The sequence below is a fragment of the Salmo salar genome, chromosome 19, assembly GCF_965601325.2.
Source record: "Salmo salar chromosome 19, fSalSal1, whole genome shotgun sequence".
In the NCBI taxonomy this organism is placed as follows: Eukaryota; Metazoa; Chordata; class Actinopteri; order Salmoniformes; family Salmonidae; genus Salmo; species Salmo salar.
Window position 1 is genome coordinate 5,153,898 of NC_138309.1, and position 144,179 is coordinate 5,298,076.

General features: G+C 43.0%; 1 protein-coding gene across 2 annotated transcripts; it reads left to right on the forward strand.

The window, feature by feature from the left end:
* The first annotated feature begins 28,465 nt into the window (after positions 1–28,465).
* On the forward strand, positions 28,466–105,552 carry LOC106578335 (calpain-15). Of its 2 annotated transcripts, none has more exons than XM_082965572.1 (12): positions 28,466–28,755; positions 60,685–62,362; positions 72,518–72,726; positions 80,455–80,638; positions 82,397–82,620; positions 86,913–87,038; positions 87,316–87,468; positions 93,575–93,736; positions 93,842–94,074; positions 97,042–97,205; positions 97,522–97,700; positions 102,245–105,552. In XM_082965572.1, the coding sequence occupies exons 2-12, from the start codon at positions 60,707–60,709 to the stop codon at positions 102,420–102,422; spliced, it is 3,468 nt and encodes a 1,155-aa protein (XP_082821698.1). In that variant the 5' UTR covers positions 28,466–28,755; positions 60,685–60,706; the 3' UTR covers positions 102,423–105,552. The 2 variants fall into 2 exon arrangements, with proteins under 2 accessions (XP_082821698.1, XP_045557952.2); XM_045701996.2 differs by lacking the exon at positions 28,466–28,755 and adding an exon at positions 32,080–34,652.
* The last annotated feature ends 38,627 nt before the right edge of the window (positions 105,553–144,179 follow it).

The following is a 144,179-nucleotide window of genomic DNA, read 5'->3' on the forward strand; positions in this document are numbered from 1 at the left end:
GAAAACACTCTAAAGTGTCTAAAACTGTTAAAATAATGTCTGTGAGTATAACAGAACTGAAATGGCAGGCGAAAGACCGAGGACAAACCATCCCCCCCCAAAGATATATTCATCCTACCACTGATTTCAATGGCTGGCACTTTTATAATAGGATGAAATCGTGCCCGATTGCAGTTCCTAGGGCTTCCACTAGATGTCAACAGTCTTTAGAAAGAGTTTCAGGCAGGTTTTTGGAAAAATGAGCCAGAAATTGTATTTTTTCTTGGTGGCTCCCATTTTGGCTGTATTGTTTCCAAGTATGTGAATGAGAGCGCGTTCTTTGGTATTTTTCTCCGCTAAAGACAATAACGATTCTTCGTCTTAAATTTTTGCATTTATTTGCGTATTGGGGTACCTAAGGTTTGATTATAAACGTTGTTTGACTTGTTTGGATAAGTTTATTGGTAACGTTTGGGATTCATTTTGTATGCATTTTGAAGGAGGGAAACCGAGTGGATTATTGACTGAAGCGCGCCGGCTAAACTGAGTTTTTAATGGATATAAAGAAGGACTTTATCGAACAAACGGACCATTTGTAATGTAACTGGGACCTTTTGGAGTGCAAACAGAAGAAGATCTTCAAAGGTAAGGCATATATTATATCCCTATTTCTGACTTTCGTGTCGCAACTCCCTGGTTGAAAATGATTTGTTATGCATTTGTGTACTTGGCGCTGTCCTCAGATAATCGCATGGTTTGCTTTTGCCGTAAAGCCTTTTAGAAATCTGACATGGCGGCTGGATTAACAACAAGTTAACCTTTTATTTTGTTGTATTGCATTTGTGATTTCATGAAAGTTTAATATTTATAGTAATTTAATTTGAATTTGGCGCTCTGCAATTTCATCGGAAATGTTCGAAATGGGATGGTAGCGTCCCACTAATCCGCAAGAAGTTAATGGCGTCAGACCAAGGCTCTGCATCTGTCCTCGTGCTCCTAGACCTTAGTGCTGCTTTTGACACCATCAATCACCACATTCTTTTGGAGAGATTGGAAGACCAAATTGGTCTACACGGAAAAGTTCTGGCCTGGTTTAGATCTTATCTGTCGGAAAGATATCAGTTTGTCTCTGTGGATGGTTGGTCCTCTGACAAATCAATTGTAAGTTTCGGTGTTCCTCAAGGCTCCATTTTAGGACCACTATTGTTTTCACTATATATATATATATTTTACCTCTTGGTGATGTCATTCGGAACCATAATGTTAACTTTCACTGCTATGCGGACGATACACAGCTGTACATTTCGATGAAACATGGTGAAGCCAAAAATGGTGCCCTCCCTGGAAGCCTGTGATTCAGACATAAGGAAGTGGATGGCAGCAAATGTTTTACTTTTAAACTCGGACAAAACTGAGATTCTAGTTCTAGGTCCCAAGAAACAAAGAGATCTTCTGTTGGATCTATCAATTCATCTTGATGGTTGTGCAGTCGTCTGAAATAGAACTGTGAAGGACCTCAGCATTACTCTGGACCCTGATCTCTCTTTTGACGAACATATCAAGACTATTTCAAGGACAGCTTTTTTCCATCTACGTAACATTGCAAAAATCTGAAACTTTCTGTCCAAAACGTATGCAGAAAAGTTAATCCATGCTTTTATCACTTCTAAATTAGACTATTGCAATGCTCTACTTTCCAGCTACCCAGATAAAGCACAAAATAAACTTTAGTTAGTGCTAAACACGGCTGCTAGAATCTTGACTAGAACCAAATAATTTGATCATATTACTCTAGTACTAGCCTCTCTACACTGGCTTCCTGTTAAGGCTAGGGCTGATTTCAAGGTTTTACTGCTAACCTACAAAGCATTATATGGGCTGGCTCCTACCTATCTCTCCGATTTGGTCCTGCCGTACATACCTACATGTACGCTACGGTCACAAGACGCATGCCTCCTTATTGTCCCTAGAATTTCTAAACAAACAGCTGGAGGTAGGTCTTTCTCCTATAGAGCTCCATTTTTATGGAATGGTGTGCCTTTCCATGTGAGATAGGACCTACTGAAGATAGGTCCTATGATTGACTGAAGCCTGGCCCAGGGGTGTGAAGGTGAACGGAAAGGCACTGGAGCAACAAACCGCCCTTGCTGTCTCTGCCTGGCCGGTTCCCCTCTCTCCACTGGGATTCTCTGCCTCTATCATTATTAGGGGGCTGAGTCTCTGACGTACTGGTGCTCTTCCATGCCGTCCCTAGGAGGGGTGCGTCACTTGAGATGGTTGAGTCACTGACGTGATCTTCCTGTCCGGGTTGGTGCCCCCTTTGGGTTCGTGCCGTGGGGGATATCTTCGTGGGCTATACTCAGCCTTGTCTTAGGGTACTAAGTTGGTGGTTGAAAATATCCCTCTAGTGGTGTGGGGGCTGTGCTTTGGCAAAGTGGGTGGGGTTATATCCTGCCTGGTTGGCCCTGTCCGGGGGTATTGTCGGACGGGGTCACAGTGCCTCCCGGCCCCTCCTGTCTCAGCCCCCAGTATTTATGCTGCAATAGTTTGTGTGTCGGGGGACTAAGGCCAGTCTGTTATATCTGGAGTATTTCTCCTGTCTTATCCGGTGTCCTGTGTGAATTTAAGTATGCTCCCTCTAATTCTCTCTCTCTTTCTCTCCTTTGTCTCCTTTCTTTCTTTCATTTTCTTTCTTTCTCTTTCTCTCCCGGAGGGAAGGGATTGACACCTTGCTGTCTCAAATTCAAGTGGTTGTGCTGCTGCTCCAGTTTCAACTGTTCTGCCTGCGGCTATGGAACCCTGACCTGTTCACCAGACGTGCTACCTTTTCCTGGACCTGCTGTTTTTTTCAATTTTGTCAGACCAAAGATGTTATAATGAGGTGAAGGAATGGTGAAGGAATGAAAGGAACTGAATAATCGTAGACAATACACCCCTTTCAACATTATCACTGCAAACAGACCAAACTCATCTTGTCTCCTCTTATTGTCTTTGGTTGGTGTGAAAAAACAAACATGGCGCGCGCACAAACTACCCATCTTCGGATTACTTTCAATTTCTAGAAAGTGTTTTACTCAATTATTTCGATCAATGGTGAGCTCACCCGGGATGTGATGAATTATAAATAGTAATTGCTATTAGCTAATTCATATTGTGGTGTCTGTCAGCCGAGAGTTATAAAAATATGACTGCTTGTGTTATGTCAATCTTTCCTCAGTTAGTGCTAGGACAAATGTAGTGTACATTTTACGGTTTGGATGAAAAATATGTTTTGCTGTGCTACTTCTGTGAATGTCTGAACATTGCATCCAAAAATAAACTGGTCACATTCAGGACATAACTTTGTAAGGACTGTGTTTGTGCTAAATGTTTCTGTGAAAAAAACATTGTGGCCAGCTCAAATTCTGACTGTTGCATCAATCGAATCTGGACGTTCTAAATAAGAGTTCTAATCACACCAGTTTGAGCATATGCTGCAGGGACCACTATAGAACGCTCACACCCATCTGTTGGTATGTGTGAAAAGGTTAATATTAGACATTGCGCACCAGCTGTTATTGACAAATAGACACACACCCCACCCCTTGTCTTACCAGACGTAGCTGCTCTGTCCTGCCGATGCACGGAAAACCCAGCCAGTTCTATATTATCTATTATCCGTTCAGCCACGACTCGGTGAAACACAAGATATTACAGATTTTAATGACCCATTGGTAGGATAGTCTCGATCGTAGATCATCCCGTTTATTTTCCAGTGATTGCACATTGGCCAATAGAATGGATGGTGGAGGAGGTTTACACAGTCACCGACTAATTCTCACAAGGCACCCCGACCTCCGCCCCCTATGTTTCCATCTTTTCTTCACACGAATGACGGGGATTTGGGCCTGGTCTCAGCGAAGCGTAATCTCTGTTCTGATGTCCAGAAGCTCTTTTCGGTCATAAGAGACGGTAGCAGCAACATTATCTATAAAATAAGTTACAAACAATATTACATTTTTTTTTAAATAGCACAGTTGGTTAGGAGCCCATAAAACGGCAGCCATCCCCTCCGGCGCCATTATTGATGATGGAAGTAGAACATAACTATCGGCTTTGACTTTGTACAATTAAAAAAAGATGTACTAATGCCTGTTCCACTGAAGGATTCAAAAACATAATGTGGCAAAACACAATGTGTTTCCATGGCGACATACACAAACAAAACGATAACTGGTGTCAAATATGAAAGCACACACACACACAGACGCACGCACGCACACACACACACACACACACACACGCACACACACACACATGTGCACACGCACACACACACACACACACACACACACAGTTGAAACTAATTTGTGCCATAACATGTCTTCTTGTATAAAACAAAAACAATGCTCTTACAATATAGAACATCCAAAAGTGTGAACTGCTCTCTTACTCTCTCTGTGTTTAGTCATATTCCTCCAGGAGTGGTGTTTACTGTGTGGTCGTAGTGCCACCCGCACATCGCGCGTCACCTACACATTTAACAGTCTTATGTCGGAGGTGTGCTGTAGTTGACTCCAACCTCTAACCAATTACTGCACCTCAGAGAACACACCCGTCCCTCACCTCACCACTTACATAACACTACACTGAACATCTCTCTAACACTTATCTTCGAGGGCGAACACCCATGTGAATGATCGATTATTATATCACAGTGTAGGTTTCCATAAATTTGTCAAAACATTTTCAAGCGAACACTGGAATACTTGCAAAAAAAATGTAAATCTGATCATCAGCAGTCTATTTCCATCAAATAGGTTTCTTGATAATTAAACGTTTGCCATAGAGCATAGAACAAGCCCTTTGTCACACAGTTGAAGTCGGAAGTTTACATACACGTAGGTTGGAGTCATTAAAACTCGTTTTACAACCACTCCACAAATTTCTTGTTAACCTGTTAAAGACAGAACGCCGTTCCGCCTGCGGAACCCCTAGCCAACAGCCAATACCATCGCACGGCGCGAAATACAAACCCAACTAATATACCACAATTCAATTTTCTCAAACATACAACTATTTTACACCATTTTAAAGACAAGACTCTCGTTAATCTAACCACATTGTCCGATTTCAAAAAGGCTTTACAGCGAAAGCAAAACATTAGATTATGTCAGGAGAGTACCCTGCCAAAAATAATCACACAGCCATTTTCAAACCAAGCATATATGTCACAAAAACCAAAACCACAGCTAAATGCAGCACTAACCTTTGATGATCTTCATCAGATGACACTCCTAGGACATTATGTTATACAATACATGCATGTTTTGTTCAATCAAGTTCATATTTATATCAAAAAACAGCTTTTTACATTAGCATGTGATGTTCAGAACTAGCATACTAGCAAACTTCCGGTGAATTTACTAAATTACTCATGATTAACGTTCACAAAAAACATAACAATTATTTTAAGAATTATAGATACAGAACTCCTTTATGCAATCGCGGTGTCAGATTTTAAAATAGCTTTTCGGCGAAAGCACATTTTACAATATTCTGAGTACATAGCCCGGCCATCATGGCTAGCTAATTTGACACCCACCAAGTTTGGCCCTCACCAAACTCAGATTTACTATAAGAAAAATTTGATTACCTTTGCTGTTCTTCATCAGAATGCACTCCCAGGACTTCTACTTCAACAACAAATGTTGTTTTGGTTCCAAATAATCCATAGTTATATTAAAATAGTTCCGTTTTGTTCGTGCGTTGAGGTCACTATCCGAAGGGTGACGCGCGAGCGCATTTCGTGACAAAACATTTCAAAATATTCCATTACTGTACTTCGAAGCATGTCAAACGCTGTTTAAAATCAATTTTTATGCTATTTTTCTCGTAAAATAGCGATAATATTCCAACCGGGCAACGTTGTATTCATTCACAGGCTGAAAGAAAAAAATGGAGTAGTCTCGTGGAAGCGCATCTCCAGTGTCACTGTTCCCAGCCTGACCACTAACAAATACTCCTGCTGTTCTTAGCCCAGAGACAGGAGACATGTCATTCCACTTTCTGGCGCCTTCTGAGAGCCAATGGAAGCCTTAGAAAATGTCACGTTACAGCACAGATGCTGTATTTTCGATAGAGATGCTACAGAAGGACAATAAATTGTCAGACAGGGCACTTCCTGTATGGAATCTTCTCAGGTTTTGGCCTGCCATATGAGTTCTGTTATACTCACAGACACCATTCAAACAGTTTTAGAAACTTTAGAGTGTTTGCCATCCAAATCTAATTATATGCATATTCTAGTTTCTGGGCAGGAGTAGTAACCAGATTAAATCGGGTACGTTTTTTATCCGGCCGTGAAAATACTGCCCCCTATCCCAAACAGGTTAACAAACTATAGTTTTGGCAAGTCGGTTAGGACATCTACTTTGTGCATGACACAAGTAATTTTTTCCAACAATTGTATACAGACAGATTCTTTCACTTATAATTCAATGTATCACAATTCCAGTGGGTCAGAAGTTTACATACACTAAGTTGACTGTGCATTTAAAGAGATTAGAAAATTCCAGAAAATGGTCATGGCTTTAGAAGCTTCTGATAAGCAAATTGACATCATTTGAGTCAATTGGAGGTGTACCTGTGGATGTATTTCAAGGCCTACCTTCAAAGTCAGTGCCTCTTTGCTTGACATCATGGGAAAATCAAAAGAAATCAGCCAAGACCTCAGAAAAAAATTGCAGACGTCCACAAGTCTGGTTCATCCACGGAAGCAATTTCTAAATGCCTGAAGGTACCACGTTCGTCTGTACAAACAATAGTACGCAAGTATAAACACCATGGGACCAAGCAGCCATCATATCACTCAGGAAGGAGACGCATTCTGTATCCTAGAGATGAACGTACTTTGGTGTGAAAAGTGCAAATCAATCCCAGAACAACAGCAAAGGACCTTGTGAAGATGCTGGAGGAAACAGGTACACAAGTATCTATATCCATAGTAAAACGAGCCCTATATCGACATAACCTGTTAGGCCGCTCAGCAAGGAAGAAGCCACTGCTCCAAAACCGACATAAAAAAGCCAGACTACAGTTTGCAACTGCACATGGGGACAAAGATCGATCTTTTTGGAGAAATGTCCTATGGTCTGATGAAACAAAAATAGAACTGTTTGGCCTTAATGACCATCATTATGTTTGGAGGAAAAAGGGGGAGGCTTGCAAGCCAAAGAACAGCATCCCAACCGTGAAGCACAGGGGTGGCAGCATCATGTTGTGGGTGTGCTTTGCTGCAGGAGGGACTGGTGCACCTCACAAAATAGATGGCATCATGAGGGTGGAAAATGATGTGGATATATTGAAGCAACATCTTAAGACATCAGTCAGGAAGTTAAAGCTTGGTCGCAAATGGGTCTTCCAAGTGGACAATGACCCCAAGCATACTTCCAAAGTTGTGGCAAAATAGCTTAAGGACAACAAAGTCAAGGTATTGGAGTGGCCATCACAAAGCCCTGACCTCATTCCTATAGAAAATGTGTGGGCAGAACTGGAAAAGCATGTGCGAGCAAGGAGGCCTACAAACCTGACTCAGTTACACCAGCTCTGTCAGGAGGAATGAGCCAAAATTCACCTAACTTATTGTGGGAAGCTTGTGGAAGGATACCCAAAACGTTTGACCCAAGTCAAACAATTTAAAGGCAATGCTAACAAATACTAGTTCAGTGTATGTAAAGTTCTGACCCACTGGGAATGTGATGGAAGAAATAAAAGCTGAAATAAATCATTTTCTCTGCTATTATTCTGACATTTCACATTCTTAAAATAAAGTGGTGATCCTAACTGACCTAAGACAGGGAATTTTTACTATGATTAAATGTTAGGAATTGTGAAAAACTGAATGTAAATGTATTTGGCTAAGGTGTATGTAAACTTCCGATTTCAACTGTATGTATTTTTATACAGTTGAAGTTCTATGTGTTTCCATCCCATTTGTAACTCTGTCAATTGATTTGGCACAAAAAGATAAGAGCGAGATCATTTTTATTTGTCAATTGACAGCCAAGCAACGATCATCATGCCACACCCATATATTTAAGACCCTCGATATTTATTGGGAAGGAGCATCAAGCTCATACAGATGTCATAACTTATTTAATCTGCAGCCTAATAAACTTTGCATGCTTTTCGAAGTCGTAGTAGGAGGACCACACAACATATCATCGTGTGACTACAAGTTTACTGTGACATGATGGTTATTCTATCAACATTCGCAACAAAGCGTTTCCACTGCCATTTGTTGAATGATCTATTTCACCTACAAAAAATATCCACCCCTGTCTAGGGTATTATGTTCTGTCGATATTTGGAAAGTTTACAGGCAATTGTACTGTTTCCATTAAGCCTGTCGTGATTTTTTTATCCGACAGGTACTTGCAGAAAGATGGTTGAATGTAAATATGGTTAGGCTACTAATACCCTGTGTGATACGCAGTTACAGTTCTGGCCCAGATTGGTCTGTACATCACAAGGAGGGTCTTATCGCAAAAAAAAAACTTCATTGCAACCATATGGCACTCCCATATATTATATATGGTACATGCACGCAGTCATGCACGAATGCACTCACGCACACACACACACTGCGATGAAGGTACGCACATAAACACACCAAGGTAAACACACGGTCACTCATGTATATTCATACACACAGATGCACACACACAGGCAGGCACACACACAGGCAGGCACACGCACACACACACACACACGTGAAAGGTCATTACCTGGCCTCAGCCACAGTACAGCAGTAGCTGCCACTCCGTGAGCCCCTCCCCCCCATCTCGTCATGTGACTTGCGACGGTTAAATTAGTCTGTAAGTTTCCCAAAACTCGCCATCCTCACCTCCCAGTACCCCTGCCTTTGTTCGTTTTTCTGCAGCCACACTCCTCTGAGAGGTGGCTGCAAGCTGCAGTCTACCTGGGATCTACCTGTACAGTTGTTAGGTCCGAGTCTACAGCTACATCCTCTCCCTCATCCTCTCAGACGGAAAAAATTATGCACAGCAGAAGTAGCCAAACACTCCTCTCTCTCTCCTCTCAGTGCTCCTGCACTCAGTGCAGCGAACACACACACACTTAATCCTTTTCTAAATAGCAGCGTTTGTAACTGGCTGCCAATCACCACAGCAGCTGGGAGTACCCTTGCTGTTAGCCTCTGCAGTGGAGAGAGAGAGAGAGAGAGAGCGAGGGATGGAGGGAGAGAGAGAAGGGAATGGAGGGAGAGACAGAGAGAGAGATGGAGAAGAGAGAGATGTGGGTGCTGCGTTCATTTGGCTATGGATGCTTCTCTCTCTCTCTGTTTTTAGAGCGCCCAGAACTATAGCAGCATCTATCTGAGCTGCCTTGTACCCTCTCTCTCGCTCTCTCTCTCTCCCCCCTCTCCCCCCTTTCTCTCTTGCTCTCTCAGTAACCACTCACACAAACATTCACACACTCCCTCTTTAATTACCACGCATGTACACATGTATCATCTTCCCCATCTAAAATATTTGATGGCTGGATGGATTTAAAGAGCCAGAGAAATGGTATGGTGGGTGGTGTTGTTAGGGACAGATCGACATTTTGTGTGTATTTTTATTGGGCACAGGGGAGGGTTGTGCGTTTTTTTCCCTGGTTTACATTCACTGTTTTGTAGGTTTTACCAGTGTTGTAGTACTTGAGACCGAGTCCTGTCTCGAGACCACATTTAGAGTGTCTCGTTCTTGTCTCAGATACATTTGTACTAGGTCACAACTTGGTCTCGGACAGTGAGGACTCTTAATTTCTTCCCAATACCAGCAGAGTAAAAAACTCATAATTATCAGCTTCCGTTCAGTCAGTGCATAAAACCGCTTTGCCAGGCCAAGTATATTTCCTCCTTTCTTGAAAAATTATCTTAATAGCCTTTATATCTATTATGTTTGCACATTGGCAAACCTATAGGCCTTCAGTGTGTGACAGGTTCGTGATTCTGAATGGACTGCAACCGTAATACCAGCGCACTCATGTAGGAGAGTGCACTTTTGTAAAACACAAAGGGCCAGTGGTGTAGTGGAGCGGATACGCAGGTATAAGCCGTATACCCACTTTTTTTTTTCAGTGGGCATTGCCTATACTCACTTCTTAATCCCTACTGCTGGATATCAAAGTAGTGTATGGAGGTATACAACATATCAATTATTTACATTTAAGTCATTTAGCAGACGCTCTTATCCAGAGCGACTTACAAATTGGTGCATTCACCTTATAATATCCAGTGGAACAACCACTTTACAATAGTGCATCTAAATCTTTTAAGGGGGGGTTAGAAGGATTACTTTATCCTATCCCAGGTATTCCTTAAAGAGGTGGGGTTTCAGGTGTCTCCGGAAGGTGGTGATTGACTCCGCTGTCCTGGCGTCGTGAGGGAGCTTGTTCCACCATTGGGGTGCCAGAGCAGCGAACAGTTTTGACTGGGCTGAGCGGGAACTGTGCTTCCTCAGAGGTAGGGAGGCGAGCAGGCCAGAGGTGGATGAACACAGTGCCCTTGTTTGGGTGTAGGGCCTGGTCAGAGCCTGAAGGTACGGAGGTTCCCCCCACAGCTCCGTAGGCAAGCACCATGGTCTTGTAGCGGAATGTAGTACAATAGAGAAATCATGTGCAATGTAGCCCAGCAAACACACCCAGGTTGGCACCGTAGGGGTCCACTTTGGGCTGTAATAAAGGCCCGCCTTGGGCTACATGCACTGTGTCCTTGGGTTTTTGCTCAAGGGCAAATAGTTGACCCCTAATTGCTGGCCCTGTGCTGGCAGCCCTTATTCAGCCCCAAGTAAGTGTGGGCAGCCCAGTACCAGCCCACAAGAAGCCCTTATGTTATTTGGCCTACCCTCGTGGGGCCCATTACGGTCCAAATGAAAGTTTATTGATGGCCTAGTGATAAATTACCAAGTATTACCCGCATTCTACCCAAACAGCTGCAGTAAACCTGTTAATTCTACAGGTATAAAATATATATTTTAGTCCCAAAAATGTAATAAACATGAATTAAATACCACAACATGTTCAAATTCAATAGATTTTATTGTCAATATTAAATAACACTTAAGTACCACAGGGTCTGAATGGATTCTTAGGTTAATATCCAGTAAATATAATACAATTATAAGGGCAAGATTTTCTAACAATTGGCTAATATAATAAAATGTATGTAAATATACAATCGTTTTTTAGATAAATAACAAGCATAACATTCTGAATATTTAAGTAGAAAGACTTGAATGGAGTCTTTAGCTGAAAAGTACAATCAAATATTAATTAAGAAAGTGTGCTTTCAAAGTGAGTTTACAACTTCAACATGCACAACATTGACATTACATGAACATAACATGAACATTTCATGGTTTAAATATACAGAGACACACCACAGACAATTACAAACACATCAGCTGCTGGACAGAGTATACAGAACGTATGATTCTCATGTATACCCTGTCCAGCAGCTGTGAGAGCTGACAGACAGTTTCTCAGGCTGTGTTCACATCAGAAAAAGCTGAGTTTGACTGTAGGGCTAAAATGTAAATACCATCCCCATTTTGACCTTGAGCTTGGGTCCAGCAACCAAACGTTTAGACGTGAACCTCAAGGACTAGGCTGAAACTGGGCTGTGGTCCAGCAACCAAACGTTTAGACGTGAACCTCAAGGACTAGGCTGATACTGGGCTGTGGTCCAGCAACCAAACGTTTAGACGTGAACCTCAAGGACTAGGCTGATACTGGGCTGTTACGTATTTGTACACAGACAGCCTCCGAGACAAAGTAGTTCCAGTGTGTTCTCTCTCCATGTTTCTGCCCCTACTGTTTCTCCTTTGACCTCTAATGTGTAGCAACATCTCAGCTTTGACTGTGCTCCCCTTGCTTTCTCTCTCAGACAATCTTAATCCAGTATTGACGCTTTTCTTGTTTGATGGTTCGTCTGAGGGCATAGCGGGATTTCTTATAAGCATCCAGATTAGTGTCCCGCTCCTTGAAAGTGGCAGCTCTAGCCTTTAGCTCGATGCGGATGTTGCCTGTTATCCATGGCTTCTGGTTGGGATATGTACATACGGTCACTGTGGGGACGATGTCGTCGATGCACTTATTGATGAAGCCAATGACTGAGGTGGCATACTCCTCAATGCCATTGGATGAATCCCGGAACATATTCCGGTCTGTGCTAGCAAAACAGTCCTGTAGCGTAGCATCCGCGTCATCTGACCACTTCCATATTGAGCGAGTCACTGGTACTTCCTGCTTTAGTTTTTGCATGTAAGCAAGAATCAGGAGGATATAATTATGGTTAGATTTGCCAAATGGAGGGCAGAGGAGAGCTTTGTATGCATCTCAACAACTACAGACCAGTATCCCTTCTTTCTTTTCTCTCCAAAACTCTTGAACGTGCCATCCTTGGCCAGCTCTCCTGCTATCTCTCTCAGAATGACCTTCTTGATCCTAATCAGTCAGGTTTCAAGACTGGGCATTCAACTGAGACTGCTCTTCTCTGTGTCACGGAGGCTCTCCGCACTGCTAAAGCTAACTCTCTCTCCTCTGCTCTCATCCTTCTAGACCTATCTGCTGCCTTTGATACTGTGAACCATCAGATCCTCCTCTCCACCCTCTCCGAGTTGGGCATCTCCGGCGCGGCCCACGCTTGGATTGCGTCCTACCTGACAGGTCGCTCCTACCAGGTGGCGTGGCGAGAATCTGTCTCCGCACCATGCGCTCTCACCACTGGTGTCCCCCAGGGCTCTGTTCTAGGCCCTCTCCTATTCTCGCTATACACCAAGTCACTTGGCTCTGTCATATCCTCACATGGTCTCTCCTATCATTGCTATGCAGACGACACACAATTAATCTTCTCCTTTCCCCCTTCTGATAACCAGGCGGCGAATCGCATCTCTGCATGTCTGTCAGACATATCAGTGTGGATGACGGATCACCAGCTCAAGCTGAACCTCGGCAAGACGGAGCTGCTCTTCCTCCCGGGGAAGGACTGCCCGTTCCATGATCTCGCCATCACGGTTGACAACTCCCTTGTGTCCTCCTCCCAGAGTGCTAAGAACCTTGGCGTGATCCTGGACAACACCCTGTCGTTCTCCACTAACATCAAGGCGGTGACCCGATCCTGTAGGTTCATGCTCTACAACATTCGCAGAGTACGACCCTGCCTCACACAGGAAACGGCGCAGGTCCTAATCCAGGCACTTGTCATCTCCCGTCTGGATTACTGCAACTCGCTGTTGGCTGGGCTCCCTGCCTGTGCCATTAAACCCCTACAACTCATCCAGAACGCCGCAGCCCGTCTGGTGTTCAACCTTCCCAAGTTCTCTCACGTCACCCCGCTCCTCCGCTCTCTCCACTGGCTTCCAGTTGAAGCTCGCATCCGCTACAAGACCATGGTGATTGCCTACGGAGCTGTGAAGGGAACGTCACCTCCATACCTTCAGGCTCTGATCAGGCCCTACACCCAAACAAGGGCACTGCGTTCATCCACCACTGGCCTGCTGGCCCCCCTACCTCTGAGGAAGCACAGTTCCCGCTCAGCCCAGTCAAAACTGTTCGCTTCTCTGGCACCCCAATGGTGGAACAAGCTCCCTCACGACGCCAGGACAGCGGAGTCAATCACCACCTTCCGGAGACACCTGAAACCCCACCTCTTTAAGGAATACCTAGGATAGGATAAAGTAATCCTTCTAACCCCCCCCCCCCCCCCCTTAAAAGATTTAGATGCACTATTGTAAAGTGGTTGTTCCACTGGATATCATAAGGTGAATGCACCATTTTGTAAGTCGCTCTGGATAAGAGCGTCTGCTAAATGACTTAAATGTAATGTAATATAATGTAAATCTCTGTTTGTGGAGTAAAGGTGGTCTAGATTTTTTTTTCCTCTGGTTGCACATGTGGCATGCTGGTAAAAAGTTTATCTGCATTATAGTACTGTTGTGGAAAATTGCAAGATTATGTTATAATGCTTGTATTGTATTATAATGGTTGTTTTATTCGACAGAATAGAGTATTCTGTTAACTATTGTGTGTGTGTTTTACTGAGGATGTGGCTCTATGAGATAGCACTGACAGAGGAGATTTACGATGTCTTTGGGTAATAAAGCCTAAAGAGCATTTCAGAGAACATGAGCTAATGGTTCTGTTCTATACCGTACCAGGGAGAGACGGTTCCAGTTTAGAGTAGGAGGACCAGACACTGGTCTATGCAATGAAAACTGTTGACACAGCAGTTGCTGTCTGCTATGTTTTATAGATATCTTTCATACAAATCTTAACCTTGTGACCATTCTATGTATCTGTTGTTCGTCATGTAGGTTGAGAGGGGTGTATCTTGGCTATAAAAGATCTTTGTACTTTTGTGTTGTCACTTTCAATGGCGCATCATTGAAAGTCAAAGGGCTTTTGCAAAGCTCTTATTATTAAAGATGTAGTTTAAGTATAACTCTGACTGGTGTGTGAAGTTTGTAACTCTCCTCATTTGGTAATGCAGAAATTAGCCACCACAGTACACAGCCACTAGAAGCGCCGCTTCTGGATGAGCATTTTCTTGTTTGCTTATGGCCTTATAGAGTTGGTTGAGTGCGGTCTTAGTGCCAGCATCGGTCTGTGGTGGTAAATAGACGGCTACGAATAATATAGATGAGAACTCTCTAGGTAGATAGTGTGGTCTACAGCTTATCATAAGGTACTCAGGCGAGCAATACCTCGAGACTTCTTGAATATTAGACATCACGCACCAGCTGTTATTGACAAAAAGACACACACTCCCACCCCTCGTCTTACCAGATTTAGCTTAATTCTCTGTTCTGCTGGTGCATGGAAAATCCCACCAGCTCTATATTTTCCGTGTTGTCGTTCATGCACGACTCGGTGAAACATAAGATATTACAGTTTTTAATGTCCCGTTGGTAGGATAATTGTAATTGTAGGTCATCAATTTTATTTTCCAATGATTGCACGTTAGGCAGTAGAACGGATGGCAGTGGGAGTTTACTCGCTAGCCTATGGATTCTCAGAAGGCAGCCCGACCTGCGCCCCCTTTTCCTCCGTATTTTCTTCATGAAAATTACGGGGATTTGGGCCTGTCCCCAGGAAAGCAGTATATCCTTCTCGTCTGACTCGGTAAAGGAAAAGGCTTCTTCTAGTTCATGGTGAGTAATCGCTGTTCTGATGTCCAGAAGTTATTTTCAGTCATAAGAGACGGTAGCAGCAACATTATGTACAAATAAATAAATAAAATAAGTTCCAAACAATGCAAAAAAAAAGAACAAAATGGCACATTTGGTTAGGAGCATGTCAGCCATTCACTTCAGCACCATCTTATCCCCATGCTCCCTTCACTTTCTCATCTCAGATAACAGTCAACACATACAGATCATAAAGAACCGTTCAAGCGGAAAGAACCACAAAGGCTCTTTATTAAAAATGTGTTGTTCACAACATTTGCATTCATTTTAGACCTTATAGCTGGAGTGGTGTTTAACCACAAAATAAATGTCATGCTATCCAAATACAGTGGCAAGAAAAAGTATGTGAACCCCATGGAATTACCTGGATTTCAGCATAAATTTGACCTGATCTTCATCTAAGTCACAACAATAGACAAACATAGCGTGCATAAACTAATAACACACACGATTGTATTGTTCTTGTCTATGTTGAATACATCATTTAAACATTCACAGTGTAGGTTGGAAAAAGTATGTGAACTCTGTGGTGGTTAATTTCTTTACTATCAAATGAGGAGAGACAAACTTATCACACAAGTCAGAGTTATACTTAAACTACATCTTTAATCACTTATTAATAAGGGAGCAGGTCAATACAACGCACACATATAAAATGAATCGATTGAGTGCTCTATGATAATGATGGCTGGTCATGGCTGGTCGACAATTCACGCTCAGATGATTTGTTGAGAGCCCCGAGACAAAAGTACAAAGGTATTTTATAGCCAAGATACACCCCTTTCAACCTACATGACGAACAACAGATATATAGAATGTGTCACAAGGTTAAGATTTGTATGAAAGATACCATTAATACATAGCAGACAGTATCTGCTGTGTCAACAGTTTTCATTGTGTAGAGACCAGTGTCTGGCCCTCCAACTCCAAATTGGAGCCATCTCTCCCTGGTACGGTATAGAACAGAAACATTAACTCATGCTCTGGAATGCTCTTTAGGTTTTATCACCCAAAAGACATCGTAAATCTCCTCTGTCTCCTCTGTCTGGCCCATCCTCAGTAGAACACACACACAACAGTTATACGAATACTCTATTCTGTTACATAAAACAACTATTTGATGCAATAAAAGTATTATAACATAATCTTGCAATTTTCCACCATAACCACTAGGCTAATGACTTCTCCAAAGGCTAATTGTCCAATCAATGAGACGAGATTGGAGATGTTGGTTAAAGCTGCCTTGCCCTATAAAAAACACTCAAACAATTTGAGTTTCCTATTCATGATGTGAACCATGCCTCGAACAAAAGAGATCTCAGAAGACCTAAGATTAAGAATTGTTGACTTGCATAAAGCTGGAATGGGTTACAAAAGTATCTCTAAAAATGGAGAAAGTTCAACACTGTTGGTTCTCTCCATAGGAGTGGCCGTCCTATAAAGATCACTGCAAGAGCACAGCGCAGAATGCTCAATGAGGTTAAGAAGAATCCTAGAGTGTCAGCTAAAGACTTACAGAAATCTCTGGAACATGCTAGCATCTCTGTTGACCAGTCTACGATACGTAAAACACTTAACCTCTTGGGGCTAGGTGGGACGCTAGCGTGCCACCCGTGGTGCACTCCATCAACAGCAGGTGCATTTCAAGAGCGGCAAATTTGAATCCAAATAAATGTCAAAATTCAAATTTTTCAAAAATACAACTATGTTACACCATTTGAAAGATAAACATCTCCTTAATCTAACCACGTTTTACGATTTCAAAAAGGTTTTACGGCGAAAGCATAAATTTAGAGTATGTTAGGACAGTACATTTACAAGAGTTGTGTGTAATGTTTTGTCAAGTCAAAGACAGGGTCACCAAAACCATAAAACCAGCTAAAATGATGCACTAACCTTTTACAATCTCCATCAGATGACACTCCTAGGACATTATGTTAGACAATGCATGCATTTTTAGTTCTATCAAGTTCATATTTATATCCAAAAACAGCGTTTTACTATGGCATTGATGTTGAGGAAATCGTTTCCCTCCAATAACCGGCAGTCAAGTCAGCGTCACAAATTAAATAATTAAAATTAGAAAACATTGGTAAAATATTATATTGTCATTTAAAGAATTATAGATTTACATCTTTTGAACGCAATCAACTTGCCAGATTTAAAAATAACCTTACTGGGAAATCACACTTTGCAATAATCTGAGCACTGCGCCCAGAAAAATACGCGTTGCGATACAGACTAGACGTCATGTTGGGGAGATCTAAAATCGAAAATACTATGTAAATAATCCATTACCTTTGATTCTCTTCATCAGATGTCACTTCCAGGTATCACAGGTCCATAACGAATGTAGTTTTGTTCAAAAAAGCTCATCATTTATGTCCAAAAATCTCCGTCTCGTTAGCACATGATGTAAGCCAGCCGGACTTCTCGTCATGAACGAGGGGAAAAAATATATTTCCGTTCGTTCAAACATGTCAAACGTTGTATAGCATAAATCATTAGGGCCTTTTTTAACCAGAACATGAATAATATTCAAGGTGGACGAATGCATACTCTTTTATAACGTATTGGAACGAGGGTACCCAACATGAACTAGCGCGCCAGGTGTCTAATGGGACATCAACGTTCCATGGCTCTTGTTCGGTCAGATCTCCCTCCAGAAGACTCAAAACACTTTGTAAAGGCTGGTGACATCTAGTGGAAGCAATAGGAAGTGCCAAAATATTCCTAAACCCCTGTGTTTTTCAATGGGATAGGTTTAAAGTCAATACAACACATCAGGTATCCACTTCCTGTCAGAAAATGTCTCAGGGTTTTGCCTGCCAAATGAGTTCTGTTATACTCACAGACACCATTCAAACAGTTTTGGAAACTTTAGAGTGTTTTCTATCCATATATAATAAGTATATGCATATTGTAGTTACTGGGTAGGATTAGTAACCAGATTAAATCGGGTACATTTTTTTTATCCAGACGTGCAAATGCTGCCCCCTAGACCCAACAGGTTAACAAGAATGGTGTTCATGGGAGGACACCACGGAAGAAGCCACTGCTGTCCAAAAAAACCATTGCTGCATGTCTGAAGTTTGCAAAAGTGCACCTGGATGTGCCGCAGCGCTACTGGCAAAATATTCTGTGGACAGATGAAACTTCAGTTGCGTTGTTTGGATGGAACATATAACACTATGTGTGGAGAAAAAAAGGCACAGCAAATCAACATCAAAACCTCATCACAACTGTAAAGTATGGTTTGGGGCTGCTTTGCTGCCTCAGGGCCTGGACAGCTTGCTATCATCGACGGAAAATGAATTCCCAAGTTTATCAAGACATTTTTGCAGGAGAATGTTAGGCTATCTGTCCGCCAATTGAAGCTCAACAGAAGTTGGGTGATGCAACAGGACAATGCCCAAAAACACAGAAGTAAATCAACAACAGAACAGCTTCAACAGAAGAAAATACGCTTTCTGGAGTGGCCAGGTCAGAGTCCTGACCTCAACCCAATTTGAGATGCTGTGGCATGACCTCAAGAGAGAAGTTCACAGCAGACATCCCAAGAATATTGCTGAACTGAAACAGTTTTGTAAAGAGGAATGGTCCAAAATTCCTCCTGACCGTTGTGCAGGTCTGATCCGCAACTACAGAAAATGTTTGGTTGAGGTTATTGCTGCCAAAGGAGGGTCAACCAGCTATTAAATCCAAGGGTTCCCATACTTTTCCCACCCTGCACTGTGAATGTTTACACGGTGTGTTCAATAAAGACATGGAAATGTATAATTGTTTGTGTGTTAATAAGGGACAATAACACTAAACTGACTCCATGCGAATCCTTATCTATAGACATGCTATTGGCCATGCTATTGATAATTTGAAGCAGAGCCGGTGCTGGTTACAGACACAGACTGTGTCCAAAATGGCACCTTATTCCCTACAAAGTGCACTGGTGAAAAGTTGAACACACTTACTATACATGTCAGACTTCATTTGACCCCTTTTGAAAATGCCTCTGAATGCACTATTTGGAATCAACCAAGTCATATGATAGCATAAAAGCACATAGAAGATCTCAACAAGGGGACCAGTTTGGGGGCGATTGAATTGAGTTCAGTGGACCCAGATGATAGAAAAGGTTTTCCAACACAAAATTAAAATTCACACATTGGACAGGTTCCTAAACAATCTTCCTCAGTTTCAACCAGTTTTTCCTTGTTTCATGCCTAATACGTCACCCCGCTCCTCCGCTCTCTCCACTGGCTTCCAGTCGAAGCTCGCATCCGCTACAAGACCATGGTGCTTGCCTACGGAGCTGTGAGGGGAACGGCACCCCCGTACCTTCAGGCTCTGATCAGGCCCTACACCCAAACAAGGGCACTCCGTTCATCCACCTCTGGCCTGCTCGCCTCTCTACCTCTGAGGAAGCACAGTTCCCGCTCAGCCCAGTCAAAACTGTTCGCTGCTCTGGCACCCCAATGGTGGAACAAGCTCCCTCACGACGCCGGGACAGCGGAGTCAATCACCACCTTCCGGAGACACCTGAAACCCCACCTCTTCAAGGAATACCTGGGATAGGATAAAGTAATCTTTCTAACCCCCCCTTAAAAGATTTAGATGGACTTTTGTAAAGTGGTTGTTCCACTGGATACTATAAGGTGAATGCACCAATTTGTAAGTCGCTCTGGATAAGAGCGTCTGCTAAATGACTTAAATGTAAATGTAAATGTAATATCATAAGGTGAATGCACCAATTTGTAAGTCGCTCTGGATAAGAGCGTCTGCTAAATGACTTAAATGTTAAATGTAATTCATATCCTGTTTGTAACTGTTGCAGTCAGATTGGATACAGGTCTAAACCGTAACAATGATAAAATCATTTTATGAAGGACAAAGGAAAGCCTCTTGTGAAATGGCATCCCCTCAGGGTAGTCCATAGCCCTGTAATCTCAGCGAACCTCCCACGAACACAAACGGTTTCTTTACTGAAGACACACTGCCACAATGACATACAAACATGGTCCACCCACACAGACAGTGTTGTGAAGAAGGCGCAACAGTGCCTCTTCCACCTCAAGACAGTGAAGAAATTGGGCTTGGCCCCTAAGACACTCACAAACTTTTACAGATGCACCATTAAGATCATCCTGTCAGGCTGTATCACGCCTGGAAGGCAGTCCAGAGGGTTCTGCGGTCAGCCCAACGCATCACTGGGAGCTAGCTGACTGCCCTTCAGTACATCTACAGCATCCGGTGTCACATGAAGGCCAAGAAGATCATCAGGGACCTCAGCCACCCGAGCCACAGCCTGTTCACCCCGCTATCATCCAGAAGGCAAGGTTATTACAGGTGCATCAAAGCTGAGCGAGAGACTGAAAAACAGCTTCTATCGCAAGGCCATCACACTGTTAGTCATCACTAGCCGGCCTCCACTGTCATGTCCTGACCCTGGTATGAGGTCATTTTCCCTAGTAGATTGGTCAGGGCGTGACAGGGGGGTGTTTTGTCTATGTGTTTTGGGTTTCCTGTTTTCTATGTGGGTTGTCTAGAGTTTCATTCTATGTTGTCATTTTCTATGTTGTGGCCAGGTATGGTTTCCAATCAGAGGCAGCTGTCTATCGTTGTCTCTGATTGGAAGCCATACTTAGGCAGCCTGTTTTTCATGGGGTTTTGTGGGTGGTTGTTTCCATTTAGTCTAGTGTACCTGACGGGACTGTTGTTGGTCATTTTGTTGTTTTGTTGCTAAAGTGTATTTATTAAAGACAAAGAATGAGCACTACACACGCTGCGCCTTGGTCTCCATTCAATGACCCCTGTGACATCCACCCAGTACCCTGCCCTGAACTTAGTCACTGTCACTAGCCAGGTACCACCCCGTTACTCATACCTGCACTTTAGAGGCTGCTGCATTCAAAACGTATTCAGACCCCTTGACTTTTTCCAGATTTTGTTACAGTAGAGCTTTATTCTAAAATGTATTAAATCGTTTTTTTCCATTCATCAATCAACACACAATACCCCATAACGACAAAGCAAAAACTTTTTTTTGCTAATTTATTACAACAAAACTGATATATCATATTTACATAAGTATTCAGACCATTTACTCAGAACTTTGTTGAAACACCTTTGGCAGCGATTAGAGCATTGAGTCTTCTTGGGTTTGACGCTAAAAGCTTGGCACACCTGTATTTGGAGAGTTTCTCCCATTCTTCTCTGCAGATCCTCTCAAGCCTTGTCAGGTTGGATGGGGAGCATCGCTGCACAGTTATTTGCAAGTCTCTCTCTCTCTCTCGATGTTCAAGTCCGGGCTCTGCCTTGGCCACTCAAGGACATTCAAAGACTTGCCTTGGCCACTCAAGGACATTCAAAGACTTGTGCTGAAGCCACTCCTGTGTTGTCTTGGCTGTGTGCTTAGGGTTGTTGTCCTCTTGGAAGGTGAACCTTCGCCCCAGTCTGAGGTCCTGAGCACTCGAGAGCAGGTTTTCATCAAGGATCCTCTGTACTTTGCTCCATTCATCTTTCCCTCGATCTTGACTAGTCTTCCAGTGACTGCCGCTGAAAAACATCCCCACAGCATGATGCTGCCACCACCATGCTTCAATGTAGGCATGGTTCCAGGTGTCCTCCAGATGTGACGCTTGGCATTCAGGCCAAAGAGCTCAATTTCGGTTTCCTCAGACCAGAGAATATTGTTTCTCATGGTCTGCGTCCTTTAGGTGCCTTTTGGCAAACTCCAAGCGGGCTGGCATGTGCCTTTTACTGAGGAGTGGCTTCCCTCTGGCCATTCTACCATGAAGGCCTGATTGGTGGAGTGCTTTGGGGTTGGTTGTCCTTCTGGAAGGTTCTCCCATCTCCACAAAAGAACTCTGAAGCTCTGTCAGAGTGACCATCAGGTTCTTGGTCATCTCCCTGACCAAGGCCCTTCTCTCCCGATTGCTCAGTTTGGCCGGGAGGCCAGCTCTAGGAAGAGTCTTGGTGGTTCCAAACTTCTTCCATTTAGCAATGATGGAGGCCCCTGTGTTCTTGGGAAGCTTCAATGCTGTAGACATTTTTTGGTACCCTTCCCCAGATATGTGCCTTGACAGAATCCTGTCTCGGAGCTCTACAGACAATTCCTTTGACCTCATGGCTTGGTTTTTGCTCTGACATGCACTGTCAACTGTGGGACCTTATATAGACAGTGTGTGCCTTTCCAAATCATGCCCAATCAATTGAATTTACCACAAATGGACTCCAAATCAAGTTGTAGAAACATCTCAAGGATGATAAATGGTAACAGGATGCCCCTGAGCTCAATTTTGAGTCTCGTAGCAGAGTCTGAATTCTTTTGTAAATAAGGTATTTCAGTTTTTTTTATAAATTTGCAAACATTTATAAAAACCTGTTTTCGCTTAGTCATTGTGGGGTATTATTGTAACGAGTGCGCTGAGAGTCGGGAAGCAAGTTCAGGGAGTGAGTGTTTTAATAAATAAAAGAAACAATGAACACAAAACACAAACAACGCACCGACATGAAAACAGAGTCAATAACACCTGAGGAAAGAACCAAGGGGAGTGACAGATATAGGGAAGATAATCAAGGAGGTGATGGAGTCCAGGTGAGTGTCATGAGGCGGTGGTGTGCGAGACGATGGTGACAGGTGTGCGGGATAATCAGTAGCCTGATAACCTAGAGGCCGGAGAGGGAGTATACGTGACAGTACCCCCTCCCCGATGCGCGGCTCCAGATGCAGGACTCCGTCAAAGGGCACGAGCCCGGGGATCAGGAGCGGACCGGTCACCCCTGCTGATGCGCGAGAACCTGTCACACCAGCTGAGGCACGGGAACCTTTCGAGTCAGCTGGGGAGTGGGAACATGACAGATTGGTTGAGGCAGGGGAGCCTGGCTATCTGAATGAGGCATGAAAAGCTGATGAGCCGGTGGAAGCAGGGGAGCCCGGAGATCCAGTGGAGGCATGAAATCATGACGAGCCGACTGAGGCAGGGGAGCCTGGTGATCCGGCTAAGGCACGAGAGCTGACGTGCCGGCTGAGGCAGGGAAGCCTGGCAATCTGGTTGAGGCATGAGAGCCTGTAGCAGTTCCCGGACCCGATGTCATTACTCTGACACCAAAAAAATTATGAAAGAAACACTCCCTGATGCTTCCCTTAGATGAGGTGTTATTCTGTAACGAGTGCGCTGAGAGTCGGGAAAATAAACAATGAACACAAAACACAAACAATGCACCGACATGAAAACAGAGTCAATAACAATTTCATAATTTTAGACGTCACAGCAGTATGCCCACATACTTCAGTATAGCTGCGGGGCTTACACAAGTCTGAATCCTTATAACCTAACCTTTCCTAGACATCAATGTATAGCAACATTTTTAGATGACACTGAAGAACACCAGCCACATGCATATGCACACATACTCAGCTGTGGGGCTTACAAGACCTTTTTAAAGCCTCCCACAATTACTCTCCCCATGTCAAGTCCATTTAACTCATGAGATTCCATTTCTTGCTAAAAGCCATGAGCGGGCCTGTGGCTGTGACGTTTGCCTCCTCCTAATATTAAATTATTAAATTACTGTGGAAATGACTGTATTAAATTACTGTGGATTCCACCCACTCTGTTACTAGTTTAATCCCTCCTGTTGTTTCTAGACCTAAGCTTACTACCTTTTGCATGTTGTACAGCCCAACTCTGAATTTCGCATGACAAGCCAGGGGTTATACGTTTGCTTGTTCTTGAACTGCAAATTGCACATGCTCCTTGCACTTCGTCGGTGGATGCATTGCCCCCCTCCCCCCAGTTCCCCGTCTCCTGCTGAGTGTGAATCTGCTAGTGGAAGTGGCGGTGATGATGCTGAACTGGCGGGATTAGCATCTTTGCTAGCTAAGTCATCGCCATCAAGAACAGTTTGCCCCTCACTCCTCTCCTCTGGCACTGACAGATCTCTGGCTCATTCTGGGTTCGATTCACCATCTTTCTCGGGATTTTTTTATTTTTATCCAAATCGATTGCCTTTTCTTATCCATTTTTAATGTGACTTTCCCACAATTCAAATTCAATTGGGAGACGACTAGCCTGGGCTACGTGACGTGATTAAGTAGGGATCTCTTCACTAGCTGTCAACCACTACCAAGACCTGTGTCAAGATCAGTTACTTACCCCACCGGCCCTCCCCATAACCTCTATATACAAATAAGAGAGCAGGTCTGGAATCAGTGTGGCAGGATAGGATGATTACACAGAAGGATCATCTCGCTTTTACATGATGGTCTTTCTGGGGGGCGGGAGAAAGAACGAGGAGGTAACTTGATTTAATGCTGATCGCTTTTATTCGAATGTCTACAGTGCAAACAGTTAAACAATTAATAAATCATGCTGCGAGAGGTACCGGATCCGGGCAAATAGGTGCCGGAACAAACAAAGTCAAATCTGAGAGGTGCCGTATCCTGCCGGCTCAAATGAAGCACTGGCGGCAGGGACTAGGAGACTAGTCAGGATCGAGGCAAAGATGAACGGAGCAAAGTACATAGAGATCCTTGATGAAAACCTGCTCCAGAGTGCTCAGGACCTCAGACTGGGGCGAAGGTTCACCATCCAACAGGATGACAACCCTAAGCACACAGCCAAGACAATGCAGGAGTCTCTGAATTTCCTTGAGTGGCCCAGCTAGAGCCCGGACTTGAACCCAGCTGTGTAGCAACGCTCCCCATCCAACCTGATAGAGCTTGAGAGGATCTGCAAAGAAGAATGGGAGAAACTCTCCAAATACAAGTGTGCCAAGCTCGTAGTGTCATACCCAAGAAGACTCGAGGCTGTAATCGCTGCCAAAGGTGCTTCAACAAAGTACTGAGTAAAGGGTCTGAATTTATGTAAATGTGATATTTCAGTTTTTATTTGTAATGTATTTGCAAACATTTCTAAAAACCAATTTGTGCTTAGTCATTATGGCTATGTAGATTGATGAGGGGAAAAAACGATTTAATACATTTTAGAATAAGGCTGTAATGTAACAACATTTGGAAAAGGTCAAGGGGTCTGAATAATTTCCGAATGCACTGTGTGTGTGTGTGTGTGTGTGTGTGTGTGTGTGTGTGTGTGTGTGTGTGTGTGTGTGTGTGTGTGTGTGTGTGTGGTGTACAATACCAGTCAAAAGTTTGGACACACTTACTCATTCCAGGGTTATTCTTTATTTTTTATTACTTTCTACATTGTAGAATATCAGTGAAGTTATCAAAACTATGAAATAACACATATGAAATCATGTAGTAACCAAAAAAGTGTTCATTTAAGACTGTTGGAAAAGCATTCCAGGTGAAGCTGGTTGAGAGAATGCCAAGTGTGTGCAAAGCTGTCATCAAGGCAAAGCGTGGCTACTTTGAATAATCTGAAATATAACATATATTTTGATTTGTTAGACTTTTTTTTGGTTACTACATGATTCCATTTGTGTTATTTCATAGTTTTGATGTCTTCACTATTATTCTACAATGTAGAAAATGGTAAAAACAAAGAAAAACTCTAGAATGAGTAGGTGTGTCCAAACTTTTGACTGGTACTGTATTTTTTTTTTTTATACTCCGTACTCGGACACTACTCACCCGGATATTTCTATACTTTTACTTTTAGATTTGTTTGTATTGTTAGATATTACTGCACTGTTGGAAGTAGGAACATAAGCATTTCGCTACACCAGCAATAAAATCTGCTAAATATGTGTATGCGACCAATTTGATTTGATTTGAAACTCAGAGACACACACACACACACACACACACACACACGCGCGCAAACAGACCCCTGGATTTCCTTTTTCCTCCAAGCAACTAGCCTAAATTCTTTCCTGGAATTATTGTAGAGGCTGTCACTTCCACGTGTGCTGGCTATTAACAAGAAGATAATGTCAGACTAAAAGCATCCCTTTGCTGACTAGCGGGGTCACAAGCTGTCCCCAGTCCCACGTAAACCCAAAATAACATTCATATGTAAAATATTTGGCTTCATGAACCATGCCATTCTAGACTTCATAGCCAATGTAAGTAGCGCTATTTTGTAGTGAGAATGGACTTCTAAACTGTCTGTAGTAGAATAGTTTAATATAAGTTCCACGCAGGAGCGCCTAACCTATTTGCCATGCGCTTTTTCCCGTAGCATTGTCATGACAACAGTGTGCACCTGGAGCTGCTGGCCTTTGAAGACGATACACACACTAAAATCCGAAATAAATGATTGCTGTGTTTCGTTGTTTGGTCTAAAAAAACATTGGAGCAATGGCTACTATTTAAATGTATGAAAAGTGAAGCATAGCTATAGCTCTGGATTGTCAAACAAAGGCAGAACAAGTGCACTGTCTTTCCAAGTGACAAGCACAATAAAGAACGACCAAATCCGATTTCATCACATACCTTCTTTACAAAGAGGTCTTCCAATCCAAGTAGATAACTCCAGACCGTTTTGGAATGTTCGTTTATGTAGGCTACTTTACAGAAGCCGAAAGATTCTAGGACTATTATTCAAAAGACTGTACAAGTCAAATAAATATCCACTGTAGAACAGCTGTCATATTAGTCCCAAAAAGTACATTTAACATAACCGACGTGTGAAAATCAACAGTCTAACTCAACAGTATATCCCGCTATTCTTGATCCCACGTTTCACCTCTGAACGGGTTGCTCGCCCCGCCTCACTCACTTCACTGGAAATCCTCCTAAACAACGATGTTTAATCCCCACCGCTCAGGGTCACCATATGCACATTATCTCAAACCCTTATTTAAATGTTTTAATTGCCTTGCCCAGTTGACCACGGTGCCATTCTAGTATTGAGAGAGGGTTAAGAGATGTACGTCAGATTATTCATAGTTCAAAATGCACAATTAATGTAGAATTAATATTATAGCCCCTGTTCAATCTCTCATGATACACTTCAAAGTCCTAACTCTGACGAACATAAATAATTATTTGAACACTCCATGGTTCAAACACACCGAGTGACATGTCAATGCAAAAGCTCTGTGCAGTAGTTTATGCAAGGCATTTCTTTGGTATATGATGATAGCTTAGAAAACCCCTGCATTATTGATGTATATAAACTGTTTATGTTAGTTATCCTCTAATATATTGTAAAAACAAATACATAATATGAAAAATGTGGCACTGTAATAAAGTATAAGCTACAGCCACAAACAATAAGTCTACCCAAGCCTACCCCACTGTTTGCATATTTTGCATTACTCATCTCATGTGTATATACTGTATTCTATACTATTCTACTGTATCTTAGTCTATGCCGCTCTGACATTGCTCATCCAAATACTCATATATTCTTAATTCCATTAATTTACTTTAGATTGTGTGTATTGTTAGATATTACTTGTTAGATATTACTGCACGTTGGAGCTAGAAATACAAGCATTTCGTGCAATAACATCTGCTAAACGCGTGTATGTGACAAATACAATTTGATTTGATTTGAAAAATATGACGCTAAGAAATTCATACTTAAAAGTTAAGCTCTGTTTATGTTTTTCTTGTAGAGGCTACATGTTCATCTTGCTGTTACATGTTTGGCTACCTAATCCGAATGCCAGAACTGAAGTCCCTTCTGGGGGGAGAAAAAGTTGTTCTATTGTATTCTATATGCATTTACTGAGTTGGGAAAAGCGTATTTCTTAAATCTAATGTCCTTTACCCAGATCAGTTGGTTTTCTCGAAAGGTGCACGTTTGCGTAGTGCCGCTAGATGACAGCAGATGTCTGCAAAATAATAAGATTAGGCGGGACAGTTTATTTTGGCGTTGTTTCTGCGACGCTGTGATATTCATATAACATAAAATAAATGGAATAGAAACAATGGAAAATAAAATAAATTCTACATTTGACTGGTATTCGTAAAACGTGTGTATGTGAGTTTTTGTTTGTTTTTGATGTTTTGTGTGACTATTGATAGGTTGTGTAAACTGTTGTTGCTTAATAAATTAGATGTAGGCTACCTGTATCAATAGTCATAATAAAATAAATTGTAAAACAAGAATAAGTGATATCAGTATGCATAATGTGCTTAATACAATAATAGAAAAACATATTTTTGAGATCTAACCTTCATATACAGTGATATTTAAAAAAAATAAAAGGTTGTCAAATTCAACTAACAAATTGTGTAAAACAATTACAATAGATTTGCAATGCACCGTGGGAAACGTAGTTCTTATGGCCATATTCCCGAATGAATTATACGCATACTGAACTTGCTTTGGCCCCTTGGAGATTCCCTTCCTGGGGTGTTTGATGTAACGTAGGCTACATGATGACTGTATTCAGTACCTAACCTAACTCAATGAATGATAAATGAGAGCTAGTAAAACAAATAGCTCAAGGATACACTGGAGTGAGAAGGTAATATTGAACAGTGTACTGTTGTTGGCAGCTAACGCTCGTCAAAGTGCAATTTCTGAGATAACTTCTCATTTGGCTAATACAGAAAAGTAAACACGTTCGAAAATCAAGAAAGGACCAGCTTGTCCTCAACCTTACATCACCAGCTACGCGTTTTGAGGTAAGAATCCTTTAGACATTGATTGTAGAATCAAAAATAGAAAACCTGTGACAATATCGATTATGTCAATATATATTCGCGGTATACGGTTGTCTTTGTTTACAATTGTCACCCGGCTTCCTTGTCTCCCGCTGTCCCGCATCATCCCAGTATGGGATTTATTGCTGCTACATTGTAGGTAAACTGACAAACTCGTGCTGCTTTCCTGTGAAACTTTGTTGCGAGTTGTTTTATTTTGCCGCGGTAGGAACATGATGACAGTTGAACTAGCCATTGCTCTCTAGCTAACCCTCATGGCTGTGAGCAACATAGGATATGGTTAGACTGTCTGTCTGTCTGCCCTGTATGATTAGTCTAGCATGCCATAGAGAAGAGTAGAATAGACTACCCTATAATTCATTCCTAAATGCTAAATGGAACTAAAATGTGACATGGCCTATGGAAGAAACGTTGTCAAATAAATGACTGTAATGCTTTCCCAATATGTATGTGTCTTGCACTTTAAAACTGATGTTTAAAGACTGCACTGTAGCCATAATACTTTGTCTACTGAAAGCAGCTTTCTGGTTGTGTGCTTGGGAGATGAGGATTAAAAGCACTCCTTGATTTAGGGAACATGAAAATTACTCCTATGACAAAGCTTGTGTTATACTTCACAGTCAGGACAATATTCCATGCTGGCAACCTAAATGTAAATCATATTGATGCCATTTGCCTCACTGGGTGGGGACAGATTGTGCTTTCGTTTGTGACTACTGAATGAACCAAATCTCTCGCTGGTACTGACTCTCTCTCAAATGCACACTCTCTCTGTGTCTTTTGCTCTGTCTTGCTCTGTCTCTGTCTGAGACCCAGCTGGTCTGCCTCACTGACAGGTGTCTACAGGAACAGGTGCATTGTAACAAAGGGTTACAGTTATGGCTGTGTGTTTGGTAGTGGGGTGGGGGGGGGGGTGGGGGGGAGAAAGAACATGCTGGGTGTGTTTTTTTCTTTCTTCTTCTAATCAGCAATGCTGTAGATAAACCGCAGGGTATTCGATTGTTGGCTACTTGTCATCTGTTAAGTGTCAATGTAATGTTGCAACAGCCTACAAGGCTTACTAATGCCAATGCAATGTGTTCTCAGTTTATCTTTGTGCAATTGGGGAAGTGTGTTGTGTAGGCTATAGCTTTTGATCGACACAAATGTCAGTATCATGTTTTACATTTTCATACAGTTGGGCTTTGCTATGTAAATGATCCAGTATTTGACAAGTCGGACTAGTTTGGGTTCTTCTTTCAACACGTGGCAACAGGAAGAGGTCTTCCACAGAGGCCCACACACACAGAGAGAGAGAGAATTACTGTCAGCATCAGACAATTATGGGCAAGCCGAGTCACCACTCCCTGTTCTACTAAACCAAAAATATAATATTAGGATGAGCAATGTCAGAGTCCAGAGTATATATATGTATATTGTCACGTCCTGACCATAGAAAGCTGTTATTTTCTATGGTAGAGTAGGTCAGGCCGTGACAGTCTTCTAGTTTAGTTTTTCTATGTTGTCATGTTCTAGTTTTGTATTTCTATGTTGGGTTTTGTTTGGGATGATCTCCAATTAGAGGCAGCTGGTCCTCGTCTCTAATTGGAGATCATACTTAAGTCGTTTTTTTTTTCTACCTGGGTTTGTGGGAGATTAATTTTGAGTAGTGTGTTTCACCTCTGCGTCACGGTTTGTTGTTTTGTCATTCAGTTTATTTATGTATTGCATAGTTTCACAGTATAAATAAAATGTGGAACAACACACACACTGCACTTTGGTCCGCTCCGTCCTACGACATCCGTGACATATATATATAATATATTTTACTTATTTATACCCCAGACTCCAACATTGCTTGTCCAAATATTATATATTGCTTAATTCCATTATTTTACTTTTAGATTTCTGAGTATTGTTGTGAATTGATAGATATTGATAGATAAGTATTTCACTACACCCGCAATAACATCTGCTAAATATGTGTATGTGACCAATAGGATTTGATTTGAAACTATGAAGAAGAAAAAAACATGTGTATATATATATACACAATACCAGTCAAAGGTTTGGACACACCTACTCATTCAAGGGTTTTTCTTTATTTTTACTATTTTCTACATTGTAGAATAATAGTGAAGACAACACTATGAAATAACACATATGGAATCATGTAGTAACCAAAAAAGTGTTGAACAAATCAAAATATTTTAGATTCTTCAAAGTAGACACCCTTTGCCTTGACAGCTTTGCACACTCTTTGCATTCTCCCAACCAGCTTCATGAGGTAGTCACCTGGAATGCATTTTAATTAACAGGTGTGCCTTGTTAAAAGTTCATTTGTGGAATTTCTTTCCTTCTTAATGCGTTTGAGCCAATCAGTTGTGTTTTTTTCTTAAACTATGAATTAACACATATGGAATCATCTATTATGTCTTCACTAGTATTCTACAATGTAGAAAATAGTAAAAATGTAGAACAAACCCTTGAATGAGTAGGTGTGTCCAAACTTTGGACTGGTATGTGATGCATAGACATTATGGACAGTATGTGGATAGAATATTTAGTATATCTGTAGAATACATAAAATATACAGCAATAGTTGAATAGCACATAGTATATACATATGAAATGAGTAAAACTGTGTGTAAACATTATTAAAGTGACCAGTGATTCCATGTACATAGGGCGGCAGCCTCTAAGTTGCAGGGTTGAGTAACCGGGTGGAAGCCGGCTAGTGACAGTGACTAAGTTCAGGGCAGAAGCCAGTTAGTGATGCCTATTTAACAGTCTGATGGCCTTGTGATATAAGCTGTTTTTCAGTCTTCCTGTCCCAGCTTTGATGTACCTGTACTGACCTCTTCTTCTGGATGATAGCGGAGTGAACATGCCATGGTGGTTGATGTCCTTGATGATCATTTTGGCCTTCCTGTGACATCGGGTGCTGTATTTTTTTTATTTTTCCTTTATTTAACTAGGCCAATCAGTTATGAACAAATTCTTATTTGCAATGACAGCCTAGGAACAGTGGGTTAACTGCCTTGTTCAGGGGCAGAACGACAGATTTTTACCTTGTCAGCACGGGGATTCGATGTCCTTGAGGGCAGGCAGTGTGCCTCCGGTGATGCGTTAGGCAGACCGCCAGTCATGAGTAGCCTAGCCTACTGCAATTTACTTATAACAATACAAATAGGCTACAGTATTTGTATAGTATTTATCCGTTTTGATCTCTTGAATGCAGCCCTTCGCGTTCTCTGCCCAACATACCAATGCGCATGCGCACTGCTGACTCGCTGTAATCCTCTTTTAGGCAGAGATTGCATCTGCATCACTGCATTTATCAGAGAGGGAGAATTAAACCCCATGGGGAAAAATATATAAATATAATGGAAAACAGCCCCCGGTGCAAAGACATTCTGTGGGCCCAGGATAGAGCATTGCAGTATGGGTAGTCATTTATTTCTGAAGCGACAACGGGGCCGAAACGAGGATCAGCGTCATAAAACACCGGAATTATGAGATGAGCACACGAGAATGGACCAGGAGGAAGAGAGTGGAATTTGCGTTTAATATCTATTCTGGATGAGACTGTTTAATTCAAATGTCACGTTTTTAATAACCTGTTATGTCGGCTCAGTCCCTTCCCTCAATACCATTTAGTCAGCTCCTGAGTTAGTCACTGGAAACTGGCAGCTTTCTACAATTTTAGCCTACATGGTTTATTCTGAATTCGCCCGTTTTGCAGCTCTGGCACCGACGGTAATTCGATACATTGTTAAATGTTTCTGCACGCATTTGTAGGCAAAGCTTTACCACATTGTAGTTCGCTACATTTTAATAAGCAAGGCTGTATTGGCATAAACAAAATATGTGTCATTATCAATATTGGCGCGGCTCATCTGATAGGGACGGGTAGCCTATAACTAAGAGCCATTGTAGAGACTTGAGCTTTTTTATGGCGATAATTAATATAAGGGAGATTGAATAATAGAAGTGAAGTAGCCTATTGTAATATTTACGCGTGTTAGAGGCACCAGGCAGCCAACGGTTGTTGTCTTTGGAATAAAACATGCATGTGCATATAATTAGACTTAACGCCTTCGTTGGACTCCTCACCCGGAATGCACCATCGTAGTTCCCCATACCTACTCGCTATGACAGGTTGGCACACACAAAGCCTACTGTACACACAGATGAACCACCAGACCGGCCGTATCATCAACGGGATCATCAGACTGAAGTAAAGCTCCGAATAGGCTACCCGACATCTCCCGTGTTGTAACAGGGCCGCACCGGCAAAGGACTGCAGACCATAAGAAGGTTGCACTTGTCGAATATTTATTAGAACTTCTCTGTCAGTTGGGACTGGGAGCAGTAGCCTATTCCAATTTTCATTGTGGTCCGTTCGTGTTCTACACTGCACTCTATCGCAGACACGTTGTCTTTGGGTTGTGTTCAATTTCGAAGTTCATGTTTGTTTTAATGTTAAAGTAGCTACCTATTCGGGACATTGTTTCAATCAGAGTTGCCAGTTGTGAATAGTACGACGTTTCAACCACCAAGAAATGGTGGTTCGAGTATTCTGCTGTAGTAGCTGTAGGCAAGTGTCAAAATTTGAAGGATGAGCCTTGGATATTCGATTCAGAGCTTCAGTCAGTGTGGCAGCAGTGCCTGCACACAGAATCACTCACAATCTGAGACTGCTTCTCAGATAAACATTACAGTAAAAAACAATACAAAACGAAATTATTTTTTAATTTTGGTGTATTGAGTTAAAAGCTTATTTAAAGCCATATTAAAAGTATGAAAGTATTTGAAAATAGCAAAACAAATCTAGATTATCCATGTCATGGTTTGGTCTGAATTTGACAAACTCATTCTGGCTCAAGTGCTAAAAAAGAAACGCCCCAGACATCTGCCAGTCACTTTTCAGTTCCTATTTGGTTCTGTTTTTTTATTCCTGTTTTGTCCAGCACAACAAAAACAGTCGAGTGCCTCAACTGTGCCATATTATCTCAGAGATGTTGATTGACGGAGGACTACGTCATCTCTGTGTGTGTCACACATGGACACAGGAAGTGGCAAAGGGTTCAAGCATGCTGGACCAGGTATGAGACTGCACATGCCACGGAGGAACACTGCAGGTTGTGCAGACAACATGGCCCTCATAGTTAGTTAAGAAGGCTATGACAGAGAGAATTAGTACACACTTCAGAGAAGAGAGGAGTATGTGAGTTATTTTCAGTGCCACATTGGAATCAATGCTCGGGGCAACCAATTACAGTTTTGATTGAACACTTCTTCCTGCTCGCTGTGGGAAATCCACCCTGATCTGGACTTTGAGACTTCCACTTGTTTTTTTGATTACTCCTGATATCCTCGTTATTGCCTTTTCCATTCGATATTTTTGGATATAGCCATCTTCAAGCACATTTGGAGTCACATAACAGGATGAAATCTGTCCCTTTTTTAAAATAGGGGTTGTTTCGAATTGTGCCAGTTGGAAGTTTGGCAGGACTAAGAACACATGAACAGGGTTTTCATCGTGCCTAGACTACCTTTTTCTCCTATCCCCACCCTCAAACTGTAATCCTGAGACTGAGACATAAGGCACTGTCACTCCTCTACTCCCTGTCCCACGCACTTTGCGGGTTCAAAGGGTGAGAACCCCAGTAGACTGAAAAAGTTGTCGCCGTGGTGATGGGGAGTTCTGCCTCCTCTCTCACCGCAGAGACCGAGTCGGACCACGGGTTCCGGAGCACCCCGTACCCGTCGTCGCCTCCTATGGGCTGGCTTAGGAACAGCCATAGCAGCCCAGTGTGGGGCACCACCTTCATTACGCGCCAGCAGCAGCCACCACTTCCATACAGAGAGCGCAGGTAAGAGCCAACACCTTAGTCCACTGCACCTGGGCGACAGGGCCAGACTGGTCAGGCCTGTTGATGGCCAGCAAGCAGAGAAATGGGCCATGCTCTGCAACACTAGGGGTTGTATTACACAGGGATTGATGTCACTGGGAGCAGTTAGAGCGAGCATAAAGGACAGATGGCTTTGTTGTGCAGATCGCGATATTGTGATAGGTGTTGTGTGTTTTATTTGAGTGGTATCCTAAGGGTGTTTTGACATTTTTAGTGTGGCAATTCTCAGAGCTCTCAGATCCACTTTAAATCGGACACCAGCCGCTGCCTTAGACACGATCTACTGTAGACTATTATGTCATATTCAAGCCTTTTCAATAAAATCGCTTTATATGCACTGACAATATTAGGGTATCATTAAATCTTACAAAATATTATTAAATCAAAAGTATTATTCCAAATTTGATCTAAACAAAGTTCCACTTTGATATTTTGATATCCAATATCATATCCAAAATCCACTTGTGCTGGATTTGTCATCTGACAATCCCACCTCTTAGTACCTCCTACAGCTCTATGTGCCGAATTGGATTGGTGTACCAAGTTGATTCCACCCATGGAGTGACCTAGGCACGAGCGACCCAGGCACAAACTCTCTCGCTGGGTTGATTGGGGAGCTTGTATCATGGCAAATACTTTGGAGGGCGACCAGACCAGAAGACTTTTGATTCCATGCCATCGTCTTCGCTTGAGAACACGATGGCCGCCACTGTGCAGATGGCAGAGTCCTACCTGCAAACTGACTGACCACCTAGTGTAATTAATAGTGTTGTAGTCTATAAAACCTTGGAGGATTCTCCAATCTCATTCCACATTCCGTTAGCTTAGGGGGGAAGAGGCCTGGTCATTTTCTGAGAAGGACGTGAATGTGAAACCGGGCGACGCATTTCTAGGTGTGAAATAGGTTTGTATGTCAGTTCTCCAGGAAGGAGAACAGTGGAGCTGCTATCGGCTTCCTCCTCCGATGTATTGAGGTTATTGCTGAGTCACTACAGGCATCAAGTCCAGTTGTTAGGTATTGAGTTTCAGAAAGCCTATCAAATATCCTTACAATGGATGTCATTGTTTATTCAGCGTGGGCCTCCTCTATCTCTCATCTCTTGCTACTCTTGTCTGTGCTTGTCAATACTTTGCAATTGCCCCTCAGTTAACAGTCAAACTTTAGAATCTCTTGGAGAGGTCTTGTAGGGTTCCGATTTAACTGTGCATAAGGTAGGTTGTGCCTGCTTGGGCTGAAGGAAGTGCCTGTCTTTATTATTAGTAGGCCTATTTTATACGAGTAATGATAGAAAGTCTAGTTTCCTCTGCCAGTATCGGTTTGCATCATCATACACTGACCTCCTTTATTGTTTTGGGAGACCCTCTTCCACGGTGTTCATGTGCATCCCCATAGCAACAAGCCTCTGTCTCCATCACCAATCAGACTCCAGCCTCAGTCAGCTGAGCTCATAATACATGAATGCACATCTCACCACACGTACAACCACTCGATGCGTCACGCGATGCCTGCGCCCCTGCCACCTCTTCTTTCTCCCGAAAGCCAGGGCTTATTGCCCCATCCGTCCCTGCATGGTTCTCTGTCTCTGCAACACTTTATCTGCTGAAACCCAGTCGGACAGTTTCCTCTGTTTAAAGATTCAAACGTCTGCAGCTGTCTTCCCCACTGACAGATTCACCCATCAAATATGAGCGCCGGTCATGAAATATTCAGAGGGTACAGCCAGAGGTCAGGTGCTTTTTTTCTCACAATGTTGTGTTCGAAAAACCACAGATTCCCGTCCAGCTCGTAAAGCTCTCATCCGGCAAGAACATGCTCAGGCCTTGCTACTCTGCAAGGTTGCTGTTCTATCTAGTGTTTGCACTACACCAAATACCCTAGTTTCAGACTCCTAATTATCCTTACACCTCTGAAGACTAGCCACTTCCATGCCAGTCAGAAGAACATAGGTGTTTTATCTCTGAACACTCAAAAGCTGGTTTCTACACCGACTGTTGGATAAGGGGAAACATGGAGTGTTAACAACACTCGTGGAGACTAGAGGTCCAGGCTGCCGATGTGTCCAGCCAGAGACATGCCATGTACAGTGTACTGTATGTGAACCCTTTGGATAGAGCACCCCCGTATCCACTTCGACAGAGCATTAGTGGATAAGGTGGAAGGTTTTAAGCTCCTCGATGTACATATCACCGGCAAACTGAAAAGATCCACGCACACACAGTGTGGTGAAGAAGGCGCAACAGCGCCTCTTCAACCTCAGGAGGCTGAAGAAAATGTGGCTTGTCACCGAAAATACTTTTACAGATGCACAATCAAGAGCATCCTGTCGGGCTGTATCACCACCTGGTACGGCAACTGCACCGCCCACAACTGCAGGGCTCTCCAGAGGGTAGTGTGGTCTGCACAACGCATCACCAGGGGCAAACTACCTGCCCTCCAGGATACCTACAGCACCCAATGTCACAGGAAGGCAAAAAAGATCATCAAGGACAATAACCACCCGAGCCACTGCCTGGTCACCCCGCTTCCATCTAGAAGGCAAGGTCAGTACAGGTGCATCAAAGCTGGGACAGAGAGATTGAAAAACAGCTTTGATCTCAAGGCCATCAGATTGTTAAACAGCCATCACTAGCACAGAGAGGTGGCTGCCTACCTACAGACTTGATATCATTTGGCCACTTTAATAAATGGAACACTAGTCACTTTAATAATGTCACTTTAAGAATGTTTACATATCTCGCATTACTCATCTCATATGTATATAATGTATACTGTATCCTTTACTATCTATTGCATCTTAGCCGTTCTGTCACTGCTCATCCATATATTTTATACTGATATATTCTTATTCCTTTACTAGATTGTGTGTATTAGGTTTTGTTGTGGAATTTGTTAGATATTACCTGTTATATACTGCTGAACTGTCGGATCTAGAAGCATAAGAATTTCACTACACTCGCAATAACATCTGCTAACCATGTGTATGTGACCAATAACATTTGATTTGATTTGTTAGGGGAGAGACATTTTGAATCAAGGCACTGCAGATAGTGCTGATGACTGGGAACTTGCCCACAGTGATGAACTGTTCCGTCCGAACCACGCATGAACAAGATAATCTATATTTGGAGAGCCTGTTCCTGTCCTGCCCTTGACTTTGGTGCAGGGCATGTGATGTCCATAGCCTCTTCGTCGCAAAACTCCCGGATCTTCTCAAAAAGAAACGTTTGTCTAGCTGTGTCCCATCCAGGTGGTGCTTGTACAGGCAGACCATCTATGGGAGGAAGGATGTCAGCATTGTGCAGCAGCTGAAACCTGGTCCCGACTGAGTCGGAACACTCCTTGGTGACAATGCCAGGCTCCAGAGCATCGAAGCTGTAAAACAGGAAATACATTTTTTTTTTCTTCTGTGAGATCAATAAAAGTAGTGCCAATAATGTTGGAGGTAAATTAAATAATCAAAAACGTGTTTATGCTTTACATACCAAGTGTTGTCATCGATTCCTTAAAAAGATGCCACACCGCTGCTTTTGTCACATGGGATGGCAGCATGTTTCCATCAAAGTGTTTGTGTCCTGGGTGACGTCCTGGTATTACTATTGCATTATCCTCTGCGTAGTTGTTGATGAAGTTCACAACTCGCTGCAAGACCTCATGCTTCAGATGTAACCTGTGTTGGGCCAGCTCTCTTTTTGATGGGCGGCATTAGACCATTCTCCTTGTATGACTGGTGGAGGAAAGTCGGGCGTGTTCTACTGATGCTGAAAGACAAATTCCAGATACAAATATTTTGGCATTATTATACAATAGATGGCCGTAATCACCGTCAGACAGACCTGGCTAACTTTATAGATCATGTAATCATCTGGCAAAGTGGAGTCTTTTGTTTAGACATGCTAGCTAAACAATTAACCATAATCCTAATCCATAGTGTACTAGCAATACAAACCGATTGTCATAGCTAGCTAAAGTTAACCAAATAGGTTCAATGTTATCGAGTTAGCTAGCTAACATTAGGCTATAGCTAGCAATGCAAATGGGATTCTGAGAACATTACTACACACAGATCATAAACGTAATGTTAGCTAGCAAGCCAGCCATCTAACGTCAGCTAGCTAGCTAACAGTAAGCAATGAAAACAACTTTCTGACAAAATTAGAAACGCATAATATCTGAAACTGTAGCTAGACTCTTACCCGTATACATGGATGAACGCTTCATGACAGACTGCAACCCCTTTCATTAAATAAGACCTCCTGTGTTGTTTTGTTTGTATAGCTTGCTTGACTCGTTGTTGGCTCGTGGTTCACACTGACTGTGTGCAATGCCATAATAATCATAAGCTTTAGCCCCCACCCAAACTCTGACCATTTTACTCGCCCTAGCAGAGCTGGTTAGGCTGTTTTCATGTCATCCAGAGCGTTGGTGACTGTAACTGCATCTGGCAACAATTGAATTACGCTTTTTTTTTGTTGCCTTAACCAACTAGGCTCCTAATTTAACCATTTTATTCATATTTACAGATGGCATACAAGTTTGTTATTAAGGCACATGAAAGTTCACGTGTTTGAGATGGCATTTCTGCCAAAAAACACATTTTGATAAAAAAAAAATAGTTTATGTTCAAACGGCTCTCCTGTGAAGTAGTGACCCGCGACATATGCCTAGTTTCCTGAAACGTGTCCCATATTTCATGTCTATAGACATGGCTGTAGTGGACCCAATGCATAATCTTTTACTGGGGACAGCAAAACACGTATTTACCATCTGGAAGAATATTGGTGTGCTGGATGAATACTGGAATACTAAGAAATATTAAGCTTAGCATGCAAACCTCACCGGCCACATTTGTCAACCAGCCTTTTTAGCTTGTTCTTTAATCAATGACACCTTTTGTGTTTTATGTTTTTTGATAACATTTGATCTATTTTATTGCCGTGCTTGTTTTTTCCTTTTATTGTTTTAAGTGTGTTGCTATTTTAAATGCACTTCAAGCAAAGCTTGAATTGAGGTTTGATTTGATATTGGATCTTTAAATGATGATTGAATGAATATAGACTGCATTAACTTTGTAGTTTATTATTCTTATTATTAACTTCTTATGGCTCAAATCCCGTTAACGGGATCGATTTGACAACATTCGGTGAAATGGCAGAGCGCCAAATTCCAAAACAATTATTAAAAATATTTAACTTTAATACATTCACAAGTGCAATACACCAAATTAAAGCTGAACTTCTTGTTAATCTAGCCACCGTGTCAGATTTCAAAAAGGCTTTACGGCGAAGGCAAACCATGCTGTTATCTGAGGATAGAACCCCATCAAACACAGACAATCATATTTCATCCCACCAGGGGCGACACAAAAGTCAGAAATAACGATTTAATTCATGCCTTACATTTGAAGAACTTCTTCTGTTGGCACTCCAATATGTCCCATAAACATCACAAATGGTCCTTTTGTTCGATTAATTCCGTCGTTATATCTCCAAAATATTCATTTATTTGGCGCGTTTGATAAAAAAAACACCGGTTCCAACTCGCGCAACATGACTACAAAATATCTTAAGTTACCTGTAATCTTGATCCAAACATTTCAAACAACTTTCCTAATACAACTTTCGGTATTTTTACGTAAATAATCAATAAAATTTAAGATGGGATAAACTGTGTTCAATACCGGAGGAAAACAAAGTGGCGCGTTCCAGGTCGTGCGCATCAAAACATTAGAGAGCCCTAGGCTGGACCCTCGTTCTGGACAGCCGTACTTCTTCATTTCTCTAAAGAAAAACATCAACCAATTTCTAAAGACTGTTGACATCTAGTGGAAGCTATAAGAACTGCAAGCATATTTCTATTAAAACAGGTTTACCATAGAAAACCAATGGAAAACAGATTGACCTAAAAAAAAAATGTCCCTGGATGGATTGTGCTCGGGTTTTCACCTGCCAAATCAGTTCTGTTATACTCACAGACATTATTCAAACAGTTTTAGAAACGTTAGTGTTTTCTATCTAAATCTACCAATTATATGCATATCCTAGCTTCTGGACCTGAGTAGCAGGCAGTTTAGTTTGGGCACACTTTTCATCTGGACGTGAAAATAGCGCCCCCAAGCCTAGAGAAGTTTTAAGCCATTTTTTGAATGTATGAACTAGGTTATAGGCCTACTAAATAGATGTTTGGAGTAGGTTTCCTGCTGAGCTGAACTGGGTGTGATATGGGGATAATAGACACGGTCTTAGGGGCTATTATTATGTGTAAAGATCCATGGCCTTCCAGAGCTGACTGGTCAAGTTCTGTTTTTATTCTAACTTCTCAATACTAAGCTTCTACTTCTTATCATTAAAGATATTCTGACTTTCATGTACAGACGCGGAAACAGGCCATTTTTACGAAGTGTTGGATTATTTATTCATCTGCATATAGGGCAAGAGCTGATGAGTTTTGCCTGTATAATATCACCAGAGGCCATGGGTTACGTTATACTGAAATAAATCCAGCTGTGTACACCTAGACAAAGAAAACAAACAGATCTAGGCCTTGATATGCTATTAATTCTCTCATATGACCTGGTGTTCTCACACAGCCCTATTTGTTTTTGACACTTACCACATTGCCCTCTTTAGAAGAAATGAATGGGCCATTATTATGAAGTGCAGGATACTTCTGTCTTCTTCTGTTACCACACAGTCAGTCTTGTGGTTTTGAGTGTTTTCACGTCTAAGCATACATGTTGAAAAACCTCGTGAATGTCTTCACTTCTTTTACTCTTAAAGCTTTAGTCTTTATCACTTAGTCAAATTGTCACAAAAGCTTAGGTGTCTTATCCCGAAAACTGCAGTTTCTTTTCATTCCTCAAACTTATCACCAAAGTGTCTCTTACTACTGACCAAGGTCTCAATGTCACCAAGCTCTCTGTTATCATGTAACCAAAGTTCAGTGTGCCACACCTGACGTTTTGTCTACTATCACTGAAGTACTCAATATCTAAAGCTTCATTCCTCTGATCATACTGTAGTAGAGAGATGTCTGCCATCACTAGTGCTGGCTGTAGAATCAGATGAGTAAAGTAGAGAAAATGTACTTTTATGTCCCTATCTTTCTTTTACTCAGCTCTGAGTCATCAGTCTTTGCCTCACTCATCAGGGAGTGGAAGGGTGGGAATGAGTAACGCTGTTAAAAATAAAATAAAAAAGTAAAAATATATACAGGACCAGTTTGGACAAACCTACTTGGCATTCTCTCAACCAGCTTCATGAGGAATTAGTCTTGAAGGAGTTCCCACATATGCTGAGCAATTGTTGGCTGCTTTTTCTTCATTCTGCCGTCCAACTCATCCCAAACCATCTCAATTGGGTCCAGGTCAGGTGATTGTGGAGGCCAGGTCATCTGATGCAGCACTCCATCACTCTCCTTGGTTAAATAGCCCTTACACAGCCTGGAAGTGTGTTTTGGGTCATTGTCCTGTTGAAAAACAAATGATAGTCCCACTAAGCGCAAACCAGATGGGATGGCGTATCGCTGCAGAATGCTGTGGTGTGACCTTAGTGTCTCCTCCAGAGGAGGCTACGCTAAGCAAAGGTAACTCGGGCTAATTACCTGCTGAAGCGCCAGTCTTATCTGGGCACAGCTCACCATGACTAGGCCGCCGCTGTCCGACTTAGCCCCAGTGGGCACCAGAAAAAAGGCCTGTGTCATTTCTGAAATATATTGTGCCCACCAATGCTAAAGTGCCATACTAAAGTAGTATCTAGCATGCTGATAGACTGAAGGAATAGAAACCGAAGTCATTCCTGCTGTCTTCAGAGATGATGTAGCCTAGTATGCCTCTATTTGTTCTAGCTGACTACCTCCAAGGCATTGTAATAAACCTCTTATTTTGCTTCTACGTCGTTGTCCCACCTCATCCCTGATTCTACATTTCACAAAAACAATCCCCAACACCAGGATCCTTGATGTCAGACCCCGGGGCTGTATGGATTACCTGCATTATTAGTAGCAGCTAGCCCCCCAGGTGAGTGAGGCTGGAAACAACACACCACCATATCCACCCAATGATCGGGCCAGGTAGAATTGTAGCTAGCCACAGGGGAACCTAGGAGGAAACTCTTTTAGCAGTGCAGTGGTCACACAATCTTTTCTCTACTGAGTTAAAAAATAAAAAATGTAACCCCTCCACCCCTTTTCGGAGGACAAATATCTTTGTTTTTTTACAGCTTTTTTGCTACATATACATTTTACATACATGGTACTTTTATACAGTTGAAGTCGGAAGTTTACATAAACTTAACTCGTTTTTCAACCACTTGACAAATTTCTAGTTAACAAACTGTAGTTTTGGCAAGTCTGTTAGGACATCTACTTTGTGCATGACAAGTAATTTTTCCAGCAATTGTTTACAGACAGATTATTTAACTTATCACAATTCCAGTGGGTCAGAAGTTTACATAAACTAAGTTGACTGTGCCTTTAAACAGCTTAGAAAATTCCAGAAAATGATGTCATGGCTTTAGAAGCTTCTGATAGGCTAAATGACATCATTTGAGTCAATTGGAGGTGTACCTGTGGATGAATTTCAAGGCCTAACTTCAAACTCTGCCTCTTTGCTTGACATCATGGGAAAATAAGACCTCAGAAAATAAATTGTAGACCTCCACAAGTTTGGTTCATCCTCATCTGTACAAACAATAGTACGCAAGTATATACACCATGGGACCACGCAGCCGTCATACCGTTCAGGAAGGAGATGCACTCTGTCTCCTAGAGATGGACGTACTTTGGTGTGAAAATGCAAATCAATACCAGAACAACAGCAAAGGACCTTGTGAGGATGCTGGAGGAAACAGGTACAAAGTATCTATATACACAGTAAAATGAGTCCTATATCGACATAACCTGAATGGCAGCTCAGCAAGGAAGAAGCCACTGCTCCAAAACCGCCATAAAAAAGCCAGACTACGGTTTGCAACTACACATGGGGACAAAGATTGTACTTTTTGGAGAAATGTCCTCTGGTCTGATGAAACAAAAATAGAACTGTTTGGCCATAATGACCATCGTTATGTTTGTAGGGAAAAGGGGGATGCTTGCAAGCCGAAGAACACCATCCCAACCGTGAAGCACGGGGGTGGCACCATCATGTGGTGGGGGTGCTTTGCTGCAGGAGGGACTGGTGCACTTCACAAAATAGATGGCATCATGAGGCAGGGAAATTATGTGGATATATTGAAGCAACATTTCAAGACATCAGTCAGGAAGTTAAAGCTTGGTTGCAAATGGGTCTTCCAAATGGACAGTGACCCCAAGCATACTTCCAAAGTTGTGGCAAAATGGCTTAAGGACAACAAGTCAAGGTATTGGAGTAGCCATCACAAAGCCCTGACCTCAATCCTATAGAACATTTGTAGGCAGAACTGAAAAAGCTTGTGCGAGCAAGGAGGCCTACAAACCTGACTCAGTTACACCAGCTCTGTCAGGAGGAATGGGCCAAAATTCACCCAACTTATTGTGGGAAGCTTGTGGAAGGCTATCCAAAACGTTTGACTCAAGTTAAACAATGTAAAGGCAATGCTACCAAATACTAATTGAGTGTATGTAAACTTCTGACCCACTGGGAATGTGATGAAAGAAATAAAAGCTGAAGTAAATCATTCTCTCTGCTATTATTCTGACATCTCACATTCTTAAAATAAAGTGAGATAACTGACCTAAAACAGTGAATTTTTACGAGGATTAAATGTCAGGAATTGTGAAAAACTGAGTTTAAATGTATTTGGCTAAGGTGTATGTAAACTTCCGACTTCAACTGTATATAACAACAATACATTACCAAACAAACTCTTTAATACCAACCCTCTGCCACTCTCAGCCCATCCCACCTATCACCATAGACCGCCCTTGTTTTGGTTTCTCTACTGAGCTTTCTCCACTGCTAATTAGGACTAGCACGTATAGGCTAAGTGGATTTGCATCCTGCAAGATTAGCAACATGTTCACCATGCCAACCAGACCGCTGTTTCTCTAGGATTAGGCCTAGATGTTCGTTTTATTCTCAAGTGTTATTGTAGTAGAAGCCTATGTCATTATTTTTTAAGACTGTAATGTCAAATGAACTGTCATGTGGCGCTAGTTAAAGGAAACCTCCTTGACGATTATGTAAGAGATGATTCACAACAGAGGAGATCCGTGTCGTCTGAAGAGCGACTCTATTAGCTTTGTGTCCCAGGTGAGGGCTCTCAGAACAAGACAGCTTTTTTCCCCAAGCTTTATTCTTTCATGATAAACACAAGCCTCGGAAGAATGACTGCCTTCTCCCTGTTATTGTTTGCCTGGTCTTCCTTCTCTTTGTGTCTGATAATATTTTTTTGCAGCAAGTGGAACCTGTAAAACTGGAGAGGAGGCTTATACTGCTGTGCATATTAACTTTGAAATTGCGTCTGTGATTTCTCCATCTCTTTCTTCTTTGTTTCGTAGAATAATAGAGGCTTGGAGAATTGACGGCAGAAACTGACTACGCTCTCCCTTTCTTCCAGAATATAGTACATGGAGCTAGCTATTTAAGAAGCGTTATCCAATTTAATTTATGTTTCATCCAGTATAAAAGGGTGGGAAAGTATATATTGATTGAGAACCTGAAAATAACCATCTCTCTGGAAGATGTGAGTATGAAGACGTTACAAAAACTAACTTTAAATTCTAAGAAGTAAAGTAAATAAATACACTACATGACCAAAAGTATGTGGACACCTGCTCGTCGAACATCTTATTCCACAATCATAGGCATTAATACGATATTGGTCCACCGCCTTTGCTGCTATAACAGCCTCCACTCTTCTGTGAAGGCTTTCCACTAGATGTTAGAACATTGCAGCGGGGACTTGCTTCCATTCAGCCACGAGCATTAGTGAGGTCGGGCACTGATGTTGGGCGATTAGGCCTGGCTCGCAGACAGCGTTCCAATTCATCCCGAAGGTGTTCGATTGGGTTGAGGTCAGGGCTGTGAGCAGGCCAGTCAAGTTCTTCCACACCGATTTAGACAAACCATTTCTGTATGGACCTTGCTTTGTGCATGGGGGCATTGTAATGCTGAAACAGGAAAGGGCCTTCCCCAAAACTTTTTGGTACCCTTCCCCAAATCTCTGCCTTGACACAATCCTGCCTCAGAGCTCTACGGACAATTCCTTCGACCTCATGGCTTAGTTTTTGCTCTGACATGCACTGTCAACTGTGGGACCTTAAAATAGACAGGTGTGTGCCTTTCCAAATCATGTCAAATCAATTGAAATTACCACAGGTGGACTCCAATCAAGTTGTAGAAACATCTCAAGGATGATCAATGGAAACAGGATGCACCTGAGCTCAATTTCGAGTCTCATAGCAAAGTGTCTGAATACTTATGTTGAAGAGGGGGACATTATATGCTGAAGTATGTGAGAAATACTTTGCAAACAGTTCTCTATCTAGGGCTAGGCCTAGGGTAAGCATACATATTAAGCCCTCTTCCATTTTTGGATTTAAGTGTGTGTGTGTGTGTGTGTGTGTGTGTGTGTGTGTGTGTGTACACACTACCATTCAAAAGTTTGGGGTCACTTAGAAATTAGCTTGTTTTTCGAAAAAAAAATAAAAAAATTGTCCATTTTTAAAATAACATCAAATTGATCAGAAATACAGTGTAGACATTGTTAATGTTGTAAATTACTATTGTAGCTGGAAACGGCTGATTTGTTATGGAATATCTACATAGGCGTACAGAGGCCCATTATCAGCAACCATCACTCCTGTGTTCCAATGGCACGTTGTGTTAGCCTTTTAAAATGATAAACGTGGATTAGCTAATTGACCATTAAAAAACCCTTTTGCAATTGTGTTAGCACAGCTGAAAACTGGCCTTCTTTAGACTAGTTGAGTATCTGGAGCATCAGCATTTGTGGGTTTGATTACAGGCTCATAATGGCCAGAAACAAAGACTTTCTTCTGAAACTCGTCAGTCTATTCTTGTTCTGAGAAATGAAGGCTATTCCATGCGAGAAATTGCCAAGAAACTGAGGATGTCGTACAACGCTGTGTTTATACTCCCTTCACAGAACAGCGCAAACTGGGCCATTGTCCTGTTTTTGTCTTTCATTCATCCAGTTGATTAAGTTTTTTGGCCCACCACCTGTACCTTTGTAATACAACAGTAGAGATGGAGATTTTTAACCGTCAGCTAGGCTTTAGGAGAACAAGTTTAACTAATTAGTTTAACTAATTAACCAGAATAGCAGTACAGCAAATGTGACTCTGCTATCAGATCATTCATTGAAACTTGTGTGTGTTATGGTCTTTGTGCATGGCCTCTTATCCACGGAGGGATAACCAAGCAATAACACACCTGATTTAACTAATCATGTCTTGATTGAAGTCTATGATTAGTTGATTTGTTCAATCAGGTGTGGTAACCTAGTGTTTAGAGCTTTGAGCCAGTAACCGAAAGTAACTGAAACTTTGCATAACATTGTCTTTTGTGTATTTTTATAACCCAAACCATTGGGTTACAAATGCAGAAGACACATTTCAGTTGAAGTCATTCTGTTGTACAACTAACTAGGTACCCCCCTTTCCTTACAAACAATAAGGGAAAACAACAAAGAAGGCAAAGCGAGCACCAGAAAGAAAATGTTCCAATTCTTGCAAGACCACAAATATCTGCATACTTGATCTGCACAAACATTAGTGAAGCGCGTGGGCTCTCCTCGAAGAGAGAAGTTTGTCCTGCTCAGTAAAGCCTCAAACATAAATTGTCCACAACGCTGAAATGTGCTACTTCTATGTGAATTAATGAGGAGGCGGAACACACCTCAATTCAAACTCTTTTTAGAAAACACAACTTGTTAGAAAATAATTAGAAATTGACAAGTGGAAACACAGCCTATAGATAATAAGCAGGCAGTGTGTGTTAACTGTCCTGTTCCGTAATAGTCACATTTTGGAACAGTGAGTGCATTCTGACATCAAACAACTACTGCTGGGGCAACCATTAGAGATATTTAGAACTCACGTATGACAAGGTTGAAGGGTACATTCGGTACCAATTAAGCCCAGTCCGGACTTTTCACGTATTTTATCAAATGTTTTTATCTTATAACACATTTTTGTAAGTAAAGTCCTAAAACTTCACATGAGAGATTACTCTTTCATTTTATCTTACAGAAATAAGGATAGTATATGTTAGAAATGTCTAAACTTAGATTTTGGTAGGCTTAGTAGGTACACTTACCCTATGCCTTTTTTTCTGACATGGCAAAGATAGTATGATTAGCCCAGTCCTTCGGTGTGAGTAGTGGTGTTTGTCGCTTTATGTTGTGAATAATAAAAACAAATAGTGCCCCCGGTGGCTATGGGAGGTAATATCGCTCCCAAGGCTGATGCACTGGGCTGTGGGCCAACCTTGGAAAGGCAGCACTAATGACTGTCACACAAAGGCCAAATGTCTAACGGCGAGGCGGGGGAAGCCGGCGGCGGCTTGGCTCACGGCTTGACTCTCACACCGGCGCTCAGAATGTGGAGCACAGCCAGCCGGCCATGGTGGCATACTCCATCATCACTGCCTGCAGCACTGACCAGACCGCCTCTAACTTGGCCCTCTGTCCTTTAACCGTTGCCCTCTTATCTGCTCTCCTCTTTGTTCCTCCCTTTATTCATAGTGTTCACTACCTTTTCTGGATATAGTCACCCCCCCCCCCCTGCTATTCCTTATGCTTCCTTCCTCTGTTCACCTACTCCTAACCAGTAACCCTAAGCTCTCAATCTATTTACCTTTCCCTCTCTTCATAACAGGAGGGGAGCCCTCTGCTCTTTGACTTTCCTAGTTCACTTTTGTGCTCAGTGATTGGTTAAGGTGATACAGTAGCATCCTCTCCTCAGGGCTACAGTGAATGAAGATGAGGAGGAGTATAATGGGCAGCTTGGCTGCAGGGTGTCTAGTGGAAACAAATGTGAATGCAGCAGGGTTTTGTGCAGGAAAGTGGTTATCTTGCATTTCATTGCCACTGAGAGCTCTTGGCCCCAAGCCTAGGTCTGCCACACTAAGAAGCTGAAGTGGGCCCTTTTTGAGCAGCTCCACAGAACACAAGGCCAAGGACAGAAGAAGGTGGGTGGGTGGATGGGGGTTCCCGCAAGCATACAGGAAAGAAGTGATAGTTGGTACCACAGGCTATGCCAGATCATGATCTCTTCATTAGTTAGATGTAATAATGCTTCAATGCAAAAACTTTTACTATTATGCATACCGAAACGGATTACTGTTTAAAAAATGTAATAAAATAAAATGTTATGTCACATGCGACAAATGTATTTATTTATTTATATATATATATATATTTTTTTTTCTTTAACCTTTTTAACGAGGCAAATCAGTTAAGAACAAATTCTTATTTACAATGACGGCCTACCCCGGCCAAACCCGGAAGACGGTGGGCCAATTGTGCACCGCCCTATGGGACTCCCAATCACCGCCAGATGTGATACAGCCTGGTACAACAGGTGTAGACCTTACCGTGAAACGCTTACTTACAAGCCCTTAACCAACAATGCAGATCAAGAAATAGAGTTAAGAAAATATTTATTAAATAAACTAAAGTAAAACATTTAATACAAATTAACAGAATAAAATAACAATCAATACAAATCCCTCAATGGCTGCTACAGACCAGTAACATTGAATGAGTTCATCATGTTGCTCCAGCGAGCACCAAAACAATATATTTTACAGTGGCCTTCCTTTGCCAACAGTTTGGGTTTTACTTTTGGTGATGAAGAAGGAGGTCTGAAAGTTATTAAAATAACTGCCGGGGAAATTCTGTTTGAAAAACATGAAGTGTCCCTTTGTTGTTGTTGTCTTGTCATCCTCAGAGTGGAAGCATACAGGGCTGTGGAGAGGTGTCTGTCTGTAAGGTAAATCCATTCAAATTCAATCACTTTTTGAGAACATCCCTTTTGATTAAAAAAAAACTTCCAATACATGTTTGCCCATTTGAAGAAATGGTCAGAAAGTGACTTTTTGGACCTGAATGCCAAAACATTCAGGAGATAAAGGTGCTCAAAGTTGATCCATTTTGCATACCCCACCATACCATGAGACATCCATGTCTTCATCACTGGAAAAGATAAACGGTTGAGTGTGATATCATTTATAAGTTTACAAACAGGGTTGTCAAACTACATAATAACATTTTCACAGCCAAAAAATGTTTTAATAAAAATTAAGACATTTTTCTGCCCTTAATGTCAGTTATCAAAAAATGTGTAAACGACTATTTTTTTCATATTCACATATGTTGTAGATTAGACCCTACTTTACATAATCTGAGGTTATATTGTGTTGTGCTCGCCATCGGTTGTGGCACAACATGCTCTTGAATAAATGGTGGGTGTCATTTCAATCAAGAAATATAATTAATAGAATGGAACTATCCCTTCAGACCACTGCAATTTAGCTGGTACACCATTGAAATGTACATTTTTACTTGAAATTACTAACCCACCCTATGTCGATTTGTCAATTTACAGTGCCTTCAGAAAGTTGAATGGCTGTGATAGGAGAAAACTGACAATAGATCAACAATGTTGTAGTTAAGCCACAATACTAACCTGAATGTCAGGGTGAAAAGAAGCCTGTACAGAATAAAAATATTACAAAACATGCATCCTGTTTGCCATAACGTGATTCTAACATGTGTAGGCGGGTGATGATACATTTTTTTTGATTTAGTCCATTTTGGATTCAGGCTGTAACACAACAAAATGTGGAGTAAGTCAAGGGGTATGAATACTTTCTGAAAGAGGATTGACAGTATAATTTAATACAACAGATGTTCCCATTCAAGTCAATATTCTCTGTGTGGACCTCCAACTGTAAAAAAATGTGCCAAAGAAACGTACTTTATGTCCTGAATACAAAGTGTTATGTTTGCGGCAAATCCAACACAACACGTTAATGAGTACCAGTCTTCATATTTTCAAGCATGGTGGTGGCTGTATCATGTTATGGGTATGCTTGTCATCGGCAAGGACTAGGGAGTTTTTTTAGGATAAAAAGAAACAGAATAGAGCTAAGCACAGACAAAATCCTAGAGGATTGGTTCGGTCTGCTTTCCAACAGACACTGGGAGACAAATTCACCTTTCAGCAGGAAAATAACCAAAAACACAAGGCCAAATATACACTGGAGTTGCTTACCAAGACGGCACTGAATGTTCCTGAGTGGCCAAGTTAAAGTTTTGACTTAAATTGCCTGTCTAGTAATGATCAACAACCAACTTCACAGAGCAAAAAAAAATGTACAATCCAGGTGTGCAAAGCTCTTAGACTTACCCAGAGCTGTAATTGCTGCAAAACGTGATTCTAACGTGTGTAGATGGGTGATAATTTTTTTTTATTTAGTCCATTTTGAATGCATGCTGTAACACAACAAAATGTGGAGTAAGTCAAGGGGTATGAATACTTTCTGAAGGAGGATTGACAGTATAATTTAATATAACAGATATTCCCATTCAAGTCAACATTCTCTGATGTGTGGACCTCAAACCATCTTTGTGGTACCATTTGAAAGTAGAAATGTACATTTTATACCCATTTTAGTAGGCTACCTTTTATCAGCCAACATGTATTCAAGAGCATGTTGTGTCTCAGCCGATGACGAGCACAACACAAAAACCTCATTATGTTAATTAGGGACTAAGCTACAACATGCGAATATGATTTATTTAGTTGTTTAATGTGTTTTTTTTAATCATTGACACTAAGGGCAAAAATGATTCTTAATTTTCATTAGAACATTTTTGGGGGTGAAAATGTTAATATAGTTTGACAACCCTATATGGATACACTGAGTATACACAACATTAAGAACACCAGCTCATTCAATGACATAGCTTTCACCTGGTCAGTCTATGATCCCTTATTGATGTCACTTGTTAAATCCACTTCAATCAGTGTAGATGAAGGGGAGGAGACAGGTTAAAGAAGGATCTTTAAGCCTTGAGACAAGGATTGTGTACGTGTGGCAGGCAGAGGGTGAATGGGCAAGGCAAAACATGGAAGTGCCTTTGAACAGTGTATGTTTGTAGTCACGTCGTAGCCTCTACAGGCACAATTCTCACATGCACACATTGACTCGAGTGGCCCTGTTGCCACAGTAACCTTAAAGGGGCTGCTGAAAATTTGTCTCATCTGTGATATTTAGCTTAAATTAGTAATATACCACATTGCATCTTAATAGTAATACATTCCTTGTTTTAGAATACATTATCAATTTTTTGTTGTTGTTGTGTAATCAATTAATTAATTAATTAATTAATGCAACCAAAATATTTTGATTGGTAGAAAATCTGAGTGGTAGGCACTGCCTTTATCTCTTGAATGTTTTGGCATTCAATAAAAAAAAAAGTCAATTTCTGAGCACTTATACAATAAGCAAATATGTATGGACGGTTTTGTTCAAATCAAAAGGTGTGCTGTCGAAATTGATTGAAATCAAATAGATGTACCCTTTTGACTGTGTGTGTGTGTGAACATGGTCTTTCTCCCTAGCAGTGGGCTGCTCCACTAAGCCATAGAGAATTGAGTGAACAGCAGAGTACCGTGGGAAATGCACTTCACTTCAAATTGCAAGTGTAACGGTAGGGTCGTGTGAGGACAGTTTCTGCTGTCATTGTTTTAGGGAGAAGTGCCCTGATCACAGTTTCTGTCTTCGTTGGAGTTGGACTATGAGTTAGCAAAGTGGTTTTAGAGATGGACCTAATCCCCAGACCTCTTGTTTTTTAGTAATGGATACTTATTTCTGATTCATTTTATGCGTTTGAAAGATGAATACTGTGAATGTTCAAGTACTTACTGCCTGATTGTTAGTGTTTTGAGGTTTCTTAACCAGGCTCTCTGTTACTCTTCTCTAAGGGTAGCTTTTTCCTAACTTCTCTGTGTTAGTGTTGGAGTGTTAACTACTGGACAGTAGCTAAGTCCATTCCCAGTTGGAGAGTTTATCACTAATGGCTTCTGAAAGCAATGGGACTTCCTTTCCCTCTCACTACCCTGGGCTACTAGTGGGTACACTCACATGGCCACGATCACACACAGAGACACACCAGGGTTCTATACAAAATTTTACACCGGTGCCACAAACTTTTTCAGATGTTTGACAGCAGCGCCTCTCTCTGACTGACAGATTATATTTAGGCTGTAAACTGAAATAAAAGATCCTAGAATGTTTCATACTCACAAATTTCTCTCAAATGTTGTGCACAAATTTCTGTACATCCCTGTTATTGAGCATTTCTCCTTTCGCCAAGATAATCCATCCACCTGACATGTGTGGCATATCAAGAAGCTGATTAAACAGCATACTCATTACACAGGTGCACCTTGTGCTGTGGACAATAAAAGGCCAGTCTAAAATGTGACTCACCACCTGGATTAGGTCTTATATAGCAAAATGTTTTTTCTACACTGGATAAAAGTAGAGACTCGGAGCTACGAAATGGCATATCATACACTACATTTGAGGATCAATGGGAAAGTAAATCTGCTTTGAAAGTTGATCAACTTGTAAACTCGCTTTTGAGAGAATTGCATTTGAATGTTTTGGTAGCTAGTGAAGAGCTCTTCTTTATCTACACCCATTCAGCATCGTTCACACTCTCTTAAGCTTTAGCCCCACCCATCTCGTTTCACACTCGGAGCGCACACCTGATGCTCTGGCCGATGATTTGTTTACCTATGGATAACATGAAAACAGCCTAAACAGCTCTGCTGGCAACAATTTCATTACGCTTTTTTGCAGACGTTTACTGACACTTACCATATTCAACTGGTGTTGTACACATGTCATGTAATGTTAGCTAATGAGCCAGCCAGCTCACGTTAGCTACGTTAACAATGAACAAAGTTCCAACAATGCCTAACATTAGGCTCCAACTAGAAAAGCAAACTTTTTTCAGTTGCTCGTAATTTAACAATTGTATTTGTGTTTACAGAGGGCATACAAGTTTGTTATTAAGGCACATGAAAGTTCACATGTTCGAGAAGGCATTTATGCCCAAAAAATGCATTTTGATTAAAAAAAAAAGTTTTATGTTCAAACAGCTCTCCTGTGAAGTCGTGACTTGCGACATACGCCTAGTTTCCTGATTCGAGTCACAAGTGCACCTTTGTCACACAACGCAATGCCACAGATGTCTCAAGTTGAGGGAGCGTGCAATTGGCATGCTGACTGCAGAGCTGTTGCCAGAGAATTTAGTATTTATATCTACCATATGCCACCTCCAACGTCGTTTTAGAGAATTTGGTAGCATGTCCAACTGGCCTCACAATCGCAGACCACGTGTAACCCTGCCAGCCCAAGACCTCCACATCCGACTTCTTCACCTGCAGGATCAGCCACCCAGACAGCCACCCGGACAGCTGATGAAACTGTGGGTTGTGCAACCGAATCATTTCTCAGAGAAGCTCATCTGCGTGCTCGTCATCCTCAAAAGGGTCTTGACCTGAATGCAGTTCGGTGTTGTAACTGACTTAATGGGCAAAGGCTCACCTTTGATGGCCACTGGCATGCTGGAGAAGTGTGCTCTTCAAGGATGAATCCCGGTTTTAACTGTACTGGCAGATGGCAGACCGCGTGTATGGCGTTGTGTGGGTGAGCGGTTTGCCGATGTCAACATTTTGAACAGAGTGCCCCATTGTGGCAGTATGCTTATGGTATGGACATGCATAAGCTACAGACAATGAACACAATTGCATTTTGTCGATTTTAATGCACAGATATACCGTGACAAGATGAGAGGCCGATTGTCATTCCATTCATCTGTCACCATCACCTCATGTTTCAGCATGGTAATGCACTGCCCCATGTTGGAAGGATCTGTACATAATTCCTGTAAGTTGAAAATTTCCCAGTTCTTCCATAGCCTGCATACTCACCAGACTTGACACCCATTGAACATGTTTGGGATGCTCTGGATCCACTTGGACGAAAGCGTGTTCCAGTTCCCGCCAATATCCAGCAACTTCGCACAGCCATTGAAGAAGTGGGACAACATTCTACAGGCCACAATCAACAGCCTGATCAACTCTATGCGAAGGAGATGTGTTGCGCTGCATGAGGCAAATGGGGGTCACACCAGATACTGACTGGTTTTCTGATCCACACTCATACCTTTTTATTTTTAAGGTATCAGTGACCAACAGATGAATATCTGTATTCCCAGTCATGTAAAATTCATAGATTAGGGCCTAATGAATTCATTTTAATTTACTGATTTTCCTTATATGAACTATATAAAAATTGTTGCCTGTTGCATTTATATTTTTGTTCAGTGTGTGTGTGTGTGTGTGTGTGTGTGTGTGTGTGTGTGTATAGTGTATATATACACACACACATACACACACACTCACGCACCCTTGCACTTTGTTCAAATAATGCAGCATTTCTTCCAGAAAACTGTTGAAATTTTGGTGTCCACATATGTATGTTTTCAGTGTCTGAATAATTTTACTAAATCTTAGTTAATTCCACAAAGAAATCCAAAAATGGCCCAGACAATATTATTTGCACCATCTAGAAGTATTTAGAAATAACTAGATTTCAAGCAGGTGATTCTCATTTACTTTGGAATTGAACTCACCTGTGGTGAGTTGAAGGTGCCTGCAGTATAAACATCACATATTCAACCAGTTTAAATAGAGAAAAGGACTCATTCTCCTGTTTTGTGGCACTGTTTGTACCACAATGAGCATGGACAAAAGAAAGAACCAGAGAATTATCTGAGGATGTTAGACACAAGATTGTAGCCAAGCATGGACAATCTCAAGGCTACAAGTCCATCTCCAGAGACCTTGATGTTCCTGTTTCCACCGTACGTAATGTTATCAAGAAATGTAAGGCTCATGCCACTGTAGCCAACCTCACTGGACGTGGCCACAAGAGGAAACTTGATGGAATATTGCAGCGAAGGATTGTTTGAGTGGTGGAGAGAGCACCTCGGTCAACTGCCACACAGATTCAACCTGACCTTCAGACACAAGGTACTACAGTTTCAACTCGCACCATCCATTGCCAACTCAATGAAAGGGGGTTATATGGTAGGAGACCCAGGAGGACCCCACTGCTGAGAGAAAGACATAAAGCCCGACTGCAATTTGCCAAAACACACTTGAACATGCCAAAATCCTTCTGGGAAAATGTCCTGTGGACAGATAAGACCAAATTAGAGCTTTTTGGTAAAGTACACCATTTCTATGTTTTGGGGTTGCTTTGCTGCCCCTGGGTGCCTTGAACATGTGCATGACATCATGAAATCAGGAGAATACCAAGGTATTTTGGAGCGCAATGTCATACCCAGTGTCAGAAAGCTGGGTCTCTCTTCCAGCAGGACAGTAACCCCAACACACCCAGAAGTGGTCAGCAAAAAAGCACCCTTCTAATCTGGGAGAACTGGAGCAGTTTGCACAAGAGGAGTAAGCCAAACTGCCAGTACAGAGGTGCAGGAAGCTCATTGATGGTTATATGAAGCCCTTGGTTGCAGTTATTTTGACCAAAGGCTGTTCTACTAAGGCTGTGCTGTGCTGTGCTGCTATTAAGTCTAGGGTGTCAATGCCACTTGTTTATTTTATGATTTAAATGGATATATTAACTTCTGAATCAAAAACAAAGGTTCTGTGAAATAAAGAATTGTGGAGACAATACTTTGTTCAATTTCAACTTTTTATGGAAAATTGTGAGTTACTTGAAAAAAGTGCAAGGTTGCCAATATTTTTGGCCACGACTGTGTATGTATATATTGTGAAAGGCTGTACCTATTCACTGACAAAATCCTAAGCGGGACAGCACGAAATGAAATGCAGAGACGTTACTTCAACAAAAAGAAGGAATAGTCTCCGGCTCATAGGAATAGTCTCACTCTCCCCCCTCAGTCAGGCACAAACAATAATCAGTCAATTGGCCTTAGGTGAGCTCATCAGTAGTGGCTGTACTGCGGCCCACATCCAGGGGAGGGTGCAGTCGGACCACTTCATCCGGCTGATCACTCACAATTCCCTCACTATATATATATATATATATATATATATATATATATATATATATACAGTACCAGTCAAAGGTTTGGACACACCTACTCATTCAAGGGTTTTGTGTGAAGACATCAAAACTATGAAATAACACATGGAATCATGTAGTAACCAAAGGGTTAAACAAATCAAAATATATTTGAGATTCTTCAAAGTAGCCAACCTTTGTATTGACAGCTTTGCACACTCTTGGCATTCTCTCAACCAGCTTCATAAGGAATGCTTTTCCAGCATTCTTGACGGAGTTCCCACATATGCTAAGCACTTGTTGGCTGCTTTTCTTTCACTCTGTGCTCCAACTCATTACAAAACATCTCAGTTGGGTTTAGGTTGGGTGATTGTGGAGGACAGGTCATCTGATACAGCACTCCATCACTCTCCTTGGTTAAATAGCCCTTACACAGCCCGGAAGTGTGTTTTGGGTCATTGTCCTGTTGAAAAACAAATTATAGTCCAACTAAGCTCAAACCAGATGTGATGGCCTATCGCTGCAGAATGCTGTAGTAGCCGTGTTGGCTAAGTGTGCCTTAGATTCTAAATAAATGATAGACAGTGTCACCAGCAAAGCACCATCACACCTCCTCCTCCATGCTTCACGGTGGGAACCACACATGCAGAGATCATCCGTTCACCTGCTCTGCATCTCACAAAGACACAGCGATTGGAACCAAAAATTGCACATTTGGACTCATCAGACCAAATTACAGATTTCCACCGGTCTAATGTCCATTGCTCGTGTTTCTTGACCCAAGCAAGTCTCTTCTTATTGGTGTCCTTTACTAGTGGTTTCTTTGCAGCAATTTGACCATGAAGGTCTGATTTCACACAGTCTCCTCTGAACAGTTGATGTTGAGATGTGTCTGTTACTTGAACTCTGTGAAGAATTTATTTGGGCTGCAATCTGAGGTGCAGTTAACTCTAATGAACTTATCCTCTGCAGCAGAGGTAACCATGGGTCTTCCTTGCCTGTGGGGGTCCTCATGAGAGCCAGTTTCATCATAGCGCTTGATGTTTTTTTTTGCGACTGCACTTGAAGAAACTTTCAAAGTTATTGAAATGTTCCAGATTGACTGACCTTAATGTTTTAAATTTTTGATGGACTTTTGTCTTCTATATACCACCCCTACCTTGTCACGACACAACTGATTGGCTCAAACGCATTAAGAAGGAATGAAATTCCACCAATTAACTTTTAACAAGGCACACCTGTTGATTGAAATGCATTCCATGTGACTTCCTCATGAAGCTGGTTGAGAGAATGCCAAGAGTGTGCAAAGCTGTCATTAAGGCAAAGGTTGGCTATTTGAAGAATCTTAAATATAAAATATATTTTTATTTGTTTAACACTTTTTGGTTTACTACATGATTCCATATGTGTTATTTCATAGTTTTGATGTCTTCGCTATTATTCTACAATGTAGAAAATAGTAAAAATAAAGAAAAACCCTTGAATGAGTAGGTGTTCTAAAACTTTTGACAGGTAGTGTAGCTTAATGCTATTTTGTAAGATGCAGGTGTTGGTATCACGACATGTCAGTCTGACATTAAATGGTAGGCGACAGGATACGATGTAGGCGTCATGCAGGCGTTTAGTCAGGCGGTGGTATCACAACATGTCAGTCAGATGTTCAATGGTAGGCGACAGTAGCTCATTATTGACTCTTTTCTCTACCTGCTGTATCGCTCTCTTTCTCTCTCAATCTCACACACACATACATAGCACTACAGCAACATTTGCACTCCTCCCTCTTGTCACTCCTCCTCTCTCACCTCCTCCGCAGCTCAAAGTGACCCTTCTCTCCACCTCTGGGACCCATGGGTAGAACAGGAGCAGAGAGATATGTCTTGGTCTATTAAAGGACCTCTTCGGTTGTAGCTGTGCTCTTGCCTGAAAGGGTTTAATGGAGTTGAACTAAGGGCAATTAGCTGGCCAGGACACATGGTGCTCCAGTGGAGCTGTAGTGGAGCAGTGGGACTTACCCGGGCCAGTCCAATCGCCGTCAATCTTAGAGAGAAGGCTTCTCATATTCCCCGTACTACATAAAAGCACACAGTACAAGGCATAAGGAATATAGACTCACAATGCTTTTCAAAAGAGTGCACAGAATCATATTAAAAGGGAGATACACACCTCTTTGGATGTAGTCTACAGTCAGTTCTGCTTCATATGCCTTTACAATGAACTGAATGGACATACTCTGTCTACCACCACTCTTAAAACTAGGCTACATTTCATCAGAATTGCGAAAGAATGTAGAATCCAGTCAATTCTACTACACTTTTACACGGACAAAGACCGAGATGGATGTATTTCCTACTGTGTAGCACCACTGTAACACACATTGAAATTGTATAACGCTCTATTATTAATAGTGACAGATGTACCCTGGCTAGTGAGTGCCGGAGTCGGTGCTAGTGGTGCTAGCTCTTAGCACCTGATCCATTTCTCTCCCCATGTCTGTGTTCACACATGAGTGCTTTGATTGACGATGACATTTATGGGCTCCGCTTGAACAACACCCCGTGTCGAGTGTCCCCAGGGGCATCCCGATCCCTCGCCTCCATCAGCCTGGCACACTCTGGAGTTGGTCAACCGTGCCAGTCCCCGTGGATGGGCCGTATGAACACATCTAGTTAGAACAAATCCTAGTTAAAAACACATCCTAGCTTGATTTGTTTTCAGTTGGAACACACATCCTGTTCCTAGTTGGAACACACACATCCTATTCCTAGTTGGAACACACACATCCTATTCCTAGTTGGAACACACACATCCTGTTCCTAGTTGGAACGCACACATCCTGTTCCTAGTTGGAACGCACACATCCTGTTCCTAGTTGGAACACACATCCTGTTCCTAGTTGGAACACAAACATCCTGTTCCTAGTTGGAACACACATCCTGTTCCTAGTTGGAACACACACATCCTGTTCCTAGTTGGAACACACACATCCTGTTCCTAGTTGGAACACACACATCCTGTTCCTAGTTGGAACACACACATCCTGTTCCTAGTTGGAACACAAACATCCTGTTCCTAGTTGGAACACACACATCCTGTTCCTAGTTGGAACACACACATCCTGTTCCTAGTTGGAACACACCCATCCTGTTCCTAGTTGGAACACACCCATCCTGTTCCTAGTTGGAACACACACATCCTCTTCCTAGTTGGAACACACACATCCTCTTCCTAGTTGGAACACACACTTCCTATTCCTAGTTGGAACACACACTTCCTATTCCTAGTTGGAACACACACTTCCTATTCCTAGTTGGAACACATCCTAGTTAGAACACATGCTAGTTATTCTAGTTCTAGAATTCCATTCTAGAAATGGCCTAAACACACCAGCAAGGCCAAAGCCCCAATCCAAGATGAAAACACAACAGTCAGTGCCTATTTAAATAAATGTAGTGCTTTGATTCTAACTCACTCTATTTGGCCCTCCCCTTCTGTCTTCTCCATTAGAATTTGCCAGAGGGAGGACGATAGAAGTTGTTAGATTAGATGGTCCCGGTGTTTCACCATTCCAATAAGTGTCAGTCAGGTGGATGGTTGTGAGAGGGTTGTATATGGTTGTGAGAGGATTCACTCTGTATTCTCCTGCAATAGAAGCAGCAGCTTCTTCTGCTGTCTCTGTCTGTCTGGTTCCTTTCATCACAGGGGCATTGTGTATGGATTTACTGCCCTCAATGCCCCCAGGGGGAGATTTGATTCCACTGCACTGGCTAATCTCTGTCTCCTCTCTCTTCCCCTCTTTATCTCTCTCGCTCTCTCTCTCTCTTTCCATCATTCTCTCTTTACTCTCTCTTCTTTTTTTCTACTACTTATCTCAAATCTTCTTTTTACTGTCTGCTCCTTATATCTCCCCCCCCCCCACCTTCATACAGCCACTCTCACTCCCCGGGCTCCATGGCGGCGGCGGTGCAAGGCAGCGAATGGTCTTGCGGCCGATGCACCTTCCTGAACGCAGGGGCGGCTCCGCGCTGCTCCATCTGTGAGGCACCTCGCCAGAAGCCTGACCTAAACCAGATCCTGAGGCTGAGCAGCACCGAAGAGCAGCAACGCTGGGCCTGCCCCCGCTGCACCCTCAACAACCCCCAGGGCTCCGGCGCCTGCACCATCTGTGGCTTTGGACCCTCGCCAAGCACCCCCACGCCGACCACAACCATGGCCACCATCGCCAATGGCCTCGTGCCGCCGGAGACTCCCACGCCTGTCATGACTCCCACGGTTCTCCTGGAGCCACGCGGGCAGCAGCCGTCCAAGGAGGAGGCACTGAGGAGGTCAGAGAGCAACGGGGAGGTGGGGGGCCTGAGTGGCCCGGGTGGACCCGAGGGGCAGCAACACCACCACTTGGGCTGGGCGTGCCCGCGATGCACACTTCATAATACTCCTGTTGCACTGTCGTGTTCGGCCTGCGGGGGACCAAGGAAACTGTCGCTGCCCAAGATCCCCCCTGAGGCGTTGGTGGTGCCCGAAGTGCGCACACCCGTGCTAGGGTTTCCCGTCCACGTGGCCCCTGCCCCCCCGCTCCTCATTGACTTGACGGATGACTCACCCACTGCTGCCGCCCCCTGCGAACCCCAGGAGCCCCCCCACAGCCACTTGCCCCCACCGCCACGCTCCTCGCCTTTCATGCCCTTCTCTTCTCTGCAGAACAACCCGGTGCCCCGCAGCAGGAGAGAGGTGCCCCCACCGGGGCGTCCGCCCAACCCTAACCCCAATGCCCCAAGCCCAACTTCTCCCTCCACGGCCTGCGTGCTGCCCCAGCACTGCCCTGCCCTCTGCCCTGCCAAGCCCAAGCACGCCCAGCCCCAAGAGCCCTCCTTCCCCAGCAAGCGCCACAGCATCCTGGAGGAAGAGGACGGCACCCACCCCCTTCCTTATCACACCTCCCACACCCCCGTCACATCGCCACCCACCTGGAAGTGCCATGGATGCTCCCTGCCCAACCTGAGCGACTCGTCCAAGTGTGAGGCATGCCACTCGTCGCGGGCCGGCACCGACCTCATCGACCTGGTGGGCTGCGATTTGGTGCGCTTCACACCAGCAAACCCCTCCAGTCCGGACTCCAGCACCTGGGCCTGCTCCAAGTGTACCCTACGCAACCCCACCGGGATGACCAAGTGCTCGGCCTGCTGCTCCTCCAAGCCGCACGGCTTCCAAGAGCCTAGTTCTCACTGCTGCCTGCACTGCAGGCTCCCCGGCCCCTGCTACTGCTCCTCAGCCTCCTCCACATTATCTTCTGGACACAAAGCCAGAAAACAGGCCCGGGTCTACCCCTCGCCCTCGGCCACCAACACCTCCTCCTCCTCATCCTCGTCCTTCTCTTCCTCGTGCACACTGCTGCAGGAGAAGCAGTGGGCCTGTCCGGCGTGTACGCTACTCAACGACATCAAGTCGAAGAACTGCGCAGCATGCCACACACCTCAGCAGTACCTGACACTGCGCAAGGTGGCCAAGCCGCTTAAGAGGAGGGAGAGCATGCATGTGGAGGCGAGGCGGCGCAACGACGAGGGCGAAGCCAAGGAACTCTGGGAGAACATCACTACCTTCTGTCGAGAGGTAAGCCATCTGGAAACATGACTTTGGGAAATTGATTGTGTTTATGATTTTCAACAGCTAATAGTTTTCTTAATAAAGAGCATGGGTCAAGACAACTGACATAATATGCTAGCAACTTAAATCAGTTTCCATGTACAGAACACAATTTTTTTCCTGCTGGGTGGTGCCTGGTAGCCATTTTGTTTCTTAAGAGCTCACCACTGACACGTCAGCATCTCTTTCAATGGAGATGAATAGTCAACAAGGTACCCAAACAGCATATTTCATTGTGCCATGAAGAGTGAATCCATTAGGGTTATTTTACATGCGTCACACTGCAACACTGAAATGCCATACAGCACAGTACAGGGTTTTCTCTGGATGGAAAAGGGGCTTAGGTGGTGGGCGTGACAGTAATTAAGGAACGAGCCTTGGCTTGTGCGAGCTGGAACAGGCTCCTGCACTGTGAGCTATCTCCTTTTTCTGTGAGCGTGAGGCAGGTTGATGTACAAGTACAGAGAATTTCGCAGTTTTAAAGATGGTTTCCTGCAATTATTATTTGCATTTTTCCATGGATAATGCTGTGTTCTTTTGCTCAAACATAATAACAAAATGAATACTACTAAATTAATTGTTTTTGGCATTTTCAATTATCCCTAAGTGTTTTGCTTTTATTATGGTGATTGTTAGTTCTCAAAGGTTATATTATTACAAAATATATAGGTCCATTATCTTTTCTACATACTTTATTTCTGTTTTTACTCATTTAAGTTTACACTGAAAGCATTTTTCCATACAGAAAATAAAAACTACCAGTCGTTTTCAGTCTTTAGTTCACACAATGAGACATGAATCATCATTTATTTTTAACTTAGGCGACCCGAAAAAACGCTTAGGCGGCTCGCCTAAGGATTACAATGGCAGAAAAATACTGCTTTCTAATACCCCGGCTTCTTTACCATGCTTCCAGCGATTAACCCGCTACTGCGATCAGCCTCATTTTTAAAGATGCTACCAAGAGACCCTACTAGGCTGATGTTGTTGTTGCTTCTGTTTGCGCTCCTCTGCTCGTTAGTACATTTCTAAGGGGGAACTGGGGTCTCTGTTTATCCCAAGTAATCCCTCCCGTCAGAGGGAAGTAATTCCGAAACCAGAAAAAAGCTCCAAGTCAGATGAGCTTGCTCGTCTCATAATGGATTCCAATTATTAGTTGTTTGTCCTAAAAATCCCCCGAAGGGAAGGTGTTCTGTTTGTCGATGAGGAAGTTACTAGCAAGCCCAGAGTCTGTGTGTATCATATTTATTGTTGCAATAAGTGCATATAGGCTACTGCTGCAACAACATAACATTGAGATGAGGGGGTTATAAAGCCCATAAAGATCTGTCGATCACGTCCAGGCTGGTGTTTAAGTGAGCTACCCAAATGTAAGCCCATTTAGCCTAATTTAGTCAGACTTCATCTGTGTCCTGTTACTGATGTTGACCTAAGTTAGAGTAGCACTTACCTACACTGTCCTAACTTCCTACCCTGTGCTAGGGTGAAGTTTCCTCTAGGTCAGCATCTAGGAGCAACTTCAACCTATTACACCATGCTGCCCCTGGTACACTTTCTGATCCGCATAAGACTTTATGTCTCTCTGACTCTACTTTCTGTCACATAGACACTACCAGTCGGTTTCAGTCTTCAATTCACACAAGGAAACATGAATCATAATTTGTTTTTAATTAAGAGGTGATAAATTGAAACCACGAAATTAGGTTTCTATAATGGTGAGATGGTGGCATGCAAGTCAACCTTGGTCAGTACAATTGCATTTCAATTTCAATGTATCTAACTAAACTTTGATATAACATGTTTAATTAACTATTACAGGAGGGTTGACCGTTTATCAAGGGGTCAACATAAATTAATCAAGGTATTTTCTTAATGGAGAAAACCTAATTACAACCTAATCTCCAGATTAAAATACCTAATGTAGAATGACGTCCCTTTTCCCCTCCACTCGTTAAATAAACTGAGGGGTTCTGATTTCTTAACCTTTGAAATCATGAAATTATGGAGAAAGGTTAATGTATAACATTTACATTATGTCAGGATATGTTATTGTTAGCCATCAGGGATCCTATGAGAGGAGAAGAGACACAGTCTGATACAAGTAACCATGACAGCCGTGAGTTGGGGAGGAGTGAGGAATTTGGGCAGAAGTGAGGAAGAACATATATCACTAATCTTCTGGATAGCAACAGAGGGGTATTGGCTGTTCAGATGTGTAAGGAGGGGCTCAGCATATGAGAAAGGTTTAAATATCAGTGCGTGTGTGAATATGTTCTTTGTCTGTTCAGCTGTTTGATCCTTTGGGTGAATGAACTTGGTTGGAGCTTTTATAGTGTCTGTCAAATGTCTTACTCTGTTATTTAGAACCTAACAATACTGAACAAAAATATAAACAGAACATGCAACAATATCAATGATTTTACTGAATTATATGAGGAAATCAGTCAATTGAAATCAATTCATTAGGCCCAAAACTATAGAATTCACATGACTGGGAAAACAGATATGCATCTGTTGGTCACAGATACCTTTAAAAAAACGTAGGGGGAGGCCTCCCAGGTGGCGCAGCGGTCTAAGGCACTACATTGCGGTGCTTGAGGCGTCATTACAAACCCGGGTTCGATCCCAGGCTGTGTCACAACCGACCGTGAGTCCCTTAGGGCTGCGCACAATTGGCCCAGTGTCGTCCGGCTTAGGGGAGGGTTTGGCCGGGGGGCTTTACTTGGCTCATCGTGCTCTAGCGACTCCTTGTGGCGGGCCGGGTGCCCGCAGGCTGACTGCGATCGTCAGTTGAATGGTGTTTCCTCCGACACATTGGTGCAGCTGGCTTCCGAGTTAAGTGGGTGGGTGTTAAGCAGCCTGGTTTGGCGGGTCATGTTTCGCACGACACATTACTCGACCTTCGCCTCTCCCGAGCCTGTTGGGGAGTTGCAGAGATGAGATGATCGAAATTGGGAGAAAAAGGGGGTAACATTTTTTTAATAAAGGTAGGGGTGTGGATCAGAGAACCAGTCAGTATCTGGTGTGACTAAATCTGACCAATCAAAGTGCTTATGCATGAGCACTGACCCAAAACGACTCGTTGGGTCATTTAGTATAAATGCAACATGTAAAGTGTTGGTCTCATGTTTCATGAGCTGAAATAAAAGATACCAGAAATGTTCCATAACCACAAAAAGCAAATTTTTCTCAAATGTTGTGCACAAATTTGTTTACATCCCTGTTAGTGAGCATTTCTCCTTTGCCAAGATAATCCATCCATCTGACAGGTGTGGCATATCAAGAAGCTGATTAAACAGCATGGTCATTGCACAGGTGCACCTTGTGCTGGGGACAATAAAAGGCAACTCTAAGATGTGCAGTTTTATAACACAACACAATGCCACAGATGTCTCAAGTTTTGAGGGAGTGTGCAATTGGCATTCTGACTGCAGGAATGTCCACCAGAGCTATTGCCAGAGATTTTAATTTTAATTTCTCTACCATAACCCACCTCCAACGTCGTTTTAGAGAATGTGGCAGTGCCTCCAACTGGACTCACACCCGCAGACCACATGTAACCACGTCATCCCAGGACCTCCACCTGTGGAATCGTCTGAGACCAGTCACCCGGACAGCTAATGAAACTGTTGGTTTGCACAATCAAATAATTTCTACACAAACTGTCAGAAACCGTCTCAAGGAAGCTCATCTGTGTGGTCACTGTCCTCACCAGGGTCTTGACCTGACTGCAGTTCGGCTTTGTAACCTACTTCAGTGGGCAAAAGCTCACCTTTGATGGCCACTGGTACACTGGAGGAGTTTGCTCTTCACGGATGAATCCCGGTTACAACTTTACCAGGAAGATGACAGACGTATGGCGTCGTGTGGGCGAGTGGTTTGCTGATGTCAACGATGTGAACAGAGTGCCCCATTGTGGCAGTGGGGTTATGGTATGAGCAGGCATAAGCTACGGACGACGAACACAATTGCATTTTATCAATGACAATTTGAATGCACAGAGATACCGTGACAAGATCCTGAGGCACATTGTTGTGCCATTCATCTGCCACCATCACCTCATGTTTCAGCATGATAATACACGGCTCCATGTCACAAGGAGCTGTACACACTTCCTGGAAACTGAAAATGTCCCAGTTCTTCCATGGCCTGCATACTCACCAGATTATCTGGATCAACATATACAGCAGCGTGTACCAGTTCCCGCGAATATCCAGCAACTTCCATGCCCCTAGTATCGTTCTAGGGAGTTTTTCCATAGCCACCATGCTTCTACACCTGCATTGCTTGCTGTTTGGGGTTTTAGGCTGGGTTTCTGTACAGCACTTTGTAATATCAACTGATGTAAGAAGGGCTTTATAAATACATTTGATTGATTGATCTGTGACCAACAGATGCATATCTGTATTCCCAGTCATGTGAAATTCATAGATTAGGGCCTAATGATTTTTTTCAATTGACTGATATCCTTATATGAACTGTAACTCAGTAAAGTCATTGAAATTGTTGCATGTTGCATTTATATTTATGTTCAGTGTAATTGATTGCAGACATTTTTTTAAATGTATAGGATTCATAATTTTCAATAAATATAGTGCCTAACATATAATTTGGCCCAATTTTTTTTTTTACAATAAGTTGGACATGAGGAATCCAAAGAAATGGTAAAAAGCGACTCACGGACCCCCACACCCCACGCCAAACCCACCCCAACAACAAGTATATAGTATCTATTCTCTGTCTGACCACTAGATCGTGGTGTTCCTGCAATTTTGTGATTTATTTTAAATAATCAAAAACAAAATATCATATTGGCTTAAGCAGTCTATGAACAAGGTATGACAGCAATCCATGCTTTGGTTTTGTTGTCCACTTTTTCAATTACAAACGTTTTAGCAGTCAATGGAACCTATATTAGCATTTTGACACTTCATGTCCAAACCGTCCTAAAGGAGTGGTATTGGAACTTTTTCAGTGGGCACCCCATTTTTTTCCTCCTTAATTTCTGGGCACCCGATTTTATTTTATTATTATTATTATTTAAATTTTTTCCTATAATTTCTCGCAACCACACGCCAAATCTAATGACACAAACTTAATTTTCAAATCAATAAATAACCTTCAATTCATTGCAACCAATAAATACATTTACTCAATAAAATTGTATTTTTCAAATGATCTTTCTCAAACTTTTGTATATTGTCCCATACAATATATACTTTTTTTTTTTTGGGGGGGGGGGGGTGTGTGACTTTACTTTCCTAAAGTATCTAAAAAAAAAGTATTGTTACTTATCGATGATTTGGATGTGAAGCGTAAAAATACTAATATAGGTTCCATCTTTGGATGGGTTGCTGTCATACCTGGTCCATAAACTGCTTACAGGCTAAGGAAACCAATTTGGCATTATGTAATTTGGGTGAACTATCCCTCGAAAATTGAGGGGAGGGGAGGATCATTTAAAAAGAAAAAGACCTAATAGCAGGAACAGCCCCATCTAGTGGTCAGAACCCGGTAATATCAGGATGTAAACTGTCTTTCAAAGATAATTCTGCATTTTTGCATTTTGCAAAAATGCAAATAACCACAGATTTTCATTGTAACTGTTGCCCATGCTTGTTCAATGAACCATAAACAATTAATGAACATGCACCTGTGGAACAGTCGTTAAGACACTAACCGCTTACAGACATTAGGAAATTAAGGTCACATTTATGAAAACTTAGGACACTAAAGTGGCCTTTCTACTGACTCTGAAAAACACCAAAAGAAAGATGCCCAGGGTCCCTGCTCATCTGCGTGAACGTGCCTTAGGCATGCTGCAAGGAGGCATGAGGACTGCAGATGTAGCCAGGGCAATAAATTGCAATGTCCGTACTGTGAGACGCCTAAGACAGCGCTACAGGGAGACAGGACGAACAGCTGATCATCCTCGCAGTGGCAGAACACGTGTAACAACACCTGCACAGGATCGGTACATCCGAACATCACACCAGCAGGACAGGTACAGGGTGTCAACAACAACTGCCCGAGTTAGACCAGGAATGCACAATCCCTCCATCAGTGCTCAGACTGTCCACAATAGGCTGAGAGAGGCTGGACTGAGGGCTTGTTGGCCTGTTGTAAGGCAGGTCCTCACCAGACATCACCGGCAACAACGTCGCCTCTGGGCACAAACCCACCGTCGCTGGACCAGACAGGACTGGCAAAAAGTGCTCTTCACTGACGAGTCACAGTTTTTTCTCACCAGGGGTGATGGTCGGATTCGCGTTTATCGTCGAAGGAATGAGCGTTACACCGAGGCCTGTACTCTGGAGTGGGATCGATTCTGAGGTGGAGGGTTCGTCATGGTCTGGGCCGGTGTGTCACAGCATCATCGGACTGAGCTTGTTGTCATTGCAGGCAATCTCAATGATGTGCGTTACAGAGAAGACAGGAATGTCAGTGTTCTGCCATGGCCAGCGAAGAGCCAGGATCTCAATCACATTGAGCAATTCTGGGATCTGTTGGATCGGAGGAAGCACAGGGGTGGCATCATCATGTTGTGAGGGTGCTTTGCTGCAGGAGGGACTGGTGCACTTCACAAAATACATGGCACCATGAGGAGGGAAAATGATGTGGACATCCGTCAGGAAGTTAAAGCTTGGTTGCAAATGGGTCTTCCAAATGGACAATGACCCCAAGCATACTTCCAAAGCTGTGGCAAAATGGCACAACAAATGGCACAAGAACAACAAAGTCAAGGTATTGGATTGGCCATCACAAAGCCCTGACCTCAATCCTATAGAAAATTTGTGGGCAGAACTGAAAAAGTGTGTGCGAGCAAGGAGGCCTACAAACCTGACTCAGTTACACCAGCTCTGTCAGGAGGAACGGGCCAAAATTCACCCAACTTATTGTGAAAAGCTTGTGGAAGTCTACCCGAAATGTTTGACCCAAGTTAAACAATTTAAAGGCAATGCTACCAAATACTAATTGAGTGTATGTAAACTTCTGACCCACTGGGAATGTGATGAAAGAAATAAAAACTGAAATTAATCATTCTCTCTACTATTATTCTGACATTTCACATTCTTAAAATAAAGTGGTGATCCTAACTGACCTAAGACAGGGAATTTTTACTAGGATTAAATGTCAGGAATTGTGAAAAACTGAGTTTAAATGTATTTGGCTAAGGTGTGTGTAAACTTCCGACTTCAACTATATTCCTTCATATGTTCTTTCTCATCCCTCACTCCCAATATCATAACCCTCCTCTTCTTCCTCTCACTTCTATCCCCCCGTGCACCATAACACCCCCCCCTTTTCTCTGTGGCTGTGGCACTACCCATGTGCACACAGGTGAACACGGGCCATTCTATTTTTAGAAATGGGGGAGTAGAGTAACAGCAATTATCCACATCCCTAAAGCGAATGTAATCAGCGAGAGCATCGAGCGGCACATCCCAGTTGATGCAGGGTGACGTCGGCTAAGCACACTCTGTCCCCCCATGCAGTGCATCTATCTCCCCTAGGGTGCCTCATGACTGCCTCAGCCTAACATAAGATGATAAAATATTTCCTCCGGTATATAAGCGATAGGGCTAACACTCAGAGTTGGCATGCACAGAGCGCCACAGACCACTCCAAAGCCACTCTATAGATACACAATGTAACTGTTCGTCTTGGATTTCCTGATGTGGTCTTGTGTCCTTCTTGGTCAAAGATAAGAGAGCTTAGATGAATACAATGTTGTGGAGGCATATCTCCTATCTAGCCATTTCAGTCACAGACAAGGAGATCAAGAACGGAAGCTATATGAGAGTGCAGCAAAGATGGTATTTAGATAGATTGTCCTTAAACTAAGGCAACAATCCACATAGACAATATCCCTCCATGGCCTACTACTTGAGGTTTTAAGCAATAAAGAAATAGCCACAAGTGTGCCCATCCCCTGTACGATTTAATACAGGGGAACGACACTGATGCAGGTTGGCATTCTTTCTAACCTGTAAAGCCCTGTATGGTGAAAACATTGTTTCTCGGCTACCACCAAAAACCATTGGAGCATGCAGAGTAAACTGAACATAGGAATTGTTTCCTGTTGACAACATCATATGTTCCTCTTGTCCCTTCTATTTTCCATTAGCCCAGGCTGTATAACAGCACAATTCACACAGTAGGCCTACATGTGAATTTGAACTGAAAGCAACAGCGACAAGGCAAACCACCACTTTCCACTTGGACAAATTTCAACCGCCACACGATTTAACTGGTCATAGCGGCTCGTGTTTTACAATAAGCCACTGTAAGTGACGCCGTTATCGGTGCTCTTTTTATGTGATGGCGGTGTGCCACTGTCACATCGGCTCAATAGCCATCCATCACTACTGTTACCATGATCAATAGGTTGGCTGTAGCGTCGAACTGGGTTGCAGTGAGTGCCAGTCACTCCTTCTCTGCATTCAAACGTCCCAGTATTGATTCAGGTTTCTATAGAGACTCAGACAGCTGGAGTGCTGTTTGTTTTGTTAGCCGGAAAAGTCTAGCCATGAACAGTGAGTGCTCTCATGCATTGGCCCAGCCTTGAGAATTACCCAACACAGTTCCATCGGAAACAGTCAGTCAGTCAGACCAGCACTGTGTTACGCTTTCGCCCTCACAACAGGCCTCAGACAGCTTGACCTGGCGAGAATAGGTGAAGGGACTCTAACGCTGCATGTGACTGTTTGTGTCTTGTCTGTCTGGCTTGCTGTGGCAGTCTGTCCTATTTTTACACGGGTCATGATGACTCATGTGCTTCGTCCTCATTTACCTTTGATTTCGACATGTGCAGAAAGTGGACACGCTCCTCATACATGTTTATCCAATTTCTTATACCCTACCGTCTCTGTGAGGTCCTGAGCTGTCGGCGAGTGGTTTTTGGAACTAAAGTAAAAAAGGCCTCTCTATTTGCAGGTCTGTAGGGTCAAAGCTGAAAGCTCTCTCAACTGCTGTGAAGCAAAGAAAACTTTATCGGTTGCTGGCTAAGCCCAACAACAAACAGGGCGGTGTATACCTCTGAACTACAGAGCCACTGAGCCAGTGAGTCACTGACAGCCCCCGGGGGGGGGGCTAAATCTGCTGGAGCATGATGGGAAATGGGGACAGGGGCCAAAGTGCTGCTGCCGATGTCTGGCACAGTGTCGAGGGCGACAGAAGTGGCTTTTGTGTAGGGTGACGAATGAATTTTCCTCCACCGACTGTGCGACGCCGGGGTGCTTACAGTACTTTCCACTGGTTTAGGATGCGGGATCCAACTGCTGCCACCAGTGAGCAGAGGAAATAGGATAGACTAGTCTTTGTATGTGTGCTCTCAGGTTTGTCGAGCAGGGTTTTGGCAGTGACATAGTGTGACACATAGGGTGTGTACTGTAGGTCAGTTAGCCTAAATGCAAACTGTTCTGTTGAACAGGGATCACTTACGTTTATGTTGAAGTAGACATTTTTGTGTGTTTCAGCGAAGTAATGTTTAGCCTGAGTGAGCGCTTGAAAGTTCTTCACGGGGTGCGCGAGTCTGTGTTTAGAAGCGTCACGGTGTAATTCAGTGTGCCGTCTTCTTGATCGCGGGAGATGCGTTTTGATATATGTTAGCACAGCACATTTCATGCTGCGTGTGCATCTTTATGTGTAAGCAGCAGGGGGAGGCTCCTTTAGCCACATGAACACTCAGTGCCGGTGGTTGTCCTTGTGCTTGTCTCAGCATCCCGTGACTCCTACAGTGGCCTGCAGGGCTCCAAATGAATCATCATTCGTTTAACACAGACATCAGACAGAAAACTGTAGGCTAGGGTATGCAATGGCTTATAGGCCTAACCTTAGATCCCTGATAGTGTCATATTTAGGCTATTTGACGTGTTGTATTTCCAATATATTGTGGGATTTCCAGAGTGCAGCCAACATACACGTTTTCTCTCAGTGTGGTGACTTAGTCTTGTCTCGACTAGTCTTGATGTTACACTTGTTCAGCCTTCTCCTCTCCAAGCAAATGTTTCATGCCAGGGCAGTAACTTACTTCATCAGACACGACTGATCTTTGAGTGTTTCTCAGCTGGACTGTTATGAATCCTCTGTCTCAGAGTTTTATATCTCTCGTTCTTTTAGAACGTGGTGAACTTCGTGGACGACAGCTTCCCCCCAGGCCCGTGTTCCGTGGGCTTCCCCGAGGGTGACAGCGTCCAGCAGCGAATCAAAAAATGGCTCCGCCCCCACGAGATCAACTGCAACAACTTCAAGGACCGGGGCGTCAAATGGTCCGTCTTCCGCACCCCGCGGCCTTCGGACATCCTGCAAGGCCTGCTGGGAAACTGTTGGTGAGTTGTCGTCACTGAACGTGTGCAGTGTCGTAGTATCTGTAGCTCAGCTATGTGTGCGTGCATCCGCGTGCATGTGTCTGTGTGGGTACCAAACCGTGTACAACCTACCTTAAGCAGCGTGTGTTCATGCTTGTGTGTCTGTGGCTTGTGTGTAGAAGTGTATCCACGTGGCATGCGTGTTCAGTGTGCCTGCTGTGCTTCTTAGACACAGTGTTGTCTCCGTCCTCCCTGAACTATTCCTAATGTGTTTCTGAATTAATAAACCAACTCCACTCTGCATATGAGAGGTGATCTCTCATCGCTTGTCTTAAGGGTAAGGTGGAATAACAGCAAGAATGAACAAGCACATTGGTGGCCCGTGTAGTTTATCATTGAGCAGTGACTATAGATGTACTCTCTGGGCCTAAAGCAGATAGAGAAGGGAGAAAGTGGGAGGGGGGGAGAGAGAGGTAAAGAGGGAGAGGGAAAGGGGGAGTTTAACCCTCTAGAGTCTAAGCCGGGTGGGGAATTGTTTTAAGATGGGCATACCAAGGATCATTTGATTAAACATTTTAAGACCCTAAGGTATTTTTTGGGGATGAAACATTGAATTTGGCTTTATGGCTATTAGCCAATAGAAATGCATTGAATAACACAGTCTCCAAAAAAATCTAAGGGAAGTTTGTTCTGAAGTGTCTGCACTATATCTGAGATACAGTATAAGAAAGGTCAGGAAACAGTTTTCTTTGTTTGTTTTACATGTATTTATCCCCTTATTTTAGGCACTGACTATCTCCATAAATACTTTCATAATTTAAAAAAATTGGTACCAGGGACCTTCAGATGAGTCTTGTGTGTGTCCTAGTGAAAAACGGAGAGCAAAACCATTGTGTTCATGAGAGTCTCAGTGAGAGTGGTCACAATAGTTTGTAGGCCAAACCATTCGGACGCTACAGACATTTTTGTGAGAAGACCGAATTTCGGGATGTGTCATTGTCTGACAAACATCCCTCTAGCTCTGCCACCTTTCACCGCATATGCAAAAGGGGGCTATATTGGCGGATGTGGTGGATTGAGACGCAGCCAATGCAAAAAAAAACACATCAATATCAAATCAAAGTGTATTTGTTACGTGCGCCGAATACAACATGTGTAGACCTTACAGTGAAATGCTTACTTACAGGCTCTAACCAATAGTGCAAAAAAGGTATTAGATAAACAATAGGTAAGTAAAGAAATAAAAGCAACAGTAAAAAGACAGTGAAAAATAACAGCAGCAAAGCCATATACAGTAGCGCGGCTATAAAAGTAGCGACGCTACATACAGACACAGGTTAATCGGGCTGATTGAGGTAGTATGTACATGTAGATATGGTTAAAGTGACTATGCATATATGATAAACAGAGAGTAGCAGTAACGTAAAAGAGGGAGTGGTGGGTGGCGGGACACAATGCTGATAGACAAGTTAGCCAATATGCGGGAGCACTGGTTGGTCGGGCCAATTGAGGTAGTATGTACATTAATGTATAGTTAAAGTGACTATGCATATATGATAAACAGAGAGTAGCAGCAGCGTAAAACAGGGATTGGGGGGGGGTACACAATGCAGATAGTCCGGGTAGCCATTTGATTACCTATTCAGTAGTCTTATGACTTGGGGGTTAAAACTGTTGAGAAGCCTTTTTGTCTGAGACTTGGCACTCCGGTACCGCTTGCCATGCGTTAGTAGAGAGAACAGTCTATGACTGGGGTGGCTGCGGTCTTTGACAATTTTTAGGGCCTTCCTCTGACACCGCCTGGTGTAGAAGTCCTGGATGGCAGGCAGCTTTGCCCCAGTGATGTACTGGGCCGTACGCACTACCCTCTGTAGTACCTTGTGGTCGGAGGCCGAGCAATTGCCGTACCAGGCAGTGATGCAACCAGTCAGGATGCTCTCGATGTTGCAGCTGTAGAACCTTTTGAGGATCTCAGGACCCATGCCAAATATTTTTAGTTTCCTGAGGGGGAATAGGCTTTGTCGTGCCCTCTTCACGACTGTCTTGGTGTGTTTGGACCATTCTAGTTTGTTGGTGATGTGGACACCAAGGAACCTGAAGCTCTCAACCTGCTCCACTACAGCCCCGTCGATGAGAATGGGGGGCATGCTCGGGCCTCCTTTTCCTGTAGTCCACAATCATCTCCTTAGTCTTGGTTACGTTGAGGGATAGGTTGTTATTCTGGCACCTCATGGCCAGGTCTCTGACCTCCCTATAGGCTTGTCTCGTCGTTGTCTGTGATCAGGCCTACCACTGTTGTGTCGTCTGCAAACTTAATGATGGTGTTGGAGTCGTGCCTGGCCATACAGTCGTGGGTGAACAGGGAGTACAGGAGGGGACTGAGCACTCACTCCTTGGGGGCTCCAGTGTTGAGGATCAGCGTGGCAGATGTGTTGCTACCTACCCTCACCACCTGGGGGCTGCCCGTCAGGAAGTCCAGGATCCAGTTGCAGAGGGAGGCGTTTAGTCCCATGATCCTTAGCTTAGTGATGAGCTTTGAGGGTACTATGGTGTTGAACGCTGAGCTGTAGTCAATGAATAGCATTCTCAAATAGGTGGGAAAGGGCAGTGTGGAGTGCAATAGAGATTGCATCATCTGTGGATCTGTTTGGGCGGTATGCAAATTGGAGTGGGTCTAGGGTTTCTGGGATAATGGTGTTGATGTGAGCCATTACCAGCCTTTCAAAGCACTTCATGGCTACGGACATGAGTGCTACGGGTCTGTAGTCATTTAGGCAGGTTGCCTTTGTGTTCTTGGGCACAGGGACTATGGTGGTCTGCTTGTAACATGTTGGTATTACAGACTCAATCGGGGACATGTTGAAAATATCAGTGAAGACACCTGCCAGTTGGTCAGCACATGATCTGAGCACACGTCCTGGTAATCCGTCTGGCCCCACAGCCTTGTGTATGTTGACCTGTTTAAAGGTCTTACTCACGTCGGCTACGGAGAGCGTGATTACACAGTCGTCCGGAACAGCTGGTGTTCTCATGCATGCCTCAGTGTTGCTTGCCTCGAAGCGAGCATAGAAGTGATTTAGCTCGTCTGTTAGGCTCGTCTCACTGGGCAGCTCGCGGCTGTGCTTCCCTTTGTAGTCTGTAATAGTTTGCAAGCTCTGCCACATAAGACGAGCGTCGGAGCTGGTGTTGTATGATTCAATCTTAGCCCTGTATTGATGATTTGCCTGTTTGATGGTTCGTCGCAGCGCATAGCCGGATTTCTTATAAGCTTCCGGGTTAGAGTCCCGCACCTTGAAAGCGGCAGCTCTCCCCTTTAGCTCAGTGCGAATGTTGCCTGTAATCCATGGCTTCTGGTTGGGGTATGTAAGTACAGTCACTGTGTGGACGACGTCCTCGATGCACTTATTGATAAAGCCAGTGACTGATGTGGAGCATTCCTCAAAGAATCCCGGAACATGTTCCAGTCTGTGATAGCAAAACAGTCCTGTAGTTTAACATCTGCTTCATCTGACCACTTTTTTTATAGGCTGAGTCACTGGTGCTTCCTGCTTTAATTTTTGCTTGTAAGCAGAAATGAGGAGGATAGAGTTGTGGTCGGATTTACCAAATGGAGGGCGAGGGAGAGCTTTGTACGCGTCTCTGTGTGTGGAATACAGGTGATCTACAATTTTTTTCCCCTCTGGTTGCACATTTAACATGTTGATAGAAATTTGGTAGAACTGATTGAAGTTTCCCTGCATTAAAGTCTCCGGCCACTAGGAGCGCCGCCTCTAGGTGAGTGGTTTCCTGTTTGCTTATTTCCTTATACAGCTGACTGATTGCGGTCTTAGTGCCAGCATCTGTCTGTGGTGGTAAATAAACAGCCACGAAAAGTATAGCTGAAAACTCTCTAGGCAAGCCTTCCCTGTAGCTCAGTTGGTAGAGCATGGTGTTTGCAACGCCAGGGTTGTGGGTTCGATCCCCACGGGGGGCCAGCACAGGAAAAAAATGTATGAAATGTATGCATTCACTACTGTAAGTTGCTCTGGATAAGAGCGTCTGCTAAAATGACTAAAATGTAAAAAAAAAATGCAAGTAGTGTGGCCTGCAATTTATCACAATATACTCTACTTCAGGTGAGCAAAGTCTAGAGACTTCCTAAGATTTCGTGCACCAGCTGTTACAAATATGCACAGACTGCCCCCCCTCGTCTTACCGGAGTGTGCTGTTCCATCTTGCCAGTGCAACGTATATCCCGCTGGCTGAATATTCATGTCATCATTCAGCCACGATTCCGTGAAACATAGGATATTACAGTTTTTGATGTCCCGTTGGTAGGATATTCGTGATCGTACCTCGTCTAATTTATTGTCCAATAATTGCATGTTGGCGAGTAATATTGACGGTAACGGCAGCTTTCCCACTCGCCTTCTGCGGATCCTCACGAGGCATCCCACTCTGTGTCCTCTGTACCTGCGTACGGCGTCTAGTTTAAAAAGACAGATTTTTATGGGGATTTTTGTATTATGTTAATTAGATTTCCGTGGGGCATGACCATTGTAGTCCAAGGTTTAAGAGATAGATAGATAGACAGACAGACAGACAGACAGACAGACAGACAGACAGACAGACAGACAGACAGACAGACAGACAGACAGACAGACAGACAGACAGACAGACAGACAGACAGACAGACAGACAGACAGAGAGAGAGAGAGAGAGAGTAAACCAAGAAGGAACTGGGGAGAGAAATAAAGAGAGAGAGGAGGGGTGAGGCGGCCAGATGTACTGATACATCACCTGACTGGGGAATTATTCAGAGGAATGTAGGTCTGGACACAGACAGTTTTCTCCATGTACTTGTTTTGGGTGTCCTTGGGCCTTGTCGTCATCCCCCCCCCCCCCCCCCCCCCCCCACACACACACACACACACACACACACACACACACACACACACACACACACGGCCGCTTATCAAAAATAACCCTCCACAGAGCCCCCTCCACACACCCTTTCTCTCACACTACAGGAGGTAAACCAATTCCCATCCTGAATCACACCCCAGTCACATTTACAGTCCACGTTACACATACCCAGCCACGCAACCACATGTCCAATCACATCTTCCCTCTCTCGCTCACCCTCGAGTGGCCGGAGAGGCTAGAAACACGACCCGTCATAGTCCAGCGTTCCCATCGCTGCGCCCAAAGTAATTGGATTTGTATTTTATTCTTTTTTTTATCTGATTTGCATTGATTTGATTTACATTGGGTTGGCCCTGCTTGTCTAGCACTAGCGCCAGCGCAGACGGGGGGATTGAGTTATTATTGAAAACGTCTCGTTGAGATGATACTAGAAAATCATGCAGAACCTCTCTCTTGAGACAGATTCTCTATCTCGAGAACACACGAAGGCATGCACGCATGCTCACACACACACACACACACACACACACACACACACACACACACACACACACACACACACACACACACACACACACACACACACTCACACAAACATCTCAAGAGGTCATGTGGCGAGGTGCTTGTTCAGTAAGGCGTTGAGTAAGGCCTCAAATAAATGGAGCTTTGCACAAGGAAGGAGAGATTTGCAAAGAGATTTTCTGCTTCCCCTAACCTCCCTCTAGAACAGGCAATTATTTTCCATGGAGGGCCACATTAGAATATATTTTTGCCATCGTGGGCCAGAATCATATTACAGGATTATACATCATGTGTATGACGGTGCTGACAGATATATCTACTGTAAATCACGTCCAGATATGCTACTTATTTTACTTTTTTAACATGCACAGAAATAAACCACATCCATGTTCTCCTTTTGGTAGGTATTTTCATTATTAAACATGCAATGAACTTCACGGAGGGAAAAGTCTCTGTGTGTGGAATACAGGTGAATACATGGCTCATTTTCAGAACACATTTACAGAGCACCTCCTGATGAATAATGCAATGCAGGAAAATAATGGCTCAGCTCAGCTACTTGATCTTGTATTCTTTTCAAAGGGCCAATGTTTTTTCCTGTCAAAACTCAGTCCCAGCTTTGCCACACACTTATTAACCTCCTCCAATAAATCTTTCCCTGTGGTTGTGCTCTTCATTGACTGCACTGAAGCAAGCTCCTCTGTAATTTCAAAGTTTGGGGTTATGACTCGTAAGAATATCAACAACTGCGTCGTGTCATGTGCATCACTGCTCTCATCCAGGGCCAAGGAGAAATAGGTGAAATCCTTTACCTTGTCTTTTAACTGTTGTTCCATATTCTCTGTGATGTCCTCAACACGCCGTGTCCCTGTTCGTCTTGACAGGGAAACATTTTCAAACAGCTCTTTCTTGTCGGGGCAAAGTATTGCTGCAGAATCAATTAAACATTCTTTAATGAATTCGCCCTCAGCGAATGGCTTGCTATGTTTAGCAATTTTGTGGGACAGCACATAGCTAGGTCTCGCAATTCCGTCGTTTGCTGAATGCAGTTTTGTGAAAAGTCCTTGCTGCTTTTGCAACTGATAAAGAAATTCTTCCGATGCACTTGCCCTCTGCTCAGAATACATAATCCGATATTTCTCTGCATGTTTCGTCTGGAAGTGTCGGGACAAGTTGTAGTCTTTCAAGACAGCGATGCTCTCTTTGCACACTAAGCACACAGCTTTCCCTGATGCCTCAATAAATAAATGTTTCGATGTCCACTCTTGCTGGAACACCCTACATTTATTGTCTACTTTCCTTTTCTTTGAAAAACTAATTTTTGCGCTTTTTCTAGCTAGATACTATTTGTAACTGTGACGTGTGTGTCAGCCTGTCAGTCACTGGCTGTCCTCGTGCAGTTGTCATTTACACATGCCTTCTAAATAAATGTCACACAAGCGGTGGTAGTTAAATCATTACACAAAGGCGAGTACTCAGTGGGCTTTTAATTTTAATAACAAATACGTTTAAAAAAACTTTACTATCACAAATTCTTTATGTGATCTGAGTTTGATTCCGCGGGCCGCATTGAATCAGGTCGCGGGCCGGCCGGCCTTTGCCCAGGCCTGCTCTAGAGTCTGCTTCCTCAGAATGTTGTCTTCCGACATGTAGAGTTTTTTTTCTGGCTGTTGTTGCCTCCACTTGCCCTTTACAGTTGCTGTTAAGTCCACCATCAGTACCACATGACTAGACCATAAAAGGTCAGTGGTTCTGTCACGGCAGGACTCAGGGAAGGTGATGTACAGAAGCTATGACCAGCTTACCTCCACTACAAATTTCTATGAATACAATTCGCAGAATTACTTGTTATTTATGAACTTTCTAACTGATTAATTTAATAATTGAATGACTGACTGATTGATTGATTGATTGTAGGGCTGGGAATTTGCCAGGAACCTCGCCATATGATATTATCACGACATGATATGCATTGCGATTGTATACATTCTGATTTATATATGTATTGCAAACATATTGCTCACTATATATATGCTGCAGAGGGACCATAGAGAGCCATGAGAAAACTAGTTTTGATCAGTCATGAAAAGAAAAGTGCTGAAAACATGTTGGCTCACCATTTGAGAAGAAGATGGAGAACCAGCTATAGAAGGAGAAATATTGGAGTTTTGGCGCAAGTACAGCCGACTAGTGCTTTTTAACATTAAATGGAGTCATAGAATCGATTTATAATATCGGGAAAAAAAATATTGCGATACTGTATAGATTTTTTTCCCCCTTCACCTAGTTAATTGACTGTCTATCTTATTGCCCACCCTGTAGGTTCCTTAGTGCATTGGCGGTGCTGGCAGAGCGTCCAGAGCTGGTGGAGAGGGTGATGATCACCAGGGGCATCTGCCAGGAGGGGGCTTACCAGGTCAGGCTGTGTAAGGATGGTACCTGGATCACCGTCCTAGTGGACGACATGCTGCCCTGCGACGAGTATGGATACCTGCTCTTCTCCCAGGTGAGGCCGGGGGGGGGGGGGACACCACACCACACCACACCACACACACATGCGTATGGATATAGTATGCACGCAGACACACTGTTTACACACACATAACTATATCTAGTCTAGTCACTCACTCTCTCTGTCTCTCTCAAACTCACATACATGCATGCGTATACACAGTGTACACAATACACACACAAACAAATGATCATGCAGTGAACTGTCATGCAGTGACTATAGCAACCTAATACTTTTATGGTTGAGTGAAAACATACACACACACACACAGATTTTCAAACACTGTCATTAGTCATACACACGCACACTGAAATGCAGTGAATATAGCAACCTGATATTCCAACTGGTGAGTAAACACACACGCACACACTCATTCAGTTCATTCCAAGGTTTTCAAATATCAGCTGTGGTGGAGACAGAGGTTCTCAGAATTGTCATAGAGGAAATAATGAAGAGAGGGGAAACCCTACCTCTTCAAAGAGTATCTTAAATAATCCCACGGCACCCCCCTCGTAAACTAATACTCGCACTTTACTTTTTTCCCCCTTACTTGCTCTGACTTTGCTGATAGTACGTAATTATTTCTTCAATAAAGTAGCTACGCTACCGTTCAAAAGTTTGGGGTCACTAACAAATGTCCTCGTTTTTGAAAGAAAAGCACATTTTTTAGTCCATTAAAATAAAATAAAATTGATCAGAAATACAGTGTAGACATTGTTAATGTTGTAAATGACTATTGTAGCTGGAAACGGCTGATTTCTTATGGAATATCTACATAGGCATTTATTGCTTCTTTAATCAGTTTTATTGCTTCTTTAATCAGAACAACAGTTATCAGCTGTGCTAACATAATTGCAGTAGGGTTTTCTAATGCTCAATTAGCCTTTTTAAAATGATAAACTTGGATTAGCTAACACAACGTGCCATTGGAACACATGAGTGATGGTTGCTGATAATGGGCCTCTGTACGCCTATGTAGATATTCCATAACAAATCAGCCGTTTCCAGCTACAATAGTCATTTACAACATTAACAATGTCTACACTGTATTTCTGATCAATTTTATGTTATTTTAATGGACCATTTTTTTAGCTTTTCTTTCAAAAACAAGGGTATTTCTAAATGACCCCAAACTTTTGAACGATAGTGTATGACTGAGCTTGATGGGATAACCACCTATCAATCTTAAAATGAATGCACTCTGGATAGGAGCGTCTGCTAAATGACTAAAATGTAAATGTAGGGGCACTTAATTAACCAAAAGCACTGAAGGTCTTATTATTGTTATTGGAGAAGATCTGTATTTAATTACATTTTAACAGTTTTTCAGGACCTAAGGCTACAAAAATGAAATAGTCCTTCACTGCTTTTGTGAACTCTGAATGTTTTCTTCCCTGTATGTTCATTCATTACGCATAAATTTGACCTCTTTCCTTTCTTTCTTTCTCTTTCTCTCACTCGCTCTCTCTCTATCCCCTTCCCACCCTTTCTCCATCCTACTCTCTCCTTCTATCCCAATCCTTCCTTCTATCTATCCTTCTCTCTCTCCCTCTCTTGCTCTCTCTGTTTCTCTCGCTCTCCCTCTATCTTCTCTCTCCTTCTGTCTATCCTACTGTTCTGTCCCTCCCTTTCTCCATCATGCACTTCCCTCTATTCCCTTCACTACCTTTCTCCCTCCCTTTCTCCACACTCCCTCTATCACCTTACTTTCTCCATCCCCCTTCCCTCCCTCCTTTCTCTCTCCCTTCCCAGGCCCAGCGTAAGCAACTCTGGGTGGCCCTGATAGAGAAGGCCCTTGCCAAGCTCCACGGCTCCTACTTTGCCCTGCAGGCAGGGCGTGCCATCGAGGGCCTGGCCACGCTGACAGGGGCACCGTGCGACTCCCTCATGCTGCAGGTCAGCTCCACCAACCCCCGCGAGGAGCCCATCGACACGGACCTCATCTGGGCCAAGATGCTCAGTTCCAAGGAGGCCGGGTGAGTGGAATAGAGGAGATTTGTCTTTGGAGAAAGTCAATAATTCTCTGAGATGTATCATGATGTGCACAAATGGGACAAGGAAAGAAGTAATTACTTGGAACTTATCATGGGGGAGCTGCAGTGGCTCGTGTGTCTGTGTACCCATATCCGTACTCCCCCTCATGGAGAGAAAAATTATGCCGTTTTAAAGCAAATTTCCTGAAATTCTACACATTTTGCCATAGGATGGAGGCAAATGTTTGCAGTTTTTTTATGTAACTGATTATCAATGACACGACACATCCAAGTGTATCTGACCAAATTATGAAAGATAAGCATTGTACTTTTGAATTACGTAAAGTGAGTGTGGAAGAGCTGAACAAATGATTGTTATTATCAACAATGACAAGACACAGGGGTCTGACAACCTGGATCGAAAATTACAAGGGATAATAGTTGACGAAATTGCCACTCCTATTTTCCATATCTTCAATTTAAGCCTAATAGAAAGTGTGTGCCCTCAGGCCTGGAGGGAAGCAAAAGTCATTCCGCTACCCAAGAATAGTAAAGCCCCCTTTACTGGCTCAAATAGTGGACCAATCAGTTACCAGTAGGGAAGGACGTTCAAAAAGCACAGCACTTAGACAAATGACTGATGATTGGCTTAGAGAAATTGATGATAAAAAGATTGTCAGGGCAGTTTTGTTAGACTTAGTCTGCTGGAACTTAGATCGTAGACTTAGATCGTAGTCTGCTGCTGAAAAAACGTATGTATTATGGCTTTACACCCTCTGCTATTTTGTGGATAAAGAGTTACCTGTCTAACAGAACACAGAGGGTGTTCTTTAATGGAAGCCTCTACAACATAATCCAAGTAGAATCAGGAATTCCCCAGGGCAGCTGTCTAGGCCCCCTACTTTTTTCAATCTTAACTAACGACATGCCTTGAGTAAAGCCTTTGAGTAAAGCCAGTGTGTCTATGTGTGCGGATGACAGGGCTCCGGGCAGCCGAGCGGAAATGAGGGAAAAACGCCTCCCTGCGGACCTGGCATCCTTTCACTCCCTCCTCTCTACATTTTCCTCTTCTGTCTCTGCTGCTAAAGCCACTTTCTACCACTCTAAATTCCAAGCATCTGCCTCTAACCCTAGGAAGCTCTTTGCCACCTTCTCCTCCCTCCTGAATCCTCCTCCCCCTCCCCCCCCTCCTCCCTCTCTGCGGATGACTTCATCAACCATTTTGAAAAGAAGGTCGACGACATCCGATCCTCGTTTGCTAAGTCAAACGACACCGCTGGTCCTGCTCATACAGCCCTACCCTGTGCTTTGACCTCTTTCTCCCCTCTCTCTCCAGATGAAATCTCGCGTCTTGTGACGGCCGGCCGCCCAACAACCTGTCCGCTTGACCCTATCCCCTCCTCTCTTCTCCAGACCATTTCCGGAGACCTTCTCCCTTACCTCACCTCGCTCATCAACTCATCCTTGACCGCTGGCTATGTCCCTTCCGTCTTCAAGAGAGCGAGAGTTGCACCCCTTCTGAAAAAACCTACACTCGATCCCTCCGATGTCAACAACTACAGACCAGTATCCCTTCTTTCTTTTCTCTCCAAAACTCTTGAGCGTGCCGTCCTTGGCCAGCTCTCCTGCTATCTCTCTCAGAATGACCTTCTTGATCCAAATCAGTCAGGTTTCAAGACTGGTCATTCAACTGAGACTGCTCTTCTCTGTGTCACGGAGGCTCTCCGCACTGCTAAAGCTAACTCTCTCTCCTCTTCTCTCATCCTCCTAGACCTATCTGCTGCCTTTGATACGGTGAACCATCAGATCCTCCTCTCCACCCTCTCCGAGTTGGGCATCTCCGGCGCGGCCCACGCTTGGATTGCGTCCTACCTGACAGGTCGCTCCTACCAGGTGGCGTGGCGAGAATCTGTCTCCGCACCACGTGCTCTCACCACTGGTGTCCCGCAGGGCTCTGTTCTAGGCCCTCTCCTATTCTCGCTATACACCAAGTCACTTGGCTCTGTCATATCCTCACATGGTCTCTCCTACCATTGCTATGCAGACGACACACAATTAATCTTCTCCTTTCCCCCTTCTGATAACCAGGTGGCGAATCGCATCTCTGCATGTCTGGCAGACATATCAGTGTGAATGACGGATCACCACCTCAAGCTGAACCTCGGCAAGACGGAGCTGCTCTTCCTCCCGGGGAAGGACTGCCCGTTCCATGATCTCGCCATCACGGTTGACAACTCCATTGTGTCCTCCTCCCAGAGTGCTAAGAACCTTGGAGTGACCCTGGACAACACCCTGTCGTTCTCTACTAACATCAAGGCGGTGACCCGATCCTGTAGGTTCATGCTCTACAACATTCGCAGAGTACGACCCTGCCTCACACAGGAAGCAGCGCAGGTCCTAATCCAGGCACTTGTCATCTCCCGTCTGGATTACTGCAACTCGCTGTTGGCTGGGCTCCCTGCCTGTGCCATTAAACCCCTACAACCTTCCCAAGTTCTCTCACGTCACCCCGCTCCTCCACTCTCTCCACTGGCTTCCTGTTGAAGCTGGCATCCGCTACAAGACCATGGTGCTTGCCTACGGAGCTGTGAGGGGAACGGCACCTCCGTACCTTCAGGCTCTGATCAGACCCTACACCCAAACAAGGGCACTGCGTTCATCCACCTCTGGCCTGCTCGCCTCCCTACCTCTGAGGAAGCACAGTTCCCGCTCAGCCCAGTCAAAACTGTTCGCTGCTCTGGCACCCCAATGGTGGAACAAGCTCCCTCACGACGCCAGGACAGTGGAGTCAATCACCACCTTCCGGAGACACCTGAAACCCCACCTCTTTAAGGAATACCTAGGATAGGATAAAGTAATCCTTCTAACCCCCCCCCCCCCCCTAATAGATTTAGATGCACTATTGTAAAGTGGTTGTTCCACTGGATATCATAAGGTGAATCCACCAATTTGTAAGTCGCTCTTGATAAGAGCGTCTGCTAAATGACTTAAATGTAAAAATGTAAATGTAATGACTCAACACTACACGTCAGCTTCTACAGCGACTGAAATGACTGCAATGGGTGGGAAAGAATAAGTTAGTCCTAAATATTTCAAAAACTAAAAGCATTTTATTTGGGACAAATCATTCACTAAACCCTAAACCTCAACTAAATATTGTAATGAATAATGTGGAAATTGAGCAAGTTGAGGTGACTAAACTGCTTGGTGTCAAAACATATTGATACAACAGTAGCTATGATGGGGAGAAGTCAGTCCATAGGGAGAAGTCTGTCCATAATAAAGCACTGCTCTGCCTTCTTAACAACACTATCAACAAGGCAGGTCCTACAGGTCCTAGTTTTGTTGCACCTGGACTACTGTTCAGTCGTGTGATCATTGGCTCAGAACAGGGCAGCACGGCTGGCCCTTAAAAGTACACGGGGAGCTAACATTAATGATATGCATGTCAATCTCTCATGGCTCAAAGTGGAAGAGAGATTGACTTCATCACTACTTGTTTTTTTAAGAAGTGTTGACAAGCTGAATGTACCGAGCTGTCTGTTTCAACTACTAGCACACGGCTCGGACACCCATGCCCCACAGAAAATGCCAACAGAGGTCTCTTTATCAGACTATGGGAGGCGCACAGTACTACATAGAGCCATGACTACATGGAACTCTATTCCACATCAGGTAACTGATGCAAGCAGTAGAATCAGATAAAAAAACAGGAAAAAATACACCTGAAGAGACACACAAAGGTACAGACACACGCATACGCACACAACTGCTAACACACACATTTTACACACACGTACATTGTAATATTGTTGTATGGTGGTATTATACATTTTGTACTGTAGATATGTAGTGGTGTAATAATGTTATATGATGTACTGTTTTATCTTTTGTTTTATATGTAATGTAAGTGCCTTAATGTGTTTGCACCCCAGGAAGAGTAAGTGCTGCCTTGGCAACAGCTAATGGGGATCCCTAATAAATACGAATTATTATACAAATGGGCCCCAAGCCGGTCGGTGTTTTATTGGTCCGCGTGCCTATTAAAGAGTTGCCCATCCCTGGTCTCGGTCAATAACAAATCATTCATTTGAAAAGACATGAAGAGGCTTATTGAATGGGCCCTGATTAAGCTTACTCCTTGACTAACAAGCATGTTCAATGGGAGAATCCTTTTTTAGTCCAAGAGTAGGCTTATATCTGGGTCCACTTTGGCAACTGCCCCAAGTTTAAGGTGATGGAAATGGACTCTAACTTCTTCTAATGCGTCTCTATCTATGTTGTGTGGTGGATAGGTTTCTGATGGGGGCATCATGCGGAGGAGGGAACATGAAGGTGGATGATGTGGTGTATGAGTCGTTGGGCCTCCGCCCTCGCCATGCCTACTCTATCCTGGACGTACGGGACGTACAGGGCTACAGGTAAGAGCTGATTGGGTTATTAGTGGGACGGGGTGTGGCTAATTGGTCACACGTGATAAGGGGGTGTGGCTAATACGTTATTGTTGAAAAGGGCCATGTATCTTTCTTTTTCGGGAAATCCCGTCATTGTTATCCTTTACGTTTTTATCTATTTTTATTTATTTAGTTGTAAGAACCTTATCAAACCCTGATAAGAGTCCTTCCGTCCTTCCCAATTGCTTTTAAATAATCCTTTTAATTGCTTCAGCTAATGACATGCTCTCTCTCTCCCTCTCAGACTTCTGCGGTTGAGGAACCCGTGGGGTCGCTTCTCGTGGAACGGCAGCTGGTCAGACGAGTGGCCTGATTGGCCGCAGCTCCTCCGCCACGAACTCATGGCCCACGGCAGCAGCGAGGGCGTCTTCTGGATGGAGTATGGAGACTTCATCAAGTAGGTCCCGTCTTAATGTGCCAATCACCCAAGGACCTAGGACTAGTTCAGGGATGGGTGACTACGATGTTGGAGACCCACTGGGTGTGCTCTCACTAAAACCAACAAGTGCCAAGTAATTGACTAATTGGTAGTTAACCTCTATGGGCTAGGTGGGACGCTAGCGTCCCCCCCGTGGTGCACTCCATCAACAGCAGGTGCATTTCAAGAGCGGCAAATTTGAATCCAAATAAATGTCAAAATTCTAATTTTTCAAACATACAACTATTTTACACCCTTTGAAAGATAAACATCTCCTTAATCTAACCACGTTTTACGATTTCAAAAAGGTTTTACGGCGAAAGCATACATTTAGAGTATGTTAGGACAGTACATTTACAAGAGTTGTGTGTAATGTTTTGTCAATTCAAAGACAGGGTCACCAAAACCATAAAACCAGCTAAAATGATGCACTAACCTTTTACAATCTCCATCAGATGACACTCCTAGGACATTATGTTAGACAATGCATGCATTTTTAGTTCTATCAAGTTCATATTTATATCCAAAAACAGCGTTTTACTATGGCATTGATGTTGAGGAAATCGTTTCCCTCCAATAACCGGCAGTCAAGTCAACACCACAAATTAAATAATTAAAATTAGAAAACATTGGTAAAATATTATATTGTCATTTAAAGAATTATAGATTTACATCTCTTGAACGCAATCAACTTGCCAGATTTAAAAATAACCTTACTGGGAAATCACACTTTGCAATAATCTGAGCACTGCGCCCAGAAAAATACGCGTTGCGATACAGACTAGACGTCATGTTGGGGAGATCTAAAATCGAAAATACTATGTAAATAATCCATTACCTTTGATTCTCTTCATCAGATGTCACTTCCAGGTATCACAGGTCCATAACGAATGTAGTTTTGTTCAAAAAAGCTCATCATTTATGTCCAAAAATCTCCGTCTTGTTAGCACATGATCTAAGCCAGCCGGACTTCTCGTCATGAACGAGGGGGAAAAATATATTTACGTTCGTTCAAACATGTCAAACGTTGTATAGCATAAATCATTAGGGCCTTTTTTAACCAGAACATGAATAATATTCAAGGTGGACGAATGCATACTCTTTTATAACGTATTGGAACGAGGGTACCCAACATGAACTCGCGCGCCAGGTGTCTAATGGGCCATCATCGTTCCATGGCTCTTGTTCGGTCAGATCTCCCTCCAGAAGACTCAAAACACTTTGTAAAGGCTGGTGACATCTAGTGGAAGCAATAGGAAGTGCCAAAATATTCCTCAGCCCCTGTGTTTTTCAATGGGATAGGTTTAAAGGTAATACAACACATCAGGTATCCACTTCCTGTCAGAAAATGTCTCAGGGTTTTGCCTGCCAAATGAGTTCTGTTATACTCACAGACACCATTCAAACAGTTTTAGAAACTTTAGAGTGTTTTCTATCCATATATAATAAGTATATGCATATTCTAGTTACTGGGTAGGATTAGTAACCAGATTAAATCGGGTAAAAAAAAAATATCCAGCCGTGCAAATACTGCCCCCTAGCCCTAACAGGTTAATTAGCTGACTCAGCAGATAATCATCAGTGTGTAAGACTTAAACTGAGAGGCACTGACCCACTTCTGTCCTGCTTGCCTTGTTAATGCCAAGTGTTTTTGTTTTATTTGGTTGGTTGATTTGTTTTTTTTGGTGTGGTTGCTAGCTTGTTGAGTAGCATGAATTAAACTTAAAGTGCCTGGCAGTCCAATAAGTGAATGCTAGGCTGTGAATCAGACTCTGAGAGTGCATTGCAACAAGGATGCACCTCCCTTCCTGACTGTCAGCTTGTTTTGCTTTCTGTCAATTAAGTGAACGTTGCAATGTAGGGTACAAGGCCCAATGCTCTGTGCAGTCTGTCTGTCTGCCTGTCTTTGTTAAAATCCATCTTCTCCGTCAATTAAATGAGCAATAGAATCTAGAGTCTGTCTGTCTATATACTGTATCTGAAAGAAGAGAGAGAACCCAGTAACTCTGCTCAGCATACAGCAAGGTAAAGAGTACTTGACAGACAAATAAATGGTAGACAAGCAAGGTGAAGTCCTCGCAGCGTTTAACTCAATGAGTCCCACCTCGACACCGGCGCAATTTGGACTTCTAACCCCTTTTAAACACATTGTACCACTGGATTCATCTTTTTCTTCTGCGTCTGTTGGTACCAATCATTCGTCTGTGTGATTAACGGGAGCTGAGGTAGATAAGTGTTTGTGAGACGAGGGCAGATCCCAAAGGGCCTCAGGCTGGGTCTTTTTACAAAAAAGTCTGTAGAGTCCGAATAATTTGAGCTAGAAACTTTTACAAGCCATATATGAAAAGCTGAGACTCACGAACACGCACATGTAACATGACGCTCACAAGCTACACAAAAGTAATTTGAAGGTAAGGGGTTCTTCAACATAGAAGATAATAGGAAATCCAAGGACATAAAATCAAATCAAATTTTATTGGTCACATGCACATATTTAGCAGATGTTATTGTGGGTGTAGCGAAATGCTTGTGTTCCTAGCTCCATAGACTCTATAATACTGTAATAAACACACATAGTTGCTGTCACAAACTCCAAACTCTGCACAGTTGTCACTGACTAGTTGGATAATAATTTCCCACTGAGCAAACAGTTTCTGTACTTACAGCATTCATATAAATTCATTTTTATCAGGGATTTGCTTTGTCAATAAAACTCATCAATGAACTGTTCATGTGAAATTGTTTTGTGTTTTACTTGGCCCTGGTCATGAAAAGAAAATGATAAAACATTTAATTGTCAGGCTAAATTTATTTTATTATTATTTTATTTCACCTTTATTTAACCAGGTAGGCCAAGTTCTCATTTGCAACTGCGACCTGGCCAAGATAAAGCAAAACAGTTTGACACATACAACAACACAGAGTTACACATGGAATAAACAAACATACAATCAATAATACAGTAGAAAAATCTATATACAACATGTGCAAATGAGGGTATGATAAAAGAGAGGTAAATATACAGTTGAAGTCGGAAGTTTACATGCACCTTAGCCAAATGCATTTAAACTCAGTTTTTCACAAATCCTGACATTTAATCCAAGTAAAACGTCCCTGTATTAGGTCAGTTAGGATCACCACTTTATTTTAAGAATGTGAAATGTCAGAATAATAGCAGAGAGAATTATTTATTTTAGCTTTTATTTCTTTCATCACATTCCGAGTGGGTCAGAAGTTTACATACACTCAATTAGTACTTGGTAGCATTGCCTTTAAATTGTTTAACTTGTGTCAAACATTTCAGGTAGCCTTCCACAAGCTTCCCACAATAAGTTGGGTGAATTTTGGCCTATTCCTCCTGACAGAGCTGGTGTAACTGAGTCAGGTTTGTAGGCCTCCTTGCTCACACACGTTTTTCCAGTTTTGCCCACACATGTTCTATAGGTTTGAAGTCAGGGCTTTGTGATGGCCACTCCAATACCTTGACTTTGTTGTCCTTAAGCCATTTTGCCACAACTTTGGAAGTATGCTTGGGGTTATTGTCCATTTGGAAGACCCATTTGCGACCAAGCTTTAACTTTCTGACTGAAGTCTCGTGCTGTCGCTTCAATATATCCACAAAATTTTCCTCCCTCATGATGCCATCTATTTTGTGAAGTGCAACAGTCCCTCCTGCAGCAAAGTACCCCCACAACATGATGCTGCCACCCCCGTGCTTCACGGTTGGGATGGTGTTCTTCGGCTTGCAAGCCTCCCCCTTTTTCCTCCAATCATAACAATGGTCATTATGGCCAAGCAGTTATATTTTTGTTTCATCAGACTAGAGGACATTCCTCCAAGATGTACGATCTTTGTCCCCGTGTGCAGTTGCAAACCGTAGTCTGGCTTTTTTTAATGGCGGTTTTGGAGCAGTGGCTTCTTCCTTGCTGAGCGGCCTTTCAGGTTATGTCGAGATAGGACTCGCTTTTTGTACACTTTTTTTCCTCCAGCATCTTCACAGGGTCCTTTGCTGTTGTTCTGGGATTGATTTGCACAAAAGTACATTAATCTCTAAGAGACAGAATGCGTCTCCATCATGAGCGGTATGATGGCTGTGAGGTCCCATGGTGTTTATACTTGCGTACTATTGTTTGTACAGATGAACGTGGTACCTTGTGGAGGTCTACAATTTATTTTCTGAGGTCTTGGCTGATTTCTTTTGATTTTCCCATGATGTCAAGCAAAGAGGCACTGAGTTTGAAGGTAGGCCTTGAAATACATCCACAGGTACACCTCCAATTGACTCAAATGATGTGAATTAGCCTATCAGAAGCTTCTAAAGACATTACATAATTGTCTGGAATTTTCCAAGCTGTTAAAAGGCACAGTCAACTTAGTGAATGAAAACTTCTAACCCACTGGAATTGTGATACAGTGAATTAAGTGAAATAATCTGTCTGTAAACAATTGTTGGTAAAATTACGTGTCATGGACAATGTAGATGTCCTAACCGACTTGCCAAAACTATAGTTTGCTATCAAGAAATTTGTGGAGTGGTTGAAAATGAGTTTCAATGACTCCATCCTAAGTGTATGTAAACTTCCGACTTCAACTGTAAGGGCTGGACATGCAGATAAATGAAAACCCGGTTTTTGCTGGGCTCTCGGGACTGATAGGATTAACCCTTGTGTTGTCTTAAGGGTAAAAAATGACCCACCACTATGTTTAACAGCAGAGAAAACCCTAAATTATATTTTTTCAACTTGAAATTTAACAACTTTTCCTAGAGTGACCCCAACATTAGAAAAAGTGAAACATTGCCTTTGTCAATGTTTCCATGAAAGCTGTACACCACCAGGGTACAAAGATTGTCTTAGGGTCATTTTTGACCCGGCAGTTATAAAATCATTTACACACCACAAAGACACACACACACACACACACAATGATAAATTGAGATTGTGTGTGCTACTGATTGAACTCTGACAAAACTAAAACGTTCTTGTGCACGTGCAGCATCTCCCCTCCATGACCCCACACATGACTCAAGTTCACAGACAAAATAAACAAAATTTCAGACAAAATAAATTTTTCTTATTTACTAATGGAGAATGCAGTCAAAGGCTATGATGTTGCAGATGACAGTACCCCCAGTTCTCTCTTTGCTGAAGCCATGAGTGCACGTTTCAGTGACCAACAGGTCATACATCAGATCTTTTCAGATGTCCAGGAGGAACAAGAGAACAATGATTTAGAAGAGGAGGAGGTATCTCTCCCTATTTTCCTCTTAGACAGTCATCTGTCTGCTTTTCTTTTTCATTTTCCCAGAAGAAGTGAGGGATAAGAGGGAAGGAGGTGAAAGAGATTGAAATTTCTCCACATGTGCCCTTGCGCTTACTTTCATCTTTGAAACCAGAGAGAGGGAAAGACACACACCACCACCCCTCATCTTACCAGACGTAGCTGTTTTGTCCTGCCGATTCACGGAAAACCCAGCCAACTGTACATTATCCGTGTCGTCATTCAGCCACGACTCTGTGAAACTTAAGATATTAAAAAAATGTATGTCCCGTTGGCAGGATAGTCTTGAACAGAGTTCATCCAGTTTATTCTCCAGTGATTGCACTTTGGCCAATAGAACGGATGGTAGACGCAGGTTACCCACGCGCCAATGAATTCTCACAAGGGACCCGGATCTGCGCCCACTGTACCTCCGTCTTTTCTTCATGCGAGTGATTTGGGCCTGGTCCGGGAGAAACAGTATATCCTTTGCATCAGACTCATTAAAGGAAAAATCTTTGTCGCTGTTCTGATGTCCAGAAGCTCTTTTCGGTAATAAGACACGGCAGCAGCAACATTATGTACAAAACAAAATAAGTTACAAACAATGCGGGGGAAAAAAACACAAAATAGCACAATTGGTTAGGAGCCAGTAAAACGGCAGCCATCCCCTCCGGCGTCATTAACAACAGCGCAATTGGCTTTCAGCGACGAGTGTGTGCATAAGGTTGTAAGATCACGTCCTGGTCAGGATTGAACTGACTCTGTTACACAGTCAGAGATTCTAATCTTGTCTAACAGTGTATTTTTTTGTTTCTCCCCACAGGTACTTTGACTCGGTGGACATCTGTAAGATCCATTCGGATTGGCAGGAGGTGCGGTTACAGGGCTGTTTCCCTAGCAGAGCCTTTGGTCCTGTTACGGTCACTGCCCTGACCGTGCTGGAGAGGACCGCGCTGGAGTTCGCCCTCTTCCAGGAGGGCAGCAGGTACTCTCGCTCTCTCTACTCGCTCTCTCTTTTTCGACAGGCACCTGTTGGAATGAAAAATACATATTTTAAACTTCTGAATTTCTATTTCCCTCCTTCCTCTAGGCGGTCGGACACAGCAGACAGCCACCTGTTGGACCTGTGTATCATGGTGTTCAGAGCATCGTTTGGCAGTGGTAACAAGTTGACCCTGGGCCGGCTGCTGGCCCACAGCAAGCGGGCCGTTAAGAAGTTTGTGGGCTGTGAAGTGATGTTGGAGCCGGGCGAGTACGCCATGGTGTGCTGCGCGTTTAACCACTGGCAGATGAACTTCAGCGGAGTGGGGCTGCCCACACCAGGTACGCACACATACATACATACATACAGTCATACATACATACATACATACATACATACATACAGTATATCCCTCTACAGATTAGCATGAATGGATGGTGGAGGAGTACTGCCCACACTAGGTTCACACATATGTTCAAATAAACCTACCATTAAAATTATAGACTGATCCTTTCTTTATCAGTGGGCAAACGTACAAAATCAGCAGGGGATCAAATACTTTTTTCCCCACTGTACGTACAGACATACATACAGTAGGGGAAAAAAGTATTTGATACCTTGCTGATTTTGTACATTTGCCCACTGATAAAGAAAGGATCAGTCTATAATTTTAATGGTAGGTTTATTTGAACAGTGAGAGACAGAATAACAACAACAAAAAAATCCAGAAAAACACGTCAAAAATGTTATAAATTGATTTGCATTTTAATGAGGGAAATAAGTATTTGACCCCCTCTCAATCAGAAAGATTTCTGGCTCCCAGGTGTCTTTTATACAGGTAACGAGCTGAGATTAGGAGCACACTCCTAACCGCAGCTTGTTACCTGTAAAAAAGACACCTATCCACAGAAGCAATCAATCAATCAGATTCCAAACTCTCCACCATGGAACAGACCAACGAGCTCTCCAAGGATGTCAGAGACAAGATTGTAGACCTACACAAGGCTGGAATGGGCTACAAGACCATCGCCAAGCAGCCTGGTGAGAAGGTGACAACATTTGGTGCAATTATTATAAGAAACACAAAAGAACTGTCAATATCCCTTGGCCTGGGGCTCCATGCAAGATCTCACCTCATGGGGTTGCAATGATCATGAGAACGGTGAGGAATCAGCCCAGAACTACACGGGAGGATCTTGTCAATGATCTCAAGGCAGCTGGGACCATAGTCACCAAGAAAACAATTGGTAACACACTACGCCGTGAAGGACTGAAATCCTGCAGCACCCGCAAGGTCCCCCTGCTCAAGAATACATATACATGCCCGTCTGAAGTTTGCCAAGGAACATCTGAATGATTCTGAGGACAACTGGTGAAAGTGTTGTGGTCAGATGAGACCAAAATGGAGCTCTTTGGCATCAACTCAACTCGCTGTGTTTGGAGGAGGAGGAATGCTGCCTATGACCCCAAGAACACCATCTCCACCGTCAAACATGGAGGTTGAAACATTATGCTTTGGGGGTGTTTTTCTGCTAAGGGGACAGGACAACTTCACTGCATCAAAGGGACGATGGACGGGACTATGTACCGCCAAATCTTGGGTGAGAACCTCCTTCCCTCAGCCAGGGCATTGAAAATGGGTCGTGGATGGGTATTCCAGCATGACAATGACCCAAAACACACGGCCAAGGCAACAAAGGAGTGGCTCAAGAAGAAGCACATTAAGGTCCTGGAGTGGCCTAGCCAGTCTCCAGACCTTAATCCCATAGAAAATCTGTGGAGGGAGCTGAAGGTTCGAGTTGCCAAATGTCAGCCTCGAAACCTTCATGACTTGGAGAAGATCTGCAAAGAGGAGTGGGACAAAATCCCTCCTGAGATGTGTGCAAACCTGGTGGCCAACTACAAGAAACGTCTGACCTCTGTGATTGCCAACAAGGGTTTTGCCACCAAGTACTAAGTCATGTTTTGCAGAGGGGTCGAATACTTATTTCCCTCATTAAAATGCAAATCATTTTATAACATTTTTGACGTGTTTTTTCTGTATTTTTTTGTTGTTTTTCTGTCTCTCACTGTTCAAATAAACCTACCATTAAAATTATAGACTGATCATTTCTTTGTAAGTGGGCAAGCGTACAAAATCAGCAGGGGATCAAATACTTTTTTCCCCCACTGTACATACACACATACAGTATATCCCTCTACAGATTAGCATGAATGGATGGTGGAGGAGTACTGCCCACACCAGGTACACATACATACATACATACATACATACATACAAACTGTGAGCGGACCAAGTCATTTGGTGTCACTCTAAAGCGGAAAGGTGGAATAAACTAGTCCAGAGTAGGTTTTCTTGATTCAACACAGTTCTCTATTGAGGGATTTCTGACAATACAAACACTCCAACACAGTCAATGAGAATCTCCAAAGGAACAACATACATCTTCTTCTTTAGATGACACAGGATCACATTACGATTATCTTCAAACTATAACAACAATCACATATTCGTCACCGTCTTAATGGATCTTCTTGGATAGCACCTCTCTCTCCGTAGCCATTCTCCAGAGATAGTTTATCTTCCCCCTTCTCTTGCTGGTTCCATCCTCTCTCTTGTAGGGGAAAGAGAATATCTCATTAGTACCGTCAGCTGTGCTTAATTGACTCTGGTTACCTTGTCTCACATGCCTTGTAGGGCTACTATCCGTGAGCCCAGCCTGCCCTCTGGTGGTCCTTCCACAATACATACATACATACATACATACATACATACATACATACATACATACATACAGTATATCCCTCTACAGATTAGCATGAATGGATGGTGGATGAGTACTGCCCACACCAGGTATACATACATACATACATACATACATACATACATACATACATACATACATACATACATACATACATACATACATACATACATACAGTATATCCCTCTACAGATTAGCATGAATGGATGGTGGAGGAGTACTGCCCACACTAGGTTCACACAAGCTAACACACACACACAAGTTTGTGTTCTCGTATACATTTCCATGTTCACAAACATTCACACACACATATTCAAAAACAACAAAGACATTCCGAACCGGCAAAGCATTCAATAGGGAGAATATGCCTATGGACTATTCATCTATTATAGACTCCCAAGGACCATGTATTGTCAAAAACTAGCTATGTTGTCAATTCCATAAGTGCTAATGCCTACACCTTTAGTTAACCTGCTAGCTTGTGGATTGAACCTAGCCAATCACAATGGAAACAAAATGGAATCTTCTCTTGTCTTCTTTTAGTGTCGAGCCCCACAAGTGCACAGCGTCCCAGCCAAGACTTCCCAGGGTACATTCTGGCCATCTACAGCTCCCGTCAGGTGATGGTGGAGCAGGTGGAGGCTACCGCTACCACGCTGGCCGACGCCATCATCCTACTGACCGAGAACAAGGGAGAGAGACACGAGGTGAGGAGGGAGTAGCGTACACCACATACACATACTCTGTAACAGACACACACTCGCACAGCGACGGCAAAGAGAGCATTTCACTACTGGAGACGAAACACATCCAGTTATAGAAATCAGAAACAGGCATTACCTAAACATAGTAGGTAGATTGAATAGAGAGAGACTGTGTCACAGGCATATGTGGAAGTCAAATGGCATCTTATGTATGTACTATTTACAATGTATTTGTGTCTGTCTGTTTATGTTTCTGTCCGTATCTTTGTTTCTGTCTGTCTGCATTTTTTTGTGTGTCTGTCTCTGTATGTCTCTGCAGGGTCGCGAGGGCATGACGTGTTACTACCTGACCCACGGCTGGGCGGGACTGATCGTGGTGGTGGAGAACCGCCACCCCAAGTACTACCTCCACGTGTCATGTGACTGTACAGACAGCTTCAATGTAGTGTCCACCCGCGGCAGCCTCAAGACCATCGACAGTGTACCGCCTCTACACAGGTACTACTGTACACCACACAGTACATTGTTTATATAGGCATTTTTAGAATGTAAGCTTACACAGGTGCTAGTAGGCAGAGGTGGGACCAAGTCACTATTTTTCAAGTCACAAGCAAGTCTCAAGTCACAAGTTTTTTTCAAGTCAAGTTAAAAAAAACTATTGGCTACAGGCAATGACTTATTCAACTACAAATCTTTGTCAATGTATTGAGGCTACCAGACGGCCCTTTTCATTATTTTGTCTACATCACATTTTGATTATATAATAATACATTTTAACAACAAATTAAAAATGCAAGCATCATAAGTAAATGATCAATTTCAAGCAATTTTGACATACCAAAAGATCAGTAGGCCTAGGCTAGTAATTGTTGCTTGATGGCCCATGGCTGGTGAACTAGCAAAGTAAACAGTTCATATTCTTGATCACCAAACAATTTTTGGAGCTGCATATTCATTTATGGCAATCCTCTCTCCCTAAAATGTGATGTTTGCACTGCATCTGATCCTATAGCTGTACAGCAAATCTGCAATCTGGTCACTAGCTTAGTGGTTTTCACACTTTCTGACCCGCAACCCCCAAAAAGGAGTGGTTCAAAGCTTGCGACCCCCGCACATGTACGAAGGGCGAGCACGCGCATGAAATCGCTGCCCAAATGTAGCAGCCATAAACGGTAAAGCATTTTCAAAACGCAAGATAGAGAAAAATAACTGCGTTTTACACCTGCATTTTGAGCAGAAAGTCATTGATGTTAGCAGTCAATTTCAACAAGGAATGTCATGTCACATTGTCAGTCCAGAGCAAACAGGATCATATACCAGTAGGCCTATGCAGCGGAGGTTGCAGGATCGGATGGAAAGCATGATCTGTCTGTAGCCTTTTTCTTCCTCACAAATATCGCAATTCATTCGCCAGAATGTTACATCTTCATCCCATAAGTATTGAAGGTTGTGCAATGTTACAGCTTGCCATCTTTAGACATATAGCCAGTACCACCACTGAAGTATATAATTTTAACTCACCCAAACTAGGCCTATCTGAAATATGAAAAGGATCAATGAAATCAGAAGCGTCCCCAAAACATGCGTGCACCAGTTTTCACACAAAAGTTGGCATTTATAAAAAACTAACTTGACGTGAGAATGTGTTTATCCTCCCGCAAACTTTAGACTATGCGTACGCCGTTTCTACTGGTTGAAGTATTGCATTGCAAGAAGGCAAAAAAAAGTGTCCTTGTGTAAATGGGGAATATATGATGACACTCTTATTCATAACAAAAGAACAGGTAGGACTAGCTAAATTACAAGATTCAATCATTCGTCATTATTGAGAAAAGCAAATCGATTTATCTTTGCATTCTAAAATAATTTGAAATAGGCATATTTCCTATTATTTATTTTATTTCCATGATCATTGCAGAATAAATTCCTCACCTTTTCGGACTGTGATGGTTTCATAGGCTATTCGCAAAATAGCCTATAGGCCTACAACAAGTTAGGATAGGTTGCCATTCGTCCCATCTCTCAATTGACCCACTTCACAGTAGTAAATAGATAAGCTATATCAAGTAGTCTATTTTGCTCTATGCGATCTGATCCTAAGCGCAGTTTATAGGCTACATATGAGTACTATTCTGGCCATGAGTTTATATTCCCATAGTAGCCATACACCAAATTACCATGCGCATCTCTCAATTAATTGGTACTATTAGTTAGGCTATTATATTTTCAAGTTTTTGCTCTATGCATCCGACAGGGAGCACAGTTTATAACATACAGTAGAATTTAGCAGGTGAACAGACAGTTGATATTTTTCATTGAAGTGTGTAGGCTACCACTGTAAGTAGGTCTACTGTAGGTTTCATTTTTTTTCGAGTAGACAATGTTTCAGAATTCGCGGGCAGTGAAGGATATTAAGGTTCGGGAAAAAGTGGATGCAAAACATTCAAACAATCTGTTTACAGGTCCACAACAATTTGCAATTGTTTTTGTCTTTCAGAAACGGTCACTACAAAATAAAACATTCTGCCATGACCTCCAAAGACATTTGATCAAGTTTTCCATTGCTATTTCCTTTAGATACTGTCTTGGTCTAATTCCAATACTTTCAGACTATACACCATAAAAGGTGAATGATGGGCGTTTTCAGGCGGAGTTCTAATGCCCGTTCACGCATGCAGGTCTAATTCATAATGGGTACATGGGGTATGTACTGTATGGGGTTCGCCAAGTTTATAAATCTGATATTTTTGTGCGTGTGCAGTGTTTTCAGAAATGGTGCACGCGGATATTTAGTGTTAAATGTATGGTTATAAATGAGGCCCCAGGTAGACCTTCTTTCCCGACAGAGATCATTGCGGTGTTGTCGGCATTGTTCACGGTGCGGTTGGGAGCGGGCGGTCAGATCAGACAATTTTGAGATGAAAATATTTGAGTTGTCCTGCAGATTATTTGGTAACAGTCATCTTTCTGCTTTGTATGCATTAGCCTACAGTGAGGGAAAAAAGTATTTGACCCCCTGCTGATTTTGTACGTTTGCCACTGACAAAGAAATGATCAGTCTATAATTTCAATGGTAGTTTTATTTGAACAGTGAGAGACAGAATAACAACAAAAAAATCCAGAAAAACGCATGTCAAAAATGTTATAAAATGATTTGCATTTTAATGAGGGAAATAAGTATTTGACCCCTCTGCAAAACATGACTTAGTACTTGGTGGCAAAACCCTTGTTGGCAATCACAGAGGTCAGACGTTTCTTGTAGTTGGCCACCAGGTTTGCACACATCTCAGGAGGGATTTTGTCCCACTCCTCTTTGCAGATCTTCTCCAAGTCATTAAGGTTTCGAGGCTGACGTTTGGCAACTCGAACCTTCAGCTCCCTCCACAGATTTTCTATGGGATTAAGGTCTGGAGACTGGCTATGCCACTCCAGGACCTTAATGTGCTTCTTCTTGAGCCACTCCTTTGTTGCCTTGGCCGTGTGTTTTGGGTCATTGTCATGCTGGAATACCCATCCACGACCCATTTTCAATACCCTGGCTGAGGGAAAGAGGTTCTCACCCAAGATTTGGCGGTACATGGTCCCGTCCATTGTCCCTTTGATGCAGTGAAGTTGTCCTGTCCCCTTAGCAGAAAAACACCCCCAAAGCATAATGTTTCCACCTCCATGTTTGACGGTGGAGATGGTGTTCTTGGGGTCATAGGCAGCATTCCTCCTCCTCCAAACACGGCGAGTTGAGTTGATGCCAAAGAGCTCTATTTTGGTCTCATCTGACCACAACACTTTCACCCAGTTGTCCTCTGAATCATTCAGATGTTCATTAGCTTCAAACGGGCATGTATATGTGCTTTCTTGAGCAGGGGGACCTTGCGGGCGCTGCAGGATTTCAGTCCTTCACGGCGTAGTGTGTTACCAATTGTTTTCTTGGTGACTATGGTCCCAGCTGCCTTGAGATCATTGACAAGATCCTCCCGTGTAGTTCTGGGCTGATTCCTCACCATTCTCATGATCATTGCAACTCCACGAGGTGAGATCTTGCATGGAGCCCCAGGCCGAGGGAGATTGACAGTTCTTTTGAGTTTCTTCCATTTGCGAATAATCGCACCAACTGTTGTCACCTTCTCACCAAGCTGCTTGGCGATGGTCTTGTAGTCCATTCCAGCCTTGTGTAGGTCTACAATCTTGTCCCTGACATCCTTGGAGAGCTCTTTGGTCTTGGCCATGGTGGAGAGTTTGGAATCTGATTGATTGATTGCTTCTGTTGACAGGTGTCTTTTATACAGGTAACAAACTGAGATTAGGAGCACTCCCTAAGTGCTCCTAATTAGGAGTGCTCCTAATCTCAGTTCGTTACCTGTATAAAAGACACCTGGGAGCCAGAAATCTTTCTGATTGAGAGAGAGTCAAATACTTATTTCCCTCAATAAAATGCAAATCAATTTATAACATTATTGACATGCGTTTTTCTGGATTTTTTGTTGTTGTTATTCTGTCTCTCACTGTTCAAATAAACCTACCATTAAAATTATAGACTGATCATTTCTTTGTCAGTGGGCAAACGTATGAAATCAGCAAGGGATCAAATACTTTTTTCCCTCACTGTACCTATTGTATTAAAAGCACATTTTTGTCACATTCACACACCCAGAATTCACTGCTTCAAGTTAAGTAGCCTACCTCTCCTCTCTTAGTTGGGCGTGTGACATCAAGTACGCCTAGTATATGTGTAGTCTCAATGAAATAGAGTAGGCTGGCTATGCATGGGCGGAGAAGCACGAGGCAGTTATCTTTCCAAAGAACTGTACCTCCTAAATATGAATAGGCTATAGTTTTCTACATTGCCTAGAAATACATTTTTAGAATCCATACTTCGTTATATACCACCTCACTGTTCACGGAATGATTACAATGTTTTCTGGCAATGTTCTCTCCCGGTCATATTCTCCACTATTCATATACCACATCTTTCTGTTGAGGACGGTGCATGACCATGCATGACAATGTTTCCTGACAGTGTTTTCTGACTGTGTCTCCCCCTGCAGGCAGGTGCTGGTGGTGCTATCCCAGTTGGAGGGCAACGCAGGCTTCTCTATCACCCACCGGCTGGCCCACCGCAAGGCCGCACAGGCCTCACTAGGGGACTGGACCCCCACCAAGGCCAACCACAGCCCCCAGCTCACCCCCGACATTGACGGCCTGCACCGGCCACGACCCCTATGACCACGGCCCCCCCCCCCCCCCCCCCCCCTCACACACACATACACAAGCTAATGACACACACGCGTACGTGAACACATACGTGCGGAAAGAGGGGGCTGTATCAAGCTGAAATACACACATAACTTTTGGAGAGAGGGGGTAATTGTGGAGACATGCATGGGGAGGATGACTGGACAGAGTACAGGAGGATTTCCTCCTCCACCTTTTCCTCTAATTCCTCGATCCCTGAAGGATGAGGACTCAATCCTGCCAAACGCACCTGGATCCAGTTGGGAATTAGGAGAAGGGGGTGGATTGATGTGCCATTTTGGATGTGATGAGGGACACCTCCCAGGTTAAATCAGCATTTCAGGGTGACTAGAGGGGTCCTGAGCCTGAGATCCTTCAACCTCCAACCAACAATGAAGAATTATCTAGCCTTGTCAACTACAATGCTGTACTGTATGTCTGACAATGGACCAGTTACAGTTGAAGTCGGAAGTTTACATACACCTTAGCCAAATACATTTAAACTCAGTTTTTCACAATTCCTGACATTTAATCCTAGTAAAAATTCCCTGTCTTAGGTCAGTTAGGATCACCACTTTATTTTAAGAATGTGAAATGTCAGAATAATAGTTGAGAGAATTATTTATTTCAGCTTTTATTTCACCTTCCCAGTGGGTCAGAAGTTTACATACATTCAATTAGTATTTGGTAGCATTGTCTTTAAATTGTTTAACTTGGGTCAAATGTTTTGTCTAGCCTTCCACAAGCTTCCCACAATAAGTTGGGGGAATTTTGGCCCATTCCTCCTGACAGAGCTGATGTAACTGAGTCAGGTTTGTAGGCCTCCTTGCTCGCACACGCTTTTTCAGTTCTGCCCACACATTTTCTATAGGATTGAGGTCAGGGCTTTGTGATGGCCACTTCAATACCTTGACTTTGTTGTCCTTAAGACATTTTGCCACATCTTTGGAAGTATGCTTGGGGTCATTGTCCATTTGGAAGACCCATTTGCGACCAAGCTTTAACTTCCTGACTGATGTCTTGAGCTGTTGCTTCAATATATCCACATAATTTTCCTCCCTCATGATGCCATCTATTTTGTGAAGTGCACCAGTCCCTCCTGCAGCAAAGCACCCCCACAATATGATGCTGCCACCCCCGTGCTTCACATGTTTGGGATGGTGTTCTTCGGCTTGCAAGCCTCCCTCTTTTTCCTCCAAACATGACGATGGTCATTATGGCCAAACAGTTCTATTTTTGTTTCATCAGACCAGAGGACATTTTTCCTAAAAGTTGCAAACCGTAGTCTTGGCCGATTTCTTTTGATTTTCCCATGATGTCAAGCAAAGAGGCACTGAGTTTGAAGGTAGGCCTTGAAATACATCCATAGGTACACCTCCAATTGACTCAAATGACGTCAATTAGCCTATCAGATGCTTCTAAAGCCATGACAATGTCAAGCTGTTTAAAGGCACAGTCAACTTAGTGTATGTAAACTTCTGACCCACTGGAATTGTGATACAATGAATTATAAGTGAAATAATCGGTCTGTAACAATTGTTGGAAAAATTACTTGTTCCATGCACAAAGATGTCCTAACCGACTTGCCAAAACTATAGTTTGTTAACAAGAAATTTGAGGAGTGGTTGAAAAAACGAGTTTTATTGATTCCAACCTAAGTGTATGTACATTTCTGACTTCAACTGTATATTACACAGACAGACACCCTAATCAGAACAGAACTGCGCCTGTTCCTTCCCTAACCCCCCAACAGATGTCAACGAATGCCGAGGAAGACTGACTGTTGACCCCGCATCTCAAAGGTTAAAGGTCATTCAGAGGTCAGGGTGGAGTGCTGTAACTACTGAGCCACCTTGGGGCTGTTCCCCCATTGAGCCAATCCGCTACGCGACCTGACCACCTGAACTCACTGTTCTTGGTCTATGGACCCAACTCACCATACTCAAGGTAGAAGTTGCCTTGAGCTGATCTAGGATCAGATTCCCCTCCTTATAGCCTAACCTTTACCATTGGCGGAAGAACTGCAAAAATGTACCTTAGATCAGCGTCTAGGCCTAGGGGAAACGTTGTCCTACTCCCAATAGGCTCTGCTGTGTGAGGTTTGGTGAGGGAGGGAGGGAGGGGGTTAAGTGCTCTCTCCCCCAGGCTCCTGTCCTGCCTCCTGCACCCTGCACCTGTGGAGCTGTCAACTATCAACAGGATGGGGAGGGGGTACAATTCTGATCCTCTATTCTACACTCTGGTACTACGTGAGCCAAACCCGACTACCAATTTTACCACAATCATTTATATTTTTTAGAAGCCATGTTGTCGTTGCCAGTCTCTTTTTTTTTTTTATTTTTTATCAGCATTCTTTGGTCTGTATTTTGTATGTGTGCTTGAATTGTTTAACAAGCCATCTAGTGTCCCATCTCTCTGTTTCCCGTCAGTCTGTCTGTCTGACGGTCATCTGTCCAAGCCCTCCCCAGTTTCTCTGCTGTTGAAATGCTGCGTTATTATTTCTCAAATGCAAGGCAAATCCTATCCACTTCATATAAAAGCTGGACTTTGATTCTGTAAAATGTAAAATCAATGTGTTTCATATAGCATAGCTGGAATCTTCAAGTTGTTAGACCTCGCTATTTTAACTCAACATACTGTTGTTCATTATCCATGCTATCCGTCACTCCGGATGAGGCGACAGGTTTGGGAAGGTAGCTGCTTTTCATCCATGTTAGCTGTTTGTTTTGAGTACAAGGGAAGAGAGGTAGAGAAAGAGCTTATGGTACAGATCAGCAAATTGAGTCTATCTGGGTGTCGTGAAAAAGAGGAAATGTAACCTCTTAGCCTCTATTTTCTCTCTTTCTTCCTTGTCTTATTTTCTCCCTCAGTTAAGCAATCAATGTCGAAGGAGGCAAGAAAAATGTTCCAATCACCTGCTCTGTCTCCCTGAGGTTGATTGACTTTGCACATTCAGTCAGCCTGTCTGCTCACATTTGGCACATGTACATCAAGTCTCGCTCCAGCATTAACATCAACTCTTCAGATACACAAAGCTAGTTAAAGTCGTGCTGGGAAAATACAACTGTGGAGGTCAATGGATCATTGTCATAATAAAGTCTCCATTGTAGGTCTTCCTGAATTGTTAGTAGTCTCCATTTTAAGAAGACAGACTAACTAAGGGAGTACTTGGGGAAGCCATGATTGTTTGGACAGTGAGTTTAGTTTAGTACATATTTATTAGGCATCAGATGGAAGAAAATGGACTGAAACGGGGAGGGACTACCTAGACGTTAATTTCCGTTTTTCATTGCCCGTTCTAATGAACAGGATCTTGAAGAGCAAGTGAGTTTGTTTTAGCGTTGGAGGAGCATTTAGTTAGGTTGGTGCGTCAACCTCCAAAAACAGAGCATCTGCACTGCTGTCCCTAAGAGACGCGCCAACACATTAGAGAACAAATTCTGCTTTTTAATAACAAATTAGATGTTTTATTGGACATGCACACACACACACACAAGCACAGACGCACACTTTCTCTCTCTCTCTCTCTCACACACACATACACTGAAGAGGGCCCTGCAAAATTGTGATGCAATGGCGGAATGTAGTGTTTTCTTCCCTCTCCGGCAATCTTGGTGCGTTGTGTGCCATAGTTCCCAGGATGCACAGGGAGCAGTGAGGGATGTGAGACTGTGATGTCACAACTATTATTCATGTTTTACGCCGTAGCCATCACACTTCTAGCCTGTTTGACACTGTACAGTGTTCAGTCTGGTTTAACCAGCCTATCAGACTTCACAACACAAATCCCAAATGTTAAGCTGAAACAAAGCTGAAACAATTTGTTCCTTCTCCTGCCAGAGTTGACAGAGGATAAATTCTTAAACTCGGGGGGGGGGGGGGGGGGGGGTAACGATTTCTATAAACTTTGCATGTGTTCGAATGTAATGTCCCAGGAAATAATGGAATTATGGAATACGATCTTGAGCTGACCAAGTGTTCACGATGATTTAATAATATGGCTGTTTTGACACCAGTCATGGCAAATAAATAGCCTGACAATGTCATCATGATACATGCTGTCTCGTGCAATAAAACTACTTCTAACTTGTTGCATAGCCAACTAGTTGCCTCAATAGCATACTCATGACAGTGTCAGTACTGTAGGCATTATGACCATAATATAGTTCAAGTAGTCCACTGTTTTAGTCAAATTCTAACATGTACCAGAACACTTTCAGGAGAATGTCGGTTTGCTCTCTGTTTTCAGCCAAGTAGATTTCCATTCTGTGTGTTAATTTATTATAGTAAAAAGGATTTGATCAAAGCACAAGAGAACCTGCTGTATCGCAAATGTAAAACGTCTGCAAGTAAGATGTGATGCATACTGTACATGTATGAGTGTGTAATCTGTGGATATGATGAGTACAGCCATTGATTGATTGATAGGTGACAGAAAAATGAATGTTTATATATTTTAGCCGAGTGGGACTGGCTTTTGTCAGAAACTGAAACCTGCACTGAAAAATACCTGAAATCAAAGGCACCTCAAATGTCAGCGTCATGAGGCTCTGTTACTTCACTTTACATGTTGTGTGCTTACATGTTTTTGTTGTTGATAAATGTTTTTATTGTTCATGTTCTCTCACTTTTTCTCTCTCTGTCTCTGTGTTGTTCCATTCGATCGTTCTATTCACCTTGTGTTGAGTTGTGGTGGTAGTGACTCTTCCTTGCAGAAGGGGTGACCCTGATGTTTTCTATAGGCTATGGTCAGTGGTGTGGACTATGTGGAAATCCCGACCCTTTGACTATTCACAGTCTCTGTCTATCTATCTGGTTCTTTCTTTGTAAACTGTACAGACTTCAATGCTATAATCCACCCCAACTGATACAGTGAACCAACCGTTTTAATCCAACATATTGCTGTAACAAAAAATGGAACTCTTCTTATTTGGGCAGGAATGTTATATACTGTATAGAGTATTTTATTGATTTTGGGGAGAAATCTATATAAAAAAATAAAGAAAGATATATGTTTAATTTTTCATCTCAGGTTCCGATGGACCAAATAAATAAAAACTATTTTAAAAAATACAACTGTTAGTTTGTTAATATGTCCTCTACTTATGTACCTGCTTTCTCTTCTAACTCCTCTACTGTTCAGTCAGAGAGTACAGGTAGTCAACATGTCTGCATGCATTGTACAATTGGCTACAGTACGTTTATAGCATATAGCATAATATGTCAATATTATTCTCTGTTTTTACTGGCCACAGTTCGAAGATATGTGCACTTTGCTCTTCAGAATCAGCTGCCCTACTCTTCTTCCTTTGTCCACTAGAAAGCACCTCAGCATGTGAGGCTGGGGCAGAGGAATGTGCCTTGACATCCATGAACATGAGGTCATATGTCACCCAGAACTCCTTCCCAAACCACTTAACCCCCTAACAACCCTCTTACCGTCTACCCCTCCCAACCTCCGCCCCTGTTTATCATTGAACCTCAAAGCTCAGGCTTCAGCGCTTTGCCTTGCCCCCAGCCCAGCTCGAAGGGGAATAGGTTTTCACTACCGGCCCCACTGTTTGGTGGTATCGTTGCACAACCACCACCTAACCTGAGGAGCTGTCATTCACCCTCACCATCCCTCACTGGGAAGTCTCGAGTGAGGAAGAGACTAGAAGGAGACCAAGTGAAGAAGAAAAGTCTAGACCACATTCCTCTGAAACAGACCTGACAAGGTATTGTACATTTTGGTTGGTTTACAAGTTTACCAGCATTGTTATAATTTGTCTGCATAGTGGTTCAGTACAGTAATGTGTTTGGTGATTTAGAATGGACAGCCTGTCTGTAGTGATTTTAGACTATGGTACCAACTTCGTGGTCAGAAACTCTTTGAGTCTCTTGAGAAATAAAACTTATTGTGGGAAATGTAATATGCTTTGCTCTCGTTGTGCCCTGTAGATATGAAAAATACTTATATACTGTAGTTATTTCAATTTGGCTCAATTAAAGATAGGACCAAGGTTTTTTCAGGGTGGAAATTTTTCTGTCACGCCCTGATCTGTTTCACCTGTTCCTGTTATTGTCTTCACCCCCTCCAGATGTCGCTTATTTTCCCCTGTGTATTTATCCCTATGTTTCCTGTCTCTCTGTTCCAGTTCATCTTGTATGTTTCCAAGTCAACCAGCATTTTTCCCGTTCTCCTGCTTTTTGCATTCTCTTTTTTCTAGTCCTCCCGGTTTTGACCCTTGCCTGTTTTTGGACTTTGTATCCGCCTGCCTGACCATTCTGGCTGCCTTGACCACGAGCCTCTCTGCCACTCTGTACCTCCTAGACTCTGATCTGGTTTTGACCTTTTTGCCTGTCCACGACCATTCTCTTGCCTACCCCTTTGGATTATTAAACATGGTAAGACTCCAACCATCTGCCTCCTGTGTCTGCATCTGGTTCTCGCCTTGTGTCATGATAGTACGAACTGGCCATGACAGACCAGCAGACTTGGACCAGCTCCGCCACACTGTCTCTCTGCAGGGAGCCACCATTAGGAGACATCAGGAGTTGCTACAGGGCCTTTTGGAAGGGCTCAGTTCCTTGACGGAACGCCATGACCATGGGTTAAAGGCTATTATGGAGAAAATCAGGGAGTTAGCTCAGAGACAGTCTGCCACCTCTGAAAAACCCCAATCACCCAGTAATTTTTTTCCCTCTCTGTGGTGTTTGTTCAGCCTATCCCGACTCCCCGTGAACCCCACTTACCTCCTCCAGAGCGATATTCATGGAATCCTGATATTCAGGGAATCCTGGTACCTGCCGGGATTTTCTTTCTCAGTGCTCACTTATTTTTGAGCTACAGCCATCTTTGTTTTCTTCAGACGAATGAAAATAGCATATATAATTACACTAATGTCGGGAAGGGTGCTCTCCTGGGCTACGGTAGTTTGGGAACAACAATCTGCCATTTGCGGTCATTTGGAGGAATTCATGGCAGAGGTGAGAAAAGTTTTTGAGTCTCCATTATCCGGGAGAAAGGCGGCCAGCAAACTGCTTGACTTACGTCAAAACTCCCATAGTGTGGCAGACTACGCGGTGGACTTTCACACGTTGGCCACCGAGAGTGCCTGGAATCCGGAGTCTCTTTTCAATACTTTTCTGCACGGATTATCTGAGGAGGTAAAGGATGAGCTAGCTGCTTGGGAACTGCCGGGAGACATCGATTCTCTTATCGCCTTAACCATTAAAATTAATGGACCCATAAGGGAACGCAAGAGTGAGAGGAGGTCTGGTCTCGGGCACACTCGTGCACCTGATATGGCGCATTCAGCTCCTATGGAATCCGGAAGTTTCCGAAGGCAGCCCTTCCGAGAGGAGTCGAAGTCACCCGTGCTCTCTCGTGAATCTACGACGGGTGAGTCGGATACTCCTGAGCCTATGCAGTTGGGAAGAACTAGGCTATCAGTTTGGGAGCGCTCACGGAGGATGAATAAAAACTGTTGTCTGTACTGTGGAGGGGCAGGACATTTTATAGCTACCTGCCCTATTAGGAAACCCTTGTCTCTAGTGGGTACCAGTACTATGGTGAGTCAGACTGGGAGAGAGAGCATGACCTATAATGACCTAGTAATCCAACTAGAAGTGTAAAACTTCTCACAGCCGTCCATAAAGAATGCCTGAAGCCTCTTGGCCTGTGCTGAATGTATTATAGGTATGTTGTGCTGCAAGCTCCCAACACCTTTTAGTTACTTCATTTTTTTTAGCCCCTTTTTGCTCGTGCAGTTGGGAGACCAATCTAAGTCTCTCCGAGTGCTCATTGACTCTGGGGCTGATGAATGTCTTATGGATGCCACGATAGCTTCGGAGCTTGGTATTCTCACTCAGCCTCTCTCTGTGCCCATGGATGCTGGGGCATTGGACGGCCGCTCTATAGGGGAAGTCGCCCATAGTGCTGTGCCCGTTCAATTACGGGTTTCTGGTAACCACAGTGAGACCATACAGTTCCTCCTCATTGCATCTCCCCATGTTCTGGTTATGTTGGGATTTTCCTGGCTACAAAAGCTGCAATGGTTTCTTGGGTTTGCAAACTTCTACCGCCGTTTCATTCGGGATTACAGCACCCTGGCGGCCCCCCTCTCGGCACTCACCTCCCCCAAGGTACCGTTCAAATGGTCTCCAGCTGTCGACAAAGCCTTTGTGGACCTGAAGCATCGGTTCACAACAGCACCCATCCTCATCCATCCGGAGCCCTCGCATCAATTTGTGGTGGAAGTGGATGCTTCAGATGTTGGAGTGGGGGCCATCCTGTCCCAGCGATCTGCCCAGGACCAGAAGCTTCATCCCTGTGCCTTCCTGTCCCATCGTCTCAATCCTGCTGAGAGGAACTACGATGTTGGCAACTGAGAACTCCTGGCGGTGAAGATGGTGTTGGAGGAGTGGAGTCACTGGCTGGAAGGAGCAGAACAGCCATTCCTGGTCTGGACCGACCATAAAAACTTGGAATATCTCCATCCAGCCAAGCGCCTCAACTCAAGGCAGGCCTGACCGACCCTCCTGTTTACCATATTCAACTTTACCATTTCCTTCGGCCCAGATGTTTGTCCGCCGCTGTCGAAGTACCTGGAGAAGAGCCAGGGCGGCTATTCTGAAGACCAACTCCAGGTATCGTCGACAAGCGGACCGTCGCCGGACCCCTGCTCCCCGCTACCGCATTGGGCAAAGGGTATGGCTTTCCCCTCGGGATCTGCCCCTTCGGGTAGAGTCCCGCAAGCTGTCTCCCCGGTTCATTGGTCCTTTTCCCATCTCCAGAGTCCTGAGTTCCACTGCTGTCCGTCTTGTGTTACCCTGTATCCTCAGTATTCACCCTACCTTCCATGTGTCTAGGATTAAGCCTGTGTCCTCACTGTCCTGTCTTCTGTCTTATCGGTGGCCAGCCAGCGTATACGGTGAGACGCCTCCTGAAGGTTCGACCATGAGGTAGGGATTTCCAGTACCTGGTTGACTGGGAGGGTTTTGGCCCGGAGAAGAGGTGCTGGGTTCCTGCTAAAGACATCTTGGCGCCGCCCTCATCACCGATTTCCACCGCTGACACCCCGTTCAGCCAGGTATGCGCCCAGGTAGGATGCCAGGTGGTGTCCCTGGGGGGGTACTGTCACGCCCTGATCTGTTTCACCTGTTCCTGTTATTGTCTCCACCCCCTCCAGGTGTCGCTTGTTTTCCCCTGTGTATTTATCCCTGTGTTTCCTGTCTCTTTGTGCCAGTTCGTCTTGTATGTTTCCAAGTCAACCAGCATTTTTCCCGTTCTCCTGCTTTTTGCATTCTCTTTTTTCTAGTCCTCCCGGTTTTGACCCTTGCCTGTTTCTGGACTTTGTACCCGCCTGCCTTACCATTCTGGCTGCCTTGACCACGAGCCTGTCTGCCACTCTGTACCTCCTAGACTCTGATCTGGTTTTGACCTTTTTGCCTGTCTACGACCATTCTCTTGCCTACCCCTTTGGATTAAATTAAGACTCCAACCATCTGCCTCCTGAGTCTGCATTTGGGTCTCGCCTTGTGCCTTGATAATTTTAAGTTAATTATACAATGCATTTTTTTGCCTTGCACATATGCCTTATTCTGACTAAGATACACTGTTTCACACTTCTTTGAAACTGTATGTAAAGTTCCAGTAATGAACTTCTGTACCTCTATACAGTTCAAAGTTATACAGGCCTACACGGTATAGCCAGTATGTGGGTATACGTATACTCCAGAGCATGTCAAATTAATTTTGCCTTTAATTCATTTCTGCAGTGCTTTTGGAGCCAGTCCTGTCAAATATAGAGTTTCAAGACATCTATCTCAGGGTGTACCCTCTCATGTTCACCAAGCTTCTCTAAGCCTCATTCTATATCAAACTTTTCTAAGAGCAATAAATATCAAAATATACAGTATATTGCACGGCATAATGTAAATGTATTTTCTAATACTGTGTAGAAAAATGATGTTCTTATTACAATGTGATTATTATAGGTAAAGGTGATTTGTATTTTACAGAATAACTTACAACATAAGTTTTATGCATGTTATGGACTCTGTAATAAATACTATATAGAATGCACTCCACAAAAACAAAATCCAAAATCTTTATAAATAAATGCTCTATATTTTTGGCATATCCCTGTAATTCTCTGTATAAATCTATGTATATACACTGCTCAAAAAAATAAAGGGAACACTTAAACAACACAATGTAACTCCAAGTCAATCACACTTCTGTGAAATCAAACTGTCCACTTAGGAAGCAACACTGATTGACAATAAATTTCACATGCTGTTGTGCAAATGGAATAGACAATAGGTGGAAATTATAGGCAATTAGCAAGACACCCCCAATAAAGGAGTGGTTCTGCAGGTGGGGACCACAGACCACTTCTCAGTTCCTATGCTTCCTGGCTGATGTTTTGGTCACTTTTGAATGAATGCTGGTGCTTTCACTCTAGTGGTAGCATGAGACGGAGTCTACAACCCACACAAGTGGCTCAGGTAGTGCAGCTCATCCAGGATGGCACATCAATGCGAGCTGTGGCAAGAAGGTTTGCTGTGTCTGTCAGCGTAGTGTTCAGAGCATGGAGGCGCTACCAGGAGACATGCCAGTACATCAGGAGATGTGGAGGAGGCCATAGGAGGGCAACAACCCAGCAGCAGGACCGCTACCTCCGCCTTTGTGCAATGAGGAGCAGGAGGAGCACTGCCAGAGCCCTGCAAAATGACCTCCAGCAGGCCACAAATGTGCATGTGTCTGCTCAAACGGTCAGAAACAGACTCCATGAGGGTGGTATTAGGGCCCGACGTCCACAGGTGGGGGTTGTGCTTACAGCCCAACACCGTGCAGGACGTTTGGCATTTGCCAGAGAACACCAAGATTGGCAAATTCGCCACTGGCGCCCTGTGCTCTTCACAGATGAAAGCAGGTTCACACTGAGCACATGTGACAGACGTGACAGTGTCTGGAGACGCTGTGGAGAACTTCTGCTGCCTGCAACATCCTCCAGCATGACCGGTTTGGCGGTGGCATTTCTTTGGGGGGCCGCACAGCCCTCCATGTGCTCGCCAGAGGTAGCCAGAGGTAGCCTGACTGCGGTTGGCCCTGGGTTCCTCCTAATGCAAGACAATGCTAGACCTCATGTGGCTGGAGTGTGTCAGCAGTTCCTGCAAGAGGAAGGCATTGATGCTATGGACTGGCCCGCCCGTTCCCCAGACCTGAATCCAATTGAGCACATCTGGGACATCATGTCTCGCTCCATCCACCAACGCCACGTTGCACCACAGACTGTCCAGGAGTTGGCGGATGCTTTAGTCCAGGTCTGGGAGGAGATCCCTCAGGAGACCATCCGCCACCTCATCAGGAGCATGCCCAGGCGTTGTAGGGAGGTCATACAGGCACGTGGAGGCCACACACACTACTGAGCCTCATTTTGACTTGTTTTAAGGACATTACATCAGAGTTGGATCAGCCTGTAGTGTGGTTTTCCACTTTAATTTTGAGTGTGACTCCAAATCCAGACCTCCATGGGTTGATAAATTGGATTTCCATTGATTATTTTTGTGTGATTTTGTTGTCAGCACATTCAACTATGTAAAGAAAAAAGTATTTAATAAGATGATTTCATTCATTCAGATCTAGGATGTGTTATTTTAGTGTTCCCTTTATTTTTTTGAACAGTATATTTAGTGTATAGATTGTTATACAGTCATGTAAACCTTTGCAGGTGGGTCTAGAGACTGACAATACACCCTTATATTGATATTGACAATACACACCCTGCAGTATGATACACACGCTAATGCAAGTGGCCACGGGGGGATTTACTCATTGTTGCAGTTGGGATTTGGCGTCAAGGGCCACAGGCTGGTCGCGTCATTTCTGAGGTATCTCCTGCTGTTCCCTAATGGAGCTCTGTTCTCCAGTGTTTCCATTACCAGGGTATTACCATCCTGTTAGGGGAACTCTATCATCAGTGCATCAGGATAGGAAAGGATAGGATAGGGGAGACCCAGTTACCCCCCTTCAGCTTACAGTGCCTTCAGAAAGTATTCCCACCCCTTGACTTTATCCACATTTTGTTGTGCTACAGCCTGAATTTAAAATAGATTATTTGAGATTTTGGGTCACTGGCATACACAAAATACTGCACAAAAACTGACACAGTAAAAGTGATCAAATCTGTATTTCAATATGACTATCTAAAAGTATGCAGTTACCAGTTTACAATATTGGCTAGCTATTATTTGGTTCAGAGCCTGACCTCTCTTGGCTCCCCCTCCTCAATCACAGCCCTCTTCCACAGTGACTGCCTTCCCTGTCTATTTTCACAATACCTCCCCCTTCCTCTGCCACTCTTTCCCAGTCATGCTGGTCTTCCAAGACCTCTTACTCTATTAAACCCCTCGTTGACTTAGCTATAATGCTCTTAGTTAAACCAAAGACGGTATAGCAAACAAAACCATATTTGGTTAAACCACAGGTTTTATCCAGTTAAACGTTACCTAGTTAGCTTCCTAGCTAGCTGAAATTAACCTAGCTTGCCCAATCAATAGCCTGCTTTTATAAATAACCACCTACTTCAATCTCAACTTTGAAATCATAGTTGATTAGCTAGCTAGTTGGTTGGTTTCGCTCTCTCTACTTAAACGCAATCGAACTTACCTCTTTATGGTCAGCGATTGTTCACCTTTCACCGACCCCTTTCATCTTCTGTGGTCAAAAATCCAGTAATAGAGCCCTGACCAATTGTGTTTCAGTAGACTGCTGCTACAGGGTATGTTCATTGGTTAGAATTTTCCCCTGTTTTAAAATGATGGCAGACAGGACGAGGCGAAGCGAGAGGGATAACTGAGACCAAAATCCGTCTTCTCCAGCCGGTGGCATTTTTTGTATGGAGGTCAATGAGTGTCAAATTTGGTTAACAAAAAATGTATGCCTTATTTTCTAAGTGTGGCTAATTTGATCGAATATAAGTTTAGTAATGATTAGGTTGTTATGAGTGTACTGATATAAGCAGGACACGTAACATCCCAGGCAACTTTGAGAAAAAAACATTTTATATCGGAGTGCCTGATCGTCACTACGTAGTTACCACAGCCACAAATTCATAAACCCTGCCTATTTCTACAATTGATCTTCTTCAAATGTGATTCTAAACCTAACCTTAACCACACTGCCAACCTTATGCCTAACCTTAAAACCAAAAAGCAACTTTTGGTTTGAATGTTGTTGTTTTTTACGATATAGCCAACTGCCTTCCCATTATATTCATTGTTAGAACAGCCACTAGTATCTGGTCAATATAATGGATGTGATGATAGTCAGCAGTTGAGAGAGCAAGTTGGATTTTGGAGGGTTTTCACTAGATATCACAGCCACAAAGTAAAAAATGGCAACAACAAAAATGCTTTTTGGTCTTAATTTAAGGTTAGGATTAGGCATAATTTAGCAGTGTGTTTAAGGTTAGGATTACAATCTAATTTTAAGAAGAAATTGTAGAAATGGGCAGGGTTTAGCTACAAGTGGCTGTTTGAACTAGTGACAACCATTATGGAGAGCAAACTGAAAAATTGATGTGAGAGGGAGAAGAGACATCCGTGTGGGGACAAAGCATATTTGTGAGAGTGCAGTAATTTCTGAATTAATTTTACTGGCTACTAAAAACAATCCAATCCCGATTAGGAGGCAAATGAAGTTTAGCGTAATTAGAAGGCTAGTTTTACGACCAGAGTTGACGGGAAGTTGACGGGAAGGCTATTTGCCGAGCTAGCTAAGAGCACTGAGGTATGGAGCTGTACACCACTCATGTTTCCTGGTCTTCCACGCCGTATGATGAAAGGAGGTAGGTAGGTCAGTGTCATTCGGGGTTAGACCATCCAGTCAAAATCAAATCAAAATGTATTTGTCACATGTGCCGAATACAACAAGTGTAGACCTTAACGTGAAATGGTTACTTACAAGCCCTTAACCAACAATGCAGTTCAAAAAGAGTTAAGAAAATATTTACCAAAAAACGAAAGTAAAAGATTATGAAAACTAACACAATAAAATAACAATAACGAGGCTATATACAGGGGGTAACGATACTGAGTCAGTGTGCGGGGGTACATGTTAGTTGAGGTCATTTGTACATGTAGGTAGAGGTGAAGTGACTATATATAGATCATAAGCAGTGAGTAGCAGCAATGTACAAAACAAATGGAGGGGAGGGGTCAATGTAAATAGTCCGATGGCCATTTGATTAATTGTTCAGCATTTGTTTGGCTTGGGGGTTGAAGCTATTAAGGAGCCTTTTGGTCCTAGACTTGGCGCTCCGGTACCGCTTGCCGTGCGGTAGCAGAGAAAACAGTCTATGGCTTGGGTGACTGGAATCTCTGACAAGTTTTATGGGCTTTCCTCTGACACCGCCTATTATATATAGTTGAAGTCGGAAGTTTATATACACCTTAGCCAAATACATTTAAACTCAGTTTATCACAAATCCTGACATTCAAATCCTAGTAAAAATTCCCTTATGTCAGTTAAGATCACCACTTTATTTTAAGAATGTGAAATGTCAGAATAATAGAGAGAATTATTTATTTCCGCTTTTATTTCTTTCATCACATTCCCAGTGGGTCAGAAGTTTACATACACTCAATTCGTATTTGGTAGCATTGCCTTTAAATTGTTTAACTTGGGTCAAACGTTTCAGTTAGCCTTCCACAAGCTTCCCACTAATAAGTGGGGTGAATTTTGGCCCATTCCTCCTGACAGAGCTGGTGTAACTGAGTCAGGTTTATAGGCCCCCTTCCTTGCACACGCTTTTTCAGTTCTGCCCACACATTTTCTATAGGATTGAAGTCAGTACCTTGACTTTGTTGTCCTTAAGCCATTTTGCCAAAACTTTAGAAGTATGCTTGGGGTTATTGTCCATTTGGAAGACCCATTTGCGACCAAGCTTTAACTTCCTGACTAATGTCTTGAGATGTTGTTTCAATATATCCACATAATTTTCCTCCCTCATGAGGCCATCTATTTTGTGAAGTGCACCAGTCCCTCCTGCAGCAAAGCACCCCCACAACATGATGCTCCCACCCCCGTGCTTCACACGGTTGGGGTGGTATTCTTCGGCTTGCAAGCGTCCTACTTTTAACTCCAAACATATCAAGGGTCATTATGGCCAGAGGACATTTTCCCGTGTGCAGTTGCAAACCGTAGTCTGGCTTTTTTATGGCAGTTTTGGAGCAGTGGCTTCTTCCTTGCTGAGCTGCCTTTCAGGTTATGTCGATAGGACTCACTTTACTGTGGATATAGATACTTTCGTACCGGTTTCCTCCAGCATCACACCAGAGGACATTTCTCAAAGAAGTACAATCTTTGTCCCCATGCGCAGTTGCAAACCGAGTTTGAAGGTAGGCTTTGAAATACATCCACAGGTACACCTCCAATTCACTGAAATTATGTCAATTAGCCTATCAGAAGCTTCTAAAGCCATGACATCATTTTCTGGAATTTTCCGAGCAGTCAGCTTAGTGTATGTAAACTTCTGATGCACTGGAATTGTGATACAGTGAATTATAAGTTAAATAATCTGTCTGTAAACAATTGTTGGAAAAATGTAATTGTGTCTTGCACAAAGTAGATGTGTATGTAAAATTCCGACTTCAACTGTATGTCCTGGATGGCAGGAAGCTTGGCCACAGTGACGTACTGGGCCGTACGCACCACCGTCTGTAGCACCTTATGGTCAGATGCCGAGCAGTTAGCATAGCAGGCGGTGATGCAACCGGTCAGGATGCTCTCAATGGTGCAGCTGTAGAACTTTCTGAGGATCTGGGGACCCATGCCAAATCTTTTCAGTCTCCTGATGGGGAAAATGTTTTGTCGTGCCCCCTTCGCGACTGTCTTGGTGTGTTTGGACCATGATAGTTCGTTGGTTATGTGGACACCAAGGAACTTGAAACTCTCGACCCGCTCCACTACAGCCCGACAATGTTAATGGGGGCCTGTTCGGCCCGCCTTTTCCTGTAGTCCACGATCAGCTCCTTTGTCTTGATCACATTGAGGGAGAGGTTGTTGTCCTGGCACCGCACTGCCAGTTCTCTGACCTCCTCCCTATAGGCTGTCTCATCGTTGTTGGTGATCAGGCCTACCACTGTTGTGTCGTCAGCAAACTTAATGATGGGGTTGGAGTCATGTTTGGCCACGCAGTCGTGGGTGAATAGGGAGTACAGGAAGGGACTAAGTACACACACATGAGGGGCCACAGTGTTGAGGATCAGCATGGCAGACGTGCTGTTGCCTATCCTTACCACCTGGGGGCGGTCTGTCAGGAAGTCCAGGATCCAGTTGCAGAAGGAGGTGTTTTGTCCCAGTGTCCTTAGTTTAGTGATGATCTTCGTGAGCCCTATGGTGTTGAATGCTGAGCTGTAGTCAATGAACAGCATTGTCACATAGGTAACCCTTTTGTCCAGTTGGGAAAGGGCAGTGTGGAGTGCGATTGAGATTGCGTCATCTGTGGATCTGTTGGGGCGGTATGTGAATTGGAGTGGGTCTAGGGTATCCGGGAGGATGCTGTTGATGTGAGCCATGACCAGCCTTTCAAAGCTCTTCATAACTTGCTACGGGCGGTAATCATTTATGCAGGTTACCTTCGCTTCCTTGGGCACAGGGACTATGGTGTCTGCTTGAAACATGTAGGTAATACAGAGTCAGTCAGGGAGAGGTTGAAAATGTCAGTGTACACGTCCTGGTAATCCGTCTGTCCCCGAAGCTTTGTGAATGTTGACCTGTTTAAAGGTCTTTCTCACATCGGGTACAGAGAGCGTTATCACAGTCATCCAGAACAGCTGGTGCTCTCGTGCATGCTTCAGTGTTGCTTGCCTCGAAGCGAGCATAAAAGGCATTTAGCTCGTCTGGTTGGCTTACGTCATTGGGCAGCTTGCGTCTGGGTTTCCCTTTGTAGTCTGTAATAGTTTTCAAACCCTGCCACATCCGACAAGCATCAGAGCTGGTGTAGTAGGATTCCATCTTAATCCTGTATTGACGCTTTCCTTGTTTGATGGTTCGTCTGAGGGCATAGCGGGATTTCTTATAAGCGTCCGGATTAGTGTCCCGCTCCTTGAAAGCAGCAGCTCTAGCCTTTTGCTCGATGTAGATGTTGCCTGTAATCCATGGCTTCTGGTTGGGATATGTTCTGTACGTATGGTCACTATGGGGATGATGTCGTCGATGCACTTGTTGATGAAGCCGATGACTGAGGTGGTATACTCCTCAATGCCATTGGATGAATCCTGGAACATATTCCAGTCTGTGCTAGCAAAACTGTCCTGTAGCGTAGCATCCGCATCATCTGACCACTTCCGAATTGAGCGAGTCACTGCTACTTCCTGCTTTAGTTTTTGCTTATAATCAGGAATCCGGAGAATGGAATTATGGTCAGATTTGCCAAATGGAGGGTGGGGGAGAGATTTTGTATATGTGGAGTAAAGGTGGTCTAGAGTTTTTCTCTTCATCTGGTTGCACATGTGACATGCTGGTAAAAATTTGTCAAAACTGATTTAAGTTTGCATTAAAGTCCCCGGCCACTAAGAGCGCCACTTCTGGATGAGCATTTTCTTACATTTACATATAAGTCATTTAGCAGACGCTCTTATCCAGAGCGATTTACAGTAGTGAATGCATACATTTCATACATTTCTTTCCGTACTGGTCCCCCGTGGGAATCAAACCCACAACCCTGGTGTTGCAAACACCATGCTCTACCAACTGAGCCACACGGGACTGACTGTGTGGTCTACAGCTTATCATAAGATACTCTACCTCTGGCGATCTATACCTCGAGACTTCTTGAATATTGGACATCGCGCACCAGCTGTTATTGACAAATAGACTCCCACTCCCACTCCCACCCCTCGTCTTACCAGACGTAACTTCTTCTCTGTTCTGCCGGTGCATGGAAAATCCCGCCTGCTCTATATGATCCGTGTAGTTGCCACGACTCGGTGAAACATAAGATATTACAGTTTTTAATGTCCCGTTGGTAGGATAATCGTAATCGTAGGTCATCAATTGTATTTTTAAATGATTGCATGCTAGCCAGTAGAACGGATGGCAGTGGGAGTTTACTCGTTCCCCTACGGATTCTCAGAAGGCAGCCCGACCTGCGCCCTCTTTTCCTCTGTCTTTTCTTCACTCAAATGACAGGGATTTGGGCTTGTTCCCAGGAAAGCAGTATATCCTTCTCGTCGGACTCGTTAAAGTAAAAAACTTCTTCCAGTTCAAGGTGAGTAGTCGCTGTTCTAATGTCCAGAAGTGTTTTCCGGTCATAAGAGATGGTAGCAACAACTTTATGTACAAAATAAGTTTAAAAAATAAGTTACAAACAAGGCAAATAAAAAGCACAGTTGGTTAGGAGCATGTAAAATGTCAGCCATCCTCTTTGGCGCCATCAGTCTCTGCCTACTCCTCAGCAGCTCTCTGAACGAGCCTGGTAGTGCAGCAAGTACCCATTATTGGACTTTATGAAGGAAGCCATGTCGCCGGCAGATTTCCACCCATACATTTCTTGGAGGTCACCCCTCAGTGAGCCCTGCTCTCACAAGCCTGGCCAGCGAGCTGGCAGAGGTCACCCCTCTGGTCCCGATAAGTGGCTTGTGAAACAGTGGCTCCTCCATTATCCATGCTCCTGGCCGTGAAACGTCTCTGTAAACAGATAGTCTTGTTCCACATCCAAAGCACAGTGAGGTAGAACGGAGTAATGGTTGACATATCGACCTGCTACAGATCCAACCGGAAGAAGTGCCTGTTGTTCCCATGGTCCACTGCTCTCCCCAGAGAAAAATAGAGAGAGGTCAGGTTGACAGCTAATGAAGGAGTAAATAGTGACATCATCACGACAAAGATGGAGCCTGACGCAGAGACCCCACATAAAAATAAAATAATGGGGGAACAATGCCCCTGTTCCCATCTCATAGTGTTCATCTCCATTGTATCTTTTGTGTATGATAAACTAATGAAGCTCTGTACCTTTGTGGTGCCTGTGTATTTAGTTTTAATACTTAATCATTCACTTTGTTTGCAGAGAGCTAACATAGGTACACGTAAGGGTTTAAGAATGTACATTTTGAAGCATCAATAGTTGGGCGGCAGGTAGCCTAGTGGTTAGAGTGTTGGGCCAGTAACTGAAAGGTTGTTGAATTGAATCCCCGAGCAGACAAGGTAAAAACCTGTCATTCTGCCCCTGAACAAGGCAGTTAACCCACTGCTCCCTGGCAGGCCGTCATTGTAAATACGAATTTGTTCTTCACTGACTTGCCTAGTAAAATAAATATAAAAAAATTATAATCATAAAAAAAATGTAAAGCTGCATAGCGACTCAAAGGAGTCGGCTGTTAATTTCAAAAACTCAAGTCTGCGCCCAACTCTGTGGATGAAATCAGTGGAATGGGTTCCAGGGAAAGTTTCTATGCAAGAACTGCAACCACCTGACGAAACGGGAAGGGTCTGCAACTCAAGAAACTCTGCAAGAAGAGTCATTCAGCAACGTGTGTTTATACTTCAAGAGTTAGAATGACCAATACCAAGAGGTAATTGACTTTATTGATGGATAATTTATTGATAGATAATTACCTGGTAGCCTATCATGTGTCCATGGTCTCTCGCCTGCCTCGTGTTGATGTTATCCCAAAATGTATACACTGAATGTCCCCATGGGTTTTACAATGACTATTGCGGACCAGGACACGCTATGGCATTCAAATATGCACGGAGTGACTGATTCAGATGTGGTCAAGGCCATGATGATTTTATGTCTCATAACTCTATTGTCACAGTTAACATGATGTTTACTTATAGGCTATAATATTTGTCATACTAAAGGAATATGCCATTCCATTATGTGTATGCTTTTAAAAACCTCATCTGTTTCCAATAACATATCGAACAGAACTATATATTTTCTACTGATATTTCAAGTTGAATAAGTAGGCCTTATTCAAGGCTTTATTATATTAAATACATTGTAATGTGTGTTTCATGTGCCATGCTTCCTGAACCTCCCTGCCTCTGCCCCTCCCTCAACTCTCTCCATACATGGCAGGCCAAATGCTCCACTCTAAAAATAGGGGATGTGTGCCTCACAGTGGTCAGAAGTGGTCCTCAGATTGGGTAGCACAACAATGTAAAATTGCTGTACGACACGTTTCATTCAATCCATGAATTGACTTTGTTTGACATTGAATTTGATCCCATCTGATATGAATTGGGGTCTGATCCCTGGCTAATACATTTGCCTTTGATGTATTGACGCCCCTTTAAAGAAATGCTGTTATATTGGATCCCTTTTCAACACCTCCATGTCCAAACCCACCGGCCACACTTACCTTTTTCTAGACATCCCTGCATTGAGTGAAGGGTGTCATGTTTATATTACATACATTTCCAGTTAAATCTGTGGTTATTCATTCTCATTGTAAAGACATAGTTTGTAAAATGTGTGTAAAAATATATATTTCAGTTGAAGTGTGTTAGAAATAAAGGCCTACTTTTTATTCTCCCTGTCGAGTTCAAAATGTAAAAAAGCTTTCAGCATGGCAGGAAATGTTTTTATAGCAATATTGAAGAGGATGACGCTTTAAAATAATTATTTAAAAAAATGAAAATACTGTCTCTCTATCTACCTCTTCCTAGTGCCCCAGCCCCAGGGGGAAAGGCCATGGCCTCCATGTTTCAGAAAGAGATGTTTCAGAAAATGGAGGAAAGGTTCAAATTCTGAGCCAGTTGCAGAAAGCAGTCCGGTCTGGTTTCAGATGCACAAACACTTACACGCTGTGTGAGGTAATTATGAAAAAGACAATGAAATACATTTGGTTATTTTCTTAAACATGACACTTGTCATAAACTCCATTATGTATTGTACTGGTTCCATGAACCAAAAGGGTTCTCTGGTTAGAAGTGGGTGTACTGTCCTCACACGCTCTTTCCTTTCCCTTCCATCCACTCTCCTTCTGACTACCGAAGGTGTCTGAATGTCTACTACTGCATTACAGAGTGTCAGAAGGCTGATTGGCCTCAGCACAAGAAGGTCTGCTCAGAGTTGCGTCTAGTAGCCATTGACCGACTGGTGGAATGGCTCGTGTTCAAAGGTGAGAGAAAGAGAAGAGGAACGAGTCATGACATTGTCAACCAGAAGTGCCTTATCCTCTTGGGGCTATGTGGGACGCTAGCGTGCCACCCGTGGTGCACCCTATCAACAGCAGGTGCATTTCAAGAGCGGCAAATTTGAAACCAAATAAATGTCAAAATTCAAATTTTTCAAACATACAACTATCTTACACCCTTTGAAAGATAAACATCTCCTTAATCTAACCACGTTGTCCGATTTCAAAAAGGTTTTACGGCGAAAGCATAAAGTTAGATTATGTTAGGAGAGTACATTGACAATAGTTGTGTGTAATGTTTTGTCAATTCAAAGACAGGGTCACCAAAACCATAAAACCAGCTAAAATGATGCACTAACCTTTTACAATCTCCATCAGATGACACTCCTAGGACATTATGTTAGACAATGCATGCATTTTTAGTTCTATCAAGTTCATATTTATATCCAAAAACAGCGTTTTACTATGGCATTGATGTTGAGGAAATCGTTTCCCTCCAATAACCGGCAGTCAAGTCAGCACCACAAATTAAATAATTAAAATTAGAAAACATTGGTAAAATATTATATTGTCATTTAAAGAATTATAGATTTACATCTCTTTAACGCAATCAACTTGCCAGATTTAAAAATAACCTTACTGGGAAATCACACTTTGCAATAATCTGAGCACTGCGCCCAGAAAAATATGCTTTGCTATACAGACAAACGGCCATGTTGGAGAGATCGAAAATACTATGTAAATAATCCATTACCTTTGATTCTCTTCATCAGATGTCACTTCCCGGAATCCCAGGTCCATAACGAATGTAGTTTTGTTCAAAAAAGCTCATTTATATCCAAAAAGATCCGTGTTGTTAGCACATGATCTAAGCCAGCCGGACTTCTCGTCATGAACGAGGGGAAAAAATATATTTACGTTCGTTCAAACATGTCAAACGTTGTATGGCATAAATCATTAGGGCCTTTTTTAACCAGAACATGAATAATATTCAAGGTGGACGAATGCATTCTCTTTTAAAACGTTTTGGAACGAGGGTACCCAACATGACCTCGCGCGCCAGAGTCTAATCGGCCATCACCGTTCCAAGGCTCTTGTTCGGTCAGATCTCATAGTAGAAGATTCAAAACACTTTGTAAAGGCTGGTGACATCTAGTGGAAGCAATAGGAAGTGCCAAAACATTAATCAGCCCCTGTGTTTTTCAATGGCATAGGTTTAAAGGTAATACAACACATCAGGTATCCACTTCCTGTCAGAAAATGTCTCAGGGTTTTGCCTGCCAAATGAGTTCTGTTATACTCACAGACACCATTCAAACAGTTTTAGAAACTTTAGAGTGTTATCTATCCATATATAATAAGTATATGCATATTCTAGTTACTGGGTAGGATTAGTAACCAGATTAAATCGGGTACGTTTTTTTATCCAGCCGTGAAAATACTGCCCCCTAGCCCCAACAGGTTAAAATGGTGTCATGGGGCTGTTTCGAAGGGTTAAAAAGGTCAGATCATTCCACAACTTCATGTGTGTGATTAGGCAACCCCCGAACTGTAAATCAGTAATTTCTCCAAACCGATGTCAAAGAAAAGCTCACACACACAAAGGATGGAGTGACAAAGTGCGGTGCTTAACCTCTAGGATAGGGGGTAGTATTTTCACAACCAGATAAAAAAAACGTACCCGATTTAATCTGGTTACTACTCCTGCCCAGAAACTAGAATATGCATATAATTAGTAGATTTGGATAGAAAACTCTAAAGTTTCTAAAACTGTTTGAATGGTGTCTGAGTATAACAGAACTCATATGGCAGGCAAAAACCTGAGAAGATTCCATACAGGAAGTGCCCTGTCTGACAATTTGTTGTACTTCTGTTGCATCTCTATCTAAAACACAGCATCTGTGCTGTAACATGACATTTTCTAAGGCTTCCATTGGCTCTCAGAAGGCGCCAGAAAGTGGAATGGGGAGTCTGCTGTCTCTGGGCGAAGAACAGCAGGAGAATGTGAGTGGTCAGCCTGGGGACAGTGACACTGAGATGCACGGGCACGAGACTACTCCATTTTTTTTTTCAGCCTTTGAATGAATACAACTTCGCCCGGTTGGAATATTATCGCTATTTTACGACAAAAATAGCATAAAAATTGATTTTAAACAGCGTTTGACATGCTTCTAAGTACGGTAATGGAATATTTTGGTCACGAAATGCGCGTCACCCTTCGGATAGGGACCTGAACGCATGAACAAAACGGAGCTATTTGAATACAACTATGGATTATTTGGAACCAAAACAACATTTGTTGTTGAAGTAGAAGTACAGGGAGTGCATTCTGACAAAGAACAGCAAAGGTAATCCAATTTTTGTAATAGTAATTCTGAGTTTACAGAGCCTCGACGTTGGCGAGTGTCTGAATAGCTAGCCGTGATGGCCGAGCTATGTACTCAGAATATTGCAACATGTGCTTTTGCCGAAAAGCTATTTTAAAATCTGACACCGCGATTGTCACGTCCTGGCCAGTATAAGGGTTAATTGTTATTGTAGTTTGGTCAGGACGTGGCAGAGGGTATTTGGTTTATGTGGTTCGGGGTGGTGTTTTTTCTAAAAGGGCATTTGATTTAAGTATTCCGGGGTTTTTGGGCACTGTTCCTTGTTTACGTATTTCTATGTTGATCTAGCTGTTTGTATGTCTATGTTTGGTTAATTGGGGTGGACTTCCAATTGAAGGCAGCTGTGTGGTGTTGCCTTTGATTGGAAGTCCTATATTAGTTGGGTGTGTTTGTCTGTGTATTTGTGGGAGTGTTTCTTGTTTAGCGTGTGTGAGCCTAACAGGACTGTCTAGTAATCGTGAGTTCGTTTTTGTTATTTTTGTATGTTCATTTTTGAGTTTATTAAATGTTCAAAATGAACTCTCTCAACTCTGCTGCATATTGGTCCTCTTTTTCCGACGATGATTTCGCTATATCGTCTGACGACGAAGAAATCCCTGACAGCGATTGCATAAAGGAGTTCTGTATCTACAATTCTTGAAATAATTGTTATGTATTTTGTGAATGTTTATGCTGAGTAATTTAGTAAATTCACCGGAAGTTTTGGGTGGGTATGCTAGTTCTGAACATCACATGCTAATGTAAAAAGCTGTTTTTTGATACAAATATGATCTTGATTGAACAAAACATGCATGTATTGTATAACATCATGTCCTAGGAGTATCATCTGATGAAGATCAAAGGTTAGTTCTGCATTTAGCTGTGTTTAGTTTTTTTGACATATATGCATGCTTTGAAAATGGCTGTGTGATTATTTCTGGCTGGGTACTCTCCTGACATAATCTAACGTTTTGCTTTCGCTGTAAAGCCTTTTTGAAATCGGACAATGTGGTTAGATTAACGAGAGTCTTGTCTTTAAAATGGTGTAAAATAGTCATATGTTTGAGAAATTGAAGTTATAGCATTTGAGGTATTTGTATTTCGCGCCACACTCTACCATTGGATGTTGGTGAGGCGTTCCGCAGGCGGAACGTCTGTCCCTAACAAATTAAAATAGTCATATGTTTGAGAAATTGAAATGATTGAATTTTTGAGGTATTTGTATTTCGCACCATGCGACGCTGTTGGCTAGGGGTTCCGCTGGCGCTAGCGGAACGTCTAGATGCAAGAGGTTAAAGACACACAGAGCCTCAATGGCATTACCATTATCTCTAGGCTGTGCCGAGTTCAATGAGATGCCCCGCTTGACCGTAGCTCGCTCGGTCTAAGCGCAGCGACCGTGAGAAAAAGTAGGCCCAAAATGAAGCCTGGCCCTAAATTTCAAGAGCTTTTGGGTGACAGCGAGAGAACCGTTAGGGTTAGAAGCACAATTCGACCTCAGGAACGTTCATGAAGTCCTCCCGATCTGTGCAAGCCTAACCTTGACCATCTGGCATTAACCCTTAACAGTTAAAAGAAGGTGTTTTAATCTCACAGTTTGCAATGACTTCTCTCCCCATAGGAATACATTGCCTATTCCCCTAAATTCAAACTGAAGCCTATGTGGGTTATGAATGCCTTATGAACCTGTCTTCGATGACAATCCATCAGGCCACTATGAGGTCTACCTGTGTCAATTCTAAGCTTCCTGGAGCAACCAAAAGTTGTTAACCTCTATGGGCTAGGCGGGACGAATTCGTCCCACCTACGTAACAGCCACTTGAAGCCTGTGGCGCGATTTTCAAAACCTTAAAAATCCTATTACTTCAATTTCTCAAACATATGACTATTTTACAGCTATTTAAAGACAAGACTCTCGTTAACCTGTTAGGGCTAGGGGGCAGTATTTGCACGGCTGGATAAAAAAAATGTACCCGATTTAATCTGGTTACTAATCCTACCCAGTAACTAGAATATGCATATACTTATTATATATGGATAGAAAACACTCTAAAGTTTCTAAAACTGTTTGAATGGTGTCTGTGAGTATAACAGAACTAATTTGGCAGGCAAAACCCTGAGACATTTTCTGACAGGAAGTGGATACCTGATGTGTTGTATTACCTTTAAACCTATGCCATTGAAAAACACAGGGGCTGAGGAATATTTTGGCACTTCCTATTGCTTCCACTAGATGTCACCAGCCTTTACAAAGTGTTTTGAGTCTTCTGGAGGGAGATCTGACCGAACAAGAGCCATGGAACGATGATGGCCCATTAGACACCTGGCACGCGAGTTCATGTTGGGTACCTTCGTTCCAATACGTTATAAAAGAGAATGCATTCGTCCACCTTGAATATTATTCATGTTCTGGTTAAAAAAGGCCCTAATGATTTATGCTATACAACGTTTGACATGTTTGAACGAACGTAAATATATTTTTTCCCCTCGTTCATGACGAGAAGTCCGGCTGGCTTAGATCATGTGCTAACAAGACGGAGATTTTTGGACATAAATGAGCTTTTTTGAACAAAACTACATTCGTTATGGACCTGTGATACCTGGAAGTGACATCTGATGAAGAGAATCAAAGGTAATGGATTATTTACATAGTATTTTCGATTTTAGATCTCCCCAACATGACGGCTAGTCTGTATCGCAACGCGTATTTTTCTGGGCGCAGTGCTCAGATTATTGCAAAGTGTGATTTCCCAGTAAGGTTATTTTTAAATCTGGCAAGTTGATTGCGTTCAAGAGATGTAAATCTATAATTCTTTAAATGACAATATAATATTTTACCAATGTTTTCTAATTTTAATTATTTAATTTGTGGTGCTGACTTGACTGCCGGTTATTGGAGGGAAACGATTTCCTCAACATCAATGCCATAGTAAAACGCTGTTTTTGGATATAAATATGAACTTGATAGAACTAAAAATGTATGCATTGTCTAACATAATGTCCTAGGAGTGTCATCTGATGGAGATTGTAAAAGGTTAGTGCATCATTTTAGCTGGTTTTATGGTTTTGGTGACCCTGTCTTTGAATTGACAAAACATTACACACAACTCTTGTAAATGTACTGTCCTAACATACTCTAAATTTATGCTTTCGCCGTAAAACCTTTTTGAAATCGTAAAACGTGGTTAGATTAAGGAGATGTTTATCTTTCAAAGGGTGTAAAATAGTTGTATGTTTGAAAAATTTGAATTTTGACATTTATTTGGATTCAAATTTGCCGCTCTTGAAATGCACCTGCTGTTGATGGAGTGCACCACGGGTGGGACCTAACCCATAGAGGTTAATCTAACCACACTGTCCGATCGCCACGGTTGAAATTCTCCAAAAGACATTTCCTTTCAGTCTTGTTGTAATTTTATGATAGAAATTGCATAATGTTAATCACCAATGGTGGAAAACTGACCAAAAGGATATATTGTGAGTAAAATACACAAAATCGTGTCGACTATTATTGAAAAAGATCTCTCATTACAACAAGACTGAAAGGAAATGTCTTTTGGAGAATTTCAACCGTGGCGATATTTTCAATATTTGAGGCCATCAATTTGACGAATTTTAACAGCAAAACATAATTTCCAAAAGTGTTCCACCACTGGTCGTTAACATGATGTAACATGACTTGAGGCAATTTCTACTATAAAACAGATAAAGAACAGAATGGCAGTATAATTTGCAGAATTTCAACCATGAGAGATATTCTTCAATAATAGACACGATTTTGTGTATTTTATTCACAAAATATCCTTTTGTCAGTTTTACACAATTGGTGATTAACATTAGGCAATTTATATTATACAATTTAAAATATATATTTCACCTTTTTATTTAACCAGGTAGGCTAGTTGAGAACAAGTTCTCATTTACAACTGCGACCTGGCGAAGATAAAGCAAAGCAGTTAGACACATACAACAACACAGTTACACATGGAATAAACAAGAATACAGTCAATAATACAGTACAAAAAGTCTATATACAGTGCAAATGAGGTAGGATAAGGGAGGTAAGACAAATAGGCCATGGTGGCAAAGTAATTACAATATAGCAATGAAACACTGGAATGGTAGATGTGCAGAAGATGAATGTGCAAGTAGAGATGCTGGGGTGCAAAGGAGCAAGATAAATAAATACAGTATGACGATGAGGTAGTTTACAGATGGGCTGTTTATAGATGGGCTATGTACAGGTGCAGTGATCTGTGAGCTGCTCTGACAGCTGGTGCTTAAAGCTAGTGAGGGAGATATGAGTCTCCAGCTTCAGTGATTATTTTTTTTATTTGTTATTATTTTTTTTAATTTTTTTTTTAATTGTTTTATTTTTTTGCAGTTCGTTCCAATCATTGGCAGCAGAGAACTGGAAGGAAAGGCGGCCAAAGGAAGAATTGGCTTTGGGGGTGACCAGTGAGATATACCTGCTGGAGTGCGTGCTACGGGTGGGTGCTGCTATGGTGACCAGTGAGCTGAGATAAGGCGGGGCTATACCTAACAGAGACTTGTAGATAACCTGGAGCCAGTGGGTTTGGCGACGAGTATGAAGCGTGGACCAGCCAACGAGAGCATGCACGTTGCAGGTGTGGGTAGTATATGGGGCTTTGGTGACAAAATGGATGGCACTGTGATAGACTGCATCCAATTTGTTGAGTAGGGTATTGGAGGCTATTTTGTAAATGACATCGCCGAAGTCGAGGATCGGTAGGATGGTAAGTTTTACGAGGGTATGTTTGGCAGCATGAGTGAAGGATGCTTTGTTGCGAAATAGGAAGCTGATTCTAGATTTAATTTTGGATTGGAGATGCTTAATGAGTCTGGAAGGAGAGTTTAGTCTAACCAGACACCTAGGTATTTGTAGTTGTCCACATAATCTAAGTCAGAACCGTCCAGCGTAGTGATGCTGGACAGGCGGGCAGCAATCGGTTGAAGAGCATGCATTTAGTTTTACTTGCATTTAAGAGCAATTGGAGGACACGGAAGAAGAGTTGTAATGGCATTGAAGCTCATCTGGAGGTTAGTTAATTATCCAAAGAAGGGCCAGAGGTATACAGAATGGTGTCGTCTGCGTAGAGGTGGATCAGAGAATCACCAGCAGCAAGAGCGACATCATTGATGTGTACAGAGAAGAGTCGGCCCGAGAATTGAACCCTGTGGCATGCCCATAGACTGCCAGACGTCCAGACAACAGGCCCTCCGATTTGACACACTGAACTCTGAGAAGTAGTTGGTGAACCAGGCGAGGCAGTCAGTTGAGAAACCAAGGCTGTTGAGTCTGCCGATAGGAATGTGGTGATTGACAGAGTCGAAAGCCTTGGCCAGGTCGATGAATACGGCTGCACAGTATTGTCTCTTATCGATGGCGGTTATGATATCGTTTAGGACCTTGAGCGTAGCTGAGGTGCACCCATGACCAGATTGCAAAGCGGAGAAGGTATGGTGGGATTCGAAATGGTTGGAAATCTGTTTTTTAACTTGGCTTTTGATGACCTTAGAAAGGCAGGGTAGGATAGATATAGGTCTGTAGCAATTTGGGTGTAGTGTCTCCCCCTTTGAAGAGGGGGATGACCGCGGCAGCTTTCCAATGTTTGGGAATCTCAGATGATACGAAAGAGAGGTGGATCAGGCTAGTAATAGGGGTTGCAACAATTTCGGCAGATAATTTTAGAAAGAGAGGGTCCAGATTGTCTAGCCCGGCTGATTTGTAGGGGTCCATATTTTGCAGCTCTTTCAGAACATCAGCTATCTGGATTTGGGTGAAGGAGAAATGGGGGAGGCTTGGACGAGTTGCTGTGGGGGGGTGCAGGGCTGTTGATCAGGGTAGGAGAAGCCAGATGGAAAGCATGGCCAGCCGTAGAGAAATGCTTATTGAAATTCTCAATTGTAGTAGATTTATCAGCGGTGACAGTGTTTCCTAGCCTCAGTGCAGTGGGCAGCTGGGAGGAGGTGCTCTTATTCTCCATGGACTTCACAGTGTCCCAGAACTTTTTGGAGTTTGTGGTACAGGATGCAAATTTCACTTGAAAAAGCTAGCCTTAGCTTTCCTAACTGCCTGTGTATATTGGTTCCTAACTTCCCTGAAAAGTTGCATATCACGGGGGCTATTTGATGCTAATGCAGAATGCCACAGGATGTTTTTGTGCTGGTCAATGTGCAGTCAGGTCTGGAGAGAACCAAGGGCTATATCTGTTCCTGGTTCTACATTTTTTTTTTTAACGGGGCATGCTTATTTAAGATGGTGAGGAAGACACTTTTAAAGAATAACCAGACATCCTCTACTGACGGGATGAGGTCAATATCCTTCCAAGATAACCGGGCCAGGTCGATTATAAAGACCTGCTCGCTGAAGTGTTTTAGGGAGTGTTTGACAGTGATGATGGGTGGCCGTTCGACCACAGACCCATTACGGATGCAGGCAATGAGGCAGTGATCGCTGAGATCTTGGTTGAAAACAGCAGAGGTGTATTTCGAGGGCAAGTTGGTTAGGATGATATCTATGAGGGTGCCCGTGTTTACGGATTTGGGGTTGTACCTGGAGGGTTCATTGATCATTTGTGTGAGATTGAGGGCATCAAGCTTAGATTGTAGGATGGCCGGGGTGTTAAGCATGTCCCAGTTTAGGTCACCTAGCAGCACGAGCTCTGAAGATAGATGGGGGGCAATCAATTCACATATGGTGTCCAAGGCACAGCTGGGGGCAGAGGGTGGTGTATAGCAAGCGGCAACGGTGAGAGACTTGTTTCTGGAAAGGTGGATTTTTAAAAGTAGAAGCTTGACTTGTTTGGGTACAGATAGTAAGACAGAACTCTGTTATAGTTAGGGATGGAAATTTCAGGGGTTTTGGTGGTCTTCCTAAGCCAGGATTCAGACACGGCTAGGACATCTGGGTTGGCAGAGTGTGCTAAAGCAGTGAATAAAACAAATGTTAACATGCACTGCAGGGCCTGGATTAACCTCTACATCACCAGAGGAAAAGAGGAGGAGTAGGATAAGGGTACGGCTAAAGGCTATCAGAACTGGTCGTCTAGTACTTTGGAACAGAGAGTAAAAGGAGCAGGTTTCTGGGCGCGATAGAATAGATTCAAGGCATAATGTACAGACATGGTAGGTAGGATGTGAGTACATTGGAGATAAACCTAGGCATTGAGTAATGATGAGAGAGATATTGTCTCTGGAGACGTTTACATTTACATTTACATTTTAGTCATTTAGCAGACGCTCTTATCCAGAGCGACTTACAGTAGTGAATGCATACATTTCATACATTTTTTTTCTTTCCATACTGGTCCCCCGTGGGAATCAAACCCACAACCCTGGCGTTGCAAACACCATGCTCTACCAACTGAGCCACACGTGACCACACGGGACCATATTGCCACGGAAAGGGTTACATAGCCTTCATAAGGAAGCCAAACCTCAATCACCAGTGCCATTTTCTCATAACCACGGGGTACAGTACAAGGACGTTGGCAATTGTGCCAATAAACAGCTAATACTGTCTAATCATGGGTTGTAAATACAGTTAGACACTTTTGAAATAAACAATAGACTCACTAATACACACAAGACTGAATTGTGGTTAAATGGGCCATTGAGAAAATATTTGGACTGTGTTTTTGGGTACGTGCAGTAGCTCCAGTAGTCTAACGGTAAGGGGGGTGTGAGTATGTCACTGTCTAGGGCTGAGAGGGGAAAACATACCACTGGTTTAGCTGCCCGGGGTGTAAAGGCCTAACACCGCACAAAGTTCAAAACAGAGGATTTAGGTTTCAGTTTGTCAGGAACCGAAATGGGCCGAAGTTCATTCAACTTCAAAAGCTTACCATATCACATGACCTGGCCTCTATCTTGAAGAATTCTGAATGAGTGTGTATGTGAGATTTTTTTGTTGCATGTTTGCGTTTCTTCCCTCCCCTCCGCTAATACAACCGACGTACATAGTCTATGAAATCCCCCTTCCGGATCAAGGTACCAAGCGCACCTCACAACAGCATTTCACAACGTTTACGTATTGCTAGTGGAAGCAAGCCGAGAAATGTTTCCCTATACTTACGCCGTGTTAAACAGTCTGGCAAGCCTATTAAAATAATGTGTGCTGTCACGAATTGTTGCAAACGGAAATCCTGCTTACACACTACCTTACTTAAGGAATAACAAGTGTCTTTGTTGAGGAGACTTAATCCTCTCAGAGGTGATGGAAAACTACCAAACAACTTGGCCAGGCTGGCAACCCTCCACCATTTTGGAGACAAATAAATGATCTTTATTTTAATTCAACAACACATTATTACCATAGTGCCCTATTGACCAGGTTGTTTAAAGAATGGTTTCTCAAACATTGGTTGAAACGGAGAAATATTCAATTTGGGTTCCAGTCCAGGTGACTCCATGTCCAATAGGAGGATCTTACTGGAGTATACGTTCTCCTGATTGGAGGTCAGTGTTCCAGCCCCCCTCCCCCTTCTCCTCTGCGTCCGCCAGGCCTCTTCCACACTGCTTTAATAAGGACGATAAACCATAGCCTGCTTCATGGTCCATTCTTAGAATATTTGGAGAATAGAACCTGCAGTGTACCAAACCTAAAAAGCTTGGGCCGGTTACCTACTTGAGCCCCTAATGGTGTACACTCTCATAACCCAAGTTACAGACGGTACATTCCACCATAGACCAAGGTGTTAAGGGAAGGCTACCATAAACCCATCACGCTTCAGAGATTATTACATTTTTGCCAAAGGGGCAATGGGGTAACATGCTGGAACTGTAGCCAATTGTGAATGAGCAATATGGTTGGTAGGCAGCTTTCCTTCTCAACCAGTAAACCTGTTTTCAATGCATTTCTAGCATAATTCTAGAGTAATGAAATGGAACAGCTGGCGAGAGCACAGTGATATACTCATATGATCATCCAGATTCATTATGTTCAGAGGTACCAATGACCTTGACCTGTAGTTGTACTGTGGTTGACCAGTGTCAGCTCTTCACGTTGACATTATGGCCATAAACAAGGTCAATGGGGTTAAATCACCATGGCAGCAGGAACATGGCGACTTCCTCTTACACTGAACAAAAATATAAAAACGCAACATGCAACAATTTCAACGATTTTACTGAGTCACAGTTCATATAAGGAAATCAGTTAATTGAAATAAATTAGGCCCTAATCTATGTTGGTCACAGATACCTTTAAAAAAAGGTTGGGGTGTGGATCAGAAAACCAGTCAGTATCTGGTGTGACCACCATTTGCCTCATGCAGTGCGACACATCTCCTTCGCATAGAGTTGATCAGGCTGTTGATTGTGGCCTGTGGAATGTTGTCCTACTCCTCTTCAATGGCTGTGCAAAGTTGTTGGATATTGGCGGGAATTGGAACACGCCGCCATACCCATCGAGCCAGAGCATCCCAAACATGCTCAATGAGGGACGTCTTGTGTGTATGCAATTCAGCTTTCATGAATTGTGTACAGATCTTGGATACATGGGTCTGTGCATTATCATGCTGAAACATGAGATGATGGTGGCAGATGAATGGCATGACAATGGACCTCTGATTCTCGTTTAAACCAGGTAATGTCACCGCATATGTGGGAGGTGGAACTAAATGGCTGGTTAAGGCATATTGAGCAGGGCTAGAGTGAAATAAGACATGAATCACTAACCAGGACAGTAATGGACAAGGCATATTGATATTATGGGGAGGCATGCGTAGCCAAGTGATGATTGGGGTCCAGTGAGTGGTTGGGCTGGCTGGCGACATGGCGATTCATACAGCTAGCAGGCCGGGGTTAGCAAGCTAGCAGAAGGGCCTTAGAGGGATGTCACGGCGGAGGAAAATGTTTTAGCCTCCGCGTGTGGTGACATCGATAGACCAGTCGTGATGGATTAGTAGGGTTCCGAGTAGCGGAGGGGTCCAAGTCCAATTGGCGAAATGGGTATAGGTGGCCCAAATAATTGGCCAATGGATCTATTCAGCTAACAGTCCAATATTCTCTAGAGAGCTAGCGGGCCGCGGCTAGCAGATGGGCATTCAGGGGACGTCGCGACGTAGTGGTCAGTTGAGTACCCCCTCGAGCAGATTACGTCGGTAGTCCAGTGGTGAAGGATCGGCGGGGTTCCGTGCCCCGTACCGGCAGTAGAAGGGGTCCGGGTATTGTAGCCCAGGAGTGGCTGATGGGCCTCTTCAGCTAGCCGGGAGAATGGGCCTAGCATGGGCTAGCTCCAGGCTAATTGGTGCTTGCTTCGGGACAGATGTTAGCCAGGAGTAGTCACTCGGATTGCAGCTAGCTAGCTGTGATGATCCAGGTGAAAAGGTTCAGAGCTTGCGGTAGGAATCCGGGGATATGGAGAGAAAATAGGTCCGGTATGCTCTGGTTTGAGTCGCATTGTACAAACTGGCGAGAGCTTTCCGAGCTAAAGGTTAGCGGATGACCGCTAGCAGTGGTTAGCTGACTACTAGCTAGTAGCTAGTGAGCTGGCTAGCTTCTGTTGGGGGATTCCGGTTCCAAGGTAAATAAAAATACTTTAGAAAAAACAGATCCACACCACATTGGGTGAGGCAGGTTGCAGGAGAGTATTTTGAAGTTGAGGTTTAGCAAAATATAAAAAAGATATATATATATATATACGAAGAAAAATATATAAAAAGATATATACACATGGGACACGACAAGACGAAGGACAAAGACGTCTGACTGCTACGCCATCTTGGAGAGACTTACAACAAGACTGAAAGGAAATGTCTTTTGGAGAATTTCAACCTCGGAGATCTTTTTCAATATTTGAGGACATCAATTTGACAAGTTTTAACAGCAAAACATAATTTCCAAAAGATTTCAACCACTTGTTAACATTATATAATATGACTTTTGAGGCAATTTCTACCATAAAACTACTAAAGGACAGAATGGCGGTATACGTTGGAGAATATCAACCATGAGGAATCTTTTTCAATTGTAGTAGACACGATTTTGTGTATTTTACTTACAAAATATCCTTTTAGTCAGTTTTCCACCATTGGTGATTAACATTATATAATATGACTTTTGAGGCAATTTCTACCATAACACCACTAAAGGGAAGTGATTGCATGTTAAATGGTAAAGATAACTTATAACCTTAGTTAAAAAAAAGTTACCTTAGTACAGACAAACATTTTCAGTCATTGTTGCAGTGTTGCCTGCCCCTTAGGATTTTACAGCTGCATTCTGCTTATTTGCAGTCTCAAAACATTTTCTGTGAGCTGCCTTTGCAAACATACAGTATATGCATTGGCCTATATGCCATACTTTTTCCATATGTAACACCATAGAAAATTTGCTTCTAGATTTGTATTTATTTAAATCATAGTATACCTGATATTATTGTAATAGTATTACCCATATTTTCATTATTATGATCCTCTTCATTCAGTTTGATGGCAGCAAGACGAACACTGACTGGCATTTACGCAGTGGTGTAAAGAACTTAAGTAAATGTCTTTAATGTACTACTTAAGTTGTTTTTTTGGGTTATCAACACTAGTATTTATGATATCTTTTACTCCACTACATTCCTAAAGAAAATGTCAATTTTACTCCATACATTTTGAGACCCAAAAGTACTTGTTGCATTTCAAATGCTTAGCAGGACAGGAAAATGGTCCAATTCACGCACTTATCAAGATTACCTTCCTGGTCATCCCTACTGCCTCTGATCTGGCAGACTCACTAAACAAATACTTTGTAAATTATGTCTGAGTGTTGAAGTGTGCCCCTGGCTATCTGTAAAATTGTATACAAGAAAACCGTGCTGTCTGGTTTGCTTAATGTAAGGAATGTGAAATTATTTATACTTTTGATACTTAAATAAAAGTAAAGATACTTGAGTCCTTTTTTCCTGCTGCGTCATTTAAGTTCATGATAAAAGACAGAAAAGGTACCGCTTGCATAATGCATTATTGAATTCCCCATTAGGTACTATTTGTTGTTGCACTTGCCTGCTAGGCACTTCAGTCCACTAGATGTCGCCATATACACAGACATGAATAAAACAATGTAGTAGGCCTGATGTGCATAACAATGTGGCTAGCTAACAAATTATGTTGTAATATCCCTAGAACCTCAGGTGCATTACCAAAGTACTTTAGAAGGCAAGCAACACCATGCTCAGCTCAACCAGGGCAATCTACCTCCACTGCTGGTGGAGGGAAGGACATTGTTACTGTTGGGGTGTATGTATCAACTATGACATATTGATAATAGATCTCATCACAGCAATATCTATTCAGATGTTCTGATTTGAAGATGCAAGTGTTTTCCAAGAGTATATGCTGCAATATGACACTTCTGTTCAACAATGTACTATTATACCATGAGATAAACAATGAGATAATTGAATGACATTTATTGCTCATTAAAGGTAGGTAACAAGAGAAACTTGAAAGACAATTGTTACTGGACACTTGATTTCTAATATTGATGAGACAACACTCAGTTGTTTCTTTAATATCTCCCTCTCGCTTACAGGTCGACACCATCATCATGACAGAGAAAAGATGTCCCCCCCCCCCCCCGTCGGAGAAAGGACATTGATGCCACCAGTCCAAAGAATTACCACATTCAACATGAAATTGTCAAAGGAGCTGAAAAGGAATAAGTCAACTTAAGGCCAGGATATCATCATATCTACAGTCAACAGAACAGATGACAAATTGTTGTTAGTGGTTGTCGCTTTTTGGAAAATGTTAATAGGGTAATGCTTAAGGTGGTGATTCTTCAGAGACCTAGGTTGTCAGCATCCTCTAAGACAAACGCCAGTCTAAAGCAGAGATTGTAATAAATATTATATATGGTATTTAAAATAGCATTTTTCAAGGACCCAAACTTGACACACACAAAGAAACCAAAACAAGGTGAAGGTGGTCAAGCTTAAACGGAAAAGAGTGATGTCAGTGTATGAATGAGTGAGCAGGGGTGTTTGCAGTCCTAAGATCCAACCCACTGGCTCCAAACCATTACCTTCACAAATAAAGTAAAAAATAGAGCAACGCTGGAGAAGGCCCAGTCACCAAAGCTCTCTAGTGCGGACCTAGGAGCAACAAGGTGGCCTGCTGTGGCAGAACGAAGTGAGTGTGGGAGTTGGTAGCCAAGAAAAAGGTCAGAGAGCTACGGAGGGGAATGGTGGTGAAGACCTTTGTAGGTCAGGAGGAGGATCTTGTAATCAATATGTTGGGAGACAGGGAACCAAAAGGTTTGATCTGAGGACTGCATTCTCCTTGGCCAGGATGGTAGTTGCTGCTGTGTCACTGCTAGGCAAAGTTCAGTGGGAACTACAATGCTTACTCTGTGGAAACACAAAATAGGTTTTATGGACAAATGGCATGACTTTGGTTTATATATACACAGTTGAAGTCGGAAGTTTACATACACCTGAGCCAAATACATTTAAACTCTGAAAAACGATTCGATATTTAATCCTAGTAAAAAATCCCTCTCTTAGGTCAGTTAGGATCAACACTATATTTTAAGAATTTGAAAATGTCAGAATAATAGTGTAGAGATTTTATTTCAGCTTTTATTTCTTTCAACACATTCCCAGTGGGTCAGAAGTTCACATACTCAATTAGTATATGGTAGATTTGCCTTTAAATTGTTTAACTTGGGTGAAATGTTTTGTTGCCTTCCACACGCGTCCCACAATAAGTTGGGTGAATTTTGGCCCCTTCCTCCTGACAGAGCAGGTGTAACTGAGTCAGGTTTGTAGGCCTCCTTGCTCACACATGCTTTTTCAGTTCTGCCCACAATTTTGCTGCCGCCCCCGTGCTTCACGGTTGGGATGGTGTTCTTCGGCTTGCAAGCAACCCCCTTTTCACTGCAAACATAACGATGGTCATTATGGCCAAAGAGTTCTATTTTTGTTTCATCAGACCAGAAGACATTTCTCCAAAAAGTACGATCTTTGTCCCCATGTGCAGTTGCAAACCGTAGTCTGGCTTTTTTATGGCGGTTTTGGAGCAGTGGCTTCTTCCTTGCTGAGCGGCCTTTCAGGTTATGTCGATATAGGACTCGTTTTACTGTGGATATAGATACTTTTGTACCTGTTTCCTCCAGCATCTCCACAAGGTCCTTTGCTGTTGTACTGGGATTGATTTGCACTTTTTGCACCAAAGTACGTTCATCTCTAGTAGACAGAATGCGTCTCCTTCCTGAGCGCTATGACGGCTGCGTGGTCCCATGGTGTTTATACTTGCGTACTATTGTTTGTACAGATGAACGTGGTACCTTCAGGCATTTGGAAATTGCTCCCAAGGATGAACCAGACCTGTGGAGGTCTACCATTTTTTTTCTGAGGTCTTGGCTGATTTCTTTTGATTTTCCCATGATGTCAAGCAAAGAGGCACTGAGTTTGAAGGTAGGCCTTGAAATACATCCACAGGTACACCTCCAATTGACTCAAATGATGTCAATTAGCCTATCAGAAGCTTCTAAAGCCATGACATCATTTTCTGGAATTTTCCAAGCTGTTTAAAGGCACAGTCAATTTAGTGTATGTTATTAACTTCTGACCCACTGGAATTGTGATACAGTGAAATAATCTGTCTAAACAATTGTTGGAAAAATTACTTGTGTCATGGACAAAGTAGATGTCCTAACTGACTTGCCAAAACTATAGTTTGTTAACAAGACATTTGTGGAGTGGTTGAAAAACGAGTTTTAATGACTCCAACCTAAGTGGATGTAAACTTCCGACTTCAACTGTATTTTGTTTTGTTAGAGGATTTAGACTGAGCTAGCAACTTTTCACAGAATGGACAATCAAAAAATGGTTGCATAGCAACCAGATACCAAAAGTGTTCTGTGGAGAGAAAATACTGTAAGTGAAAGAGTTCCAATATTTGCATAATTGTTGTGATTGGAGGATAGCTGTGAGGGTTATCGAATCAGGATCAAGTCCTCTGTTCTCTTAGAGCTCATTAATGATATGATGGCAAAAATGGCAGTGTCTTTGGCACATGACATGGACTACAGGGAGTGGAATGTTAGCTGAAAAGACTGGATCCAGGCTACAATGTATTGAATTATGTGTCAAATATATTGACACATCTTTTTGCATTGAATGCAATGTATTGACTTCTATGCGTCAATGTCCAGTCTGTGGAGATAACCACCAACAACTGCTCCCCGGGTGCCGATGTGGACACCCCCCCACCACACCTCTCTGATTCAGAGGGGTTGGGTTAAATGAGGAAGAGACATTTCTGTTGAATGCATTTAGTTGTGCAAATTACTAGGTATCCCATTTACCTGGAATGTCAGGAGGTTCTGTCATGGTCCCCAGATGTCCTTAGGACGTCACGTTTGCTGGGTATTCACATAAGCGTCATGTTCCTTGAAACCACTCTTTTTGATAAAACGTACCAGATTGATGCTTATCTGCTGATACCAGTCTGTCCGTTTTTCCTCCATCTGAAATGCTGAATTAACTGCTCAAATCTCAGTCAGTCTGCTTTATTTTTCATGCTAATAATAACTTTCATGAATAATAATGAAGAAAAAAAACATGTAAACTCAGCAAAAAAAGAAATGTCCCTTTTTCAGGACCATGTCTTTCAAAGATAATTTGTAAAAATCTAAATAACTTCACAGATCTTCATTTTAAAGGGTTTAAACACTGTTTCCCATGCTTGTTCAATGAACAATATACAATTAATGAACACGCACCTGTGGAACGGTCGATAAGACACTAACAGCTTATAGACGGAAAGAAATGAAGGTCACAGTTTTGAAAACTTTGGACACTAAAGAGGATTTTCTACTGACTCTGAAAAACACTAAAAGAAAGATGCCCAGGGTCCCTGCTCATCTGCGTGAACGTGCCTTAGGCATGCTGCAAGGAGGCATGAGGACTGCAGATGTGGACAGGGCAATAAATTGCAATGTCCATACTGTGAGACGCCTAAGACAGCGCTACAGGGAGACAGGACGGACAGCTGATCGTCCTCGCAGTGGCAGACCACATGTAACAGCACCTGCACAGGATCGGTACATCCGAACATCACACCTGCAGGACAGGTACAGGATGGCAACAACAACTGCCCAAGTTACACCAGGAACGCACAATCCCTCCATCAGTGCTCAGACTGTCCTCACTAGGCTGAGAGAGGCTAGACTGAGGGCTTTTAGGCCTGTTGTAAGGCAGGTCCTCACCAGACATCACCGGCAACAACGTCGCCTATGGGCACAAACCCACCGCCGCTGTACCAGACAGGACTGTCAAAAAGTGCTCTTCACTGACGAGTCAAGGTTTTGTCTCACCAGGGGTGATGGTCGGATTTGCATTTATCGTCAAAGGAATGAGCGTTACACTGAGGCCTGTACTCTGGAGCGGGATCGATTTGGAGGTGTAGGGTCTGTAATGGTCTGGGGCGTTGTGTCACAGCATCATCGGACTGAGCTTGTTGTCATTGCAGGCAATCTCAACGTTATGTGTTACAGGGAAGACATCCTCCTCCCTCATGTGGTACCCTTCCTGCAGGCTCATCCTGACATGACCCTCCAGCATGACAATGCCACCAACCATACTGCTCATTCTGTGCATGATTTCCTGCAAGACAGGAATGTCAGTGTTCTGCCATGGTCAGCGAAGAGCCCAGATCTCAATCCCATTGAGCACGTCTGGGACCTGTTGGATCGGAGGGTGAGGGCTAGGGCCATTCCCCGCAGAAATGTCCGGGAACTTGCAGGTGCCTTGGTGGAAGAGTGGGGTAACATTGCACAGCGAGAACTGGCACATCTGGTGCAGTCCATGAGAAGGAGATGCACTGCAGATGCCCTTTGTTCAGGGACACATTATTCCATTTCTTTTAGTCACATGTCTGTGGAACTTGTTCCATTTATGTCTCAGTTGTTGAATCTTGTTACGGTCATACAAATATTTACACGTGTTAAGTTTGCTGAAAATAAACGCAGTTGACAGTGAAAGGACGTTTCTTTTTTTGCTCAGTTTATAAACTATTATTAAGTATTTCATTATTTGTAAACATTTATCAGCATTGTATTTCATAAACGTTTATAATTAAAAGCATTTAAACATTTATACATTTTTCAAAAAATGTATAATGGCTAATTCATTAAATATATTATAAAGTGTTACCAGTTAAGTTATTAGAAAGTCTAACCAGCTAAGTTATTATACAGTGTAACCAGCTAAGTTCATTTAATATAAAGTGTAAACAGCTAAACAGCTGTGAGTTCATAGAGTTCCACCAGTGTGAAGGTTCTGAAAGAGCAATCCAGGAAGTTAACCTCGGGGCACACAAGCACGTGACAACATGGCTAACCTGCTCTTAGAAATCCAAACCAGAAATGTGGTGATCCTTGACCTTTTCTTCACCGTTCTATGGCCTTTGCTTGGCAAGCGGGGTCAAGTGGGAGGCTTGGCAAAAGTTTGAGCATATGTATGCAAACATTGGTCTTACCTTGAGTCTGTTTCACTTTCTGACCCTATCTATCTTTGTTAGTTTGAGGGTTTTTTTACCGGTTTGGTTTTGCCATCTAATCTATTTTAGAAATCTAAAAGAGATCACTGTGAGAGTTAGTGTGATGCCAAATGTTGGCTAAATGCTGGGGCAAGTCATGTGATATCAGCCAACTTGTGTCACACATCTTTAGGGTTGTTAAATGATGCACGTTGTTTTTGAAATGGCATTCTAGTCAACCTCAGTTTTACCATGGAAACCTGCGGTCGTTTGCTGAGGTGTCACCAGCAATGACACACAGCCGATGTGTCGGAGACTGAGGCACTGCAATACAATGTTGACTCTCCAGAGGGTGGTGCGGTCTGCAAAACGCATTCCCGGGGGCACCCTGCCTGCCCTCCAGGACACCTACAGCACCAGATGTCACAAGAAGGCCAAAAAGATCATCAAGGACATCAACCACCCGATGCGCTGTTCACCCCGCTATCATCCAGGAAGGTCCTAAAAATTGTCAAATACTCCAGCCACCCTAATCATAGACACTTCTCTCTGCTACCGCATGGCAAGCAGTACTGGAGCGCCAAGTCTAGGTCCAAAAAGCTTCTTAACAGCTTCTACCCACAAGCCATAAGACTCCTGAACAGCTAATGAAATGGCTACGCAGACTATTTGCATTGTCCCACCACCCTCTTTTACGCTTCTGCTACTCTCTGTTTATTATCTATGCATAGTCACTTTAACTCTAC

Bases quoted from the DNA above. Each gene is read 5' to 3' on its own strand.
- LOC106578335 (XM_045701996.2), top strand. From the start codon at position 34,474: ATGGGGAGTTCTGCCTCCTCTCTCACCGCAGAGACCGAGTCGGACCAC. The intron at 80,639-82,396 runs GTGAGGCCGGGG...CTCCCTTCCCAG, and splicing joins GATACCTGCTCTTCTCCCAG to GCCCAGCGTAAGCAACTCTG. The intron at 87,469-93,574 runs GTAGGTCCCGTC...TTCTCCCCACAG, and splicing joins GAGTATGGAGACTTCATCAA to GTACTTTGACTCGGTGGACA.